Source organism: Bos mutus, chromosome 18 (genome assembly GCF_027580195.1).
Source record: "Bos mutus isolate GX-2022 chromosome 18, NWIPB_WYAK_1.1, whole genome shotgun sequence".
NCBI classification, from domain to species: domain Eukaryota; kingdom Metazoa; phylum Chordata; class Mammalia; order Artiodactyla; family Bovidae; genus Bos; species Bos mutus.
In genome coordinates this window covers 60,390,694-60,532,402 of record NC_091634.1, presented here as the reverse complement: position 1 = coordinate 60,532,402, position 141,709 = coordinate 60,390,694, and the positions used below count along the sequence as shown (strand labels likewise).

At 46.0% G+C, this 141,709-nt stretch overlaps 3 protein-coding genes across 10 annotated transcripts; all 3 read right to left on the bottom strand.

Annotated features, from left to right (window-relative positions):
* Nucleotides 1-559: 559 nt before the first annotated feature.
* Nucleotides 560-34,634, bottom strand: RFWD3 (ring finger and WD repeat domain 3). 2 transcript variants are annotated; one of them, XM_070388725.1, is made up of 13 exons: nucleotides 34,481-34,634; nucleotides 29,593-30,169; nucleotides 24,583-24,785; nucleotides 23,716-23,786; nucleotides 16,574-16,765; nucleotides 16,383-16,474; nucleotides 12,527-12,641; nucleotides 11,802-12,024; nucleotides 9,282-9,432; nucleotides 8,319-8,495; nucleotides 7,331-7,545; nucleotides 5,867-6,078; nucleotides 560-2,964 (listed from the first exon to the last, which is right to left on the bottom strand). In XM_070388725.1, the coding sequence occupies exons 2-13, from the start codon at nucleotides 30,165-30,167 to the stop codon at nucleotides 2,821-2,823; spliced, it is 2,370 nt and encodes a 789-aa protein (XP_070244826.1). In that variant the 5' UTR covers nucleotides 30,168-30,169; nucleotides 34,481-34,634; the 3' UTR covers nucleotides 560-2,820. The 2 variants fall into 2 exon arrangements, with proteins under 2 accessions (XP_070244826.1, XP_005894395.1); XM_005894333.3 differs by having other exon boundaries at nucleotides 16,574-16,768; nucleotides 34,481-34,633.
* Nucleotides 34,635-39,682: 5,048 nt separating this feature from the next.
* Nucleotides 39,683-66,962, bottom strand: MLKL (mixed lineage kinase domain like pseudokinase). Of its 7 annotated transcripts, none has more exons than XM_070388719.1 (12): nucleotides 66,761-66,962; nucleotides 62,243-62,708; nucleotides 60,221-60,283; nucleotides 58,918-59,113; nucleotides 57,794-57,891; nucleotides 56,599-56,755; nucleotides 54,117-54,201; nucleotides 50,696-50,847; nucleotides 50,322-50,371; nucleotides 49,948-50,088; nucleotides 48,545-48,659; nucleotides 39,683-43,565 (listed from the first exon to the last, which is right to left on the bottom strand). In XM_070388719.1, coding segments are annotated over exons 2-12 (1,512 nt in total). In that variant the 5' UTR covers nucleotides 62,697-62,708; nucleotides 66,761-66,962; the 3' UTR covers nucleotides 39,683-43,564. The 7 variants fall into 7 exon arrangements, with proteins under 7 accessions (XP_070244820.1, XP_070244822.1, XP_070244821.1 ...); XM_070388721.1 differs by lacking the exon at nucleotides 66,761-66,962 and adding an exon at nucleotides 66,330-66,578 and having other exon boundaries at nucleotides 62,243-62,698; XM_070388720.1 differs by lacking the exon at nucleotides 66,761-66,962 and adding an exon at nucleotides 66,194-66,310.
* A 4,612-nt stretch (nucleotides 66,963-71,574) lies between these two features.
* FA2H (fatty acid 2-hydroxylase) lies at nucleotides 71,575-125,890 on the bottom strand. The gene is made up of 7 exons (XM_005894320.3): nucleotides 125,586-125,890; nucleotides 97,026-97,118; nucleotides 84,212-84,354; nucleotides 83,227-83,333; nucleotides 75,913-76,085; nucleotides 74,341-74,593; nucleotides 71,575-72,977 (listed from the first exon to the last, which is right to left on the bottom strand). Exons 1-7 carry the CDS (start codon nucleotides 125,853-125,855, stop codon nucleotides 72,898-72,900), a joined length of 1,119 nt encoding a protein of 372 aa, XP_005894382.3. The 5' UTR covers nucleotides 125,856-125,890; the 3' UTR covers nucleotides 71,575-72,897.
* Nucleotides 125,891-141,709: the final 15,819 nt, after the last annotated feature.

Below are 141,709 nucleotides of genomic sequence, written 5' to 3'. Positions count from 1 at the left end.
CATTTACTGTTCGGCTGGAAAACATTTTCAGCCTTTCCAGTCTAATCCCAGAACACCATGATTTACAGCAAAAGAAATTCCTGAACTGAACAAAGAAACTGAGGCAAGTGGCCAGAGCTGTGCTGAGCAGAAACCCAGGAGTCCACACGTGCCCAGTGCTGCTGTCACTGCCAGGAGCACTGCCAAAGACTAGGAGAAAGAGAAGAGGAAGTCCTCTCCTCCCCACACAGAAGAGTCTTCTGGACTCAGAGACTAATAGGAAGCCAGCAAGCAAATGTAGTTTGCAGGATTTAGACCTTGAGCAGAAACAGACAAGTGACCAGTGCTGGGGACTTAAGAGGCAACAGTAAAAGAGAATTGCCAACTACTGCCTCAACTTACTTCATTAATTTAAATATGATGTTTACTTTTGATCCAGGGACCATCCTGTGTAATTCTGACCCAGTACTACGGAAATGAAGAAATCTACAAGGCAGTCTGGGATTAGACCCCTTTTCCAAAAGGCACACAGGTTCCTGCCTCTAGCATTCAAAGAGACAAAAGACATCAGAAGCTGAAACATATGGTAAATGTTTATTTTCATATTTTACATTAAAACATAAAACACAAACATTAAAACATAGGACATGAATAGAGATCCCACTGTCTGGTTTTCAAAGCAGGTACAAGGATATATATAACAAGAAAATATTTTTGAGTCTGCCTAACTCCAAACGCTCAAATGGGAAAACAATCTCAGGGACTGGGGTGAGGGAAGACGGTGGGGTAGAGCCTGCATCTACAGATGTCATCTCTCCTCCCAGGCGGAGGGGAGCAGGGGTGGAGGGGAAGTTCTTCCATTGGAGAAATCAGTCACAATCGCAAGAAGTTTTGTTTCTCTAACATCTAAACTTACTAGGGGAATGCAAGGACTGGTAAGGCATGAGATTCTTTCAACTTCTCTAATAATACAAGTCCCTTGGTTCCTACGCTTGGGGGTGGGGGTTGATCTCAGTCAGCATCAGCTAAGTGTACTTCAACCCTGCCCGGGGTTCTGCCCTAGCCAAAGACTAAAGCAGCCAGGGCCTGACCACTTATATCCTCTCTCTTATCATCTGCTGAAACCAGATTGTTTTTTAATTCAAATCCTTTTCTGCCCCTGAAGCTCTAGGCCTGGGCAGTTATTCTTAATCATCAACATACCAAAAGGTTACACCTCTTCTAGAAAAGGGAGCTCTTTCCCAGGTTCTGGAAACTGGCTTTTTGAACAGTTTCCTTAAACAGAAGGAGGCTATTCTTTAAAAAGCACAACTAGAACATGGAACTCGGGAAATCTACTGCAATAAGCCCTTGCTGGTGAGAAATGCTGGAAACAGCTCAGGAGATGACAGATCAGAACTGTTTTAAAATAAAAATAATGATAACATTTCTACAACAATTATTAAGAAATTCAGTTAGCCATCCTGCTCCCCAAGAACAGGGAGCATGCCTTGAGACATGTTCTGTTGTGGACAGTAGTTTAGTAGAGTAGCCTTTCGCAAAGCAAACAGATATAAACTGAACCCTCTATTGGAGAAAAATACAGCTCCAAAAGTGGGACAATCCAGGGCTGGAATGAAAGCTGGTGGGCATCTCCCTGCAATCCACACAGGCCTCCAACCACTGTTATTTTACTAAAAACACTTAAAAAAAGTTAGGAAAGGAGGCACATCAGAGGAATTTGGAATCAAACAACAGTTTCACCTGGGGGCAGGCTTTAACCAGGGAATTCTAAACACACTCAAGAATGGTTCCTTACTCCAAGGGGTTGACTTTATTCAGAGAGACTCTATAAAAATGCAAGAGACAAGTCCTCTTCTGCTTTCAACAGCAGTCTAAGCAGCTTCTCTTTTGTAAGCCTCTCTTGGTTAGATCTCTCTAACCATGCTTCTGATCTTTCATACTAGTAAGAGCTTTGACATATGGCTCATCTTTTCCTAGTGAGAGGACAAAGAGTGGCTTTCAAAGCACTGGCTTATATAAAACCAATCCTGAGATCTTAGCTGCCTAGAAAAAAAGTGAGTCTTCCCCACTGCTCAAACAACTGGTCTCTTTCCTTGATTCGCACAATGTGATGAACCCCATACACTTGGCATTAGGAAAGGATCTACAGCTCATCAGCTGCCATCATCACTGGGTTTACCACTATCCTGGCACTGCACACCTGAACAAAGCTGTTCCTGCCACAGAGCAGACCAGATGAGCTCTACCACACAGTTCTGTGGGGATGAGACCAAGTTACTAAAAGATTATCAGCCTACAAGGTCAGAAATAGGTCAAATTCTTCAGAAGACTGTATAGTGCCCTCTTGTGCTCAATTGAAGACTTCTGCATCCACGCTGCATCCAAGGAGCATCAAAATGGTTAGTCCCATCAGGAACATAAGCACTCTCAAGTCATGCAGTCAAGTGACAGGACAACTCAGGTAGGATGTCACATCCGGAGATGCTCGGTGTACATCCATATTCTAAGTGACTGCAGGGAGGATACTCTCCAAGGCTCAGCAGCAAGTCTGATCAAACATATTGATTCTCAACAAAGATTCATGAAAGCTTTTAACCCAAGAAATGGATAATGTTGATGGAGTACCAGTCACTTACTCTTTTGATGGACACTGAAGATACACCATCTATAGTGTTTTGTTGACCTGGAATCTGAGGATCTTATTAACCTAATGGAACCACGATCCCACAAGTTCTAGGCCACAGACAATAAGCACAGATCTTGCTCAAGGCTGTGAGGTACTAGCAAACAACATGTAACATTAACCAGCAACATGACTGATAAGTTTCAAGACCATGGTTACTCCCACCTATAGATGTGGACGGTCTTTTCTGTTAAGGTAGCCAAGTAGCTGTTATGATTCACATCAAATGGGCAGATGTCCAAGACAGGCTGATCGGCCTGCAGATCCTGCAGCAATGAGCCACTGCCAGCATCCCACAGCTTAAAAAGAAGAAAAAAAGGTCAGGAGTCCTTCAATTCAACTCGGGACTTGCAGTCTTTATCATCACACAACTCTGAAAGCACTGCATAGACAGGACTGCCCAGGGAGTAAAACAGAATGTCCCTAACCTTCACAAGGTTGCACAAAAGCAGCACATCTAACATAGGTCATGCACAGCCTCACCTACTATAATTCACAATTGTGGTCTACCTGTGAGTGGATCTGAAAACCAAGCCTAGTATTCTCCCCTTCAGTCTATATGCCAAGAACTCTATTAGGGGAAACAAGGGTCAACAAGACAATAAGTCCCTGTCTCTGCCTTCATGGAACCTGTATTCTAACTGCTGCTTTCTTCTCCTTTAAAAAAAAAATTTATTATGGACAAAAAATTCATGTAATAAAAAGGAGAATAGTACTATGAGTAATCCATCACCCAGATGACTAAGTTTTTACCATATCTGGTTTATTGTTTTTTTTCTTTGCTGACCTCATGTCATTTTACCCTTATACACTTAAGTATACATCTCTTAAAAATAAACAAACAAAAGACATTTTCCTACATCTCAATGTCACTATGCCTAACAAAATGAACAATAATTTCATGGTATTCTCTAACATATACTGCAAAATAAAAATTTTCTGATAGTCTCTTTTTATATTGGTTTTGTTTGATTCAGGATTCAAATAAGGTCCACATTACCCTTGGTAATCATAAATTTTAAAAAGCCTCTCCTAGTTTGAGCAGATCCAACCTCCCCACTCTTTTCTCCTTCTGCCACTGACTTGTGGAAGCAGGATCTGTTGTCCTACAGAATGTCCACAACCTAGATGTGTTTGCTGCTTTCTGTGCTATTACTTAACTTATTCTCTTATCCACTGCAATTCCAGTAAATAAAAGCATTAGACTGAAGAGTGACAGTATCCAATATGGCTGCCATTAGCCAATTAAACCTCTTTACATTTAAATTACACAAAAATTTAACAATTAAGTTTTTCATTCACATTAACATTTCAAGGGATCACATGGCCTTAAGTGGGCAGTGCTGTTCTATGGGTTCAAGGACATCTAGGCATCATGTACTTCATTTTCCCTTACATCAAGAGGCAAATTATTTCTGCTTAAGCCATTAACAGTGACACAATAGTTGATCATGTATTCAGGTGGTAACAGGCTGACCCCTCCACTGTAAAATTCCCCATCAACCTTCCATCTGTTAGTTTCATCTTGAATTGATCAATGATTTTATAGAGGTTTCAGTAGTGCCTTTTTCCTCCCTAAAACATATAGCTGTATGTTTATCATCACACAACTTTGAAAGCACTGCAGAGACAGCACCGCCTGGGGGGTAAAACAGCTTGTCCCTAACCTTCACAAGGTCGCACAAAGGCAGGATATCTGACATAGGTCACGTAAAACACTACAGCTCACTTATAAAAAATGATGTCAATCTATAGATATTGGTATGGAAAGATAACCAAAACAGGAAGTTAAATGGAAAAGCAGTATGTATTGGGTTGGCCAAAAAGTTCATGTTTTTAAGTAAAAATAAAAGAACATTTTCATCAAGAACTTTCTCGAATGTTTTGTTATACTACATTCTGCCATTTTTCAGGCAACTTCATAACTTTATCTTCCAAGAACTTTTTATCTTTTTGAGCAAAGTACTATTCTAAGTGCTTTTTACAGTCTTCCACAGAATTGAAACTTCTTCCATTAAGAGAATTTTGTAAAGACTAAAATAAATAAATGGAAATACAAAGGTGCAATGTCTGGTGAATAGAGGGGATGAATAAGAACTTCCCAGCCAAGCTGTAACAGTTTTTGCCTGGTCATCAAAGAAACACATGGTCTTGCATTATTCTGATGGAAGATTATGTGTTTTCCCTTGATTAACTCTGGACATTTTTCATTGAATGCTGATTTCAGTTGGTCTAATTGTGAGCAGTACTTGTTGGAATTAATCATTTGGTTTTTTGGAAGAAGCTCATAATAGAGCTCATTTCCAATCCCACCACATATACAATATCATCTTCTTTGGATGGAGACTGGCCTTTGTTGTGGTTGGTGGTGGTTCAGTTTGCTTGCCCCAGGATCTCTTCTGTACACATTAATTAATTAATACTGTACACATTATTGTACAGTATCCACTTTTCACTGCCCATCACAATTTGTATTAAAAAAGAACATTTTCATTACATTTCAGTAGAGAATCACATGCAGAAATACAGTCAAAGTGTTTTTCACTTAACTTACGTGGAACTCGGACATCAAATTGATTAACATAATCAGGCTGATGCAAATGATCTTTCACACTTGATTTGGATATTTTGAGTATGCTGGCTATCTCCTGTGTGGTTAATGGTAACTGTTCTCATTTAATGTCTCGAGGTGATCGCTATCAACTTCAACTGACCTACCTGACTGTGGAGCATCGCCCAGCGAGAAATCTCTAGCACAAAACTTCCAAAACACTTTCGACATGTTCAGTCACAGCACTTTTCCCATACACAAATCTGTTTCTGCATTTCACCAGTTTTTTACCTTTCTTGAAATAATAAAGCATAATATGCTGAAAAAAAACGTTGCCTTTTTTCCTTCCACTGTCAATATTAAAATGGCTACACAAAATTCACCAATCTTGACAAGTCTTATTTTTAATACACACTGACATGATAGCTGTCACAATACAATCTAACAAAATTGTTTCAAATGAAGTTACAGTCAACTATGTGCTACTAGAGCCACCAACAGAAAAAAACAAACTTTTTGGCCAACCCAATAAAGTGTGACTTGTATTAAAAAAAAGCAACCACACATATACACATATGAAGGTACGTGCAATTATGGAGAACTTTGGTTTTTTGCTTTAAACACATCAGTATAAAAAACAGACTACTCACCAGGGCAGATTTTGATGCTTCATCCCCAATACACACCAGGATGCTGCCATTATTCTCTGGATTTTGGAAAATGGCATTCTTGGTTAGCAATTTGCAGGAGGGTCCCCCAAAGAATGTTTGTACAGGATGGCAGGAGCAGATGGGCTCTCCAGCATTATCCAGTTTATAGGACATCTCCATGAGTACACTTCGCAAGTTGTTGTGATTTTTATCTAAGAGAAAGAGAAATCAGTATTGATCTGTAGGGATGGTCCAAAGAAATTAAGCAAGTACGTAAACTTGGTTCTAACACAGTTGAGTAGAAAAGGCAGTTTTATCAAGCCATCATTAATAGCTACAGAGCAAACACAGTAAGAACACAATAATATAGCACAAATGAAATTCAGAACATTGGGCTATAGGATGAAGTAAGTTATCTACAATAGGTTTTTGTCTATGAGGGAAACAATTCTGAGAATGAGCTAGCCTTTTTAGGAAAATCACTGTATCCAGCTGGACTTCTGTTTGGGTTTTTATCTTCCTTAAGGGTTCGGGCGACAAGGTCTTTTCCTTCCCTCCAGTGATGGCCCCACTAATACCCGGAACTGTACAAATAAAGTGAAAGCATATTATCACAGAAGGGGAAACATATCGCTGTGGTTCTGCTGAGAGACAAACAAAAGCTAGAGAACAGAATGGGATCTCCAAGCTTTCTACATGTCATAGCAAATCCGTGGAGACAGAGGACCTAGGAGATGGGTCCAAAAGGGAAAGGAGAGTCTGCTGAGGCAGCTTCTCAGCTCAAACAAAACTTAAAATGATTAGGTCAACCCACAACTAGCAGAAGTATGGGCACTTTAATGACTATTTCTGACCAAAACATCTACTTGACCATCAATATAGCTCACCAGATTAGATTCATTACCTTTCAGCTAGAAAAAAACCTGTGAATTTAAGCATAGTCAGTCAAGGGTTGCAGTCCTGGTTCTGGAAGCTGTGAGAAGTTCAGCTGGCTAGGGCCACCATGGTTGTCCATCTACTCCCCACTTAACTTTGGGGCCCCAAATAAGGAAGAACAGCTAACAGCTTAGCGTCTGGGCCCTCTACATGACTGCTTTCATCTGGGCCTTCCTTTTAAGTGAACTGAGGGGCGAGCAGAAGACATGAAACTGATGTAAGGTAGCTCAGTGGCCTCAAGAGCAGGTCTCCTCATTCCATCACTGTCGTAAGTCAGAGAGGATTCTAAAGTGGAGGATCCTAATTCCACTTCCAAGTAGTACCTGGCCAAGTATGTCCCAGTTCACGAACAAGGGAGGGACAGGGAGGCAGGCTCCACAGAAGCTCCCTGCAGTGGCAAGAGCTGTTAGTCCATGAGGGGCTGACCAGCACCACCTGAAAGCCAGGGCAAGCTCTCCTTTCCTCCCCTCTACCAATCTACTTCCAAACCAACCACAGGTCCCATGAGGACACCCCAACAACACTCACCAGGCCTATAGGTCACGAGACAGTGGCGGGTGCTGCTCTCTACCTGAAAGTCTACGCAGCCCCCAGGCTCCATGGGCAGCACATGAGGCCAATGAGTAAAACCCATTTTCAGCTCCCAAAAAGAGGCATTCTCCAACGCTCCAGCCAACACGCCACCATATGGAAACGCAGCAGAGGCAGCTCTGGGCACATACGACAGGGATACCAGCGGGCATCTGAAGGGAAAGGAAGGAAACCGAGTCTTACCTGCCTATATCTGAACCACTTCAGGCGCCACGATGAGAAGTCAAGGACATTCCTACCTCTATAGAAGAAATTTTGTAAGTCACTGTCCTTTGATATCTAATAAAAACTATCAACCCACTCTGTAGGAACAAAAGGGCATATATATAATATTCCACACCCAGTTTCAGAGGAAATTCCACATGCTCTAAAAGCAGTGGGGAAAAAGCGGAGTAGGAAATTTAACAGTACAAGATTACAAACACAAGGAAGCCTGACTGGTGTGAAGCTTCTGGAAATGGGGTTAGACACACACACACACACAAAGTCAAGAAGGAAATTCAACTTATATATCCAATAAATTAAAGCTTCCAAGCTGTATTTGACAGACTCCCTCAATTAAAATACAGCATAGAGAATTCCCTAGTGGTCCACTGGTTAGTTCACAACAGGCCAAGAAACGTTAACCAAGGTCACAAAGCTCATAAATGGTGGAGCTGGGTTCTGAACAAAGTAGTGGTTTTATTCTGGCACACTGTGATGTGTAATTCTATGAATCTGGTTATACTTCGTATGAGAACTTTCTGCCATATGAGCTATCATGAACACAAACTCTAGGATTTTACTGATTCTGAAGTGAGAATAGATCAGAGGACCCAGAGAAATGCCCTCTGTGAGAAATTCTGATCAACTGTGAAACATTTGTAAAAGAGAGGATTAATATAATAGTCTAAGAGAAAGCTGTTACTTTCAGGTGGCTCCCTACCTAGCTCTCTGAGGTACTAATTCCTGGACGTAAGAGCTTGTATTTCGAAGGTCGTATAACAGAATCGAACCGTTGACCAGTCCAGCATAGATGTAATTGTTTTCATCAAGACACCAGCAGCAGCTCCAGACAGGCCGCCCAGCGTTGTAAGTCTGGACCACGGTATTTGTTTCCAGGCTGTAGAATTACAAAAGACTTTTACAATTATGCATTACAAAAATCAAACACAGAACAAAGATGTAAAGATAAGAACACACCCACACATCAAAACTACATGGATTCCCAATTTCCCCTAAGGTCTATGGAGATAACTCCTCTTAATTCCACAATATTTGTTTTGGAGGATACAGATTTTCCTCCTAAGCTGTAAGGAAGAATAAGTTAAAGGGACAAATAAACAGTATATTCCTTCCCCTGATCCTATATCCTTCTCCACGGCTACCTATTACACAGATATTCAATGTTTAATACTGAAAAATTAGAAAACACATGTAAGAAAAATAAAAAGTTATAATCCAACTATCCAGAAGTAGTCATTAATGACAGTTTGGTATTTAACCTTTCTTTTTTCCCTTCTATTTTTCAATACTACTAAAATAAGTCATAGCATTTAGATATATATAAAACATAACAGAATTGACACACTGAGTTTTGGGGTAAAATTAAGCTGAATCATTCTTGAAAAGTCAAAAGATATATATCTGCATGGTTTAAGATATATTTTGTAGCATATATAATTTTAAAGAAATGGACCATCACATATTCAGCTTTGCAACCAGCTGTGTCCACTTCTTAAAGCAATACATTTAAAATTCAATGAACCTGGATCTGAGAAAACAATGCCTTGGACAGCTTCCATCCCATCCCCACCCCAAAAGGCAAGGTCATCATAACACAGATACTAATTTCCAAGCTACTCAACACTAGGCATCCCAAGGCCCATCTTCCCCACAAAGTACTCACCTGGTCAGTTTAATTGTGCTGTCCAGGGAAGCAGAGAGAAGTAAGCCTTTGGATCGACTGCTGAAAGCCAGTCCACGTATTTGTTTGCCATGCATAGGAATATACTGGCTGCTTTTCATGTTGGCAGTACTCAACATCTTAACACCAAAGCCTGCCAAATTTATAAGAGAGTGAAACAGATCACTGAAAGTCAATTTAGGGCAAAGGAAACTGCCATTTCAAGCAACATCTTTGTTCACCTTTCTTGGCATGTCAGTTTCTGGGAAAAAACTAGTCGAACAAAGAAAATAACTCCCAGGTTATAATTTATTTTAAAAAGTACATTCTATCCCAAATGTCTATCAAGTATATGAGAAACCATCATATACACATACAGTGGAATACTACCCAGCAATAAAAAGGAATGAACTACTGACAGACACAATAATATGAATAATCTTTATAAAGTTACCTTGAAAGAACCCAGACAAAAAGAGTAACACTGTATGGCTCCAGTTATGTAAATTCTAGAAATTATAAACTAATATACCAAGATAGAAAGTAGTTGCCTTGGGATGGGGAGAGGAGGGAGGAACAGGTGGATGATGGATTACAAAAAGCCTGAGCAAACTTTCAGGACAACTGGTGGTATGTTCATTACCTTGATTGTTATGATGGTTTTAGAAGTGTATACAAATACTGATACATACATCAATACTCACCAAATGGTATATCACATTAAGGAGGTGCAGTTTACTGTATATCAATTATACTGTAATAATAAAGCTTTTAAAGGAAAGCGAGAGACTAGTCTTTCTGAACCACATATACTCAAAAATGTAGATGAGAGTGAACAACAAAGAATGGAGCTAAGTAATTTCTGTGTCATGTGGTCAAGATGCTACATTTTTCTGAAACAGAATGAAAATAGGTAAAATCAAGTATCGTAATGTATATCATTCCAAGAGGGGAAAAGAAAGCCAAAAACTTGTCCTTTTAAATTTATTTGTTACTCTGTTCTCTTGCCAGGGAATAATAACACATTTATTTTATCAGGTATATATTTTATCTGAGTTATACACTTACAAAATTTGTCAAATCAAGATATCCTTGAGGGACTTCCCTGGTGATCCAGTGGCTAAGAATTTGTCTTGCAGTGTAGGAGATGTGGATTCAATCCCTGGTCTGTAAACTAAGATCTCACATGCCACAGAGCAACTAAGCCTGTGCACGTCAACTACTGAAGCCTGTGCACTCCAAAGCCCACCAGTCCCAACCAGAGAGCTTAAGAACCGCAAGGAAAGACCCCGCACGATGCAACTAAGACCCAATGCAGCCAAATACATGAGTGAGTTGAGACACCTGAAAAAACAGATAGCCTTGAATCACACTTCTCCTTCACTAGGGAATTAAGTGAGAGAAAGTTTATTGTGATTTCTGCTAAAACAGAATTAGCAGAGCCAGAGAAACAAACATGGAAACTATAGGTTTTAAATCAACAAGGGAACTTGAGATTTTGCCTAGTTAATCATTAAAGGAAACAAGAAATTAGCATTATCAGTCTATCAGGAAGAGCTGGCTGTGCAGGACAGAACAGACACACTAAGAAATAAAGGAACAGATTACACCCAATTTGAGGAACAACTGGAATAAATATTTTTCCAATTAATGGGGAAGGTTTCACTTGAAGACAAATCTTTTTATTAAAACTGTGAATGGAATATAGCAACATTATAAACAATCCTTTTACTTTCCCCTCAACTGGAGCCTCCTGATAGCCTCTCAACTCAGAGTTAGTATCAGTGAATAGAAAAATATATGATATTCAAGGGATTCCACTACAAATCCTGTACATACCTAAGTATGGGGGACACAGTTTTGAAGCATTTGAAAGGAACTTCTAAGTGGGGAGACACTAAATCAGGCAGAAGCAAAGGGACCCTACAGTTGGCAGAAATCATATGCTGAAGAGAGCAGGAAAAAACATCTACCACATTGGGCCTGTGCGGTTTGGTTTTCAACATTAAAACAACCTAAAATGAAACTTGAAAAGTGCACAAAAAAGAGAAAATCAGTACAATAAAATAATAATGTTCCCAAATTCTTTTACTTGGAATTTGTCAACATGCACACTACTGAAAATAAGCATTCAATCTTGTTTTAACTTGAATTAGACCTTGGGGTAGTGTTTTTTTCAAACATTTCTAGGCTAAATGAATCTGCATTTTAGCAGGACATACAAGCAATTATAGTCCTTATCCTTGGACAACTCACACTTCTAAGTACATCTTCTCTCCCTTTACCATGGTTCAGCATCTCTGCCCTTCTGGTGAACAAGTTTACAGAAGTCAAACAGACAGTACAGACATCTCTGTAGTACCCCAACATATCTGTATCAAGGAAAGTAACTAGGAAAAAAGTGACCTGGTGGGCTGTGGACAGTGTTCACCTACTAGTGAGTCCTGGATTATCCAAAAAGGGAGGAAATAAATAAACAGAGTCCAACAATGAACATAAAAATTGAGGTTCTGGACTATTCACCTGGAAGGAAGGCGGACTGAGGAGAAGGTTGTGATACCACCAGGCAGCTCAAAGCATCACAGTATGTCATGACTCGACAGTTTCCTGTTTGAGACACTGTGAATGTCTTCTGGAAATGGTACTTCTGTTGACTCTGGCTGGTGGGCAGGCCACTTAGGAAATGTGGTTGGGAACCCCCAGGCTGTTGTGAGATCTTATCCTGACCGATAAGTTTCTGCAAGTCCTAAAACGAAAACGATTTTGAAGACATAAAGCTTTTTCGTCTGGTATTACCCTGAAATACAATTCCTTGATCTAATACAAGGATATTTCTCCTTTACGTGAAAATATTAACATGAATTCTAAAGAACTGCTGTAGTTTTCACAATATTTCTACAAGCAGTTGAAATAGGGAGAGCACATAATCATAAAGGGCCGAAAGTCTTTAATGATTTAGACAGTCACTTTGTCTAAAATTGTCACTTTTGGTAGATTCAAGGAAATGAAATGACCTAAACAAGTTGTGAATTATCAGGCGGCTGTTCAATTTTTTTTTTTTAAATTCAGGATACAGTAGAATTCATCATAAAGCACATATATAAGTTCTAACAAAAAATAAACAGTTGATCATGTTTCCTTCCTGAAAAACTTGGTAAATCCTATCTGTATCTGAGTGAAACTAAATATTTAGATGCCTTCTTAATTCCTATTCCAACAGTTCTTTGTATTAGAAAAGGCAAACTTACCTGAACACGACTTTGAAGCCTAGAGCATTTATCAGTGAGGGCTTGAAGCTGCAGCCGACACTGTGCCGAGTCTAATTCAGCCTTCTTCCTTAGCTTCTGTTCCTTTAGTAAGGAACTAGAGGGGGAAAGCCAGCAACAGGTGGAGATTAGAAAGGCCACGAAAGACTTCTCATCAAGATGCACAGTAAATTTATGATATGATATACATACTTTGACTATAAATATGTCATTTGGGGAATAAAATATAACGAGAAAAATCTCTCAAACCAAGAAACATTACAGAAGAATAGCAGACAGGGCTGAGCTCATTAGCCTACTGGAGTGGGTCTCACTGTTGAGGTAGGCAATGACCAGGAATTTGGCTCTTACTAAAGAATGGGGACATAAAATGTAAAATGAGGAACTACAGCCAAGCTCACTGCCTGAGTTAGAGTCAAATCAGAAAAGAGTAAAATGACCTGTTAAAAGACCAAGATCATCTACCAGATAAAAAGAAAATCAGCTATTGGATGTTCATGAGATATTAAAATAACACTATAAAAAGAGGTTGGAAGTTTAAAAAAAAGTATATACCAGTAAATGCTAAAAAAAAAGAAAGAAGACCGATTACAATTAAAAAGGATGGACAAGCATAAAGAGGAATAATGTACAATGAAAGGACACATTCATAGGTATGAAAATCATAAATTCACATTTTAAAATATGAAATGCAAATAGAGATTTCCACTCCAATAAGATAGGAGAGAAAAAAGATGAAAATTGGAAAGGAAGAGATAAAGTGGCTCTTATTTATCTTCATGGAAAATTCAAGAGAACCCACAAGCTATTAAGAGTTTAGTAAGGTTACTGAGTTAAGATCAAGAAAATTAGATCAACAGCATTCCCATATACCAGACAGATGATTTGTAAATGTAACAAAAAAAGTTCATTTGAAATAGCATTCTAACAGCAACCTAGGAATAAAGTTAAGGCCTTTAAGAAGCAAAATACAGTTATAAAAGACACAAGGAAAACAGTGAATAAGTGAAAGGATATTATAGAATGCTGATGGCTAGAAACACTAAATTGAAGCACTAGAACTAACAAACAGATCCCAGAACAAAAGAGTAGTCCATTTATAATATAGAAACTTAAGTTACAACAGAAGTAGCAACTGAAATTTATAGATAGGACATACTTCGCTAAAAGTAAAAACTTTTTCAACAAAGGATACCATAAACAAGTCAAAGAGACAAATCAAAAACTAGAAGATGACATGTGCAATGTGCACAACCAACAAAGAGTTAGCATAAGGAAAACAAAGAACTATAAATCAGTAAGAAACAAATAAATAATATACTTGGCTCAATATAAATGAGCAAAATATTTGAACACAATTTACAGAAGAGTATGTTCAACCTCATAAGTGATTGAGAAAAACATCATAAAAAAGCAAACTAAAGTAAATGCTACTTCACTCCATGAAACTGGCAAAATTAAGTCTGATAATATAAAATAGATGAAGGTATGAAAAAAATGCAAAATCCCTTACATTACTGCTGCTGGTATAAACTGGAAAAGCCTCTACAAAGAGCAATTTGACAATATCTAGTAAAGTTGAAATTACATGTTCCCTATGATAAAGCAAACCTATTTTTAGACCTAATGAAACTCTCACCCATTTCTCTGCAGCATGGCTTATACTAATGAAAACTGGAAACTACCTGTCTACCAATACAAAATACATATAGGAAAACTCTACAGAACTAGAACACTTTATAGAAATTAAAATGAATCAACGAGAGCTACATATCAACCAGGATATGTGCCTCAGAGTATTAAGCAAAATCAAGCTACAAAAGAAAAACTATAATCCAATAACATCTGCATAAAATGTGAAAACTTTCTAAATCACACTGTATGTGATTTATGGTCATAGATCATCTGAGGAAAGAGATGGAATTAAGAAAAACTTGGTGCACAAGGAAGCCTCCTCGGTATCTATAAGGATATATTTCTTTTTTTAAAGACCCAAAACAAATATGGAAAATGTTAAGATTTGATAAAGTTGAGCCTGTGGGTATTCATCCTATTAGTCTCGGTATGTATCACCATTTTGAAACTCTTCTCAAGAGGCTAAGGAGTACACCGATTATAGTAATCAGCAAAGTTTTAAATACAATCATGCATTAATAGCCACCCCTACTGGTTTTGCCTTTTCAAGGAAATTTCCCCCACCACGTACTTGTCATTTTAACATACTACAAATAAATAGTCGTTGGAGTGAATAAAAAAAGGCAAACAAGGAGTAAAATTTATACATCTGTAATTCCACTTTACAGTGACTACTTATATGTTTTTTTCCAGTTTGCAAAAATATAACCACACTAACAACATGCTTTTACATGACAACATACTAATGTATTTCAACATCAGTTTTAATCAATGTATAGTGTTTCATCACATGGATATGCCAGAGTTTACTCAACCAATTAACCTTCTTGGTTTGGATTATTAACTAAATGAAAAGCCTGATTAAACACATTTTTGTACATATCCTTAATCATTTTTTTAGAATGCCTAAAGCAGAATTACTTTTAGACTTCTGAATTATATTGCCAAGGGCCTCTCTAAATGTTAATATCTATGTACATTTTTACCAGTAATGCATGAGCAAACCCACATCCCTGTACTCTCAATGCAGGGGGAGTGGTTTTTGGCTGCTGCTGCATGGCATGTGGAATCTCCTCCTCTGCCTCCCCTGCACTGCAAGGATGATTCTGAACCACTGGACCTGGGAATTCTGTTACCCGGGAATTCCCAATATTTACTGTTCTTAAAGCATATTTTATAAATAGTGCTTTTAGCAATTGTCCATGGGCTTCCCAAATCCCAATAATTTCTTGCATTGTATTGCTTCAGTTATGAGACTTCCTTGTAGAATACTGTGGCAGGAGGGCTTAGGGACACAAGAAGCAAAAATTCTCAGTTTTTAAAAAAGTATCTAAGCCTATTCTAACGACAAGGAGGTTGAGACTTGGAGTGTGTTCTAGATGGCCGTGAACTGGCCACAATGAATTGGCCACTCATTCCCTGATTCAGTATTCACCGAATTTAGTGGCAGAGGCAGACAGTAAAGGTAATCCCTTAGGGAAGAAGCTGGACAGGCTACCAAAAAATCCAGGCTATCTTTCTGTGTGGGTCTGCTGCCCAGCTTAGGTGTGAGGTATTACTGTATGGCTAAAGGTTTCTCTATGACTTTTTGATTTCAGGAGGGCTTACCAGACCATGTCTTGGCCTCCCCAAGTCCTATTACCAAAGACTTAAGTCTTAGCGCTGACTCCAAGTTCACAGGAATGCCAAAGTGCTCCTGCAGAGCTACCTTCTCCAATCAGCACACAACCCTCAGGCCCTGAAAATGGAGGCTTATGAGAGGTGCTGAGCACACAGACGAGTGCAGCAGTCTACCACCTGTTGCTCTTCTTTCAACTCCCTCTCTTTCAAGAAAGGAGATTTTTATCCTCAACTTCTCAGTTGTTTTCCTATGCATTGACTTCATTTTCTGATATTCTATACTAGCTTTTTTCCCTGAAGAGTTCAAGCAAAAGTCCTTACATTCATTGAGCTAGGTGAAGTCACAATAATTTGTTACTCCAGATCATCACTTTTAATCCTATTTGGAGAGCAAACCGTGCATCAGGTGATCAGACATGTATCATGTCACAATGTTAAATTGCCAACAATCCCCAGAGATCCCTAGTCACAGTCCAAGGAAAGCCTCAGAATTGCACTAAGAGTGAATCATACCCCCTTTTTCAGATGAGCCTACAAAGAACCAAAAGGGAATGTTCCAGCTAGACAGACTCTTTCCACCTACCTCTTCATGAGCTCCTGCTCACTAGTGTCCAAAGCTCTCAAGGTCCGGGCATAAAGGACAACGATATCACTTTGCTTGGCTTTCTTGTTACACTAAGGAGCCAAACAGGACACAGTTAGTGTGGTTCTAGGAATTCGCATGACTTAATGTGTTAACTGTGCACATACACAGTTCTTAACTACGGTCTCTACCTGGGGACATTTTCGGGTCTGTCCTCTGAGCCATTTTGAAATGCATTTGTACCCAAAGAGGTGCCCACAGCGCAATGTAGAGAGCCGGTGATCCCCAGCATTGGTCCACTGCTCCAAACATATTGTGCAAGTGTCTCCTTCTTCCTCATCCACAGAAGCAGAAGTTAGAGAAGGGTTAGACTTCTGGGGAGACTGCTGGATGGAAACCACAATACATTCAAATTAGAGAAAATGCAAAATCTGTCTTAAAGATATGAAACTAACAAATTAACAAAAGTCACACAAAAATGAACAAACCCAATTGAAAAATGCCAAAGAAAAACCCAATACCCATGAATCACTTCACATTCTTTCCAGAGTGCAATCTGGTCAAAGATAATATAAACTGTGATAATATTATTATTATCCTTTGAACTCACGAAATTCTTGATTTTTTTTCATTCAAATGACAAAAAGGAGCTAATTTACAAAGATATTAAAACAAAACAAACCCAGAAGTTAATAACCCAGTTAAATAACAACAGGGAATATTAAGTCTTTTATACATTTGAAATTAGGTTCATAATTCAAGTAACTATAAAATATCTGGTCCATGTGAATAAAGATAAAAATACAAGGGAAAAGAGAAAGGAATATAAACAGCTCACACAAAAATACGAATGGTTAGTAAGTGTTCAGCTATAATTAAACAAAAATTAAACTATGTTTTTACTTCTTTTCATCTATTAGATAATGTCTGGTAACATGAAGCACTGAGGGTGAGGGAGAAATGGGCATGCTTACACACTGCTGTTCCAAGCAGAAACTGGCACAAATTTTCCAGAGGGCAACTTGGCATTATCTATCAAAACTAAAAATACAAACATTCTTCCTTTGATAAAGCAACCTTTCTGGAAGAAATATATCCCATGAATATAACCACAAATATTTGCCAAGACAATAATGCAAAGATGCTCAGTGCAGCATGATCTTAGTAGGAAGCAACAATAGTGCACATGCAAGGGAAGAATTAACTAAAAATGTATTCCTATGTAAAAACACTATGCAGCTATTACTACCAGTAAGAATGAGATTCAATTTTATGTTGGATAGTCACTAAGTTATGTCCGACTCTTTGTGACCCCATGGACTGTAGCCCACCAGGCTTCTCTGTGCATGGGACTTCCCAGGCAAGAATACTCAAGTGGGTACCCATTTCCTTCAATTTTATGTACTGACAATAAAAAGCTCTCCAAGAGAAACTTCCCTGGTGGTCTAGTAACTGGGAATCTGCATTCCAATGCAAGGGACATGGGTTTGATCCCTGGTCAAGGAACTAGGATTCCACATGCCACAGAGCAACTAAGCCTAGGCACTGCAAAGACTAAGCCTGTGCACTCCAGAGCACAGAGAAGAGAAGAGAAGCTTGTGTGCTGCAACTAAAGAAGCCCCTGTGTGCTGCAACGAAGACCCAGCACAGCCAAAATTAAAAAAAAAAAAGACATGACTAGAATCAAGATTAGTTGAGCAATTAATCACACATTTAATCACTTAGTCCTACAATTAAAAAAAAAAAGCTCTCCAAGATACAACAAGTCAGGGGGAAAAGAAATCAGTCCTGGAACAGGATAGTATATAATCTCTCTTGTGTAAATTTTAAAATAGAGCATTTAAATGAATTCAGTAAAGTCAAAGGATACAAAATTCATCTACAGAAATCTGCTGCATTTCTACACACTAACAATGAACTATCAGAAAGGGAAATTAAGAAACATAATCTCATTTATGAACTGTATTAAATAGAATAAAATAAACTAGAATTAAATCTAAACAAAGAGGTAAAAGACCTGTACTCTGAAAACTATGACATTGATGAAAGAAACTGAAGATGACATAAACAATTGGAAAAACATATTATGCTCATTGGAAGAATTAACATTGTTAAAATAATCATCCTCCTACCAAGGCAATCTACAGATGCAATGCAATCCCTGCCAAAATATGAACAGCATTTTTCATAGAACTAGACTAAATGATTTTAAATTTATACGAAAACAAAACACTAGAAATAGCCAAAGCAATCTCAAGAAAGAAACCAAAGGTGGAAATATCACACTCTCTGATTTCAATCTGTACTACAAAGCTACAGTAATCACAACAGTAAGGTACCATCACATAAGCAGACATACAGATCAACAGAACAGAACAAAGGGTGCAAAGATAAACCCATACTTACTTGGGCCATTAATTTACGAAAACAGAGGCAAGAGTAGACAACGGGGAAAGACAGTCTCTCCAATAAATGCTGTTGGGAAATCTGGACAACTACATGCAAAAGAAATCAAATTGGACCACTTTCTCTTTCTATTTTATAATGGACTATAACAATATTGTGATAGTTTCAGGTGTACAGCAAAGGGACTCAGCCAAACACTGGACTACTTTCTCACATCATATACAAAAGTAACCTTAAAATGGACTACAGATTTAAATATAAGATCTGAAACCATAAAATTCATAGAAGAAAACATAGGCACTAAAGCTCTTTGACAGCAGTCCTAGCAATATTTTTTTGAATATGTCTTCTCAGGCAAGGGAAGGAAGCAAAAACAAACAAACCAGAGTATCAAACTTCAAGCTTTTGCACAGCAAAGGAAACTAACAACAAAATGAATAGGCAGCCTACTGAATAGGAGAAGATATTAAAAGATATATCAGATAAAGGGTTAATATCCAGAATAAATGAAGAGCTCACACAACTCAACAGCAAAGAAAACCTGATTAAAAATGGTCAGGAGGCGGGAACAGACATTTTGCCAAAGAGATGGCCAAGAGACACATAAAAAGAAAAGATGCTCAACATTAGTAATTATCAGTTCAGTTCAGTTGCTCAGTCGTGTCTGACTCCTTGTGACCCATGAATTGCAGCAGACCAGGCCTCCCTGTCCGTCACCAACTCCCGGAGTTCACCCAAACTCATGAGTCAGTGATACCATCCAACCATCTCATCCTCTGTTGTCCCCTTCTCTTCCTGCCCTCAATCTTTCCCAGCATCAGGGTCTTTTCAAATGAGTCAGCTCTTCACATCAGATGGCCAAAGTACTGGAGCTTCAGCTTCAACATCAGTCCTTCCAATGAACACCCAGGACTGAGCTCCTTTAGGATGGACTGGTTGGATCTCCTTGCAGTCCAAGGGACTCTCAAGAGTCTTCTCCAACACCACAGTTCAAAAGCATCAATTCTTCGGCGCTCAGTTTTCTTTATAGTCCAACTCTCACATCCATACATGACCACTGGAAAAACCATAGCCTTGACTAGACGGACCTTTGTTGGCAAGGTAATGCCTCTGCTTTTCAATATGCTGTCTAGGTTGATCATAACTTCCCTTCTAAAGAGTAAGCGTCTTTTAATTTCATGGCTGCAATCACCATCTGCAGTGATTTTGGAGCCCAGAAAAATAAAGCCAGCCACTATTTTCCCGTCTATTTGTCATGAAGTGATGGGACCAGATGCCATGATCTTTGTTTTCTGAATGTTGAGCTTTAGGCCAACTTTTTCACTCTTCTCTTTCACTTTCATCAAGAGGCTCTTTAGTTCTTCTTCACTTTCTGCCGTACAGGTGGTGTCATCTGCGTATCTGAGGTCATTGATATTTCTCCCGGCAATCTTGATTCTAGCTTGTGCTTCCTCCAGCCCAGTGTTTCTCATGATGTACTCTGCATATAAGTTAAATAAGCAGGGTGACAATATACAGCCTTGATGTACTCTTTTTCCTATTTGGAACCAGTCTGTTGTTCCATGTCTAGTTCTAACTGTTGCTTCCTGACCTGCATATAGGTTTCTCAAGAGGCAGGTCAGGTGGTCCGGTATTCCCATCTCTTGAAGAATTTTCCACAGTTTCTTATGATCCACACAATCAAAGGCTTTGGCATAGGCAATAAAGCAGAAATAGATGTCTTTCTGGAACTCTCTTGCTTTTTCGATGATCCAGTGGATGTTGGCAATTTGATCTCTGGTTCCTCTGCCTTTTGAGGATATGTTCAAATCCAGCTTGAACATCTGGAAGTTCACGGTTCACATATTGCTGAAGCCTGGCTTGGAGAATTTTGAGCATTACTTTACTAGTGTGTGAGATGAGTGCAGTTGTGCAGTAGTTTGAGCATTCTTTGGCATTGCCTTTCTTTGGGATTGGAATGAAAACTGACCTTTTCCAGTCCTGTGGCCACTTCTGAGTTTTCCAAATTTGCTGGCATATTGAGTGCAGCACTTTCACAGCATCATCTTTCAGGATTTGAAATAGCTCAACTGGAATGCCATCACCTCCACTAGCTTTGTTCGTAGTGATGCTTCCTAAGCCCCAGTTGACTTCACATTCCAGGATGTCTGGCTCTAGGTGAGTGATCACACCATCATGGTTATCTTGGTCATGAAGATTTTTTTGTTCAGTTCTTCTGTGTATTCTTGCCACGTCTTCTTAATATCTTCTGCTTCTGTTAGGTCCATACCATTTCTGTAGGTTACTGAGCCCCATTTTTGCATGAAATGTTCCCATGGTATCTCTAACTTTCTTGAAGAGATCTCTAGTCTTTCCCATTCTATTGTTTTCCTCTATTTCTTTGCATTGAGCGCTGAGGAAGGCTTTCTTATCTCCCCTTGCTATTCTTCGGAACTCTGCATTCAAATGGGTATATCTTTCCTTTTTGTTTCCCTTCTTTTCACAGCTATTTGTAAGGCCTCCTCAGACAGACATTTTGCTTTTCTGCATTTATTTTTCTTGGGGATGGTCTTGATTCCCGTCTCCTGTACAATGTCACGAACCTCCATCCATAGTTCATCAGGCACTCTGTCTATAGGATCTAGTCCCTTAAATCTATTTCTCACTTCCACTGTATAAAGGATTTGATTTAGGTAATACATGAATGTAATTATCAAGGACATGCAAATTAAAACCACAAAGAGATACCACCTTATACCTGTCAGAATGGCTACCGTCAAAACAACAACAGATAGCAAGCACTGGCAAGGATACGGAGAAAAGGAAACACTTGTGAACTGTTGGTAGGAACATAAGCTGGTGCAGCCACTAAGGAAACAGTATGGATTATGGACAAATACCATATGATCTCACTTAAATGGAATCTAAAACATAAAACAACAAAAAACCTGCAGACTAACAGACATAGAGAACAAATGGGTGAGTGCCAAAGGGAAGGGAGTGGGGGGCGGGGTATGACAAAACAGGTTGAAGGGGATTAAGAGGTACTAACTTGCACTCATCTCACATGCTAGCAAAGTAATGCTCAAAATTCTCCAAGCCAGACTTCAACAGTATGTGAACCGAGAACTTTCAGATGTTCAAGCTGGATTTAGAAAAGGCAGAGGAACCAGAGATCAAATTGCCAACATCTGCTGGATCATCGAAAAAGCAAGAGAGTTCCCAAAAAACATATACTTCAGCTTTATTGACTATGCCAAAGCCTTTGACTGGGTGGATCATAAGAAACTGTGGAAAATTCTTCAAGAGATGGGAATATCAGACCACCTGACCTACCTCCTGAGAAACCTGTATGCAGGTCAGGAAGCAATAGTTAAAACTGGACATGGAACAACAGACTGGTTCCAAATAGGAAAAGGAGTACGTCAAGGCTGTACATTGTCACCTTGCTTATTTAACTTATATGCAGAGTACATCATGAGAAATGCCAGGCTAGATGAATCACAAGCTGGATAAAGAAGATTGCAGGGAGAATTATCAATAACTTCAGATATGCAGATGACCGCCCTTATGGAAGAAAGTGAAGAACTAAAGAGCCTCTTGATCAAAGTGAAAGAGGAGAGTAAAAAAGCAGGCTTAAAGCTCAACATTCAGAAAACTAACATCATAGCACCTGGTCCTATCACTTCATGGCCAACAGATGGGGGAACAATGGAAACTGACAGACTTTATTAGCTTGGGCTCCAAAATCACTGCAGATAGTGACAGCAGCCATGAAATTAAAAGATGCTTGCTCTGTGGAAGAAAAGCTATGACCAACTTAGAGAGCATATTAAAAAGTAGAGATAATTATTTTGCTGACAAAGGTTCATCTAGTCAAAGCTATAGTTTTTCCAGAAGTCAAGGATGGATGTGACAGTTGGATCACAAAGCTGAGCACTGAAGAACTGATGCTTTTGAACTATGGTGTTGGAGAAGACTCTTGAGAGTCCCTTGGACTGAAAGGGGATTCAACCAGTCCATCCTAAAGGAAATCAGTCCTGAATATTCATTGGAAGGATTGATGTTGAAGCTGAAACTCCAATACTTTGGTCACCTGATGCAAAGAACTGATCATTGGAAAAGCCCGTGATGCTGGGAAAGATTGAAGGCAGGAGAAGGGCACGACAGAGGATGAGATGGTTGGATGGCATGAACAACTTGATGGACATAAGTCTGAGCAAGCAGTGGGGAGTTGGTGATGGACAGGGAAGCCTGGCGTGCTGGCATCCGTTGGGTCTCAAAGAGTTGGACACAACTGACTGACTGAACTTCCAGTTATAAAATAATAAACCATGGGGATATAACATATAGCATGAGGAATGTGGTCAATAATACTATAATAATTTTGTACGGGGACAAATGGTTACTAAATTTATTGTGGTGATCACTTTATAATGTATGCAAATGCCAAGTCACTTTGCAGTACACCTGGAACTAACATTGTATGTCATCTATATTTCAATAAAGAAAAAAATTATACATATAAGTAAATTTACATGAGCATAATTTTTCTAAAGAGAATAAATAAAAACAGAAACATGCAAAAAGTGAATCAACGATGTTTCAGAACTGGCAGGGTCCACAGTTTATATAAATATGTCTCATATTAAGGACAGTGATATTATTTTTAAAAATAAAAACGGTTTATCTCATAGCAAGCATTCTGCCAGACAGTTCATAAACTGCATTCATGTCTGCTATTTTAATTGATACATAACCTTGTTAGGTGGGCAGGACAAGTTTTCAAACCTTCCCCTACCCTCTGTTTTTAAACCTAAGGGTAAGGAGTCACACAAATGATGAGTAACACCTGGGCCCCCTGCCGACAAAGTCTGTGAGTTTTAAATTTTAGCCTGCAGTCTCCTTTTTAAATGTAAATGCAAATTTAAAAGGATGTTCATATTACCTGTTTGGGGACAGTGTCTTCTCCACCAGCACATATAACTTCTTGGTCTGTTGAGGTGTCTTCTAGTTCCTCTGTCAAGTTGTTTCCAGAAATGATGGGACAGGTAACATACAAAAGACGATATAAGTCAGGTATGAGGTTAGCAGGAGAGCCTAACTCACCACAGCTTTCCCTTTTACAGCAACACTACCAATTAGAAATGGCAGGGAGAGCAGATTCAGTCTCTGGTTGGGGAACTAAGATCTCACATATTAAGGAGCCAAAAAAAAAAAAAAGAATTCACTGATGCTATTTCAATCTAAGACCCTATGAATACATTCATTACTTTTTTTAATGCTCAAACTGCCCCAAAATGCTCAAAGTTCCCTAAGCCACTAGGTTCTCTTTCAAGGTTACACCTATGCCTACTGACATAACTGTTAAGACATACAGCTTTGCTTTCTACCATAATAAAATGCCCTAGGCTCATCCTGTATATCTCCTATCACAGACTTGGAAAAAAGTGACCAATTCAGTGGGTCACAAATCACATAAAATTGCAAGCCAGATAAAATCCTTTCAGTATAGTTATGGCCAGTGTAAGCTCATGGCATCACCAACTCAACAGACATGAGTCTGAGTAAACTCCAGGAGTTGGTGACGGACAGGGAGGCCTGGCATGCTGCAGTCCATGGGGTCGCAAGGAGTCGGACAAGACTGAGCGATTGAACTGACTGAGTGTAAGCTCTGTACTATAAAGCAGTAATCTATGACCTCCGGAGTGAAGAGGAAAAGTATCAAAACACAAGTCTAGAGTTTCTAGCCTTCTGGAGCCTAAGCTTGTCGGATGTTGACCTTGTGAATGAAATCTGGATAAAGAATACTCACCTTCTAAAACAACAGCTTCAGGCTCCTCTGCCTGGGCAACTCCCTCCTCAAACTCTGTGGAGCTGTCACTGTCAGAATCAGAACTACCTGATACCTGCAAGTCATCAGAGACAAGATTCCTAGTCTCTGAATCATAAGAGGTGGTTGATGAATGAGGCTGGGTCCTGCTCGCTTGAAAGAAAGCATCCAACGGTGCTCTCAACCTACGCATGGAGAAAGACAACAGAATTCTAGTACAACATACTATCATCACAAGAATAATCCACAGTAATTTGGAGGTAAATCCTAGTCATTTTAATGCATCACCAGGCCATTAAATGCTGACGTAGGAACAGAGATTCAGGCAGATGCTGACTGGACTACATATGCTCTTTCCATTCAATTATTCCATTAGCTCACACTGAAGGTGGACCCTTCTGCTAAAAGCTAATCTTACTTTACTGGTACTTCTTTTGTCAATATCTTTTAAAGACATGACTCATTAATACATTAAAAGAAAGAAAGAAAACTAACTTGGCAATTTGTCTGCTGATATTAGGGGGCTGAAAAGAGAGTGAACAAGACAAAAAACGGCCCTATTGATCAAATACAGCCTCATGAATTCTGCTGCTGCAGCTACTCAGACCAAGGTCTTTGGGGGTATTAAGTCTGGCTACAGTCATTATTGTTTCAATTCTCATTTTAAGCCATTTTTCTTTTCAAGTTAAAAATGCTAAAAAAAAACAACAAAAAGTTAGACGTTCTCTCTTTTGCCCACTCAAACTTTCTGTTGAGCTCTCCAGTGATTTCTTTTTCCATTTAGTACATGTATCAACTTCAGTATTTCTACTTTGTACATTTTTATAACTTCAGTCTCTTTATTAAAATTGTCTACCTGGTGACACGGTGTTTTATCCTTTGCTTTAGTTTTTTGAATATATTTAAATAATCTAGTAAGTTCAACATTTTGGTTTCTTCATAAACAACTTTTTTTCCTGTGTAATGATTATATTTTCTTTACACATCTTATATTTTCTTGAAAATTGGACATCTCATAAAACATAATGGGATAACTCTGGAAATGAGAATTCACCATTCCCAGGGTTTGTTGCTGTTATTTATTATAGTTGCTACTGTTTGTTTAGTGACTTTCTGAAGTAATTCTATAAAGTTTGCATTCTTTGCTATGCGTGCTGGTTAGCTTTGTGCTCAGCTCATGACTAGACAGAGATTTCCTTAAACACCTGGAATCAGTAAGCCTCCCAGTCTTCACTGAGGTATCTGACGTGTGTGTTGGGGCACATCATCAATAATCAGCCAGGCAGGTGACAACTCTACCTTATACTTCATTTCTTACTTATGCAGAGCCTCAAGGTCAGCCAGAGATGAGAGCTAACTGCCTCAGTGCCTTCTTAGGCCTCTCCTGAGCATGGGTACAGCTGCACACAGCCCTCGACATGTATGTGGCCTTTTAGATTCCCATGAATATGTCAGAACTTTTTAAAACCCCATATGAAGATCACATTCCCCAGCTTTTCCTTTTAGGCTTTTTGATTAGTCTAATGTTTGCCCCAGTGACCATCCACTGCCTCAAGCAGATCCTGGGGAATAGGCTTTAAGCATAAGTCAGGAATAACCTTTCAAGTGGCATTTTCCAGGAAATCACTGAACAGGTGAAACAAGAATTCTTTGGGATTGAGGTTTCAAAGTACCTCCAATTCCATTCTACTCTCTCTAGTTGCTTCTAGGCTACTGGCCCTTCACTGTGATTACAGGCAGTTTTCAAGACTACTATGGAGCTGAAGAGAATGGGAATAGGGAATGTCACAAAGCTCACAGTTCTTACTGAGACTCAACTGGCTTTCTTTGAGACTCACTCACTGAACTGCTATAAGCACTGGATAATTTCCAGAATACTGAAATAGTTGATTTTGATAAATGTTGGCAGTTGTTTCATTGATTCGATACAGAGGATTTTTCTGAGGTCCTTATTCTGCCATTTGCACTAATGGCACTCAGGTTTGCCTTTTTAAGAAAATGCTAAGCAAGTTTACAAATTTATTTTTAAGAACTGTGCGTGAACAGCAGCTATAGCTACTCATGAGGATAAGCACATAAGCGCAGCACTGCCTAAGAACATTTGAACTAAATGAAATACATAATAAAGTTAACCTATTACAAGCATAGGGCTTCCCTTATAGCTCAGTAGATAAAGAATCTGCCTACTGCAATGCAGGAGACCCAGGTTCAATTCCTGGGTCAGAAGATCCCGTGGAGAAGGAAACGGCAACCCAATCCAGTATTCTTGCTTCGAGAATCCCATGGGCAAGGAGCCTGGCAGGCTACAGTCCATGGGGTCCTAAGAGTCAGACATGACTTAGCACCTAAACCACCATCATTACATGCATATCAATAGCATTCTATATAGAAACCAGCAAAAATTAAGTGATTAACTTTTTTTAAAAAATCACTCATCAATATTGCTTTTATTAGCAAATAGGCATTTCCAAGGTCAGCAGGGGACTATGAAGAGCAACTGGGAGACAGTGGTTAGGAGTATAGTCTTAAAATCCTCCTCTTTTCCTGCACTCATCATCTCTAGATTAAATAACAGTAGAATAAATTCTTGCCCCTTGCCTACCCTCTGTAGTCCTAGATTCCATAAGCTCCATGAAAACAGATACCCTGATCTGTCCTGTTCAGATGTATGTATCTCCAAGGCAAAAGTTCAGTCTCTCACATAGTGGAGTGTTACAAATAGTTGACAAATGAATGATGATGCTGACAGTCAGAATCAAGCAGCCTCAAACAAAGAAATAGGAAAGGAGTTTGTGACCTTGATTGAGAAGTAGTTGGGAAGAATATCCCACTAGGTAGATTCCCCCAATGTGGTGGAGCCTGAGGCAAAAGCATCTCACCTTGGCCCAGGCTCTCAATACCGGGTGCAGGGGTAGTGTGTCAGGTGAGTAAATGCCGCCAAACACCATCATGAGAAATTCACTTCAAGATATTCAGAAGGTATAAGCAAATCAGTCCTGGGAAAGCTCAGATTTCTGTGTGAATTTAGTGTGGAATTTATTCACAACACAATATTTAACAGCAAAAAATTTTAATGTCTCATTTATCAGGCTCCAGAATCCATGTTCCCTGCACAGTGCTTTGCCTTGAAGGTTTATTCTCTTTGTGGAGACAGACAAACTGACATCATTTAACATCTAAATTCTGTAGCTCAATCCCTGAGCACAGATTCTATATACATCAAGAAATTTTCTGATTATAGAGTTTGGCTTCTGTGTGTCAGTATCCTCTAGGAGAACCATGCTGACAATACCAGAGAATCTGGTCTCTGTGCTGTTTCTAATTTTCTCTGTAAATTGGCGTCTGGTTTATAAGTGTCGTTCTCCTGTGAACTCATTACACTAATATCCTCAACCAAGTACAATCCCCTCACCCACTCACTCAATGTATGAACAACCAAGCCTGAGGACAATTTAAGAGTCCTCTTCACAGTTCCTGAGGATACCACTCTCAATTCTCAGCCCCCTTATTATTTCAACAGGGTCGCCAAATTGCACGACAAGGTACCTTCATCTATGACACAAATATATGAAATCCTACTTTGCTTTGAAAATCATTGTAAATGGCACCTTAAAATAACAGAGTAGCATGCACTTGCAACTCCTGTCAACACAGAACTAGGCTCTTCTCACCCCTGATGGATCACATCCAGCATTGACCAGGCATTAGACTACAGCTAAAGTAACAGCAGCCCTGATACACTAATTAGCAGGATCCACTGAAAAGGATGCTGAAATTCAGAATCAGAAGGCACAATTCCAATTCCAGGGTTATCTCAGTCAAATCATAAATCACCCCATCATCTTCCTCATTTGTAAAACACAGGTAACAGATGGCCCAGCTACCACTATTTAGTGCCATCTCATTCTTTTCAATATTTATTTTTTATTATTTATTTGTTTGGCTGTACCGGGTCTTAGTTGTGGCATGCAAACTATCAGTTGCCACATGTGGGATTAAGTTCTCTAACCAGGGATTGATCCCAGGCGCCCTGCATTGGGAGTGCAGAGTCTTAGGCACGGGACCACCATGGAAGCCCCACATTATTTTCATAGTGTTAGAAAAATGGATCTGATTGAAGCTTCCTTTATTTGCTTTTGTAGACAACAGTCAGACCCAGGTTCCAACATCAGCTCTAACCTCCTCTGTACTGTCACTCCGAGACCCTGAATAGATCATTCTCTCAGGGTCCAAGTTTCTTTCACATTTAAAATGAAAAGGTTGAATTCAGTCTCTTTCAACATTATGAAGACATTTAGAGAGCCAACTGTGGAACTAAGTATTTCAAATAAAGCAGAAGTTAAAAAACAGATTAAAATATAGACAACTGTTATTCTTCATAATAACTGTTAAGACTTGACAGCTAACCCCTTCAAGAGGCAATTTCAAACCAAATCCTATGGAAGAAAATTATTTTTAACTCTACAACACAGTATCAGGTAAGGAGGGCTAGAATGTTTCCCACTTAGTCAGATAAGCTCTATATTAATTCACACTCTACTTTTCACAAGGGTTCTCTAAATCCAGCCTGCCCATCTTACAAAATCTACTGTACCACTAAGTGCAGTGCCAATGAACAATGAATCTCGGGCAAGTGGAATGGACTTGCAAGTTAAAAAAAAAAAAAAAAAAAAAAAAATATATATATATATATGATGTACGAGAGACAAATGCTCGAAAGAAAAGCCAGCCTCTACAGACATCACTGTCAACAAACTACCAACAAGTTTTCAAAACCTATCTGTATACCTTTATCCTCTCCACTACTTTGCGAAGTAAATAAACCAAGTAATTTTATTTTCATCTGATTTATGAGGTACTGAGGGTTCAGAAAGGTTACCTGACTTGCCAAGTCACAATGCCAATTCCTGGCAGCACTGGGGCTATCATCGGGGCCTAAGGTTCATAATTCCCAATCAGGGTACTAATCCCACTATTTACACATCTATTTACCTGGCACTGTTTGTCCTCTGGGACCCTCCTGCTCTTGCCCTCCGTGAAGCAGAACTCCTCCTACTCCTCCTCGCTCTCACGGGCCCCACTCTGCGGTCTGAAGTTGGTCGCAGGAATTCCAGCATGCCATGAAGTCTCTGCAGCCCACTGATGAAGCTGTTCATTGAATCCAATGAAGTCACTTGGGGAGTGTGGTTAGCACCAGATCTCGGTCTAAACTCCTCTAAAACTCCTGGATTGAGGTTCCCCACAGTCTCTGTTTCTGAGAGCTCCACTTCCTCTAGATCAATAGGTATCTGTGGAATAGGCGGAAGCAGCGGCACTCTCTCTGGGCTGTTGATCAGCTCCTCAGGAATGGGTTGGAGCAGAGGTGGTCCTCCTTCTATGCTGACCACCTCAGCAAGTACAGGATGCAACATGGGTGGTCCCTCCTGGCTGCTGACCTCCTCAGTATGAGGAGGCTGGAGCAAGGGTGGTCCCCCTTGGCTGCTGACCACCTCAGCAGGAGCAGGCTGTTCTGCAGCACCATGATCTAATTGCACCTGAAGATCATATTCCATTGCTTCATGAGCCATCACTGAGGAAGCAACATTTGTAAAAAGTATTAGTAAAATGTATCAGCTACATGGCATGTTTTATTTAATTATGGCTATCATTTAATGTTTAAGATCATTCTTGACAAAACTGAGAAACTTAAAAAGATGATTTTAGCTCTTTTCTTATAATAAGGACTTTTAACCAGTTATCCTGTTTGCCCTTCGAAAACATAAAGTCATGTGATCATGCTGCTGCTGCTAAGTCACTTCAGTTGTGTCCAACTCTGTGCGACCCCATAGACAGCAGCCCACCAGGCTTCCCCGTCCCTGGGATTCTCCAGGCAAGAACACTGGAGTGGGTTGCCATTTCCTTCTCCAATGCGTGAAAGTGAAAAGTGAAAGTGAAGTCACTCAGTCGTGTCTGACTCTTCGAGACCCCATGGACTGCCGCCTACCAGACTCCTCCATCCATGGGATTTTTCCAGGCAAGAGTACTGGAGTGGGGTGCCATTGCCTTCTCCGCATGTGATCATGGCACTAGTCTTTGAAAGAATCTATAAAATAAGAGAATTGAACTACTGAAAATAATCCCCCAGACCTCTTGCAGTTCTGTCATGACCTGTATATGGACATTTACTACAACAAATGCATACAATGCTATATTTAATTTTAGTAGGCAATATTCATCTTTCATGGCACTAAAGTGCAAAAAATAAACACAGAAAGAACATTTTCACAAAATAATTAATAACTCAAAACAGAAATTTACCTATTTCCTCCAAAAAGGCTGAGCAACCTTTATTTACTTCAACTTTTTCATTACTTTTGTTTTCTGTCTCTAAGTCCATTTGTTAGTCCGTTAAATAAATATTTATTAAGCACTGGTTATGTTCCTTTCATTATTTGTTTCCTGTCTCTACTCCACTACATTAGTCTATTTTTCAAGAAATATTTAAGCATCTGTCATATAGTCAGACACTCCACAGAGGCAAACAGATAAGTGGATAAGACCCAGCGTAATACAATTTACATTCTAGCAAATGAGAGAATAAACAAATCAATGTGAAAAATTATATATTGTGCCATTTGGTTTTGGGAGTGGGGGGCAAGACACAACAGTGAGAGGTGGCCTCTTATAAGTGAAAATTAAACCAAGACAAGAAGGATTAAAAAAAAGTTGGCCATATGAAGAGCCAAGAAAGAGTTTCAGAAGAAAATTAATACAAGGTGTCTGCTAAGTATGGGTTTAGTGCATCAGAGAAACTAGGAAGCCCAGCATAACGAGCACAGTAAGAAAGAGCAGACAGTATGAGATTTAATATGAGGAGTGAAGTTGATGATACACAACACTTTCACTAAAAGGCCTTGGTAAGGAGTTTCTTCTGTGTTAGGAAAGGACTGTATGAGAGGAAAAGTGCAGGCAAAGTGACCACTTTATAGTAGCAGTGGAGATGGAAGAGTAGACAGCTTTAAGAATCCTCAGTATAGTCATGCCACTTAAAATCTTGGGATAGATTAACTACCTAAGAAGGAATTGAGATAGAAGAAAAGCAGGCCAAGGACTAATACCAGAGACATTAACATTAAAAGGATAACAGTTATAGGAAGAGAACCCAGAAACCAAGACCATGAGGTAGGAGAAAACCTGGGAGAGTGTGGTGTCTTGGAAGAATGATGCAAGGAGGGGACAGTCAGATGTGTCAAGTGCTACTGAGGGGAAGAATGGCCACTAGATTTAGCAATGCAGAGGTGACAGATAATCTAGAAAAGAGCTGTTTGCCGAAAGTGGTGAGTAGAGGCCAGACTGGAGTGGTCAGCATAAATGCAGAGAAGTCCAATAAACACAGCGGATGAAGTATGTTTTTCTTTCCTAGTCATTCCTGAAAATCCATGAACATGACCCTGATCCCCTTGCAAGAAATAGCATTAAAAAAAGAATAAGTCACAAGCACAAAGCAAAGAGTGTATGAGACATACAAATCAGTTTTCCATACCAAAACTGGTAGGACTGTGTGCTACTGAAAAGCAAGCTAATTTCCACTGAGGGAACTGTAGAAACAACATATCACAGAAGACAGCACTGAAAGATGGAGATGGAAAGGAGGATCAGCTGAAAGCCTGTGAAAGTAATCTGTTCCTCAAGGAAACAAAAAACACCTCTCCCTATGCTGCAGAAAACTGGAATTTTGAACCACACAGACTTAAGACCAGCAGTGAAAACAAGGAGTTAAGTGAAATTCTACAAACTTTCACAAGTGTGAAACACTTCCAACCCTTCTCCCCAGCTGCACAAATCCAGAATGCAATATTCTGGTTTTTACATATTCTCTGTGCCTCAAGGCAGTAGATTAGAGGACTGTTCTCTAGAGAAAACCAGCTGAAGAGAAAAGATCTATAAATACTAACACTTGTAAATCTCAAGAAAATGGCTAGGTCTCTGTCCTTACATCTAATGGTAAAAGTCCCTTGGTTGGTAAGGTTCAGTCATTCATACACAGCTTCCAATCAGTTTTCTGGGGGGGAGGGGGAGTGCTCTCTGCTAAACAAACAGCCAAAGAACAACTGACATTCAAGAAAAGCCTCCAACATGAGAGGAGACCAAAGCAGACAAAGAGAAGAAACTTGGAAAAAAGAAATGTGATGCAAGAAATGGTAAAAAGTAAGTAAATATAATAAATCCAAACTTAAAATGCCAAGGGAAAAAAATCAAAATAAAAGCTTTAATAGAAGGATTGCAAAATAAACGTGAAGAACTCTCAGAAAACAAAAGACAGCAAAAAATAATATTTAAAAGGTTAAGTCAGAATACCTGACTAACTGAAGTACAAGAACAAGAACTCAAAATGGAGAAAAATGTGAAGCAAAACCTCTGGTCAAGACGGAACCATAAACTTTCTTCCAACTAAGAATCCCAATTCAGTAAATTTCCTCAAAAATTATACTGAAAAGAAAAAAGCAGACTACAGATGAAACTTCGTTATTAATTCCATCTTTAGGGCACTTAAAAATATGCAAAACCACACTACTATATGGATTTATAAATATAAGGTAGTATAAAACAAGCCCGAGCATGAAAAATACCCAATTCAGGAGAGGGAAGGTGCTGGGGTACATATGAGGTTTTGACTATAGAATTTATTTATTTAAGAAAAAGAAAGAAAGAAAAACTCTACCAAAAGGTCAAAGTCAAGATTTGTTAGATAGGGGTGGTGAATGCACGAATCTTTTAAAAATTATTCTGTGCTCTTTTCAGTATGGTTAACATTAAAAAGTGAAATTTCTTCCCATGATATGCCAGTTCTGATTAGAGAACAAAAGTTCTGATGAGATGTGAAAGGCCCAGAGCCAAATCCCAGCCTCATTCATCGGTGCATCCTACACAAGAAGTACACAGTAGATGCTAAATACTTACTGAATTACCCGCCATACATACACCTAAAAACGCAAAACCAATCAACTTCTATGAACATATCAGCACCCAATATTGACAGACAGAAGAGATAGAGAACAACGTCATCCTGGAAGAAAGTTCTCTACACGGCGCCGTGCTGGAGCAAAGCTTCCCCATCAATGTGGGCCAACACAGAACCCGCCAGGCCTGGGGTTGAGCAGGCGCGCGTCGGCGGGTCCCCCCCCCCCTGACGTGAGCAGCCCGGTCCTAGAAATCCCGTGGTTTTCCCAAGCTTTCTTATTCAGATTTCAACCAATGTCCACGCTAGGTGCGATGAAGACTCCCAATTAAAAAGACGACTAGGCGCGGGCGGGGAGTTGGGCCGACCTGGGTTCGAATCCCTGTTCGGTCACGTCCTACCTGAGGCCCTTACTTAGGACGGTTGCCCAGCTTCCGTGTTCGACTTATTCGTCTTTAAAAATGTGGGGATAATACAAGTATTTACGTCACAGTGTTGCTGTGAGGTAAAGCTGGATAGAACGATAGGTCTTTTGTTCAACTTGAAAGTGAGGCAAGTAGCGGGCACTCCGAGGGACAGCAGTTATCTGCACAGGAAGAGTCCGAGGCTCCACTCCCTGGAGAGCGACCAGGGACCTCTGACTCCGGGCCAGCGACTTCTTGAACCCCGCCCCGCGGCGAACTCTGCTCGTTCCAGGAATCCGGAGTTCCTTCCTTCCCCGCCCCACCGGCACCTCGGGGGCCGCCCCAGCAGCCCCGGAAGAACGGGAATTTAGGTGCCTCGGCCCCGACCGTTGGGGCCGCCCGGAGCGCCCAAATCTCCTCAGACCACCGAGTTCAAGCCCGCCCCCAGCCCAACTCGGGCCCTACGTCCAGGGACCCAGGGGAAGTCTTCCCGGACCCAGACGCCCAAGGCCTGGGGAGAGGCAAGCGCCCGCCTCACCTGAAGCCAGAGCACACGGTCAGAGTCGCAAGGTCGCTGGAGGCGCCGCAACCCCCTTAGAAAAACTTGCCGGACGGGCTACCACAGCCTCTTGCCCGCCGCTCAAGCTGCCCGCCTGAGGTGCTGGCTCGGCCTACTCCTATTGGGCAGCAGTTCCAGCCGGTAGCCAATAGCCTCTCTTCTTCTTTCTTTGGTCGCCGCTGACTGAAACAGCGGCGCTCTCATTGGCTGACCCTTCGTAAACGGGGCAGGCAGGACCACGCGCAAGGAAGCCTCGTACAATTGGTAGAAATCAACGTCCGTCAACACGCGCCCAGCCCCCAAAGAGAAAAACGGAAGAAGGATTTTACCGCTCTTTGTTTGAACTTTGTGGCGGGAGAAAGTTGTAAAGGAAAGATTTCTTAGTCCATTTTGAAACTATGAAAGTATTAAAACTGTGCCTCATGCTGTTGCTCCTAAAGTCTTTGGTGAAGAAGATGTCTGTCACCAAAGCCAACCTTAGCATTTGTACTTTTTTTCCCATCTCCCTGCCTTTAAGGGAGCTTCTACTGAGCAAGGTTAGTACGAGGAGTAAGGAATTTTATTTTGTAAACAAATACAAATATTATGGAGTAGAAAGAAAAGTATTTTGAATGATTCTCACTGTTGTATAAGTAATGGCAGAGGAGCCTCCAGGGAGCGGACCCTCAGACTCTAAATATGCAGATTAGACAATACATAGAAGCAAAAAAGAAAAATTGTCTCCAGAGAAGTCATTGTTAACTCCGTTTAAAATCTTCATCTATCTAAATATGGATATTTAAATATAGATGGAATTGTTTTAATCTTAATATATCTTGAATTACTTTCCTTGTCAATGAATACGTAGGCACATCATCAAATGCTGAATGATTCTTTAAAAATTTTTTACATTAAGAGTTAATAGGTAATACTCACATAGCAAAAAAATTTGGAAAACAAAAAGGACAGAATTTGGACAACTATGCAAAGAGTCGGACACGACTGAGCGACTGAACTGAACTGAACTGATGAAAAATACACAGAATGTTTCTGAACAGTTCTGGGAGTATATTCATTTATGATCCATCTAATGGTCATGTTGGGCGCCGAAGAATTGATGCTTCTGAACTGTGGTGTTGGAGAAGACTCTTGACAGTCCCTGGGAATGCAAGGAGATCCAACCAGTCCATTCTGAAGGAGATCAGCCCTGGGTGTTCTTTGGAAGGAATGATGCTAAAGCTGAAACTCCAGTACTTTGGCCACCTCATGCGAAGAGTTGACTCATTGGAAAAGACTCTGATGCTGGGAGGGATTGGGGGCAGGAGGAAAAGGGGACAACAGAGGATGAGATGGCTGGATGGCATCACCGACTCGATGGATGTGAGTCTCAGTGAACTCCGGGAGATGGTGATGGACAGGCAGGCCTGGCGTGCTGCGATTCATGGGGTCACAAAGAGTCGGATGCGACTGAACTGAATGGTCATGTTTACTAATTAGGAGAATAAGAGAATAAACACACAAGCCAGAAATGTATAGTCTTGTCTCCAACCTCCAAAAGTTTCCTATAATTAGAGGACAAAAGTGTTGGTTGTGTTCCATTTTAGGGGAGAAATTCCTGTTTACAACTTAGTGGGTGATTACTTACACCACCAACCCCCCTGTTGCACTATGCACCACTTCACGGAAGAGTGGTTTAGATGTATGTCTTTTTTTCCCCTTCACCAAAAGGTATAACTAATGGTATATTAGTTACTAATTAGAAACTACATGATGGTAACTACTGTTATGAATCTGGATGTATAAATAAAATGAAAAATTTGAAAGAATTCTCAAGGTTAAAATATGCCAAAGAAACTTAACACTCATGGTAAGCCTTCTCCCCAGGCTCTGGGGAAAGCCAATAGTTTTCCTGTAGCATTAGGAGTACCATCATTCATTCATTTTCTAGTCCATTCAGTCAACAAATACTTTATTAAACCACTACTGGAATCCCAACTCTGGTCTATATGGTATATTATATATACACTTAGTTGTTCAGGGAGATTCCCTGGTGGCTCAGATGGTAAAGCGTCTGCCTGCAATACAGGAGACCCGGGTTCAATCCCTGGGTCGGGAAGATACTACGGAGAAGGAAATGGCAACCCACTCCAGTACTCATGCCTGGAAAATTCCATGGATGGAGAAGCCTGGTGGGCTACAGTCCATGGGGTCGCAAAGAGTTGGACACGACTGAGCGACTTCACTTTCTTTCCTTTAGTTGTTCAGTTGTATACAACTCTTTATGACCCCATGTACTGTAGCCCGCCAGGCTTCTCTGTTCATGGAATTCTCCAGGCAAGAATGCTGGAGTGGGTAGCCATTCCTTTCTCCAAGGGATCTTCCTGATCCAGGGATCAAACTCGGGTCTCCTGCATTGCAGGCAGATTCGTTACCACTGAGCCACCAGGGAAGAGGGATATGGTATAGAAAACAGAGACGACTCTTGACCCAATGGAAATTACATTCTACTAAGTGGGGGTAGATCATAGACCAATAAACAAGAATAAAGTAGGTAATTTCATATGGTAAATATCATAAAAGTTGTAAACAGAGGGACATGAATGGAAAGTGCTTAGGAAAATCCTCTTTTCAATTGAAGATTCAAGAAAGGACTCTCTAAAGTGCTGATATAAGAGCTGAGATCTGAAGACCTCAGAAAACATTTGAGAAAAGTGCATAGTCCATACATGACTATAATAAAAACAGAGTAAGGTAAGTGCTGTGATGGCCACGTGTGACTGGATAGGACTTCAGGACAGCTGGGTCCTGCCTCTCCTCCCCGATCATTGCTACTATTTTACATGAGGTGCTCCCCATTTTTGGACCTCATTTTTTTGCATGGCATAAATGGACTAAAATGAAAAGTTGTCCCTGTTTGAAGTGCAGCAAATCTAGAAAACAACAAAATGTTGCAGAAGTTCAAAGCAGGTTGAGGGGAAGAAAATCTCCTCTACCAGATATTAACAACCAGAACAATGGTGGTCTGAAATTCCTCTGCATCAGCCTTTTAGAATGCTATGGGAATTGAAGTGTGCACAGGGTGCTATTAATATGCAGTAGGAATTTATTCTCCATGTTACCACTATTCTACTAATACAGCATGAGATCCCTGGAAGTTGCCTTGAGTGGATGCAGGCTTCATGGGGCTTGATGCTTAAACAATGTGGAGGAACCTCTTAAAGACTAAAAAATTAAGGACTTCCCTGGTGGCCCAGCGGTTAAGAATCTGCCTGCCAATGTAGGGTACATGGGTTTGATCCCTGGGCCAGGAAGATTCCATATAGTTTGGAGCAACTAAACCTGTATACCACAAGTGAGCCCAAGCTCTAGAGCCCACAAGCCACAACTGAGCCCGTGTGCCTAGAACCCATGCTCCGCAGCGAGAAGCCACCACAGTGAGAAGTCTGCACACAGCAACGAAGACCCAGCACAGTCAAAATAAATAAATAAAAATTTTTTAAAGGACTACAAAATTTAAAATATAAAATTACTTCCAACAAAGGCCAACCGTCTCCTGTTAGGCAAATCCTTTAACAGACAATGAATAAAAGCTCTGGATAAAATATTTTTAAAAAACAGCTACCTGGGGGCACTGGAAAGCAGCTAAAGGCAGGTAGAAACTAGAAGCGGGGGGTGTCTATAATTGGAAAAAAGAGACAGCAGTAGGGGAATCTCCTGCCTTTTCATGGATTTTATCCCAAGGGTAAGACCCCATCAGCCCATTTGCAGTGGCTAAAACTTGGAGAGAAGCTCTCAGTCTAATTTGGTTGACAATCAGAGGACAAAGTTTGGAGCCACCATAGTACTTAGAAAGTGAGAGGGAAAATTCAGGCAGGGAGAAAGCCAGAGAAGAAAAGCCTCAATTCTGTATATAATCTCTGCCCAAATCTCTATCTTACCTCTGAGTTAGGTGGAGCAGACTTCAAGCAGCCAGCTAAGCCTAAAAGACTGCACAGCGATGTGCAGTCATATGTAAGCAAGTACAGGGGAGACACAGTTTGGAATTTAAGTCCAGCCAAATTAATTGCCTGTTAAAAAATACTCTCTGAAGAACTATGACACAGTCCATACTCTCTGTAACTATCAGGAAAAGTATCCAAGACAAATTCCAAATTACTGGAGGTATGAAGATACTTGAAACATAATCCATAATCAAGAGAAAAGTCAATCAGTGGATACTAACCCCAAAATGACCTAAATGGTGGCTTTAGCAGACAAGGGTTTTGAAGCAGCTATTGTAACCATTGTCAAGGATGTAAAAGAACACATGTTTATAATGAAGGAACATGAAAGAAATCTCAGCAGAGAAATAGAAATAACAAAAATAGGACCAAATGGAAATCCCAGAACTTAAAAATACAGTATCTCAATTTAAAAACTGACTGGATGAGCTTAATGGAAAGTTGGAGACAAAGAAGAAAGTCGATTAACCTGAAGCTACAGTAACAGAAGTTATTCAGTCTAAAGAACAGAGACGAAAAAGTAAAAGAACAGACCTTCAGAGATCTGTGCAACATCTAGAAGTCTAGTATGTATGTAATTGGAATCAAAGAAGAGAGAGAATAGGGAAGAAAAAATATTTGAAGACATAATAATCCACATCTTGCCCTCAATAAAAAATTAGCTCAAAATAAGTCATAAACTCAAGTATAAATTCTAAAACTATAAAATGTACAGAAGAAAGCAGGAGAAAATATTTATGACCTTGGGTTAGGCAAAGATTGGATAACTCCTAAAGCATGACTCACGAAAACAAAACCTGACAAGCTGGACTTCAAAATTAAAAACGTATGCTCTTCAAAGGATGTCGTTAAGGTGAACTGAATCCTGGTAGAAAGTACTTGCAGAACTTCCCTGGTGGCCAGTGGTTAACACTCTGTTCTTCTACTGCAGGAGGCAAAGTTTCAACCCCAAGATCCTGCATGCCTTGTGGTGATCCACCCCCCGCCCCCCAAAAAGATGAAAATATTTGCAAATCATTTAGCTGATAAAAGGCTTGTATCCAGAATACTGTATATAGAGAAATCTCAAAACATGATAATTGGTAAAGCAAAACAACCTATGAGCAAAAGATTTGAACAGAAGTATCACCAAAGAAGATACACACAGATGGCAACTTAAATGAAAGCATGATCAATAAATGAAAGGATGATCAACATCATTAGTCATTAGGAAATGCAAACTAAAGGCTCAATGACATAGCACTCATTATATACTTATTAGGATCACCGAAATTAAAAAGGTTGACTGTACCAAATGTTGACAAGAATATAGAGGAGCTCTATACGCTACTCGTGGAGTGGAAAATAGCTCTACCATCCTCGAAAACAGTTGGACAGTTTCTTAAAAAGTTAAATGTACACCTACCATATGATCTAGCTGTTCGTTTTTAGATGTTTATCCAAGAGAAATAAAAGTATATACCACCTGAAACTATCACAACATTGTTATTCATCTATACTCCAATATAAGATAAAAAGTTAAAAAAAATTTTTAATAACATATATGCAAACAGACTTGTACATAAAAATCCATAGCATCTTTATCTGTTATAGCCAAAAATTATAAACAACTCAAATGTTCATCAGCAGATCAAAGGATAAATAAATGGTTACACTCATACATTGCCATAGTTTTCAACTATTTTTCAGCTAGAAAAAAGGAATAAATTAAGGATACATGTGATTATATGGATGAATCTTAAAATAGTTATACTGAAAGAAGGCAAACTTATCATATACCATATGATTACATTTACATAAAAATTTTAAAACACAAACTAATCAGTAATGATAGAAAGCAGGTCAGTGGTTGCCTAGGGAAATGGGGGTGGTGGGGTGGTGGGAGGGAGTGATTATAAAGGAGCATGAAGAAGCTTTGGGAACTGATGCACATGTTCATTATCTTGATTGTGGTGGTGCATTATATATGTCAAAACATCAAATCACACATGTTAAACGTGTAACCCACTGTGGGAAAATTATACCTCAAAAATACCATTTAAATCAGAATTGCGGGGCAGGAGTGAAGAGGGGGCTTGACTGTGCGCACATAATAGGATTTGGGGGCATGATGGTAATGTTTGTCATCTTGATGGGGTCTGGATCAGTCATGTGTATGAATTTGTTAAACTCATCAAATGGTATATTTAGGATTTGTGTATTTCACAACATGGACACATTACCTTCCCCCATCAAACAAACAAACAAACACCACCACCCTGTAAACAAATATTGAACTGCAGTTAATAATATAAATGCTGAAATGTTTAGTGATGAATTGTGTTGATGTTTGAAATTTTCTTCTAAATGCATAAAAAATAAGGATGGATCACCGGTAGGAAGAAGAATGGCTGAACTGATAAGTATATGATAAAATATGGTGAATTGTTAGGTGTAGAATGTAGGTGGTGACTATTCAGATGTTCACAGCATAACTCTACTGACATTTCTGAGTATTTGAAAATTTTTATATTTATAAATGTTGAGGAAAACATTAGGTATAGGGCTTTGGAAGATGTCTTGTGTGAGTCAGGGGTCCCTGAAGATTAAGCTTTATTACTAATACTTTCACAGTGAATCGCCTCTGCATGGGGGTCTGCCAGAGCATGTATAACCTATAAGGGAGAACTTACGCTGTAGCCCCTATAGCTACAGGGAACAAAAGACTTCAAAGATGAAAATAGTACTACCCTATGATTAGCTCAAGAAAAGCCTCATTTTCAGTGTGCAACCTGTCCTTGTTGATTCTTCTTTTTTAACTTAAAAATGTTCTAGGTTTAAAAACATCAAGAATAAATAAAAGATTAAAAGGAGTAGAAATGAACCACAATTTTATTCCCCAGAGATTTATTCCCCAGATTATAAGCTCAAATTTATTTTGCCTATTTTTTAAAAAATTTCATTTTATGGAATTATAGTTGTGTTAGTTTCTGGTGTATAGCAGAGTGATTCACTTACACATGTAAATATATTCCTCGTTTTTGAGATTCTTTTCTCATATAGGCTATCACAGAATATTGAATAGAGTTCCCTGTGCTATCGAGTAGGTCCTTGTTGGTTATCTGTCTTATATATAGAAGTGTATGTTCATCCCAAGCTCCCAATTGACCCCTCTCCCTGCCCCTGCCTATTGTTGTCTCCTCAGTGATTGGAACAATGCCCAGCACGTTGTTGTTGAATGATTTGGGATGAGTTCAGGCGGAAAGAAAAGCAGTGACAAGTAGAGGTCACCTTACCCAGAGCGAAGGTGTAAAAAAATTCAGAACAAACAGGTCACATCCAGGAGACATGGGTTTCTGATAACTCTTAGGCTAATATATTTAGTTTGTCCTATACAGCATAAAAATAACTTTTAATGAAGTGCCAATCTTTAAAAAGATGGACAGTTTACCAAAAATGTGACAAAGTGGATGGCTCTGGAAACACTGGGGTCCTATTCCTATATGATAAAAATAGGCTGCAGCTGAGCAGAGCCTGCCCTTTCTTCACAAAGTTCACCTGTTCCCTGAAGTCTCTCCTTCACGCTCAACTCACTTCTTAGGCTCCTACTAGACCTCACAGGGAGAAGGCAATGGCACCCCACTCCAGGACTCTTGCCTGGAAAATCCCATGGACGGAGGGGCCTGGTGGGCTGCAGTCCATGGGGTCGCTAGGAGTCAGACACGACTGAGCGACTTCACTTTCACTTTTCACGTTATGCATTGGAGAAGGAAATGGCAACCCGCTCCAGTGTTCTTGCCTGGAGAATCCCATGGACGTAGGGGCCTGGTGGGCTGCCGTCTATGGGGTCGCACAGAGTCGGACACGACTGAAGCGACTTAGCAGCAGCAGCAGCAGACCTCACAGGTATTAGAGTTTGCAGTCTCTCTCGGGAGCACTCTGGGACCAGATAATGGAGATGAGGTTGGTGTCAGAGATAAAGGCCTTGGGGATCCAAAGGGAGATTCTGTACTTAGTTCAGTGGGAAAGAGGAAGGATCAGTGTTTGCCCAGCTGTTTACTGCTGTCACAGTTCACCCCGGAACTTAGTGGCTTAAGACCACAGCCATTTATTTAGCTCATGGTTTTGTAAATGGGCCGTCTGGGCTGCTTTTGCTGTGTGGTTCTTCTGGTCTCAGCTGGATTCATCCCTGTGACAGCTGCTGGCCTGGCTGGTCCAGTATGACGGGTCCATGTAACCTCTCCTTCTCCAGCACCCTTGCGCAGCTTGCTCCCGGTGGAGGAGGGCTCCAAGAGACAGGGTGGAAGTTTGTAAGGCCTCTCGAAGCCTGGGCTTAGAACCAAAACACGATCACTTCAACATTCTATTGGCCAAAGCCAGTTACAGCACCAGCCCAGGTTCAAGTGGTGGGGATGTAGATTCTACTTCTTTTTTTTTTTTTTAAAGTTGTTTATTTTTTAATTTTTAGCTGTGATGGGTCTTCATTGCTGTGCAGGTCTTTCCTCTAGTTGCAATGAGTGGAGGCTACTCTTCGTTGCAGTGAGCGGGCTTCTCATTGCAGTGGCTTCTCTTGTTGCAAAGCACAGCCTCTAGGGTGCGTGGGCTTTAGCGGTTGGGCTCAGTAGTTGCGGCTCCCAGGCTCTAGAGCACAGGCTCAATAGTTGCGGTGCACAGGCTTAGTTGTTCTGTGGTATGTGGGGATCTTCCCAGGCTAGGGATCAAACCCATGTCTCCTGCATTGGCAGGTGGATTCTTTACTATCGAGCCCACCAGGGAAGCCCTAGATTCGACTTCCTGATGGGAGGGGCTGCTAAGTCACAATGCCAAGAGGTTTGGATCCAAAGAGAGACACATTTTTATAAAACTATCAGAGTTTTTATCAAAGGTGTATTTTTGACAGTATCATTGGGAGTGGGATGGATTACTGGAGTTGTTTTCTATTTGTAACAGAGAAGTGCTGCTCCCCTGTATCCATAAATAAATCCATGCTGAAGGATTTGAAAGAAAAAGATGCCCAGCTCATGTTCTTCCAGCTCCTTGTTCAGGGACACAGTTTCAGTTTCAACACTTGGCTTAATAAAAGGAAGACAGTCTCTTTAAGATTTCTGTGAATGAATGAACAGAAAGTTAGACAAGCTCAGGAACTGACAGTCACGTTAGAAACAAAGATATGTCCATATTACAAAACAGTGTAGAAACTGCACTCCCCTTGGTCTGGCTGGAGTCTAAAACACCATCAGCGTTCATGCCTTTGGAATGTGATGTTCCCTCTCACTTGGACAACTTTTGCTAGTTTATTTTTATTTTATTTTTGTAATTTTACTTGGACAACTTTTAAAATACAACTACCTTGTGGGAGATGTAAGCTCACATCTTAGTGTGAATTAGTCTCAGGTATTGATTCTCTAATACCAGGAGGACCTGGGTTTAAGGAAGCCTGGAAAGAAGAGGAAGAAGACAAAGGAGAATTTGAAGGAGAAGAAAGTACTTGTAGAAAATACTGTCAGCTTCTCATCCACCCTGAAGGATAATTCTTCAGGAAGCACCATTGAGTCTGCTCTTCTGTGCTATGAGGGCAAAGAGAAAGTTTCAGGTAGAAGCTAGGCCAAAGTTTTGATTTTGTTAGGGAAATTAAAATGGAAGTAGTCTTGTTCAGGCTTCAGAAGCAGGAGAGCGGGCCGCAGACTGACTTCTGACCCTGCCTGGACCACGTGCCTGCTTGCAAACACACCAATTGTTACCAGGAAGCCAAGCGGCACTTTAGATCAGAGAGGGAATGGGTCTTGGATTTCCTTGAGCCCTTGGAGGCCTGGCCTGCTCCCTGGGGTTTCAGAAAATCTTGTGACTCACGAAGTGAAACAAACAACATTGTAAAAGTTCAAGAAAAACCATCACTTCATTTTTGCAGGCAGACCGATGCTCACATCAGTGGGCAGCCTGGGATTATAAGCAGGAGCTCCCCAAACTGCAATTTGAAGTCTCACCCGTAGGGTAGACGCACTGCCAGGGACCTCTTCCCAACTGGGACTCCAGATTGCTGTTAACGAGGGACTTCCCAGCACTTCTGAAGTCTGGAGGTTGTTTGGCCTAATTTGGTGATGTATGTGCTGTTACTTTTCTCTGTTGTTTTTCTCTTCTTTTAATGACTATATATTGAAATGAAATCAGTCAATCCTCTATTAAATATTGAAATTGTTTATTGTGTGTGTAACGAGTGGTTTCTTTTGTTAGTGAATCTTTTGAACTAAAAAGAAAAGTAAAACTTTCGGCAAAATGGATTTTCATTCCAAAAGGTAGGGATGGGGGCAAAGGAAGGGGAGGGATGAGATACCCTCTCTAACATGACTGTTAGAGTGATTCCCAATGGACCACCAATGAACAGGCCAGAGACTTCTGTAAATAGTGGCGCCATCCTTGGGGGGACTGCCCCCGAAGCCTGGACACCTATCTCTTTAGTTTCTCTCTCAGGCATTTAATCTTCATTTACCAATGCCCTCCACCCCCAGGTCTCTAACTCAGGATATTCTCACCTGTGTGCCTCAGGATACATGCACAAGAATGTTTACGGGTGAGGTTCCTAAAAGGACGATTAAAATATCCGTAGATAGAGGAAGGGGTAAGTAACGTGCATGGTTATCTAAGTGGCCTACTATACAGCAGTGGAAAAGAATGAGTTTAAACCATCACATTAGCATGGATGAATTTCAAAACATTTCTTCATACTAACTGATCAACTGAAGAAAGTTGTGGTAGAATATAGCATGATATCACTTACAAAAAGTCCTTATACATTTGTGCTAAGCTGCTTCAGTTGTGTCTGACTCTTTGTGACCCTATGGAATATAGCCCACCAGACTCCTGTGTCCATGGGAATTTCCAGGCAAGAATACAGGAGTGGGTTGCCACTTCCTCCTACAGGGGATCTTCCCAACCCAGGGATCAAACCTGCATCTCCTGGGGCTCCTGCACTGCAGGCAGATTTTTTACCGCTGAGCCACAGGAAAACCCATAATTTAGTGTACCTTTGTTATAAAACCATAGACAAACCTTTACCAGAAAGTTAGGATAGTGGCTCCTCCTGGAGGAGGGGAGAGGAATGTAAAAGCAAGGGATGCGGAGGTCCCTTTCTGAGTTAGTGGTAATGTTCAAGTCTTTAGGAGTGGATATGTGATATTCTTTATCTTCGACTTAAAAAAATGAACATATATATTTAATCATTGCTGTACTGTTATACATATCACAATAAAGATAGGAAAAACATGATTTTGTTTCCTTGAATACTGTAGCAACTTCAGTGGAAACACTTCCCCAGTATCTAGATACACTGCATGTGAATCATGTTCTCTTGTATTTGGAGCTTTGTGGAAAGCCTGAGAGATCTGGATCTAGAGTAGGGGAGGGAAACATTCCCATTGAAGGAGATGGTGTAGGAAAACTATGGAGGAGCAGCTGATAACATGGTGAAATAAAAGTCTCAGTAGAGGAAATTACCCCAGGGTGTTGATAAAAGAAAAGGAAGAAAGGGAGAGAAAGTCTCAGTTCATTCGCTCGGTCCTGTCCGACTCTTTGCGACCCCATTACTGCAGCACACCAGGCTTCCCTGTCCATCACAAACTCCCCGGAGCTTACTCAAACTCATGTCCATCGAGTTGGTGATGTCATCCAACCATCTCATCCCCTGTCGTCCCCTTCTCCTGCCTTCAATCTTTCCCAGCATCAGAATCTTTTCCAATGAGTCAGTTCTTCACATCAGGTGGCCAAAGAATTGGAGCTTCAGCATCGGTCCTTCCAATGAATACTCAGGCCTGATTTCCTTTAGGATTGACTGGTTGGATCTCCTTGCAGTCCAAGGGACTTTCAAGAGTCTTATCCAACACCACAGTTCAAAAGCATCAATTCTTTGGCACTCAGCTTTCTTTATGGTCCAACTCTCACATCTGTACCTGACTACTGGAAAAACACAGCTTTGACTAGACAGACCTTTGTCAGCAAAGTAATGTCTCTGCTTTTAGTTTTCTTCCAAGGAGCAAGGAGTGTCTTTTAATTTCATGGCTGCAGTTGCCATCTGCAGTGATTTTGGAGCCCCCAAAAATAAAGTCAGCCACTGTTTCCCCATCTATTTTCCATGAAGTGATGGGACCAGATGCCATGATCTTAGTTTTCTTAATGTTGAGTTTTAAGCCAACTTTTTCACTCTCCTCTTTCCCTTTCAATAAGAGGCTCTTTAGTTCTTTACTTTCTGCCATAAGGGTTGTGTCATCTCCGTATCTGAGGTTATTGATATTTCTCCCAGCAATCTTGATTCCAGTTTGTGCTTCATCCAGTCTGGCATTTCACATGATGTATTCTGCATATAAGTTAAATAAGCAGGGTGACAATATACAGCCTTGACGTACTCCTTTCTCGATTTGGAACCAGTTTGTTGTTCCATGTCCAGTTCTAAGTTTTTGACCTGCATACAGATTTCTCAGGAGGTACGTAAGGTGGTCTGGTATTCCCATTTTTTAAAGAATTTTCCAGTTTGTTGTGATCCACCCAGTCAAAAGCTTTGGCGTAATCAATAAAGCAGAAGTAGATGTTTTTCCGGAACTCTCTTGCTTTTTCGATGATCCAGAGGATGTTGGCAATTTGATCTCTGATTCCTCTGCCTTTTCTAAAACCAGCTTGAACATCTGAAAGTTCATGGTTCACGTACTGTTGAAGCCTGGCTTGGAGAATTTTGAGCATTACTTTGCTCGCGTGTGAGATGAGTGCAATTGTGCGGTAGTTTGAGCATTCTTTGGCATTGCCTTTCTTTGGGATTGGAATGAAAACTGACCTTTTCCAGGCCTATGGCCACTGATGAGTTTTCCACATTTGCTGACATATTGAGTGCAGCACTTTCATAACATCATCTTTTAGGATTTGAAATAGCTCAACTGGAATTCCATCACCTCCACTAGCCTTGTTTGTAGTGATGCTTCCTAAGGCCCACTTGACTTCACATTCCAGGATGTCTGGCTCTAGGTGAGTGATCACACCATCATGGTTATCTGGGTCATGAAGATCTTTTTTGTACAGTTCTTCTGTGAATTCTTGCCATGTCTTTTTAATATATTCTGCTTCTGTTAGGTCCATACCATTTCTGTCCTTTATCGAGCCCACCTTTGCATGAAATGTTCCCTTGGTATCTCTAATTTTCTTGAAGAGATTTCTAGTCTTTCCCATTCTATTGTTTTCCTCTATTTCTTTGCATTGATCACTGAGGAAGGCTTTCGTATCTCCCCTTGCTATTCTTTGGAACTCTGCATTTAAATGGGTATATCTTTCCTTTTATCCTTTGCCTTTTGCTTCTCTTCTTTTCTCAGCTATTTGTAAGGCCTCCTCAGACAGCCATTTTGCCTTTTCGCATTTCTTTTTTCTTGGGGATGGTCTTAATCACTGCCTCCTGTGCAATATCACGAACTTCCATCCATAGTTCTTTAGGTACCCTATCAGATCTAATCCCTTGAATCTATTTGTCACTTCCACTGTATAATTGTAAGGTATTTAATTTATGTCATACCTGTATGGTCTAGTGGTTTTCCCTACTTTCTTCAATTTAAGTCTGAATTTTGCAATAAGGAGTTCATGATTTGAGCCACAGTCAGATCCTAGTCTTGTTTTTGCTGACTGTATAGAGCTTCTCCATCTTTGGCTGCAAAGAATATAATTAATCTGATTTTGGTATTGACCATTTGGTGATGTCCATGTGTAGAGTCTTCTCTTGTGTAGTTGGAAGAGGGTATTTGCTATGACCAGTGCATTCTCTTGGCAAAACTCTATTAGCCTTTGCCCTGCTTCATTCTGTACTCCAAGGCCAAATTTGCCTGTTACTCCAGGTGTTTCTTGATTTCCAACTTTTGCATTCCAGTCTCCTATGATGCAAAGGACATCTTTTTTGGGTGTTAGTTCTAGAAGGTCTTGTAGATCTTCATAGGACCGTTCAACTTCCACTTCTTCAGCATTACGGGTTGGGGCACCGTCTTGGCATTCTGTGGTATTGAATGGTTTGCCTTGGAAACAAACAGAGATCATTCTGACTCAATGAAACTATAAGCCATACCATGTAGGGCCATCCAAGACAGACGGGTCATGGTGGAGAGTTCGGACAAAATGTGGTCCACTGGAGAAGGGAATGGCAAACCACTTCAGTATTCTTGCCTTGAGAACCCCACGAACTGTATGAAAAGGCAAAAAGATAGGACACTGAAAGATGAACTCCCCAGGTCAGTAGGTGCCCAATATGCTGCTGGAGATCAGTGGAGAAATAACTCCAGAAAGAAGGAAGAGATGGAGCCAAAGCAAAAACAACACCCAGTTGTGGATGTGACTGGCGATGGAAGTAAAAGTCCTATGCTGTGAAGAACAATATGGCATGGGCGTTGTGGCCAGCACAGCAGGCAGGGCTCGAAAGTGGCTGACGCACAGTTTGGGAAAAAGAAACTAGAGACAGAATTAAAGTTTTAAAGATGGGGCTGGGGGACCAAGACCTCTTGGGTCAAGAGCCCTGTTCCTTGGAGCCACACCACTTTTACTGAGTGTCTTGGCAAGCAGAAAGTACCTGTTGTGCTACAATGAAGTCAGCCTCCTGGGTCCCCGGTCACGTCTCCCACTTTACTGATTACTTTAAACTATCTTTGTTATTTTCTTGTACCAGGACTCTCACCTAGCTGGAGGTCATTGACCTGCATGTGCCTTGGGAGAACATCTTAGTGTGTGCACAGGCAGCGTCCTGAACTGGCGCTGACCCGGCGTTCCAAGGTCCACTCTATATTTTTCCTTAGCTTAGCAGGGTATGATGACCCAACTGATCAACCCAATGTACTTTCATTTGTGTTACGCTGTATTGCTATATTTTGCTTTTATTCTTTTCCCATGGTGATTTTCTCATGGCTTAGCCAGAGCAACAGGTGGCTGACTATTAACCCCTGCACATAGGAACCTGGAATGTTAGGTCCATGAATCAAGGTAAATTGAAAGTGGTCCAACAGGAGATGGCAAGAGTGAACGTCGACATTTTAGGAATCAGTGAACTACAATGGCACTGATATGACACTGAAAGATGAACTCCCTAGGTCGGTAGATGCCCAATATACTACTCCTCTGAGCTACAGATAGTGTATAGGCTGGAATAATCTGCCTTCTCAACCCACTTTAGATTAGACAATGCCCTTTGGGCAGGGTTTCTGAACTCCAGTGCTACTGATAATCTGGGCCGGATAGTATTTGTTGTAGGGGTTGTTCTATGCATCCTAGGATGTTGAGTAGCTTCTGTCCACCAGATACCGGTGGATATGTCCACGCCACCCCACCTCCCCTGAGCTGTAACAGCCAAAAATGTCTTTAGACATTGTCAGTGTCCCCCAAAGGGCAAAACCACCCCTGGTTGTGATACACAAAGAAAACCTTTCACAAATGTTAAGTAACACGTGTGGTCCATGCTGTTTAGACCAGAAAGAGCCCTACCTTTAACAGAGGGCCTCCTGGAGGGTTCGTAGGCACGGCAATCATCAATGATCTCCTGCAACTCTGAAGGGCAATCTTCACCCACTGGCTCCTGGTGCCGGGACTCAGCCACCAGCTGGTAGATCTTCTTGGAATCACAACCTGGAGTGGAAATGATATGACGGGAGGCTTAAAGATTGCTCTGGCACCCACACATCCCTCTGGATGCTGCCGGCTGGCATCAGACCTAGGGACTCTGAGAACTGGAGACATAGGAGCTTCCAGTGACCCCACTGACCAGCGCAGGCAGTGCCCACATTGAAGAAGAAAGCGTCCAGGACAGCATTGATGTTTAACTCTAGTCTACCTTCTAAGTCAGCTTTCACACTGCTTACCTTCAAATGGGCTCTTCCCAGTGGCGATCTCCCAGAGGACAATTCCAAAGCTAAAAGAGAAGCAAGAAAATGAACAATGATAACAAGTTTCCTTTTTCCATGCCCCTGTAGCCATTTCCAGAAAACATAGAGAATTTTCTTTTCTTTTTTTTGGCACTGTGTAGCTTGTAGGATCTCAGTTTCCCCAACCAGGGATTAAACCCAGGCCATGAAGTGGGAGTGCTGAATCCTGACCACTAACCCACCAGGAACTCCCCACAGTGAACTTTCCCATTACCATCAATTACATTCCAGGGATGCTCCTCCCTAACGGCATTTGACTTGGACTTTCTTGTCAGGTTCATCTGAGAACTGGCATGAGAACATAGACATACCTGTATATTTCAGCTTTTATGTCGTATTTATTATACACATTTTCCAACCTCTGGGGTGAGATGTATGCGGCAGAACTGACCCTCTCTGCTGGTTTTCCTCTAGTTTGTCGGCTGATGGAAGTCTGTGTTTTGCTCAACTCAAATCCTGCAAGCTAGAGAGAGAGGTGACTCAGAGGCAGAAAGAAATGGCAGGATCTTGGGTGGGAAGTAGAGGGCAGGGACTGGTGCTACACGTGACTGTCAGGGGATGGTCTTTTTCCTTCAGGATGTTTCCAGTGAGGTCTCCTGGCCGTGTGGCTACTCTCCTGGCTGCATTCTGGGTTCGATCTATTATGGTGCATTGACCAAGAGAAACACAAAGAGGTTTCTTCTCTGTAAAAATGAGACAGTGAGGATTATTTGAAATGATGGTTGTCAAGCACCTGTAAAACTTGGTATGTTTTTTTTTTTAATTGATTGATTGATTTTTGGCTGTGCTGGGTCTTTGTTGCCGCGTGTGGACTTTCTCTAGTTGCAAAGAGTGGGGGCTATTCTCTAGTTGCGGTGCTACTCTCTAATAGCGGGGGGGCGGGGGGACTACTCTCCAGTTTCGGGCTTCTCACCGTGGTGGCTTCTCTTGTCAGGAGCACAGGCTCCAGGTGAATGGGCTTTAGGAGCTGCAGCTCGCGGGCTTCAGCAGTTGTGGCTCACAGCTTAGTTGCTCTGCTGCATAAGACTTGGCATGTTGTAGTTATTCTAATATTACTACATTAGATATGCACAAGGCTTCCTCAGTTGATAACTCAACTCCACTGTGTTAGGATGGACAGGGGTGCCTGGAACTACCGATGGCTCGTTTTCTCTTGGAGGCAGACAAAACAAAAACAAAGAAACAAAAAACCTCCAACAACACGGGGGATCCTCTCTGTTGTATCTGACCCTATATGGCCAATGCCATGCTCTTAAAGAAGGCACAGAACAAGTCATGGGAGAGGGTGTTCTTGCTCCGTGTACATCTGTCATTAGCACCATTTGTGTGCAGAGGGCTGTCTGTGCCAAATGCAGCTAGGGAGCCAAAGCTAGGGGCAAGAATTAGATGCTTATGTGGCTCCTCCCTCTTATTCACAAGTTCAGGGAGCGCTGACATCCTCTGACATCTGGCTCCACACTAACCACCAGGGGTGAGAAGCTGAATAGCACATGTTACAGTCACATGTGATGAGCACCAGGAGAGTGGTATAGACACTGTGCTTTGGGAACACTTACTTATATTACACCAATGGTGGGGAGATCCAACCAGTCCATCCTAAAGGAAAGCAGTCCTGAATATTCATCGGAAGGACTGATGCTGAAGCTGAAGCTCCAATACTTTGACCGCCTGATGCAAAAAACTGATTCATTGGAAAAGACCCTGATGCTGGGAAAGATTGAAGGCAGGAGGAGATGACAGAGGACGAGATGGTTGGATGGCATCACCGACTCGATGGACATCAGTTTGAGCAAGCCCCAGGAGTTGGTGATGGACAGGGAAGCCTGGCGTGCTGCAGTCCATGGGGTTGCAAAGAGTTGGATATGATTGAGCGACTGAACTAAATTGAACTGAGTGGTGGGGAAAGACATCTGAAGGGCAGAAGAGACCTGTCTCTTGTTTTCAGAGAAAGCTATCTATAGATGACAAAGAATATATTCTTTTAGCATTTGGGAACTGTGGACATGGGGTTAACAAAACCCTTTCCTCATCTACAGGACAATCTGAATGTCAGTGAACTTTTTAGTTCTATTCCCCTCGAACCTGACAAAAGCAGACTGTTACTTATGCTCCTAAGTAATATATATTGCTGTTGATTAATAAACGACCAGTGACCAGTAAGTCATTTATGGATGAGAGGTCGGGGCGGTGGGGACTGTGAAGAAGTACAGGGGTGCTCGGCTATGTGGTGACTCACACCTGGCCTGCCCCTTTCGGGAACACTGGAAGGCATGCCTGCGGAGTTGCTATAAAAGAATATTGAGGACTTCCCTGATGGCCCAGTGCATCAGAATCCACAGTGGATAAGAATGCAGGGGACACAAGTTTGATGCCCGGTCCAGGAGGATCCCACATGTTACAGAACAACTAAGCCCTTGAGCCACAACTACTGAGGCCCGTACCTAGAGCCCGCAGGCTGCAACTACCGGAGCTCGAGTGCCTGGGGCCTGTGCTCCACAAGGAAGCCTCTGCAATGAGAAGCCGTCACTCGCTGCAACTAGAGAAAGCTCTTGCAAAACAACGAAGACCCAGTGCAGCCATAAATAAATAAAAAACACAGTGATACCACACACACACACACAAACTCCTCCAGTTAAAAAAAAAGAATATTGACTCCTGTGAGTCATGAGGCTTCTAAGCTTCTCCTGCACCCACAGAGACGAGCCTCTTTCTCTCACACTTGGGCTGAGGGCAAGGAGAATATCTCCTGGAGGATTGCGGGGGCTCCCACTGGATGGAAGGATTTGATGCTGCCAAGGAAAGTTATGACCAACCTAGACAGCATATTGAAAAGCAGAGACATTAGTTTGCCAACAAAGGTCCGTCTAGTCAAGGCTATGGTTTTTCCAGAGGTCATGTATGGATGTGCGAGTTGGACTGTGAAGAAAGCTGAGCGCCGAAGGATTGATGTTTTGAACTGCAGTCTTGGAAAAGACTCTGGAGAGTCCCTTGGACTGCAAGGAGATCCAACCAGTCCATTCTAAAGGAGATCAGTCCTCAGTGTTCTTTGGAAGGAATGATGCTAAAGCTGAAACTCTAATACTTTGGCCACCTCATGTGAAGAGTTGACTCATTGGAAAAGACTCTGATGCTGGGAGGGATTGGGGGTAGGAGGAGAAGGGGACGACAGAGGATGAGATGGCTGGATGGCATCATCGACTCGATGGACATGAGTCTGGGTGAACTCCGGGAGTTGGTGATGGACAGGGAGGCCTGGCATGCTGCAATTCATGGGGTTGCAAAGAGTCGGACACAACTGAGCGACTGAACTAAACTGAACTGAGGTGGCATGCCGTGTTTTCTGCATGATACCCTTCTGATTGCCTCTAGGTGCCAAGTGTGGGCCACGGCCAGTCTGTGAGTCTGGATGCCTCCTTGGACCTAAGAAGACGCCCTCATGGGTGTTGCAGGGACACAGAAGTGGTGTCCAGGCATCTAAGAGGAGACGACTCTTAGCCCGCCCCTGGTGGGTGGACAGTGGGGGAGACAGGGATCAGAAGGGCAGGGAGGACTGAGTCTGTCCAGTGCAGGGCGTGTGGGGCGCTGTCCAGGCATAGGAAGCGCTGAGTTCAGTTCCACGGTGAAGGCAGAGAAACAATCAGGCACAGGCTTTCAGGGAAACACGCACGCCTCTCCCAGCACCAAACAGTCATATAGGTCAAACTCAGAGGGTGCCCGGACGGCCACGCTCACCTTCACGTTGTAGTCTTTTGTCACCAGGAAGCTCGTGCTACTGATGTTCCTGTGGAGTTCTGAGGGTGTTTCCGAATGGTGCAGCCTAACGTGACCAAAGGCAGGGTACGTTAGTGACCTTTGCACAGACTTTTTTTTTTTTTTAATAACCTTTTTATTTTATTTTTGGCTGTGCAGGGTCTCTGTTGCTGTATGGGCTTTTCTCTAGTGGCGGAGAGCGGAGGCCACTCTCTAGGTGCAGTGCTCCTCTCTAGTTTTAGGCTTCTCACTGCAGTGGCTCTCTCAGTAGCTGCGGCATGTGAGCTCAGTACTGGCGGCTCCCAGGGTCTAGAACCGAGGCTCAGTAGCTCTGCAGCATGTGGAATCTTCCTGGACCAGGGATCGAACCCATGTCTCCTGCATTGGCAGGTGGATTCTCTACCACTGAGCCACCAGGGAAGCCCCTGCACAGACTTTATTGAAAGGCATGACAGTCACTACCAGGATAATGAGGTTGGTCAGTACCAAGCCTTCTTCCTGGGTAGGTATCCACGGGTTAGTGGGAGAACCAGGATGCAGAGGTGAGATCTGACAACTGTGTGCTGCACGCTTCTGTGGGGCTCTGCATGGGAAGTGCTGAGCAAAGAAAGGGCTGAGGCGTGGCTGGATGGTTGGGCCATACCTAGGACCCTTCTGCTTGAAACAGAATGGAAAGCTGGGGTTTCCACAAACTCAGTAAGTGGTGGGGACTTCCCAAGTGGCACTAGTGGTAAAGAACCTGCCTAAGTTCTTTGGATGAACGGAGCTCCTGCCTCCCATTTTGGGCTTCTATCATAGAGTCAGCCTCAGATTGGGTTCTCCCAGAAGCAGATCATGAGCATGGACTGTACAAGTGACTGATTAGGAAGGTATTTCCAGCAATTAAGCCCTCATGCCACAACTACTGAAGCCTGAGGTCTGCAATGAGAGAAACTACCACAGTGAGAAGTCTGGGCTTCACAACTGGAGAACGGCCCCCGCTGTGCATAACTGGAGAACGGCCCCGCTCTTCACAACTGGAGAATGGCCCCCGCTCTGCACCACCAGAGAATGCCCGTGCAGCGATGAAGACCCAGAGCAGCCAAAGATAAATCAGTGAAATTTTAAAAGAGAAGATAGTCCCAGGAAACCAGTGAGGGACCTGTGGAAGCAAGGCAGAGAAGGAGGAGAAATCAAGCAAGGGCGTGACTTCAGGTGAAGTTCCAGGCTCAGCCTAATCCCACGGGGACCTCTGGAGAATAACTACCCCTCAGGGTTTGTTCTGCATGAAGCAAAGGAGCTGGACTTCTGTACCCACACTGGTTGTTCAGTGACTATGGGTTGGGGTGAGGGAGGGGAGGAGAGAAACAGGGTCAGGGACGGGGGCTGTAAAGTTCCCGGGCATTTTCAGCTCTCAGGGCCTAGAGGCTCTAGCACCCGTGAATGTTCCTCTACAGATGGCGGTGAGGAGCTGTTAGCAGCACATATGCTGAACGGTGGATGAGAGTGCAGATCAGCTAAGAAGGGTCAGCGGTCCTCTGGATAGGCACTAACAGTGCCCCCTACTGTCCAAATCCTTCTCGCAAAACCCACTAGTGTACGAAGTTGAGAAGGATAAACTGTACGATTTCCAAGAAAGAGTAAGGAAGTATTTCCCAAAGTATGGGATAAGTGGCATGCAAGGTGATACATTAAGAAAGGTATTCTTCTTTTAATTCCAATCTTTCTGATTATGTCAAGAAGAAAGTCTCTGTTTGGTGCTGGATGTCTTTGACACTTCTCTAAATCTGCTAACATCTCCTCTGTGAAAAGATAATGCTGGTCTGAATTGTAGATCTTTTGCTAGGCGGCAACATTTAACCAGAATTTAATAACTTTATTTTGGTTTTATTTGTGGTCACCTATTTGTGCTAAGTGATTCTGGTCTCCAATTTATGGTAGTAATAGAAAATGTCCCCCGTTTTTTCCTAACTTATTATTAATATTTTTTTTTACAAAGTGAGCTAATTGAAAGAAAAATATTAAATAAATAATGGCATTAATGTGAATACGGTAATAACTACGTATGTGGTCTGTTAGTGACTGACTTTTGGGGGCCCTTGGGCTAAAGGAACCATAGAGTATATGTGAGAGTAGGTAGAGCTGGTGGATAAAATATAGGACATCCATATGATTTTGAATTTTGAAAAATCAATACTTAAAAAAAAAGAAAGTACTAAAAAAGTGTAGGGTTTATATGGAATTCTGTATATCTGAAATTTCAGTAAAAGTATATCTGGTGTCATATTTGGAACATACATTGTACTAAAATTGTTTATTGCTTATCTGAAATTCAAGTTTAACTGGACCTCTTGTATTTTTATTTGCTAAACGTGGTGATTTGCTCAAGGAGGCTTCCAGCCTCTTCTCTGCTTGTCTCTGGGTCAAGCAGAAAGGAAGGCAGACTCATCCTCTTCCTCTGGGCGCCCTCTCCCCACACTGGTACCTGTACAAGCCTCTGGCTGCCCCCACGGCCAGGATGATGCGCTTGGCCAGGGTGAGGTCCTTTTCCCGATCCAGCAGCTCCCTCAGGGTCCCGAGCTCACAGTACTCCATGACGATGGATAACTGAGGGGGCGTCACTGATGGAAAAGAGCCGATCGCTGTGAAGATCCATCCGTGCTCAGAGGTCCTGCTTACTGTAGCCCATCCCACCCTCTCTCCAAGAGACAGACGAAGCTCTGCTGTGTTTCTCCATCTCCATCTCACATGGTTTGACTCCCTGAATTGAGTCCAATACCCACAGAGTCCCCATGCCTCTTCTCTGTGGCATTTGGCATGTCAGAACTCTACACTTCCCCTAGTTACTTGAGTAACTGACTCCCCGACTCGACACTACAACCCAGGAGGGCGGGGCCTGCTTTGTCCAGACAGTGCTCACAGGAAGTTGAATAAATATGTTGAGTAGGGGAGCTCAGACAGGAAGCTGGGGCCTCAGGGCAGGGCCATGAGACAGGCAAGAACTGATGTACACAGAGTGAGTCAGTCACCCTGGCTGTCACCCCGGAAGATAAATATTACTAGAGGTTTCCCTTTAGCCTGGGATTCTGTGCTCCAAAGTCAGGTCACCTGAGCCTGTGCAGAAACTTCCAGAGGGGATAAGAAGGGAGCTGCTCTGCCCTCTCTGTAGGCAAAAGCAGCAAAACATAACCAGCAGGAGAAGCCACATTGTGAGAGGAAATGCAGCCACATTAAAAAAATAAAAAACAAAAAAGAAACTGAACCTGACAAATGAAGTTCTTGGTAAAAGGGCAGGTTAATTTAGCTTTTAGATTCACTCGACACTAATGATCAAGGTTAGATTCCTTGTTTGGGTCAGTCAGCTTTGCAATGTTTTATTGCAACAAAATACACTCATCACCCAGGTCAGCATCTGAACAAGCATCTCCTTGGTTCCCAGTGAATCAGCAGGAAGAGATGTGGTTGCATTAGTGCAAACCAGCCCTCAGGCTGAAGCCAACTTCAAGCCTCTTCACTTGAAAGAAGATGGGAACCTGCATCGTGAGATGCGAAAAAATAAATGTCAATAATAAAAGCACCGTGCAGATGCCACCCTTTGAGCTGTTGTAGTAAAACAACGCAGTAACGCACAAAGATATAAGACAGACCACAGCATACCCAGTCCTAGAGGCACCTCTTACCTGTTTCATCAATGCAAATCCCAAACATGCGCAGGATGTTGGGGGAATCAAATTTCTTCATGGTTCTGATTTCGTTATTGAAAGTATGCCTCACTATTCTATGAGAATAAAAAGGGAAAATAGGATTTCAGGTTGGGGAGGTCCTTCAGAAAACATTCAGTGTAGTGACCGTCTGTATATGCATGGGGCTTGAGGGATCATCAGCCATTCCTTGGTGGCTCAGATGGTCAAGTGACTGCCTGCAAAGTTGGAGACCCAGGTTCAATCCCTGGGTCAGGAAGATCCCCTGGAGAAGGATATGGCAACCCACTCCAGTATTCTTGCCTGGAGAATCCCATGGACAGAGGAGCCTGGTAGGCTACAGTCCATGGGGTCACAAAGAGTTGGACATGACTGAACAACTTCATTTTCACTTGAGGGATCATCAGCATCTCCCAGGGGTGAGGATAAGGCATATACAACCTGTTCTAAAGAGTCACCTGGTAATTCTTAGTCAACTTAATATATGCATACCCTATGATCCATCAGTTCCTCTCCTGGCAATACAGCCCCAAGAAATTCCCATACAGGGCCATAAGGGATACCTATGGCAGCATTATTTTTGATGGGCAAAAGTTAGAAGCAGGTTGTGTTCCATCATTGGAAAAAGAGGCAAACTGTGGATTTCCACCATGGATAATAGCAGTCAGAAGCAAAGGACCACAAGCACAGTGTAAGTTTCACGACGCTGAGTGAGAATGGTAAGGAAGCAGGCGGCAGACGTGACGCACTGTCGTCTGTGAACATTTAAAACGCACATATATGATAACAGCGAACATTTTGCAAGAACACATACAAACAAAATATTTTATCGTCTGTGAAAGGGATGGGAACCCAAGAAACAGCAATGAAAGGGAACCTGCCTTTAAAAATATCTAAATACATGAATAAACAAGAGACGTTTCTAGAATTGACTTTGGAAGACGTACCTTTAAGTGTAGACTGTGTTCCTTAATAACAGAGAGCAAATATTTAACCCTCTGGGGTCTGAGTTCCCCCATATCAGAATATGGAGACAGTCTGCCCCTCTCCTTGAGTTACAGACAGGAAGTAACTAGGGGAGAGAACCGTACAAAACAACTTACCCAATGTCTTTGGCCTGGGAGTTGTTGAATACTTTTATGGCCACTGGAGATTCGTGGTATTTTCCTTCATAAAGTGTGCTGGATTCATTTTCCTTTAGTAGGATCCAATCGGCTTCTGGAAGCTCCTCCTTCTTAATCTCCTTGATTTGATCTTGTGGGAACCCCTTCTTGGGTTTCTGTGAATCTGACCTCATCCCTAGGAGAGAAGGTAATAAAGAGTGAACAGCTGAGGAGGGTGTGTTATGAGGGAAGAGGCATCTTAGCAACGCTTGAGGGGGAAGCCCCCCCTAGTGAACCAAAGCTGGGTCTGCCTGGAGCTTCTGATTGCCTCCTTCCAGGAGAGAGGTCCCCGTGCCTCTGAGTGACTGGTAGAGACACAGCCAGTGGTAACAGAAACGTCTTGTGTACTTCTTTCTCCTCTTCTTCAGATCCAGCCTGTCTCCAGCCTACACCCCATCTCTATCCATCTCTCTCATCTCCTCCTACTGCACAACAGCTTGGCGCCTGAGCGTTTGGCATCTTGTCTAGTGAGTTCAATTCTAATAGGTAGACACAGAGTTTAAGCTCAGGAATCCCACTGCTGTTGTGTGTCTCTCCTCTCCCTTACTCCATGCCATGGCTGGGAACTCTCAGAAGGCAGAGCCTTTCTCTGTATCTTAGTTTCCTCTACACACAGGCTCTAGCATAAAGCAGAGACTCACAGATGTGTAGAATGGATAAGCGTTTTTAATTTGATTTGAATTTCTTTTTAATTTTTAAAAACTTTTAACTTCGTATTTGGGTATAGCTGATTAACAAACAATGTTGCGATAGTTTCACCGGTACAGCAAAGGGACTCAGTCATACATACACATGTATCAGATTTTGAATTTCTTCTTGGAAATTCAGCAAATGAATTGAAGCTTTGATGCTATCTAGAGGAAGTCATCAGGGGACTTCCCTGGAAGTCCCGTGGTTATGATTCTGAGCTGCTACTGCAGGAGGCACGGGTTCAATTCCTGGTCAGGGAACTAAGATCCCACAAGCCACAAGGGGAGAAAAAAAAGAGAGAGAGAGAGAGGAAGTTGTCAGCACTTTAACAGGTGCTGGAAGATATCTTGCTGGTCAAGAAATCCCCTTCAAACACGACCCCATGCACAAAAGCTTAGGCCAGCCGTGAACACATCCCCAAAACCTGCGGGCTGCTTGCAGCTATCCAGCCCAGAAAATGGACCAGGGTGGGGCGGGGGAGCCCAAAGTTCCTAACAAACTCATGACTTCTAGTTTGGGGCAGCCAGAGGCAGCAGGGCACACGGCAACTCACAGTTCTTCACGGCTTCGATGGTTTCCTCCAGTTGCATCAATAGAGTTTTTACAGTTTCTTTCTCTGCAAGAAAAACAGCAGCAAATACTCAAAAACAGAAATGCTCAGAGAAAGCACACCAAGATACCCTTTTCTCATCTCTCGTGTTCATTACAGTAGAAATGATTACTGGTCACGAATATCTGGCTCTCCACTTCCAAGCAGACAGGAAGTGCCCTGACGCATGACTGTGTGCCTTGCTTTGGCCAAGAAATGAAGTGAAAGAAATTTTCAGGGAAGTCTGTGTCAACATGAAAGTGTCACAATACTGAAACATCCTGGAAAGATGACAGCTACCTTAGAGAGTCTCCTGGACTTTTCTCTGAATGAGAAAAAGACATTTCCTTCTCTAAGACACTGAGGTTTTTTTTTTTTGAACCATGGTATAATCATATCTATCCTGACTTATATATTCAGAAATATGTTAAAAATTGATCATATACTAGATAGGGTGACCAACCATCCCAGTTTTCTCAGGACTGAGGAGCTCTGAGGATATAAGACCTTCAGTGCTCAAACCAGGAAAATCTCAGCAGACAAACACATACATGGTTCATAGCAGTAATATTTCTAAAACCTATGTGGAAGTTAATCTGCCAAACTGTATCAAAGTTTTAAAATGTCCATACTCTTTGATCTAGCAATTAGACCCAGTAACTCAACTTGTAGGAATTTTCCCTAAGGAGATCCTGAAATACATGCAAAAAGACTCACTGTAGAACTATTAACAATAGTGGAAAACTGGACACAATTTAAATATCCATCAATAGAGAGCTCCTTGAATATATCTGGTCCCTATAAACCAAGGATACTAGACAACTCTAAGGGTATTTATATGCAAGAATATGTAATGAGCTTATTTAATGAGAAAAACAAGAAGGAGGACAGTGTGCTTAGTATGCTATTGATTGTACAACAACAAGAAAGAAAATATATACTTGACTCTCCCAAAGGCTATTCAAGAAACTGGCAAGAGAGCATGTGTCTGGGAATGGAACTTTGCTGTCAAGGGTGAGAGGCAGATTTCCACCTCATGCTGGGTCTTTTTGTGCCTTTTGAATTTTGTCCTATGTGAAAGTATTACCAAGTCCAAATGTTTTCACACAATTGCAGGAAGTATATCCTTTCCTCCAAGTTGATGACACGGAGGTGCCTCCTTCTACCAGAAAGTGGACCAATGAACGCTGAAGATGAGGAAGGCCAGGGACCACTCCTGCTCTTTGGCAGGATCAGCTGCTGCAATGCTTTCAGCATCACTTCAACCCAATTCCTGATTCCAGTTTTCTTGTGGTAGGTGTTTGGTTGAGGGAATTAAAAATGCCTCACTTTTCCTCATCAAAAAAACAAACAAACAAAAAACCATTTGCCTACAGGTCTCTTCCATATCTGGTTTGTGATGCTGGAGAGTCTCCTGCGGACCTGACTGGGGATGCACTGTCCTCCACACCAAGGGTGAGAACGGTTATCCCTCTGAGTTCCAGTGCCTGGACGGTTCATTGAAACTCTACCCTAATTCCTCTCCCTCCACCCACAACCCTAATAAGAGGGAAGGATCTGGAATTAACATCACCACGATCTGCAAAAGTGTAAAGTCATATCTGTTTCCCTTGTTTCCTGTTTAGTCCACCGCGTATCTCATTCCCTTGGAGTCCTGCCCTCCACTCAGTCCAGCCCCGGCCACTCGGACCCAAGCCACTGCCATGTCTGCACAGCCTCTGACGTGGTCTCCTGACAGCACTCACACTTCCCCTCTTGCCCCTGGCTCTGCTGAGTTATTGGCCCCAAGTCTTCACTCCCATGTAGTCATATCATACATCCACACTCTGGCTGCAGCCTCATGGTGGGCACCCCTCTCCACTCAGACGTCTGGAATTCTGAGTCTCGTCAACAGATACCTGCCAAAACCACTTCAACCTTCCTGATTTTCCAAAATGAGACGAATACACCTGTATGTGCATCCCCCCACCTGAAAAAAGTCCTCACCACTCAGTCCTTGGATAGCTTTCCTGTCCTCCTCTGCATCCTGTTGATCTTCCTGTTGCCAGGACACTCCTAGGCTGAGGCTTGACGTATGCCTCCACTGATCCACCTGGAGCAGCAGAGAGAGCTCCTCCCAGACATCGCTCAGCCTCTGGTTCACCCCACCAAAGATTATGCTGTCATGCCCTGCTGTTAGAAACTTCTGGATATTGGACTTATTGCTGAACTTGTCTATCCGCTCCTTAGCTTCCTCTAGGGCATCCTGGAAACGGCTCAGCGCGGCAGTTATCTGCGGGGGCAGGTTCCTCTCTCCGTGGTCCTGGAGCATTTGCAGAGGCTGCAGCAGGCTCTGGACGCGGTTCCCTAGACGTCGGCATTGTTTCTGGCAGTATTTCATCTCCTCACACTGGTTGTAGATAAGCTGGCCTAAGGAGATGATCTGCTTCAATTGATCCATACCTGGAAGAAACTGATGGAATCTGTTTAAGTTCCAGGAATCTCCTTCATATTTACTACTGGGATAAGGGAACATCAAGGGTGTCTGTGATTTAAATGGTTGAAGAGGTCTTCCTATTGTTTTCATGTAAGGTAGAGATGGCTTGCGTCCACCAAAACCTTCCAGTTTTAGCTGGGAAGTACTGGCTTTGCCAGGGGCTTCCCCGGTGGCTCAGCGGTAAAGAATCTACCTGCAATGCTGGAGATGTGGCAGGAGCTGTGGGTTTGATCCCTGGGTCAGGAAGATCCCCTGGAGGAGGAAAATGGCAACCACTTCAGTATTATTGCCTGGAAAATCCCATGGATGGAGGAGCCTGGAGGGCTACAGTCCACAGGGTCACAAAGAGTCCGATATGACTTAGTGAATAAACAACAAATTGGCTCAGCTAGGACTACATCTCCCAGACTTCCCTGCAGCTTGATGGGGCCATATGACTATTTCTCACAGAAGGGGTATGAGCAATAAAGTGTTACTTTGGGTTTGAGTCAGGTTTGTCTCCTCTACACACTGTCAGCTGGTTGTATAGGAGGATGTAGCCCTGGGTGTGGTGGAGCCCAAGAATGTAGAATCCTGGATCCCTGGAGGAGAGCCGCTCACAAACCTGGAATGACTGCCATGGACTGCTAAGTGAGCACGGAATAAACAGCTATTGCATTTGAATCATTACATTTTGGGGTCAATTTGTTAAAGCAGGTCAGCCTGTTCTAACAAGCATATCCTGCTAAAGTATAGAGCTGACCACAGGACAGTGGGTTGAAACGCTCAGATCCTGTCTAAAGAAGGTAAGGATTACCTAGTAAAGTCAACAGCTGCTGCTCTTCAAGGATAAAGGGCCCAGTGGTAGATGATCTTCTAGTTTTTAAAGAGCAGTCAGAAATCTGGATTTTTATATTTAATCTCTCAATTTAAAATCCCACAACCAAGTCAAAAAATGTTTTAAAAACTATGCAGTCCAACACTGTGTTGGTCAAATACATTTTGTTTGCCAACTGAAGATTGCCTTTGAAGCCTCAGTTTACAACCTTGGCCACAGCCAGCAGAGGATGTTCAGGACTGTAATAGAAGCCAGCTTCTGTAATCTCAAACTTTTCTTTCTGTCTCTTTTTCCAATGCTTGAGCATGCCTGCCTCCGTGGTCCACACCTTCATCCCTCTATAGTGTGTTTTCAGCACCCTGTAAATCTGCTTCAGCCTCCCCACTGGCCGATGCATCCGTAAGACTTCTTGTTATAAGTGCTGGTCCCTCAGAGGCATTTTCGTAAAGACTAAGAAGCTTTCCAGGCTCAGCAGAGGTGCGGGAGACATTTGTGTTGCCTACACAGTCTCCACTTCTCTGCTCCTAATGCACTGTGTGTGCTCAGCTGTGTCCTACTCTGAGGCCCCAGGGACTGTAGCCCACCAGGCTTCTCTGTCCACGGGATTTTCCAGGCAAGAATACAGGAGTGGGTTGCCATCTCCTACTCCAGGGGCTCTTCCCAACACAGGGGTGGAACCTGAGTCTCTCGCCTCTTGGCAGGCGGATTCCTTACCACTAGTGCCACTTGGACTACCTTCATATTTTCTGTAACAATCAACAGCAATCCGTTTGTGGATTTGAGATCTATGCCATTACTCAATTATGGGCTTCAAGAACCAATAACTTTCTCTATTGCTTAAGCCAGTTTGAATCATATTTGCTGTACATGCAACCGAAAGCAACTGGGTTCAGTTGAATGATGAATGATGCTAACAGCAAAGACCACGACTCGCTCTATTCACCTGCTGCAGGCTAGTGATTCGGAACCAGGAGGTCACAGCGTTATCTTAATTTTGTAGATGAAGACACTAAGTTAGGGAGAAGGTTGCATTTAAATAAGTACAGGGCAACGGAAACACTTTCCAAAGCAGTTTTAAACAAAGCTAATCTCAACAGTTCAATGAAACAGGTAGGAGTAGTAGTACTAGTTTGGAGAAAGTAGTTGGCCTGGAACCAAATCTGGCTTAAAAACTAGTAGAAGTGAAACCAAGTAAGCAACTAATTGATACTTTTTGTTGTTATTGTCTTAGCGTTATATTGATCTAGGAAGGGAAGTAACAGGTGTTGCTGCTGCTGCTAAGTCGCTTCAGTCATGTCCGACTCTGTGCGACCCCATAGATGGCAGCCCATCAGGCTCCCCCGTCCCTGGGATTCTCCAGGCAAGAACACTGGAGTGGGTTGCCATTTCCTTCTCCAGTGCATGAAAGTGAAAAGTGTTAGGGCATGCCTAAAAAAGACTCAAGGGGTCTCAGGCTACCCAGATATTCCTAGCTGCTAAGCAGAGAGATTCAGGGTCATTTGTGGGGACTCCTGGGGGCAGTGAACTTTATGCCTTTCTCTGATCCACTGGAGACAGAAGCAGTGGTCATGCTTCTGTCAGTTCCCCCAGTTGCTCAGGGAAACTTGAGGATTTCAGCTTCATAGCTCCAAGCTCCAGTTATCTTATTCAAAAAAGCCATATCTCAGCATTAACTAGTCAAATGATAATGGGGAAAATATCCAACTCATCAAAACAACGACTTAAAAGAATACATTTCACAGGAAAAGTGATGACGTGGTATGAAGAAAACCATGGAAAACAAATCCTCAAGAAATGGAGAGAACTATTATTTATTTTGGCTGGGGAGATTAAAAATTACAAACCTGGCAATCCTTTTTCAAATATAAATCTAATTTAATGCAGTTCCAGTAAAACTCTCAATGGTACATTTTGGTATTGAAACTAAATGATCCTCAAAGTTCATTTGAAAGAGGAAATTAGTAGGAATAGTCAGGATTTTTGTAATAAAATAGGGACCCATCTATCAGATATTAAAATTATAATAACTAAAATTGTTTAGGGCTTATTGAGTATAGGATAAAGATATCAAAAGGATGAAAGGGAATATAAATACATATACACTTTTACTCAACAATGTGAATTTCTAGGAATTTGTGCTGTAAAGGAGCTCGTATGTGTATAGATAGATGGATGCTAAGGATGCGCACTGAGGTGCTATTTATAATATGTAAAACTGCTAACATCCCTAATAAAGATATGTTCATAGGTTTCTTGCAGGAAAACAATGAGGGGTAAAAGTCACTAATTTTAAAAGTGAAAAATCTTAAAATGGTTAGTAACAATATAAATCCATGAAAAATTCTGATGCCATTTCCCTCTCTCCTCCAAAAACTGGCATCAAGCAACCTTTTCTGATGAGACTTTTAACACAGAGTTATTCCTCTTGTGCCTAAAACGGGCATTAACCATTAAGACGTGGGATCAGCTCCCGGCAGTTTCCGCACTGACTGCTCGCAGCGGTGCTGTGCAGGGCAGTGGGCCGGCTTCAGGAGGCACCTCCACGGCGACCCCCACGTGTCCCCTCTCCTACACCGCGCCTTCTTCAGCAGGAAGCGGCGGGAGAGGGAGGCCGCACCCTCGGGGCCGAGGAAAAGAAACCAACCTGGTCCTGAGTTCCGGGAAACGGGCCTGTGGCTCTCCCCTCACCGCCCAGGATCCCGGCTGCGCCCTGCAGCCCGCGCGCCCCGGGCACCGCGCGCCCCGGACACCGCGCGCGCCGGGACGACCGCCGGACTCACCCCGCCCTTCCCGAGGCCATCCAGTCGGTCCGGGGCGCGGTTCCCGGAAGGTCCGTCGGCTTCTCGGACGTTCAGCCCCCCGACACGAAGTCTGCGACCGGGGACCCCGGGGAGGTGCCGGGTCGCGCGCTTTGTGTCCCGCCGGCCGGCAGGCCCGGAACGGACGCCAGCGGCGGGGTGCGGGCGTGCCCCTCGGAAGTCCGGCGGCCTTCTGCTCGCCGGCCCTGCACCCCGCCCTCCCCGCGGGCCCCGTCAGCCTGTCGGGCGGGGAGTCTGACGCGCCTCCTGTAGCTGTGACAGGGACCTTGCAGCCGCCCCCCCGGCTCAGGCGCCTTGGTTTCCTAGAGCTCTTTCCAGGTGGTTCAGGCAGAAGGCCCCTCGCTTCCTCTTGGTCGTCTTCCCCCGCCCTGTCCACCTCTCCCCAACCTTACCGAAATTTCTCAGTAACTTTATGGAGTACTCCTGGTGCCCACGTCCTCTGCTTGGGGCTGGGGACTCAGGAAAGAATAAGGTCCCGGAAACTAGTATAGCGAGCACCCAGTATGGGAAAGATTAGATGAGCCCAAAAAACAGAACTAGAGAGAAGGTTCTCGTGTCTGCTTCTCGGTGCCTGAAAATACCGAGTGTGGTGGGTAGAGAGCCAAGGGAGACACACAGCTGGGATGGGCTCAGGAGAGGCGTGGGCCGCGGTGGGTGCGGCTGAAGCCAGCTTCCTCCTCTAAGGTCGCCGCAGAGACCTCTGCTTTATTAAAGTTAGCTGGGTCCTTAGCTAGGAAGTCTGAGCAATGTCATTCATTAACTCATCAGACTCTTCCCTCCAAAAGGAGAGAAGACTTTTTGAGTAGGGAAGACCTGGGTGGAGGATGTCTGCGGTGTTTATTCATTTACATTCTCTTGCTACTGTTCTTCGCCTACTGCATTGTCAGTTTTCTTCTTAGGTCGGATTCCCTAGAAGTCTGAGGAAAAGAACCGGGGACACGTGATTTACTGAAGGAAGCCTCTCAGGATCGAGGGTAGGAGGGGCAGTGGGGGAAAATTAGCTAAGGAAGGACAGCTGGTCTCCGTGGAGACTAGCTTCAGCCAGACTCCATGGAAAGGTCTGGAGCAAGCAGCTCTGCAGCCAGAGGGAGCTCTGCTCTGGATACATCAGAAGTTAGGTCACAACATGTCTTAACAAATTGAAGAGGACTGAAATCATACCAAAAGATGACCATCCACCGTGGTCATCTTTTCTGACCAGAGTGGGATGAAACTAGAAATCAATCGCAGAAGGAAAACTGGAAAGCTCATAAATATGTGGAAATTAAACAACTCTTGAACAATTCCGTCAAAAAAAGAAATCCAAAGAAAATCAGAAAGTACCTGGAAACAAATGAAACACAACGTAGCCAAACTTAGAGAGTGGGACAAAAGCAGTGCTGAGAGCACAGCGATATGCACATGTGAGTCCACAGCAATACACGCCGACGTAACGCAGGAGAAAGCGCCTTCCCTGCTGCTCCGGTGGTTAGAACCTGCCTGCCAACGCAGGGGACAAAACTCCAGTGCCTGGTCTGGAAGGATCTCACATGCCACGAGGCCACCAAGCCTGTGCGCACAGCTGCCGAGCCATGGGCCCTGGAGCCTACGCTCTGCCTAAGAGAAGCCACCGCAGTGGGAAGCTGAAACACCATGAGGAATAGCCCCGTTCACCACACTGGGCTTCCCTGGGGGCTCAGCTGGTAAAGAACCCGCCCGCAGTGCAGGAGACCCCTGTTCAATTCCTGGGTCGGGAAGATCCGCTGAAGAAGGGAAAGGCTACCCACTCCAGTGTTCTGGCCTGGAAAATCCCAAGGACTGTCTAGTCCACGGGGTCACAAAGAGTCAGACACAGCTAAGCGACGGTCACTTTCACTTTCTCACCACAACTAGAGAAAGCCCACGTGCAGCAAGGAAGATCCAGTGCAGTCATAAATTAAGAAAAGGAGAAAGATCTCAAACAACCAAACTTTACACTTCAAGGAACTAGAAAAATAAGAACAAACTAAGCCCAAGGCTAGCAGAAGAAGGGAAATAGCAGAGTAGAAATAAATGAAATAGAAAAATAATAGAAAAAATGTGAAATGGAGTTTATTTTTTAAAGATAAACTCTACAAACCCTTAGCTACATTAAGGGGAAAAAAGAAAATTTAAATAGAATCATCAATAAAAGACATTACAACTGATGTCACAGAAAAAATAATCAAAAGAGACTGTAATGAGGAATTCCATGGTGGTCTAGTTTTCACTGCCATGGGTCTGGGTTCGATCCCTGGGTGGCAAACTAAAATCCCACAGCATAGCCAAAAAAAAAAAAAAAACACAGAGAGACTCTGATGAACAATCAGTTATATGCCAACAAACTGTGGAACCGAGAAGAGACAGATAAACTCCTAGAAACATACAGCCTCCTAGGACTAAATAATGAAGAAAGAGAAAGTCTGAGCCTGGTGGCTCAGTTGGTAAAGAATCTGCCTACAATACAGGAGACCCAGGTTGGATCCCTGGGTCAGGAAGATTCCCTGTAGAAGGAAATGGCAACCCACTCCAGTACTCTTGCCTGAAGAATCCCATGGACTGAGGAGTCTGGTGGGCTACAGTCCATGGGGTCGCAAGAGTCGGGCACAACTTAGCAACTAAACCACCACCACCATAATTAATAATGGAGATTGAATCAGTAATTAAAAACCTCCCAACAAAGAAAACCCAGGGCCAAATGGCTTCACTAGTGAATTCTACCAAACATTTAAAAATGAATTAATGCCAATCCTACTTAAACTCTAGCAAAATACTGAAGAAGAAAGAACACTTTGAAGCGCATTTTATCAACTCAGCATTACCCTGATATCAAAACCAGACAAAGACTTAAGAAAATTACAGGCCAGTATCCCTGATGAATATAGATACAGCAATGCACAACGAAATACTAACAAATCAAATCCAACAACACATTAAAAGGATCATACACCATGAGCAAGTGGGATTTATTTCTGGGATGCAAGAATGGTCACATATGAAAATCAGGTAATGTGACACACCACATTAACAGAATAAAAACATATGATAATGTCAATAGGTGCAGAAAAAGCATTTCACAAAATTCAACACTCTTTATTGATAAAAACTGTCAACAAATTAGGAATAGGAGGAAATTATCTCAGTATAACTAAGGCCGTGTATTACACTCACAGCTAACGTCATACTCAATGCCGCAAAACTGAATGCTTTTCCTCCAAGATCAGGAATAAGGCAAGAATGCCAGCCTCCACCACTATTAATTCTCCCACACGTTCTAATCCTTCATGTCTGTAACTCTTTATTTCTTCAATTGCCTCCTAAATAAACCACTTGCATCCATATTCTTGTTTTAAGATTTGCTTTTTAGGGAAACTTAATGAAGACAGGCTCCCACCTTCATGCTTTCATCAAAACGATATTTTTTCTTCTTTTTCTTATCACTCCTTTCCCCCGGATATAAGATGATAAGGTGTTTCAGATGGAGAGGAGATGAGAGTCTTGGCATTTTCCAAATTTCGCATTCATCCCATAGCATCCTTTATTACTTCTCTGTAAAGAAATCTCTCTCGATTTTTTGCAGCCATCATATCTTTATAGAAAGTTGGAACTGGAAAGTTCATATATACAGTTTCAGCTTTTTCTCAAAAATAGTAGATGAGATAAAATAATAAGAGAACAGGTAAGGTGGAAAAGAGATGAAAATTTACAATCACCAGTTCCCAGTCACAAGGGCGCAGAGCATCATGCTGTCATCAGGGGGCAGCAGAGGCCAGGGGACAGGGGGAAACCAAAGCCCAACAATGTACCCTGCCTGAGATCCGACAGAGACAAAATAAGGGAATCTCTCAGTCATGTCTGACTCTTTGGGCACCCATGGACTACAGCCTACCAGGCTCCTCTGCCCCTGGAATTCTCCAGGCAAGAATACTGGAGTGGATAGCCATGCCCTTCTCCAGGAGATCTTCCCAACCCAGGGATTAAACCTGGGTCTCCTGCCTTGCAGGCGGGTTCTTTATTAAGCCACCAGGGAAGCGACAGAGAGGAGACCAACGTTTACTGGGGCCTGTTACAAATTGGGCTCAGTGCTGGGTACAATGAGAAATAGTACAAAGTTCAAGGGCAGAGAAAAAAATCACATGCTCCAAGTTTCAGGCTTTTCCATCACCCTAGATGTGTTGGCATCTTGATAATGTCCCCTGCTGGCTTTAGCATCGAGTCTTTGACTCCTCCTTAGGCCTCTTGCACTTGATGAAATTCTCTAGCTCCAGCAGATGATCCCTGAGTAGGGATGACACTTTGAGTGCCAACTGACTTAAGGTTAAGGGCACTTGCTATATTAGCCTCCTCTGTAGGGTGGGGCTCATTCTCTTTCTTCCCAAGGCCTTGTGGAAGTTCCTAACACCCTGGAAAGTTGTACCAGGCACAGCAGGACGCTCTGAGAGACTCAGTCTAATATTCACTGAGTGGACATTTTCATTAACAGATTGACTTCCCCTCCCCCCAAATCTTCTCATTGCCATGCTACAAACTCACATATATTTTGGCATTTCTTCCTAGTTCCGTTTCAATCTCTCTAAAGAAGGTTTTTGTTTTTTTCTCCAATTAACTTTTTGCTCAAACATGCTCATTTTAGACCTGCCTCCAGTGAACTCCTGTAATTTACAACTAGTTGGTCTTCTCCTTTCCCTGGGGGATGATGCCCCGTGGTTGGATTCCCAGCACGTTCCAGGGAATGGAGGTCAGATTTCTGCTGCTTGGACTGCCCGGGTCCAGCAGCTTGAGGGATGAGTGGCTCAGTCAGGTGGCCCTAACCTTCAGGCTGGGAGCTGCTCGAGCAGGGACCGGCAGAAGGAGCGGGTGTCCCCCCATGGGCCGGAGCCTCGCCAGCATCAGCTTGTCTCTTTCATTTTTGCCTCCGCATGCTTGGGCAGGCAAATCCAGAGCCCACCTCTGCCAGACTACTGAATCAGACCCTGAGTGATGAGGACTTGGAAAACAGTAACGAAACCCAGGAAGAGGATAAGGATTGGTCTGCTTTTTACCATCAACTATACCCCAGCACATCTGCACAAGCTGGTCAGTGACCAAGCCAATACTCCTTCCTGTGGCCCTTGGCCGCCCCCTCCCACCCTTCTGCGCCCCCCTGGCCTTGACTAAATCTGTGAGTTGCCATCAATAACTTGCACCTCATCTTTGGTGGTTTCTTTTCCAATGTTTTTATTTTTCAAAATATACAATTTATTTACACCTTTATTTCACAATGGTAGTTTGTATATTTATTCCAAAATCTTTAAATAACTCCGCAGTAAACACTACAAATCACAGGATCGGTCCAACTGCTTCCCTTTAACCTTTACACATGTCGAGTTTCAAGTAGTAATGGTTTGTGGGTAAGAAGGAAACAAAACTAAGACCAAAAAAATTTTTTTTTTTTTTTTTTTACATAAGCTTGACATGTAGGATTAGAAAGGGCAATCTGAGCAGCTACTTGGTCCGGGGCCCACTAAGGGTATTTATATAGTTTATAAATAAGACCCTCTATGGGCATCGAGGGTTTTGGTTACAGGAGGAAAGGGTGGGAACACACCCGGGGGGAGGCGGTGTTGCTGGGAGATAAGGCACCGTGTCAAGGCTCCTTCTCGGCTTGAGGAGGCACCGGCTGGAAGGGTCCTGAGTGAGGCGGGCGGGGGCCCACCTATGCCAAGGGGAGGCTGAGAACGCCTGGGGACGGGAGCGGGTTCCCACACACGGAGAGGTCTCTTTACCCTCCTTTGGGGAAAAGCTTTGTGATTCTGGAGGCCAGGAGAGACGGCAGAGCCGGTTCCTAAAGAGAGGGCTGGGGGCTCCCTCCAGCCTTGAGCCCACCTGCACAGACAGCTGAGGGCCGCTGTGTGGACGCTGGAGGTGTCTCTGCCCAAGGCACCTGGCGGTACAGCTGGAGTTGGTCATTGGCAGGGACAGAGGCATTGCCCCAGGACTGGCTGTGGGCCGCGAGAGGCTTCATGCTTTCTCTTCTGAGACCGCTTCATCCATCTCCGTGTTCTCCAGTCCAGAACTGCCACACCCTCTCCAGGAAGGGAAGGTGGGCCCCGCAGACCCCCTCTTCGCTGTGCATGTAGCAGCTCCAGGGCGGCAGGGGGCAGCTCCTAGGGAGCCCAAGGTGCTAAGACACAGGCCTGGGCCCAGGGGTCAGTTGCCTTCACTCCCCTCAGGAACGTCCCCGCCAGCCGGCTCCTGGAGCAGTCCTGGGGGCTGGGGCCCTAGGCGGATGCTGGCGGAAAGGCTGGGGTGCTCTAGGGAAGAGCCGGTCCCCGAGGGCTCTTAGGCCACCCAGCAGACGGGGCACTCCTGCACCGGGTCAGGAGGGCAGGCTCAGGGTCATCCTTGGTCAGGGTCTCCCCAGGACCCTCCACCAAGCCCGAGGGCTGGTCAAAGCCCGCGCTGTCCAGCCAAGCAAACCTTCCTTGCAGGATCTGGGCGGGGTGGACTGGGGTAGTGGCCATGGAAGGGCTGAGGGTGGGGCGGGGCGACGTCACTGTGTCTTCTGGTGGGGCTCTTCCGGAGTGAGGGTGTGGAAAAAGTGATCCCAGAGTTTGCTGCTGATGCCGAACCCTAGGGCGGGAGACATGGGGAGAAGGTCAGGCGTTCTTGAGGAGTGGGATCTCTTTGCTTGGAGGGAGCCCAGGCGGGGCGTGCCCGTGGGCAAGTTTCAACATCACCCCCGACGACCTTCCTAACTCCCAGGGCCATCCTGGCAGAGGTCAGAAGCAGGGTACCAGCGTGCCTAGACTCCCAGGTGTGCTGTGGGAAGAACCTCAAGGCTCTTATCTGGCCTGCCTTCCTGGGAGAGCCTGGCGCTGCCTGCCTCTTCCTCTCTCCCCCAACAGTCCAGTCGCCTCCTTCTCTCTGAAGATGCCAAGTTCATTCCTGCTTCAAGGCTTCGGACCTATTGCTCCTGGGATGCTCTTTCTCGAGGCGTCAGATGCTGGCTTCTCCTAATTTAGGTCTCAGCTCTAATGGTGTCTGTGTAGTGACGCCTTCCTAGACCACTTCAGCTAGCATTCTGCTCTCCAGTAGGGTAGCCACTAACCCATGTGACTCCTGAGCATTGGAAATGTGGCCCCGGGCTACAGAGGAACTGAATTCCTAATTTTATTTAATTTTATTAATAATTAACTTACATTCCAGTGTAAAAACCTAAACTTGGTTCAGTTATTGGAAAACCTATAGGCACATTTGGAGCAGTTCATATATGTGAATCTACTTTTTTGACTGTCAATTTTATAAATTCTAAACATGGACGAAGTATTTCCAATGGAGATTTAGCCCTTGAATGGAGATGAGCTTGTAAAGTGCAAGATACACACCAGATATCAAAGACTTAACAGAAGGACAGAATGTAAAATCTCTCATTAAAAATCTTTTTAGCCACGCTGCACGGCTTGTGGGATCCCAGTTCCCCAGCCAGGGACGGAACCTTGGCCCACAGCAGTGAGACTGCTGAGTCCTGACCACTGGACCCCCAGGCATTCCCAACAGTGTTTGATCACATGCTAAAATGATGATATTTCGGTTATATTTGGCCTGATAAAGTGTATTATTTACATTAACTTCACTGCTTTAGTTTTACTTGTTAACGTGGCTCCTCGAAAATGTAAAATCCCATCTATAACTCACACTGCATTCTATTTGCAAGTGTGGGACCCCCTCCCACTGACACGGTTTCCTGACGGTCGCCTGGCTTTCTTTTCTTGCTGGCACTTATCGCTGCTCTGGAATGATCTTTGCTCTGTATTGGTTTCCTGGTTTTTCTGTCTCTGTACAGCCCCCTGCTCCAGGGCCTAGGATGGGCGTCCCCGGCTTGCCTTTCTGACTGTGAACCCCAGAACCCAGGCTGGCCCCGGCTGGAAGCTCAGCGGGGCTGTCAGACGGGAAATGAGCAGCTGGGGGAGGGGGTGGCGTGGTGGGTCCTCACCCGACCGATGGTGTGCAAAGTGGTGCTTGACATGGTGGGCCTTCAGGTGGTACAGGTAGGAGCCCTTGTGAGGGGAGCCGAAGTGCAGGTAGTAGTGGGTCAGGTCGTAGATGACATAGCCCAGGAGGCTCCCCGCAAACACAGTGCCCGCCACGGCCGCGGACAGGATGAGCCGTAGCACCAGGTAGAAGAAGGCTATCACCAGGGAGGCCGGCACGGGCGGGAAGACCAGGCGGGAGGTGTCGAAGGGCGCCTGCGGACAGAGGCTCACGCGTCAGGACACGGCCCGGGGCCCCGGGGCCCGCCTGCGGTCACACACCGCTCGCTGGCTGGCGACACTCCTTCGGGATAGGGGCTGGAGCGGCCCAGACGGGCCAGGGAGGGCGCAGGCCCCGTCGGCGGCTTGGGGAGGGCAGGCCACCAAGCCTGAAGCCCTGGAGAGCCTGTCCGGCCCCAGTAAGTCAGGACAGGAGCTGGAAAGCTCCAGGAACGTGGGGGTGGGGTGGTGTGGGCAAGATGCTCACAGGAGGAGCAGCTTGCCTGAGATGCTCCGCTCTGCGCTCAAGAGGCCACTCTGGCTCTGGAACTTGCTAGGTTTGGAGAGGAGCCCCCACCCCCACCCCAAGGACCATGCAGGGCATCGAGCTCGAGGCCTGAGGGTGATGAAGGCACACATGCTGGGTGACCCTGGAGCTGCTAACAGGCAGGTCTCCCCCCCAGGTGGCCTTCTTTGCTCCAAGTGGGTGTTGTCACATTGAACCAGACCATGAAAGAGCCTAGCCTTTGGTCCTGAGGCTTCACAAGCCAAGGGCCTGGCAGAGGTAAAATTTTAGAGACTCTGCGAGTATCCCAAGACTCTCTCTGGACTGAAAGAGGAGACAGCGAGCGATCAGGTGACTGAGACAGAACACTACACTGACGTGGGCCCCGCTCCCCACTGACCGGAGCAACAACAGGACCTGTGGGGCTCTGTGCCAGAACCCCAGCTCCTGGTCAAAGGGGAAGGAGGGCAAGGGGAGGGTGGGCACCCTGCGCCAGGACGGGAACAGCGTGGGGCAGGGACATCCTCTGGACAGACCTGGCTTCCAGTCCTGACTGCCGGGACCCTTGTGTGTTGCCCTGAAGGAGCCCCAGGGTGGGTGGATGACCAACAGTATAGACTCTGGCATCCACAGGGGACGGTGTGCTAGGGTGACCTTGGGTGAATGGCTTAGTTCCTTTATTTCCCCAAGCCTCAGTCTGCCACTCTGTGAAACGGGGAGAACGGCAGTACCCGCTTCAGAGGGAAGCTCCACAAGGTCAGTGATTCTGGCCTGTTTTGATCGATGATGTTCAGAACAGCACATGGCACATAGGGAGTGCTCAGTGAGCATTTGTTGAACGAGCAAATGAATGAGCTGTTGTGAGGATTAGCATTGGACACGCATGCTCACTCTGTCCACAGCCGGTTCAGGCTTGGACCCAATCACACGCCCCTGACTTCTCCTCGCCCTCAACCCAACCCCCACCGAGATGGGAGCTCCTGAGGGCGGGTGTCAGCAGCATAGCCTGAGGGGGCACTGCACCGCTCACCTTGTGGTGCTGGCCGTGCAAGGCGAAGTGCAGCATGATGAGGTAAGCGCTGTCGCTGGGCGGCTTCATGTGGAACAGGAAGCGATGGATGAGGTACTCCAGGAGGCTCCAGAGGAACAGCCCCAGCAGGAAGAGGCCCGGGAACGCTGACTCGGGCATGGCCACTGAGTACTCTGCATCAGGTGCAAGACAGGGAGGTCAGGGGCTGGAGGCCCCAGAGGCCCAGCCCGGTCACCTTGGGGGCTGCCCACAGCTGCAGAGCCCAACCCCACCACTGGGGCCCGACAGTCAAAACAGGAGGGAGACTGTGAGGATGTGTGTGGGCTTATTTATGAGGAGTCCTGTCAGAGGATGACTAATGTGGTGGATCCCATTGATTTCAGGTATTGAACCACCCTTGCGTTCCAGGAATAAATCCCATTTCGTCATGGTGCATAATGCTTTAATATGATTCAGTCTTCTAGTATTCTGTTGACGACTGCTGCATCTTGATCCATGAGTGATAACTGCTCTGGAGTTTTCTTTCTTGTGGTATTTTTGTCTGACTTTGGTATCACGGTAAGATACGACTAGAGATCTGAGATCTTCCTTAAAGGGACCGTAAGAGGAACAGCCACGGCCAACGCTGGACCCCTGCCTGGTGCTATGGTCTGCGTGTGCTCTCTCAAATTCACATGCTGAAACCTAACCTCCAAGGTGATGAGAGGTGCTCAGGTCATCAGGTGAACAGGACTAATTCCCTTATAAAAGAGGCTCGAGAGAATCCTCCCCTTTTCGACATACAAGTATTCAAGGAGTCTTTGACCTAGAAGAGGGCTCTCGCCTGACTATGCTGGCACCCTGATCTCAGACTTCCAGCCTCTAGAATCATAAGCAATCAATTTGTTGTTTACAAGCCACCTAGTCTATGCTATTTTGTTACGGCAGCCCAAATGGACTGACACCAGAAAAGACTGACCTTGCTTCAGTGGCATGGAGGAGAGGGCAGGGTGATCCTGATGAAGCCAGCAGATCTGGGGGCTGTTGATGGAAGATGTTAACAACCATCTTCCAAGGGAAGATGGGACTGGGGGGCCAAGAGGGTCAGGAAAACCCAAGGAGAGAAAGGTTCATTGAGAACATCTAAAACCATAGCATATGAGGGAGATGTGAAAAAACGGAAGATGATTAGCCTGGAGACCAGAAGACTGGAGTGATGTCATCATCATCAAGTGAGGCCCCCGCGCCCAGCTCCTGGAGGAGAGCCTGCAGTCCGCACGGCCTTTGTTCCTTTTCTCCACTTCACTGATTCTCTAACCTCACAGGGACTTCAGCTCTCACTGTTTCTTCAGGTCTACCATCACCCTCTGAGTTTGACTTCTTTTCTCCACTAGCCACTGCTTTGGTTATACTTTCTCTTTAAAAAAGTGGCAGCTTTATTGAAATATAACTCACATATCTTACAATTCACTACTTTCAAGTGTACAGTTCAGTGATATTTGGTATATCTACAGTTGCACAACCATCACCACAATTTTAGAGCCTTTTCATCACCCAGAAAGAAACCCTTTACTTGTCAACAGTCATTCCAACCTTTGTCATTTCCCAGAGCCAGGAAACCTCTAATTTACTTTCTATCGTATTTTCTGATTCTGGACCCGTCATACCAATGGAATCACACAATATGTGGTCTTTTGTGACTGGCTTCTTTTGTTTACAATATTTTTAAGGTTCATTCATTTGTAGCATGTATTAGAACTTCATTCCTTGTTAATATGGATGCACCATAATTGTTTATCCACTCACCAGCTGATGGACAGCTGGGATGTTTCTCTTTTTTTTGGCTATTCTGAATAATGCTGCTATGAACAGTCGTGTTTTTAGTTGTCTTGGGTATACGCCTGGGAGTAGAATTTCTGGGACTTTACTGCAACTATGTTTAACTTTGGGGGCACCACCAAACTATTTTCTAAAGCTAACCTTGACTTCAGCTGCCCCCATGACCTCCCAAGCCTGGATGAGCACAAAAGTCTGTCTCTCCACCCCAGACCCAAGCCGCTGAAGATGGAGGAGGAGCCGTGTGTAGCCATGAGTCTGGTGCCTTCAACCTCAGCTAGGCCTCAGACACTGCCTGGAGATCCTTTCCTGTCTGCAGGCCCAGCTCCCTCCTCACTGCCGTCAAACACCCCCTTTCCCTCCCATCCAGCCTCCTACTTCACACGAAAAAGACTCCTTGGGGTAGAAGAAAGGAAGGGGGAGAATGGCTCCTCCATAAGCGTCCACCTTCAACCAGCCCTGATTATGCTTCAACCCTGTAACTTCGTGCTCCTCCGAGAAGAAGTGTGCACTCGGGTGCCTGGGCCCTGGATGGTGATTGGCAATGGTAATAGCAGCAGCAGCAGCAAATGTGTATTCACCAGCCCCTACATGCCAGGCGCCACTCAAGTGCTTTACACATCACGTTCGTCTCACTCCAACTTGATGAAGTGCTGGCATTGCCCTTGTCACTGAGGGTGTGGAAGTACAGACAACTTATTACATTACTGACCAGCTCACCCTCAGTCTGCCCCCTACCACCCCCTTCATGCAACTCCTCTGGGCATCTTCAGCTTCTCCTCCGCTGCTCTTCTGCTCATATTTAAGACTTTCTCGTCATAGACGCAGTCCCTTCATAGCCAAACCCCCTGAAAAGGTCAGTTAGACTTAAGTCTACTTCACCTCTTTCCATTCGCTCAAGCCTCTAAAGTCTGCCTTCTTCAAAGAACTATGAAAGCCATTTGTGATGTATTTCTTGGCAGATCAAAGTAATTTTTTCAATTCATCTCTAAAATTGGCTGTGGCATATGATGCTGGTGACCACTCTATTTTTGAACCTGTAACCACAGAAGTTCCCAGCCTGAGGTTTAGGAACGCCCAGAGAGTCCCTGGTTGGATTTCAGAGTGAACCTGTTGACATGGTATTCCAAACAGTGCACCTGTGTGCGTCCTTCTGGGGCAGATCCCCGACTTTTCAGATTCGCAGAGCGCTGGGAGCAACACGACCTGAGCACAGAGCTCCACTCCCTGCCTACTGGAACGCTTGGCTCTTCTCTTCCCACCTTTTTTCCCCTTTTCCTTTTCTTTCTTTCCTTTTTTTTCTGCCATGGAGCTTGTGGGATTTTTAGTTCCTCAACTAGGGATTGAACCTGGGCCTTCGGCAGTGAGAGTGCAGAGTCCCAACCACTGGGCCTCCAGGGAATGCCCTCGCCTCTTCTCTAGGGGCCCTCTGTCAGGCTCCACTGTGGAAACTGTCTCTGTCTCCAGGGTCAAAACCTTGACCCTCCGCTCTCAAATGCCCCCGTTTGATCTAGGATGTCAGTCACACCCACCTGTTGACAACCCCCATATCTGTGTCTCCAGCCCAGCCCTGGATAGCCACTTGCTACTGGCCATCTCCACACAGCTGTGCACAGCCCCGCCTGCAAGGTCAGCAGCTTCCAAATGAAGCTAATCATCCTCTTCTTCCTTCCCACCCAACCGCACCCCAGGGGGAGGTTAATGACTCCACACATTACCAAAGCCTTGACTTATTCCTCTCTCCCATGTCCAATCTGTGTCACCAAGCTCTGTCAGCTCCCTCTCCTTAATATCTTTTGATAGATAAAGTTAAAAAAAAAAGCCAGACACAAAAGACCATTTACATGGCACGTCCTGAAAAGGCAAGTGTACAGAGAAGCAGGTCGCTGGCTGTCGGGGCTGGAGGAGGGGGAATGAGGAGCAGCTGCTCAGGGGAATGGGGTTCCTTCTGGGGTGACGAAAACATTTTGGAACTAGACAGAGTGGTGGACTGAATCATTCACTTCAAAATGGTTAATTCTGTATGTATCTCATCTCAGTTAAAAAACATCTCTTGGGTCAGTTCACCGCTCTGACTCCCCCATGACCTTACCAGCACCCCACAGAAGCTTCCTGCTCCAACTCTCTGCCCCTACGTGCTGCTAAAACCCTCTTCTGGTACCTCATTCTCAAGTAAAGTCCAGCCCCCGAGCCTGGCACTCAGGGTCCCTTGAGACCAGCCCTGTCCACATCATCCCTGCCTCATCTCCCCGCCACCCCGTCTGGAGTCCACTGAACCACGCTCCCCTCCCCTCCCCACACTCCCCTCCCCACACATCTTTCCTTCACTGGAATCCTCTCCCTCCCTTCCTCCGGTACGAAATCGCTGCAGATGCCCTTTGCCCTGACCTGGGCGGGGTTTGAGCAAGGCCTTCCACATCATCCTTTCTGTTTCACTCTTTCACCCCCACTGGGTTATGAGCAGAGAGGGTATTTCATGGGCAGAGAGGGTATTCTGTTCTGTCTCCTGTGCCCTTAACACAGCAGATGCTCAGACACTTGTGGGAGACTCATGGGCCAACCCACGCCTCTCTAGAGGGCTGGACATGGATAAGATTTGACCTGTGCTGTTCCAAAGGCAGCCTCTGGTTCTGTTTAAGGAAACAGTTCTGAAGGGCTGTGCCCAGTGTGAATGGCCACAGGGAATCACTGCGGAAGGAGAGAGCCCAGGAAGGTGGTGGGGAGGAGAGGTGACTTTCCAGCTCTCTGGACCAGATTCCGGGCCACTATGACAAACGGTTCCAAATAAGTCTCTAAACTAAGAAGGATTTTTCATGCCTCACCTGGAAACTAACACATAACTCAGCCAAGATTCAACCCCCCAAGGACCCGTCTCTCTCAAATCAGGTGGTAAGCTGCTCTGATGTCTCTCATCAGCAGGGCCTGCGGTGTCCACACCCAGGCTGACACTTGCCTGTCAGCGCTGCCTTGCTGGGCGGCTCTGGCTGACCAGGTCCCCCTCTGAGGGACGGCTGGCCACTTCCAGGGTCCTTCAGGACACCCTGCTGAAGGGCAGGGTTCAGGTCTCCGCCCTGTACTATCTACGTGCTTTCTCAACAGTAAAATATCCTACCACCTGTGAAGGGCTATTGCTAGAACACAGGGAATATAATACCTGGCAGTGTGATAAGTATGTATCTCGGAGGAGCCAAGTGGGCTACAGTCCATGGGGTCGTAAAGAGTCAGACATGACTGAGCGCCTTCACTTTCACTTCACTTACATGTAAGAATAATATACTGTGTATGAACATATCATAATAAATAACACTCTTCATATGTTACAGGTCGCTGCTATGATCTTTAAATGTTATCTGCCAAATACATCCAGCCACAGTCCTCCCCGGGCGGCATTTTCTCAGTTCTTGCAGGGCTCTGGAGGGTCCCTGGTTGGGGGAGGAGTTTCCCTCCTAAAGTGCAAGAGTCCTTTCTTGCTGCGTAGCTCACTTCTCGGAAAGGACTGGACATACAAAAGCATTCCCTGGCCCCAGGCTGTGGTCCTGACCTTTGCTGGGGCTCCCACCACAATCCCTGCCTAGGATGTTCCTTGGCACCCACTCTAACGCACCTCCAGGAACCGTGCTGGGGGCCAGCTGGGAGGTGAAGACCCTCTCTGCTTTCCAAAGCATTTTCACACACGTGCAGCTGCGAGTTTCAGCCTTAAACTGCTGCCTGCGCGTGGCTCCCACTGTTCCTTGGCACCCTGAGTTCCTGCATTTCCTGCAGCCTATCTCTTGTCCAGGAGCTGTGCTGGGACCCTGCCGAGTCTCCATTCGCCTCACTTCGTGGCTCTGTTTTCCCTGCCTGGGCCTGGGCCTTGCCTGGCAAGCCGGGGGTGAGGGAGGCATGTGCGGCTCTCTTGCCACCATTGCTGGCATCCTGGTCACAAGCCCACTAACCCTACACTGGACCTTTATTGGCACATTTCAGCTCTCCGCAGCACCGTCAAATCACCCGCCCAGCCTTGCACCAGAGTTGCCTCCTATAGGTCAAGGTTCTGCCCGCCCCCTCACCCCAGCACCACCCCTGTCGGCCCATCAGGCCGGAGCTGGTACCGAGTGGCATCTCCCGAGGACTCCTGCAGAGGGACCTGGGCCAAAGCTCCGGCGTTCCCTTCTCCCTCTGGCCCCAGCCCTGTCGGGCCCGCCACTGTTGGTGATTGTTCGGGGAGCGCTGGGCAGAAACAGTGGGCGATTCAGTGAGCAGGCCGTCTGAGCAACAAGCCCTGTGCTGTGCCTGAGCTATTCAGCGTGGGCAGAAGTGGGTAACCTTGGCTTGAGGGGTGCACACATTAACCCTTGGTGTCTGGGAGCAGCCTTAGCTCTGGGGGACTTCCTACAGTTGGCTCAGCCCCACCCCATCCTGGACCAGGTGGGAAAACTGGGGCTCCCCGCACTGTGGCTGTGGCCCCTCTCATCTAGACCGTTCAGCCCTCAACTTGTCCTCCTGGAGGAGGTGGGCAGGAGAGAGCCCTGGAGCGTGGACAGAAGGAGCTTGCATCTGGCGCACACAGGGGTTCAGCGGTTCATGGTCAGGAACGTGGCGTGTGATCAGGAGAGGTGCTTCTTCCACCTGTCCCCCACTCCTGCCTTCTGTCTGAGCCACTCAGCATGGGCGAGCACTTTCCCAAGGCGGACTCTGCCAGGATGGGCAGGTTACCTGGGCAGGTGGTCCGGACCTGGAGGCCTGAGGTAGGTGATGAACTGGTGAGGCAGGCTGACAGCAGAGGCCATGCCCACACGGTGCTGCCCTGAGACTCAGCCTCACAGGCTCTTCTCTCTCTCCCCTGCCTGCCTGGGTGACACCTGGCAGCTACATCCTAGCCACGTGAAACTAACCTGCTTGTTTAACTTCTTAAGGTTCCATTTCTTTATCTCTAAAAAGGTGTAATGATAAGTCCCTTGCTTGCAGGCTGTTGGGAGGGTTAAATGAGATGGTCCCTGGCAAGTCCCAGGCATGTGGTGAGTGCTCAGCAGAGGTTACTGGAGTCAGGCTTCTGCTGATGGCCCTTTGCCCGGGGAACACTAGGACGCCTCGGATCTGATCTTTGTTTCCAATCTTTCTCCTCTAGGTTCTAATCTCCGTTTTGTTCGTGAACCATTCTGAGTTCAGCTCTGCTGTCCTACCTGGTGAAATGACTTCATTTAGTTTCCTGACAAACAACACCAGGTCATACTTTTTCTATTCTTTGACTCAATGGAAATCCCCTTCTTTATTGCTATACCACTTGATGAAATGATTTAATTTAATGTGTGGCTTTTTTTTTTTTTTAATTCCTCTTTTGGAGGGTGGGGAAGTCTGACCTTTCTTTCGGAAGAGTATTTCTACAGATAGACCTCATTTTAAAATGCTTGTGATGTGGTTCAGGGTTCTAAGGTCTCAGAAACTCAGGAGCAGGGAGAGCACCAAGGTCCACGCCCCCAGGAGCCACGGGAGCTGCACAGCAGGAAGACCAGACATCACCTGTGGCGAAGGGCGCCAAGAGCTGGACGTTGCCCTGGGCAAAGGCGCCGTAGTAGGACCAACTGCAGTACAGGACCAGGGGGATCCAGATGATGGGGACGCTGTACCTGCAGGAAGACCATCAGGGTGAGAGAGATACATGCACAGCAGCCTGAGACGGCCCAGCTTCCCGAGAGACATACCTCTCCACTAGAGGGGGGACGAGAAGGAACTAAAGCAGGTGCAGAGAGCACATGGAGACCTGCTGTCAAAGGGACACTGCTGCGGGGGTGGGGAGGGGGCAGGAGGAGGAAAGAAGAGAGCAGCTCTGAGTCTATCTCCCTCAGTCTCTGAGTTACTGGAACGGAAAACAAAAAGAATCCCTGTGGCTACTGACAGTGCAGTTGTATAGGTGCTGCCCTCTCATGGCAGAGGAGGCAATTGCAGGCAAAACAGCCCCCCAAAGGCTGCTGCTGCTGCTGCTGCTAAGTCGCTTCAGTTGTGTCCGACTCTGTGCGACCCCATAGACGGCAGCCCACCAGGCTCCGCCATCCCTGGGATTCTCCAGGCAAGAACACTGGAGTGGGTTGCCATTTCCTCCTCCAATGCATGAAAGTGAAAAGTGAAAGCGAAGTCGCTCAGTCGTGTCCAACTCTTTGCGACCCCATGGACTGAAGCCTACCAGGCTCCTCTGTCCATGGGATTTTCCAGGCAAGAGTGCTGGAGTGGGGTGCCATTGTCTTCTTGGGCAGCAGAGGCTAAAAACGCCTCATAGGAGTCTGAAACAGAACAGGAGGGACATTCAAAGCAGCTTCTGGCTACATGTTGGGTTGCCACTCGGTGGAAAAAACCATGCACAGGAATAGATTATGCCCATGACATGTTCCACCGTTGCCAAGAACTTGCAGTACCACTCTGGGCTCCAGGGACGGACCCTTCCCCTTCGCATCTGGCTGGCACCATCAGGAGAGGGGACAGCCCACCATGACCCCAGAGCAGGACTCACCAGACGGTCTTGCTGAGGGCCTCGACAAAATCTGAGTGGAAGAGGCGGATGGGCCTGGACACCGGCTGGTGGACCCACTCATCGTACTTCTCTCCCAAGTGTCCGACCTGCCACAGGAGGGGCTTCTGCCAATCCACCAGGTCCTTCAGGAGACAAAGCCAAGCGAACACTTGAGACTCACACCTCTTTGTTCCCCTGGTTACGGCATCCATCCCCAGCTCCACCTCAACTCTCATTGTCTGTATGGAGCAACCCACACTCCCTACTGCAGAGATCAGGAACTAACCGTTCATCCCAACCCTTGGGCCACAGAAATGGGATCCAGGACAGGCCTATGGCCTAAGCTGGTGCAGTGAGCCATCATACACCCTTTCCTCTTGCTGGGATGGCTAGGTTTGTAGGGCATGACCCTGGAGTTGCCAGGGGAGCCTGTCTGAGGACTCAGTCAACACAGAGGATGGTCAAGCCAGGAACTGGAGACACCAAATTCTGTTGATGACATCGGAGTGCCCAGATTCAGCACCGCATGCCTGAAGCTTGAAGTCTTAACCAGGATTCTTCAAGTACAGGAATCAATACATTCTGTAGGAAGAATCAAGTAGGCCCTTTCTCCTCCACCAAGGTCTTTTTTAGTGGTGGCCTATGCAATTCATTCATGCATTCAAACAATCATTCATTCAGCACTTTGCCTGATGCACATGCTGGTTGCTGGGGAAAATAAACAACAATGTAAAAGATCATCTTTGCTTTACGTAGCTTGGTGCAGAAGCAGAGCTCAGGCTCCAGAGGTGGGTGCTGTCGCTTCCTGTGTGACTCTGAGGAAATTACTTGGCTTCTCTGAGCCTCGGTTTCCCTGGCTACCAAATGGAAGTAATAACAGTGCTACTTGCATCAAGTACTCAGCAAGGTGAGACAAGCCAGGCAGGATAATTTAATGGTGATGCAGGCAGGCTGAGGTTCGGAGGCGAATGACTGGTACAAATGTCTGAGTCTAGGGGGGAGAGGAGGGCTTTGCACAGAAACTGGGGTTTGGGTTTGGGTTCATACAGTATGGAAGACTTAGCAAGAGGGACAGGGAAATGGAGATGCGGAGGAAGCATGGGTGCAGAAGTGGCGTTGAGAATGACTGGGGCCCATTTGGTCCCCTGACTTTGATCTGCGGGGCAGAAGAAAGAAATCTGCTGAGGGCTTTAGATGACAGAACACCCAGCATCAGGCCCAGAGGCTGCCACTTCATCCTCCAGGCCAGCTGTCCCCAAGGTGAGGATGGATGTGTACCGCAGAGGCACACACAGGCTGATTCCCCAAGGTGGGGAGGAAATACTAGAGACTGCTCTTGATATATTTCTCTCATATACAGACCATATTTGAATGCTTTCTAATGTACATAATACAAGAATACATAAGTTCATGCAAATAATTTGTGGATAATTAAAATGGACATATAATGAAGAATATGCTCAAAATGTTTTACTTATATGGATGCAAGATCAAAAAAGTATGGAGGCCACAGCTCTGGGCAATGAGCAGCCCTTGAAGATTTCTGATGAGTTGGTGTAGTGAAGATTAATCTAGACCAAAATCAGTTAAAAAAAAAAAAAGACCTTGGAGTCAGGCGACCCCCTTCAAAGCCCAACCCTGCTGTTTATGAGCCGTGGGATCCTGGGCAAGCGTCTACCTCCCAGAGCCTCTCGCCTCTCGTGTCTGTGAAGCCAGGTGTGCCTGGACCCCCACGCGTGATAGGAGAGAGGGGTCCATGCACTCTGTGTCTGGTGCTCAGGGGGTTCAATGAACCTCCAGTGCAGGGGGTCAGGCTGCCACCACGACTGAGAAGGGAGGTGGTGTCCGGAAAGGAGTGGAGAGAACAGATGTGGATACGTGTGGAGGACAACCACGGAAGCCAGGGAGGAAGCATCGACTATAGTCCACAAGCCCACCTTCCCACAGCCCCAGCTGGAACCTACTCCTTGCACAGGCCTCCGTGCCACAGCTGGCCCGGGCCCAGCAAGGGTCCCCGCCCTGCCATGACACCCTTGTAGCAGGGGGCGGAGGGTCTCCGGGCAAGTGGGGAAGGTCCCCAAGCATTCTCTCTGTGCCTGAGCCCAGGGGGAAAGGCCCAAAGATGCCGTGGTTCTGGCCACGTGAGCCTGGCAGGTCCCAGGTGCTGACAGCCTTCATGCCTCTCAGGCTGGAAGATGACCCAGGGCAGCCCAGAGCCATCCCACACAGCATCAGTTACACCAGGCGACCGTCCAAACCCTGCCCGACTGTGACACTCCTCCTGGCCCCAGTCCTCACGCCTCCTTGCCTTGGGTCTAGCAAACAGATCACTGGGCGCCGACTGACTCATTCCTGCCATTCCTCGGCCTCTTGTCTCACACACACACACATTCTCTCTGTGTCTCCCTCACACATACCAGCAAAGAACTGGAGGAACCAGCTAGTGGCCTGTGTTTACATCTTATCTTGCAACAGACCACAGAAGCCTACCTCAGAGTAGCTCAGTCAGGAGCACAGCAAGCGCATGGGGCTTTGTCCCTGCTGTGCCAGCACCGAGGGCAGAGCGTCACAGAGCCCTGGTTGCGTGCCGAGCGTGGCTCTGGACCCTTCCTGGGAGCTCAGCCCTCCGATCCCCGCCGAACCCCTCACGAGGAAGGCGCGGCGTTGCTGCTGGCACACAGATGGGGAAATGGGAGCAGAGGAACTTGCCAGAGACCGCTCGGTGAAGACACTGTGATGAATTGGCCCCTTTATCACTGGGAAATACAGGCTCTGGTAGGACTTCTTGTCCTGAGCCCATTCCATCTGATTCTCGTAGAAGCTTCCTCATGCTTAGCGTCTGCATGACCTGCCTTGCCCACCCTTTCACTTTCACCTTGCTCACATCTCACGTTTGAAGTGCGTCCCTTGCAGACAGTGTATAGTCGAGTCTGACTTTTCCATCCAGTCACTCTCTGCATTCTTAATTTTTTTGATCCTGCTGCACAGCATGTGGGATCTTAGTGCCCTGACCAGGGATGAAACCCGCACCCCTAGGATTTTAAGTGGGGGGTCTTACCCTCTGGACCACCAGGGAAGCCCCCACTCTAACTGGAGTATTCAGTCCATTTACCTTTCAGGTTGTCTTGCTATTCGCCTGCTCTGCTCTTCACTTCTTGACTTGTTTGTACTGACCAAGTATTAAAATATTCTAGATTATCTGCTCATCTAAGTGATGCCTTTTTTTTTTTTTGTATTTTTCTTAGTTGCTACCACCTATCTCTGGTTTTTATGTGTTCCACTTTTGCATACACATGACAATTAATTCAGACTCAGCTACCTTAGACAAGAAAAGTTTCCAGCTGTGGCACAGCACTGCGAACAGGTAGACCTCTTTCTTAGCCAAGAAGCAGTTTAGGCAAATTTTTCCTGTTTTCCCTTTATTTTGTGAAGCACACAGAAAACAGCTTTGGATTTGTGAGCTTAATTCACCTGAGACCCAGGGAGAAATATCTAGGTGAGCAAAAAGCAGGGATTCCAGCCCAAAGGGGAAGGAAAGCGACCCTTCCATCTTAAGCGTAGAAATTCAGCTTGGCTGACTTCCTCCCCACTTTGAGAAGGAGGACTCTCAGGCCCAGAGGGGTTAGGTGGCTCTTGGGCTGGAGCTGGCTGGTGCTGTAGCAGGAGCCTCCCTTCCCGCCTCCCCCAGCTCACAGCGTCCCCCCCACACTCTAAGAGACCCACGTGTGCCGTCCCAGTTCTCTTCCAGTCCTGCTCACCGAGGCTCCCCAGGTGGTGCTTGCAGTAGAGAACCCGCCTGCCACTGCAGGAGACGTAAGAGACACAGGCTCCATCCCTGGGATGGGAAGATCCCCTGGAGAGGACATGGCCACCCACTCCAGTATTTCTGCCTGGAGAATGCCAGGGACAGAGGAGCCTGGCGGGCTACAGTCCATGGGGTCTCAGAGAGTCAAACAGGGCTGAGCAGCAGCAGCATCCTGCTCACTGATGAGCGTCTTAGGTGGGTGTTGGAATACACTCAACACCGCTCACTTGCTGGTCATTTCCAACAGGCAACTGGCCCAGAAGCGAGGACAGCAAGACACGAAAGAGATGACAGCTTGGACCCAGTGAGGTGGGAAGGGACTCGGGATAAATGTCACTTCCTGCTCTACCTGGCCAGGACAGCTTGGCCACTTCACACACGTACACACACACGTGCGCACGTGCACACACACACACACACACACACACACACACGGCTCTCTTCCTCCGGAGCTGAACCTGCTCCTGGCCCCTTCGCACCCCTACTTCCTGAGGCTCGGGACACAGGGAAGGTGTCAGCAAAAGTCTCCCCGCCTCAGAAGAAGGTTGGGTGAGGGACAGGAGGGGGGACCAGCCCAGGTGCGTGGGGGCTTCCATTGCCCGCCTCACAGTAGCAAATCCTCCTTTACAGCAGTGGAACCTGATGGTCAGAGCGCGTGGCATCGACTCAGTGCAGCCAGCTAAAGCCAGACCGCACGGATGAGGGCGAGGACCAGCCCAGACACCGCTCTGGAGTGCGCTTGTTGGGGGACCTGTGTGTGTTGGGGGAGAGGCTGGGATGAACGCAGAGACCTGGGGCCACAGGCCAAGCCCCAGGAAGCGCACAGCAGTTAGTGTGAGCGTGGCCCTGCGTCCCCCTCCCTGCCCCACCAGCAGGCAGAGGGCGGGAGTTTCCCGACTATGCCAGGAATGCAGCTGCAGCAGGGCTGGCAGGGGGACAGGGCAGCCTGCTGCCCGGAGGGCGGGTGCAAGGGTGCTGCCAGGGTGGAGGGGGCTTCTCTTCTTGACTCATCCTCTCCCCAGTGGCCCCTTGTCCTGGGCGGTGCGGGGCCGCGTGGCACAGTCCTCTTTCCGGGGCAATTCGCGCTCGGCAGTGGGAACCTGCTCATCCCCCGGCGAGGCGAGGCGAGGCACAAACGGGGTAGGGGGTTGGGGGTGAGGGGAGCGCCGAGGGGGCAGCGGCTCTGCGTCAGCAGCTCCGCCCACCACCCGACAAGAGCCGAGGCGATTGTTCCCGGCAACACGCACCCAAGCCCGAGGCGCACCGCTCCAGGGCAGCTTTCTGGGCCAAGGAGGCGGGAACGGGAGAATGGAGAATTCCGGGGAGAATTCCAGCTCCTGGGCTCAGACTCCAGGTGTACTGTTCTTGGAAGCCAGAATGTTGCTAGTCGACGCCTTTGATGAGCCCATCTGACAGATGAGGAGACTGAGGCTACAGCCCAGCTGTACGTGCCGCTCAGCTCCGGGCCGAGGTCCTAACCTCAGCTGGCTCAGGACCCCCCCCAGGGCAGTGAATTCTCCGGCACAGAGGCTGTGAGGGACCCAGCACTGGAGTCTAGTGTGTGACCCACGGGGGCTCTTGGTGGCCTCACAGGGGTCGCTGCAGGCCCGTCCCATGAGGTCTAATTGGGGTCTCCCAGATGGACAAGCTCCAGCCCACAGGAGGGGTTCTGCCCTGCATACAGGCTCCCTAACCTCCCTGCACCAGAGGAGGGGACCTCAGGCTCGCTCTGCGCGCTCCAGGAGACGAGCGCTGGGAGGCCCGCAGAGAGTTGGGACAGTGCACAGCGAACACACCAGCGCCCTGCAGCCCCGCCCAGACGCCCAGCCCACACCGGCGGTGAGAACACACCAGCGCCCTGCAGCCCCGCCCAGGCGCCCAGCCCACACCGGCGGTGAGAACACACCAGCGCCCTGCAGCCCCGCCCAGGAGCCCAGCCCACACCGGCGGGTGGACTTTCACCAGCAGCTCACTTTCTGGTCCCCGTTTGTAGGTTCTTCCAGATCCTCCCGACAATCCCACACAACACGGGGCAGGAATAATCTCCTCCTCTTGTTGATGGGAAAACAGACCGGAATTGTCTGTGGTCACCGGGCGGCTGCTCCTGCCCCCAGCCTGCCTGGTCCAGTGCCCCTGCAGGGACAAAGAGGGCAGAGCCCAGCCTGCCTAGTGTCTCCCTGGGGATAGTTTTGAGCACTGCTGAGCTCTTAGGTGAGTGTTTCCTGGTGATTCAGTGGTAAAGAATTCGCCTGCAGTGCAGGAGACCTGGGTTCGATCTGTGGGCTGGGAAGATCCCCTGGAGGAGGGCATGGCAACCCACTCCAGTATTCTTGCCTGGAGAATCCCATGGACGGAGGAGCCTGGCGGGCTGCGGTTCATTGGGTTGCAAAGAGACTGAGTGATGGACAGTGAGCATTCGGGGCGGATCAGAGGTGGGGAGGGGAGGAGCAGGGAGAAAACTGGGCCAGGAGGACAGTCTTGGGGAAGACCCCATGGGTTCTTCCGCAGCCAGGCCCTCCAGACTGCTACTCTGGGTGGGCCAAGGGAGGGAGGAGGCTCACCGGGGCCTGGGGTGACTGGGGGTCAGAGTTCTGGGGAGAGAGACTGGACCATGATGTCAAGACTGGCCCTCTCCAGGGGAGCTGCTGGGGGACCCTGGTTCCAATCCAGGCTCTACTTGCCCGAGTTCTCAGTGACTTACCTGGGGGCTGTGAAAGGATAAAACCCAGGTGGTCAACATCAACATCTTTGCCAGGCAGCCCTTGATGCCAAGGGTGTGTGTGTGTGTGTGTGTGTGTGTGTGTGTAGGGGCAGGGAGGTTGGGGACCTGCTGGATGACTCTACCTGTCTTTTAAAGGAAGAGAGCAGCTCACTCCCACTGGAGGCCTCCAGGAGCCTGAGGGAAGCAAGCGCTGCTGGAGTCTGGCTTAGCCTGGGGAGGGATGGGAAAAGGCCTCCCGGAGGAGTGCCTGCTCAGACCCCCCTCACCTTCTGCCACCCCCTCTCCCGGTCACAGGCCTCAGGGTCTTTCTCTTGGCCAGCTGTCAGGGTGAAATTGTTCTGGGACCCATGGAGGGGGCAGGTCAGGGGGCTCAGCTGTGACCCCTAAGCTAACCAGCAGAGTGACTTTGACCTTGGGCAGGAGACAAGCTCTTCCTCATGAGTTAAATCAGGATCATTATCTCTTTGTATTGTTGGAAGAATGAAACCAGATCTTTGTTCAGTTGCTCAGTCATGTCCAACTCTTTGCGACCCCCTGGACTGCAGCACGCCAGGCTTCCTTGTCCTTCACCATCTCCTGGAGTTTGCTCAAACTCTTGTCCATTGAGTCAGTGACGTCGTCCAACCATCTCATCCTGCCCTCACTCTTTCCTAGCATCAGGGTCAGCTCAGACTTGAACCAGATCCCTTCCAGCTAAGCTAGAGGGGTGTCCATGAGTGCTCAGTTGTATCCAACTATCTGCGACTCCATGAACTGTAGCCCTCAAGGCTTCTCTGTCCATGGGATTCTCCAGGAAAGAATACTGGAATGGGTTGCCATGCCTTCCTGCAGGGGATATTCCTGACCCAGGGGTTGAACCTGAGTCTCCTGCATCTCCTGCATTACAGGTGGATTCTTCACCCATTGAGCTACCCGAAATTAGATAAAAGATAATATTTTTAAGGAACCTCCATACTCTTCTTCATAGTGGCTGTATCAATTTACATTTTCACCAACAGTGTAGAAGACTTCCTTTTTCTCCACACCCTCTCCAGCTTTTATTGTTTGTAGATTTTTTGATGATGGCCATTCTGACCAAGCGGAGAAGGCAATGGCAACCCACTCCAGTGCTCTTGCCTGGGAAATCCCATGGATGGAGGAGCCTGGTAGGCTACAGTCTATGGGGTCACGAAGAATCGGACATGACTTCATTTTCACTTTTCACTTTCATGCGTTGGAGAAGGCAATGGCAACCCACTCCAGTGATCTTGCCTTGAGAATCCCACGGATGGGAGCCTGGTGGGCTGCCGTCTATGGGGTCGCACAGAGTCGGACACAACTGACGTGACTCAGCAGCAGCAGCAGCAGCGTTCTGACCATGTGAGGTATTTGCTTCATTGTGTTGCATTTCTTTAACAATTAGTGATGCTGAGCAACTTTTCCTGTGCCTCTTGGCCATCCGGATGTCTTCTCTGGAGAAGAGAAGTGTCTAGTTAGGTCTTCCACCCATTTTTTGATTTTTTTTTTTTTAATTTAACTGCATGAGCTGTTTGTATATTTTAGAGATTAATTCCTTATCAGATGCTTCATTTGGAAATATTTTTTCCTATTCTGTCAGTTATCTTTTCATCTCATTTATGGTTTTCTTTGCTGTGAAAAAGCTTTTAAATTTAATTAGGCCCCATTTGTTTATTTTTGTTTTTATTTTCATTACTGTAGGAAGTGGGTCAAACAAGATCTTGCTGTGATTTATGTCAAAAGTGTTCTTATATTTTCTGCTAAGAATTTCACAGTGTCCAATCTTACATTTAGGTCTTTAACCCATTTTGAGTTTATTATTATTTTTAATAATTAATTAATTTGGCTGCAATGGATCTTTAATTGTGGCATGTGGGATCTAGTTCCTGGATTAGGGATCGAACCCAGGCCACCTGCACCAGAGCACAGAGTCCTAGCCACTGGACCAGCAGGGAAGCCCTGAGTTTATTTTTGTGTATGGTATTAGAGGGTGTTCTGATTTCATTCTTTTACATGTGGCTATCCAGTTTTCCCAGCACCAAGAGACTATCTGAAGAGATATTCTTACTGAAGAGACTGTCTTTTCTCCATTGTATATTCTTGGCTCCTTTGTTATAGATTAGCTGACCATAGGTGCATGGGCTTATCTCTGGGCTTTCTATCTTGTTCCATTGGTCTGTATTTCTGTTTTTGTGCCAGTACCATACTGTCTTGATGACTGTAGCTTTGTAGCATATTCTCCAGCTCTGTTTTTCTTTCTTAAGACTGCTTTGGCTATTCAGGGTCTTTGTGTTTCCATACAAATTGTAAAGTTTTTTATTCTAATTCTGTGAAGAATGCCATTGGTAATTTGATAGGACTCGCACTGAATCTGTAGATTGCTGAACTACCATATGATCCCACCACTGGGCACATGCCCTGAGAAAGCCGTAACTCAAAAAGACACGTGCACCCCGATATTCACCGCAGCACTGGTTACAACAGCCAGGACATGGAAGCAGCCTAAGCGTGTACTGACAGACACATGGGTAAAGATTTGGCACATATACACAATGGACTATTAGTCATAAAGAAGAATGAAGTTGTGTCATTTGTAGAGATGTGAATGGACTTGAAGTCTGTCATACAGAGTGAAGTAAATCAGAAAGAGAAACACAAATATTGCATATATTATGGGATCTAGAAAAATGGTACAGATAAACGCACTCATTGGGAAAGACTGATGCTGGGAGGGATTGGGGGCAGGAGGAGAAGGGGGCGACAGAGGATGAGATGGCTGGATGGCATCACTAACTCGATGGACGTGAGTCTGGGTGGACTCTGGGAGTTGGTGATGGACAGGGAGGCCTGGCGTGCTGCGATTCATGGGGTCACAAACAGTTGGACACGACTGAGCGACTGAGCTGAACTGAAGGCAGGAGGAGAGATGCAGACACAGAGAACAGATGTGTGTAGACGGTGGGGGGCAGAGAAGGCAGGTGGGATGAACTGGGAGATTGAGACTGACATATATACACTATCATGTATAAAATAAGTAATTAGTAGGCACCTGCTATATAGCACAGGGAACTCGGCTCAGTGCTCTGTGGTGACCTAGATGGGTGGGATGGCGGTATGGTGGGAGAGGAGGGAATATATCTATACATACGGCTGAGTCACTTTACTGTACAGCAGAAACTAACCACATTGTAAAGCAACTATATCCCAATAAATTAGAAAGATAAATAATAGACATAATTGAGAATGACAACTTCAAAACAATAATACCATCAAAGTGTTTAGCGTACAGTGTTTGGCACAGGGTAAGAGCTTAATAAAAGAAGAATTAATTTGGTGCTAACCCCACTGTCCAGGGGGATCTGGGCAGGGGGTTCTGCAAGTCTCTCAAACCATACTAGCTCAATCTGGTTCCCAGGAGGCTGGCACTCCAAGTGGGAAGCCCTGCCAAGGACACAGCGAAACAGCAAGGACAGAGGGACAATTGGGGCAGGTGTGCCCAGCAGCCAGCAGCAGCGGCGCTCCAGCAGCTCCGCTGGGCAAGGCTCCACACAGGCCTTACCGGGGAGGAAACAGGGAGCTGTGCAGGACACAGTGTGACGTGAGGAGCTTACCTGGTATCTTGTCCCACAGGGAAACCTGGGGTCCTGCCCAACAGGTGACGGAAGGTATGATTTAAAAATAATTCCAATAAAACCTCAGGCAGAGCTTGAAAGCCAGATGATGCTGCAGCTCTAAGCAGGGCAGGGCCTGCTGGGCTTGCTTCCTGGTCCTTTCCTTTCAGAATCTTTACCCGATGCCTCAGCACCCCATCCCTGTTCCCCTCATTCTTCTCAGCATGGCTGACTCTGTCCCCAGCCTCCAGGGCCGGGTGGCCGGGCCAGGCGACCCGAGACGCCCTTCCTTAGCATGAAGGGTTAGCTTCGGCAAGTCCACCCCAGATCCCTGGCTTCAACACACCTCCTGCCCTTTTCACCTCTCTCGAGAATTCCTCGAGGCCCCTGGACTGGGTCAGAAACAGATGGGGATCTCCCAGAAGGGCTGGGACGGACCACACGGTAGGTGAATTTAAAAAAGCGAAAAAGCAAGGAAAGCACAGTTCGTTCTCCCTGGGAAGTGAGCTCCTTGAGCTGGGTCTTCTCGGTGCCTGGGGGAGGCACGAAGCTGACCCCCCATTGCTCGCAGCGGGTCTCCACGGCCTCTTGCGCCCCAGTCCTTGTCCCCCTCTCTCAGCCCAGGGACGCAGGAAGAGGGACAGGAGGAAGAGAGAAAGTGTGTGCAAGAGAGACAGACAGAGGCGGGGTGCGTGAGTCAGGTGTGACCTGGGCATGCTGGCGAGGGGCCAGGGGCTGGGCCTGGGGGACGGGAGCGGGGGCTGTCTTCACCTCGATGGGGGCAGGGGTGGCGAGACAGGCCTGGGGGACGTGACTCCCTGCCTCAGGCTAGGGGAGCCCAGGGACACCGGGAGGACCCCTCTCCAGCACACGGCTGTGATCTGCCCATCCTCAGCCAGGCTCATGTGACAGCCCCCTCCCTTCTAGGGCGATTCTTTCTGGCCACCCACCCCAGGCCCGGTCAGCTCTCTAGAGGGTGCTTTCCTTCCGACATTCAGTCCCTAAGCCAAGCCCCACGCACTGGCCCAGGGCCCCCTCCATGGGGTCCTCTGAGCACCGCCCACCGAGCGCAGAGCCGGATGTGCTGTGGCTTCCCCGCCCCGTCCTGCCTCATCCACAGCCTCCTCGGCTCCCACTGTAGCACCTCTTCTCTCAAGCCCAGGTCCTGACCTCACTAGCTTGAAGCCCTTGTCTCTTCACACTGGCTGTCTCCCCCTCCATCTTCGTCACGTCAGAGCAAGCCCAGAGCCCCAGAGCTTCCAGAGAAGCCAGCCATTGGTACCGAGAACCCCATCCTCTGCCCTGGCCTGGGCGATGAGCAGTCGTGCCTGAGTCTGGCATCAGGGTCAGGAGACAGGTCCAGTGGGTCCTCTGGGAACATCCTGCCCTCGACCCCGCTTTTGGTCGCAGGCCTCCTTGAAGGGAACGGGGCACAGGGCCACTTGTCCTGGACTCTCCATCGAAGGACGCACAAGCGCCTTTGCCCTGGGCTGATGGGCTTCCCCAGAGGCAGTGCCAATGCCGTCTCTGGGCCCCTGGGGTCAGGGCCTCCGTAGTCCCGGCCAGATGGCAAACCACCAGTGGGCCCCTCCGGCCAGCTGTGCTCCTTGGGTGTGCTCCTCGCATCTCCTCACACTGTAATAACACGTTCTGGGGGAGATCTGCCCTCCTCACCAAACTGAGCTCTTTGAAGGCAGCGGCCTGTCCTGCCCATCTTTAGTTCCCAGTGTCGAGCACGGGTTGGGAACATGTATGGACATAAACACTTGCGTCTATTCCAGGAGGAGATGCCAAGATGACAGCGGGCAAGTCCCAGGAAACAGGCTGGAGGCAAGTGCACCAAGTCTGTTTCCCTCCTGCTGCTGCTGCTGCTGCTGCTGCTGCTAAGTCACTTCAGTCGTGTCCGACTCTGTGCGACCCCATAGACGGCAGCCCACCAGGCTCCGCTGTCCCTGGGATTCTGCAGGCAAGAACACTGGAGTGGGTTGCCATTTCCTTCTCCAATGCATGAAAGTGAAAAGGGAAAGTGAAGGCGCTCAGTCGTGTCCGACTCTTAGCGACCCCATGGACTGCAGCCCACCAGGCTCCTCCGTCCATGGGATTTTCCAGGCAAGAGTACTGGAGTGGGGTGCCATTGCCTTCCCTCCTGCACCCCCGGGCAATGCCACCCCGCACGTCTTGGCTCCACCGCCACTGGCGACCACCCAGCCCCTCCAGGAGCCCCTGACCAGCACATGGGTGCGCCTAACCAGGGCCGGATGCTGGTCTGCGAGCAAGCGCCGAGAGAAGCGAGGGGCTGGGCTCTGCACCCGCCTGATGCAGAGGGCTCCCGCCCATCCCGGCCTCCTGCCAGTGGTCACCAGCGCCTGGGCCGCTCTGCCTCGTGCACTGGTCAAGCTGGGCGTGTCTGCCTCATCCTCGGGCCCTTCTCAGCTTCAGGGATCCCGGTGGGGGACCTCCCTCTGGGGTCTTTGCAGCCAGACCTTGCATGTGGTTTCCAGGGACCCACCACCACGGTGAGCCGAGTTTCCTGCCTCAGGTCAAGCTCGTGAGCTGTTGGCGCCTGTCCCCGGGTCCTCGTCTACCCTCATCATGACCAGCCACGCTGGTGGCTCCACGCCCCCTCTCCTTGGCCCCTCGAGCCCCAGGTGCCACCCCGCCCTGCCCCGTGCCCGCTACCTTTTCCCAGTCCACCGCCTTGAGCTTTGGCTCCATCACAGGGTCTGTCTTCTGAGTGCTCGCAGAGGCTACAGGCCCATTCTCCACGGGACCCTGGGGAATGAAGACAAGAGCGGATTACTGACGGCGGCAAGGGAAGAGAGCCCGCGCGGCCCTTGCTGAGCGTGGGAGCACAGTGCGGGGCAGGGTGGGCGGAAATAGAGGGTCCTGAGCGCACTGGAGAGCGGGTTAGCACTGAGTGGGCGGTCTTATTCCCGACACTCGTCTTCTCCTTAGAAACACACACTAAAGCAAGAGGCAGAAAGATCCAGGGGAGAAGAGAAGCTGGCCAAGAGACTGGAAGGAAACGAGAGCCGTCAGGGGGAATGTTCCGGCCCAGGGGAGCCCTGCCAGCCCTTCCCCAGGCTCCTGGCAGTTGCCAGGCCAAGAGTCGCAGGGTGGCACCCAGAAGGCTTGCCAGGTCACACCTGATGATGACACACCGTGTCTGTTTTCCTGGTGAGTCTACAGGGCTGGTGAGCCACAGGTGGGCATCTAGGGCCACATGCCCGCAGAAGGAGAGCCCACAGAGCACACAGACCAGCCCTCCAGGAACTCCCAGGTGTGGGTCAGCAGCTGGACACGGGGCGGGGCTGGCAGAGGAGAGCCCAAATGGCCTCAAGGTCAAACGCAAAGGGTGCAGAGGCAGAGAGAAGAGGAAATGGAATGTACCTGGAAACTCACATGCTCCCAACTGGCCCTGATGTCATGTGGGGTGAGTCGGAGAGGGCTGGCTGGCACGTAGGCGCGGAGCACATTTCCCTTCAGGAAGGGTGGGGCGAGCCCTCGCCAGTAGGAGAGGCCTGTCCTCTGAGTCCCTGAGACCAAAGGAAGGCGTGGGGCTGGGGGCCATGGGGAAGGGGGCCTGAGAGGTTGGGGAATTGCAAGAAGCTGAGAAGACTGCTTGAGCAGCCAGTTGGGGTTTCTGCTGTTACGATTCTTGTATTTTTGCTTCCAAATGAACTGACAGAACCTGATGGCAACAGTGATGCTGTCATTTACTGGGAAAACCCACGTACAATCAAGTAAAAGGGGCTTTTGTGATCCTGTCTTGGTCTGGGTATCTCAGTATTTTTAATTTGTGTCACCACATTAATATTTGAATTCTTTTTTTTTTTTAAGCATCTCTGAAGATCTCTTGAGGACAGAGAGAATTTTATAGTATTTCATACAATGAAGTTCCCTAACTATCCAATATAAAAATGTCATATAATAATCTTGTCCCTTTCAATTTTGTGCTATCCTCAAAACACCCTCGAGCGCCTCTAACCATGGTTCTCTCCCTCCCAGATAGCTCCTGTCTCCCAGTCCCTCCAGGTCTTTTCTTAAGTAGGGTGATCGAATCCTTCTCTGCACCCCAACCCCACTCACTCACTCCAACTCCATCCATCTCTCTCCACAAAAGGCTTGTCTTGGGGTCCGCCCATCCCAAGCAGGGAAGGGGTTATCATTTGAATCAGCGTGTGATTTTTTTGTCTGCGCTACACTTTTCAGACATCCCTGAGTGGCAGACACAGGTCTATCTAGGGCATGTGCCTCGAAACAACCCCCGGAAGCAGAAGGAAGGGTGTCCGTTTACCAGTACCGGACACAACACTCATCTACCCATCCCGTGCTTCTGCTCACGGAGGCCTTGGGGAAGTCTTCCCTCTGCTCAGCAGCCGCAGTGTTCAGGGACAACTTCTGGCTCTTGCCCTCTAGGACTGTACAGGCTGTTTTCACCTGGTAGCTTATATATACACCCGAGAACAGACCACTGCCATCTGCTTTTCCCTAAGATTCTCTCAGGACATAATAGGGTCTCTACGAATAATGACTGGTTCCTGTTCCTCCTCCAAGGTGGGTGTGATTGGGGATGCGGACAGCACACAACAAGGCCCGTGCCTCCCCGTCATGGAACGTCCTATTTCAGGCCATGGGAACAGAGCTCCCATCAGCACTCTGACCACCATCTCATCTCATCTAACTTCTGGCCACCTGAAGTTGTTTTTTTTTTTTTTTTTTTAACGGACTGCTGCTGCTGGCATGTGTTGAGAGCTGGTGTGGCCCGGAGGTGATTCGGACCTGCAAACCTGTTCACTATGAGGAAGACTGGGATGCCTGGAATGGTGATGAACAGGAGGGCATGAGGCAATGGAAATCAGAGGAACCCTAAGAAATGGGGTCATCGAGGGGAGTTTGCAGGGATGGAAGCCCTGGCTCCATATCTGCATCCTCTTCAGGGGCTGACGGTGTCAGTGAGCATCACTATGGTCGTTTCCCCTCCTACGCGGATCTCATCCACACCCACTGCCCTCACTGACTCATCCACAGACAGGTGTCTGAACATCTGCAGCGTGCCACCCACGCATCAGCTCAGAAGACTCTGCAACGTCCCTGTCTCTAACACTGGTCCTGCTCCTTATCCCAGGGAGGATGTTCCCAAAGGCTGACAAGATTGTCTGATCCTCTGACCACTTTCCTAAGAGTGACCACACTAGTATCCTCTGCAGGTTGGCTTGTCCTTGACTTCCCTGTATTTCACATCTTTCCCTCATTATTTCCAAACTCTTCTCCCGTATGCCCTTGAATTAACCCAGACTTTTCCCTTCAGCAATAGGGATGAGTTGCCTTTTGCCTTGCATTTTTCTCCTCAAATGTCATCCTACCTATCATGACAACAATGGTTAATGTGCACGAAGCCTTACCATGAGCCCAGCCCTTTCATCTTCATAACAACTGAATGAGAGAGGCATGATTATTCTTCCTACTTGACAGGTGAGAGGACCAAGGCATGAAGCAGACCATAGTTAATGAGAAAGCGGAGCCTGCAGTTGGGCTCGGGAACATTTTCCTGACCACCATATTTTTTTTGCCTAACCAGTCTGGCCAGAAATGATGTCTTCATTTTCCAACTTAGGAAAAAAACAAAACAAAACCCACTTTCATGTGTCCCACCGCTTCGGTTGGTGGTTGTAATCTTCTGCCTCGTGTTGTTTTTGCATGTGTGGGCCATGATCGAGCCTGTCCAATGGTGCAACCGATCCCAACAGGGCAGGAAACTACTGTTTCCCTCTCCTAGGCACCTGGGGTGGGCGCCTGAGCGTACTTCATGCTCCACTCATGTTTCTAGAGTGAACCATGTTTTGGTGTTGGCTCTCTGCAACCCAGTCACGATCCCCTGAGATTCCAGACCTCTGAGTCGCAGCATGGGTCGCAGGGGACCCTGGCTATGTTACCGGGTGGAGCCCTGAACTTCCACAAGGCTCCTGCTCCTTGGAAATGCAAATCGAATGGTGTGAGCACGCCTGCCTGGAATCGATGTGGCGCAGGACGCTTAACACACCACCTGAGGATGCCGCCCCAGGCTGGGTGGGCCGGTGCCCAGACACAAGGGCCGAATCCCAGTAACCTGAGCCGTATATCATCCTCAGTGCCCTTTGCCCCAGTCCATGGGACAGACGTGAAGAGAACTGAAACTACATTAGTCTGATATGAAATGACAAGCTTATTTTGCCAAAATAAGATGTATTTTAAAAAAAGTATTTTTTCAAAAAAATTATCATTAGCAGCATTTCATAAATGAAAGAAGTAGGTAGAAAATACACCCTTGCAGCATAAAAGGCAGTTCTTCCCGAGGAAGGTCATCTGGCAACTTCACATGAGGATTAAATGATAATAATTTAAAATAAGATTCCATTTAAAAATATTTATTAATGAAGAAAAATGACAACCTAAATTTTTGTTCTGTGAGCATTAATTGTACGTCATTGTTTTCTCGGTTCACGAGGGTCTAATCTCTGTGTAACAGGAAGTGGATCAAAGGCACTCTTTGTTCCAGCTCTAAGGTTTTCTTAACAAATTACTGAAAATCTAGTTTCACTGACAGATGTTGGCTGAAAATGAAAACAGAACCTTCAGGGTACTTTGCTGCTGCTGGTGTTCAGCTGGAAATACTTCAGGTGAAATGAGGGAGAAGGCGGGAGGGCCCCAGGTCCTGCTCAGCTCGAGCTCCCATCTGCCTCCCCGGCCCCAGGCAGTCACGCTGCCCTTGGATCCTGCCCCAGCGCCCGTCTAGGGCTGCCCCGAAAGGTGGGGAGAGGGGGAAGTGGCAGGAAAAGCTGCCTCCTCCTGTCTTCCTGCCGCCTCCTGCCGTCCCAGCCCCAGGTAAGCACAGCCCGAAGGTCGTGGAGGCGCAAGGCAGCCTTGTCGTGAGTGGGATGCTTTCAGCCGGCAGATCCCAGGCGGGCATGAGCAAGGTGCTTTCCGGGTGGCCTCATCTGGATCACAGCCCTCCCTGGGAGGAGCCCAGGTTTATTAACCATAGGATTGTACACGGCTCTAATATGGGAGGAGATTTCAAGGAGAGCCAGAGCAAACAGCACATGGGAACTGCCAGGAGCAGAAATGCCCTCAGGGACAAGGAAGTGTCCTCTGCTGCTGCTGCTGCTGCTAAGTCGCTTCAGTCGTGTCCGATTCTGCGATCCCAGAGACGGCAGCCCACCAGGCACCGCCGTCACTGGGATTCTCCAGGCAAGAACACTGGAGTGGGTTGCCATTTCCTCCTCCAATGCATGAAAGTGAAAAGTGAAAGTGAAGTTGCTCAGTCATATCCTCTAGTTGACTCTTTTTCCAGAGTCTAGTTGTGAGTTTTCAAAAGGTCTCCCGTTCCAACTTGGGCTGCTCCTATGCGAATCAGGGCAGGGGGTGGGTGTTCCAGGAAGGAAGTCCTTCCAGGAGCCATCACATCGCACCACATACACTGATCTGGGCCATGCCTTCCAGATTTCCTGGACTCTGTGTTTATTTTATAGGTGAGCTGGGCTCAGCCTTGAATTCCACGGTCAAACACCAAACATGAATCAGAAGTGTGTAAAGGTCATTCCTAGGGACTGAGGTACAACTCAGACTTTAAAAGGCCTCTAAAAAAATTTCTTAGAAACTTCCACAATGCATTATTTAACAGACTCTCCTGATCCTGGAAGCAAGCCTTAAAACCAAAAAGCCTTAACCAAAAAGCATGAGCAAGTGAAGAATACTTGCGCACTTTTCCAGGTTTAGGACGTTGTTCTGGGTCCTGCCATCAGACCGCATAGCCGCAGACTTTGGGGAAGGGAAGTGAATAGCTCTGAAGTCAGACACACAGTGGCTTTTGTAAGAATGATCAGCCCGCGTGCTGACAGGTGAGGCTTGACACCTGTGCCCGATGACAGCTTTCCTGGAGGGTCTACCCGAGCGACTCCAGACTGTCCCAGGGTAGGAAGGATAGAGCTCTGAGCATTCCACCCTGGGAAGGCAGGCGGCAGATCTGGCTAGAAGCACATGTTATGGTCAGGCCCAAGGCTGTTTGTGAGGAGCTGGTGAGCTCAGCAAAGTCGTTCAGGGGCTGAAAAAATGTTGCTTTGCTGTGCCTCTTGTGGGGACTGCCTCCCAAGCCAGAGTGCAAGCCCCACGAGGGTAGAGACCCTGATGCCCCGCTCCCTGCTGGGCCCTCGGCTGCTGGCACGGGGTCAGCGCGCGAATGTGTCCTGAATGGGACGCTGTGCGTAGACGGTGGCCTGGTTAGGCTCCGGGGTCCTGGCAGGCAGGATGGCTAACGGGGGAGGGGGGAGGTCAGTATGCCCCACTAAGGAGACTGGGTAGGCGGCACTGCCCATCCCCACCTGGAATCCACTGGACATGCTGGGCAATGTGGAAGGGGGGCCCTGAGCTCCTTCAGGCCTCCCAGGCCACAGGGAGAGAGGTCAGTGAGACGTCAGCACCGGTGTGGTTTCTCCCAGTGCAGCCACTCTCAGCTGCCCATGGACTGCGCTGTCCTCCTGGGCCAGCTCAGGCCCCTGCTTCTGTCTCACGGGGACGCTCTTGCAGACAGCACCCCCCACTCTCCAAGGCTCCCTGGGCCGCCACCTCCTCTCCCATAAACTGAGTTCAGACCTGAGCTCACAGGGGACCCAGGAATGGTTCCCTTCCGGCTCCCTGAAGTTCCAGCCACTTCTCCCAACACGCCTGCCTCTCAGGGAGGCAGCCTTGAGGAAGAAGAGTCCAGGGTCAGCCACCCAGTCCAGGCCCTGCAGATTCACTCTACTGCAGAGACCAAGCTCTAGGTTCAGATCCCTCATCGACCTGCTCTGTGACCTCAGGGTCTTCCTCTTGGAACAAGAAATGCTTCTCTCTGGCAAGGGCACCCCAAGTTCCTGCTCTCCTCAGACGCTGGGCAAGTGCCACCCATGAGCAAAGCAGGCAGAGTATGGCACATGAATCAGACTCACATTGTTTGTAATGAAACACACAGGAATACTCTTCACTTTTATGAGGAAAGATGCTCGCTCCCATTTTTCTTAAAACAAGAGGCACCAAGAAACAAAAAAACAAGCAAAACCGTGAGGAGCCCTTTTGCTGGAGACAGTGGTACAGAGGGAAAAAAAAGAAATGCGACACGCGCAGTCATCGGTGGTCGCTGTCTTGTGGTCGTGGTATGGGGAAGGCTGCAGGGGAGGGTGGGCACTGCAGCAACCTGCAGGGGTCGCCCCCACGGGAAGGGGGCAGCCCTGACTTAGGTCCAGGTCAGATTAGGATGGGGCCCAGTGCTCAGACCTTCTGATTTCTAAGAAAAGCTGAAAAACTAGATTTCTCTCTGAAATCTCCAGAATTTAAAAATCTGCCTCACATTTAAAACGAATGATGTGGGCCAAACTAATGTGTCTGAACCCAAGCACAGCCCTTGGCCTGCCCGTCTGCAGCACCTGGGGGAGCTCAGCCCTCCCGCCCCGGGGGAGCCGCAGGGAAGGATGGGTGTGGACGAGAAGAGCAAGGCTTCTGACCCCTGGGAACCCAGAGGGCGTCCAAGTGTGCCCACCCCGCTCTGCCAAGGCCCACAGTGGGTTGGTGACAGACTGGCTCTGGGGGGAGCAGAGCCCTGTGAAGTTCAGTGGATGGCAACTGGGCCTCACCCTCCATCCAGTCTAGGTGAGTGGATCGGGTCCAAGGAAAAGAGGGGGCCAGGAAGCGGAAGCAGGCCAGGGATTCTGACTTTCACCACCCCTCTTCCCCCTCATGGTGCCTGGAAAGGAGATGAACCCATGGGGGTGAAGCGACTGCAGGGGAGATGTGGCCGGGCACCAAGGATGCGCCTCCAGGGTCTCTCTCCCCTGAGAGGCCTGACCTGGTCCTCCCCACGCCCAGCCCACCTCCAAACTCCCGTGCTGACATCCTAACCCCCAGCACATCAGAACGTGGCCTTATCTGAAAGTCGTTGAGACGAAGTGATTCGGGTGGGCCCTAACCCAGCATGCCTGGTGCCCATTCAGAAAGGTGAAATGTGGAAAGAGCACACACCCTGGAGAGCACCCTGTGAAGAGTCAGGGCCAAGCACCTGCAAGCCCAGGCCTCCAAAGCTTGCCAACCAACCAGCCGCAGCCAGGGAGCAGCCTGGGATGGTCTCCCTCACAGCCCTCGCGACAAGCCCAGCCCACCACACCTCAGAGCTCTGGCCTCCGGAACTGACATGCCAACTCCTATTGCCCCAGCCACCTGGTCTGCGGACTACACTGCAGCAGCACCAGCAAGCAAATCAAAGGCCTGGACCAGTTTCCCCTGGGTTTGACCCAGGGCCCCAGAAGGAGAATGAGTCCGAGGGGGAGTGAGAGCAGATGATGGAGGTGATCAAGGAAACGTGGGAATGGGATCCAAGGCTGCAGCAGACGCCGGGGCCTTGCAATCAGCACAGCCCTCTGCCAGGCCCCTGGAGGGTGGGCATTCGGGTACCCCCTCCCCAGCCCACAGGCCCCGTGTAGAGCCAGGGGGGCTGTGATCCCCTTCTTCAGGGCCTGAGCGGTCTCGCTCCAGCACGTGGAACGCTATGTTGGGGTGGCAGGCTGGCCTGGGGCTCCAGCGGACTGCAATTCTCTCTGACGTAGACCTCGGCCTACTTGGCCAGCCCCACACCCACCACAGTTTGCGCGGCTTCCATCGGCACCCGCTTCCCAGCGAGGGCCAGTCCCACCTGTGCGTGTGGCCGTCGGTTCACAGCCATCAACACAATTCTCCCTGAGGACGTGTTTCCCGCACGAGGGAAACTGAGGCACAGAGGACCCAGTCACTGATCTAAGGGCTCGCCAACGGCTGCTGGGAGCGTTGGCCTGGAAGCTGCTTTCAGCTGTCCTCACTGACGGCCTCCATGTGCTCACCGTGTCCCCGCCAGGGGGGACTCACCGGGATGCTCCGAGCCCCTGCCGTGGGCTCCCCAACCCCGCGCCCGAGCCCCAGACTGTCCCCAGAGAGCGTGTGCTTGGAGGGTGCGTGAGGGGGAGAGCAGAGAGAAGAGCAGCAGAAAGCCTGCACTGTGTGGGGCACACAAACAAGCCGACCACAGAGGCGCTGAAAGGAGGCTGTGTGCGGCGGGCGGGGGCGCCGCATAAAGGGGTGTTGTTCGGGAAGGCCGGGGCTGGGCACCGCGGGGCAGACAGACGGCCTTTTATCCTGCAGCCTGGGCTTGGCCTGAAAACTCTTTTTTGAAATGGGATGGTGCCCCAGGTCCTGTGTCCAGCTCTGCCCCACTCCCTGGGGGCCCAGCGGGTGCTGGGGGTCCAGGTGTCTCACGATACCTGGGCGCAGGTGGGCCAGGCGGGCCCTGGGAGAAGGGGGACCGCGGCTGCACCAAGGGGCGGCCCAGGAGAAGCCTGTGTTAACGAGCCCCGCCCCGCGGTCCCCAGGGAGCAGTGTCCCCGGAGCCCATTTGTTTTTGTCACCAGGAACTTGGGGGCAAAAATGAAGACGGCAGGACCTGTTTGCTTCCATCCCCAGGAGGCTGCCGAGTGATGAAGTCGAAATCAGAAGCCAGGCCCTGTGGCCTACCCGAGCTTGAGGACATCATAACAAACCCCTGACGCGCAAAAACCCAAAACCCAAACCGAAACCAGGCCTGGCAGATGACAGGCCACAGAAGCCCCAGAGCACAGCCACAGGCTGCCTGCCCAGCCAAAGGAGAAGAGGCGATGAGCAGGGGTAGGAAGCGCGTCCGGAGGTATGCCTCATGCCTCCACTCAGGAGCTTTGGGGATGTGGACAAGACTGTCCCAGCCTCCATGCATCCTTGACGTCCGTTTCAGCAGTGCTGTGACCCCGCATGGCTCCCAGCCTCCACGCATCCCTGACGTCCGTTTCAGCAGTGCTGTGACCCCGCATGGCTCCTAACTGTGAAATGACCCCCTTGGATGACGTCACCATGGCTCCTAACTGTGAAATGAGCCCCTTGGATGACGTCACCATGGCTCCTAACTGTGAAATGAGCCCCTTGGATGACGTCACCAGCAACCCTGTCACCAGAAGCAGGAGCCAGCATAGGTGGGCATTCCAAGACATCAGGAAAGGGGGAGAGTGGATTGAAAGTACTAAATTACCACCCTAGACTCACGACAGTGTCCCACAAGTCTCTGGGCTACTAACTTGACTCTCTACCAAGTCCTGATATGGACCGTCTGCATCCACGCAGATCACTTCTGCTCAGATGAGGGCACCATTTCCAGGAAGTCACCAAGAGGCACCTCCTGGGTCCTGCCGTGCCAAACCTGCCTCTCCTGTAGTGGTCGGATGGGCGGGACCAAGAGCCCCAGCTCTGAGGAGCAGCATCAGCAAATACAGGAGACAAGCTGCTCAAGCTCAGCCTTTTGTAGATTCGACGGGACATTTCTAGACTGTGGTCTCTCAAGTCCGAGACCTCAAAGCACCTCAGGTAGGCTGACAGAATGTGTTACCCACAGGGAAGACAGGCTTAAGCCATCTAAAATATGTTATCTGCTCACTGACCCAACTTATATAAAAAACCAATTTCAGATGTAACACTCCTTTCTGTAAGGATTAACCTCAAAATACTATTTTGCTGTTTTATTAAAAGAGAAGCAAGACCATGGATTTACAAATAACCTCAGATATCACTATCCCAGAGGCAAGATTTCAAAATGTGCCTATTATAATCTAATAATTTAAGAAAGAAAAACACTGCTGTTCTCCTCTGTTTACAAAATGGCAAAAGATTATATTGCCAGAAACGATACAAGTCACTGAGCTATTTTATAAACAAAGCAATAAAAAAAAAAAAAAAAAAAAAAACCCTGTCTTAAACCCATTACTTCTTTTTACTGATTCAAGCAATTTCCCCTCTCCCTGCCAGGCATGGAATTTTTCCCCATTTACAGATGAGGACGCTGATGTACACAGAGGTTGACTGGCTTATCTCCAGGGATACGGTTAGTTCGAGAACACAAGACTGTCTAACTCTAAACCTGTTTTCTTTTCCACCCTCATTTGACCTGACAACTTCCAAATCCACTGCATGTTTCTTAAATTAGCCAAGTCCACACAGTGAGCTCTAGAACTAGTACCTCTTCACGAGTTATAGCCTACACTCCCAGTTTTATGCTCATTAAACACCGTATTTATACTCATCACGCTAATGGTGCTCACCCTCAGGGGGTGAGGTCCTTGAACAGCCCCAGGGCAACTTGGCCTTCTGCGTGGTCAGTGCCTCTCCAACAAGGCCACGTGTTGGGGCATCACTGAATACACGATCTGGTGTGATCAAGTAGAGGGAGAGACGACAAGAAGGAACCAACGGTGAAGGAGGCAGGGACATCAGCTTCCTGGAGCGGAATCACCAGGTCAGGATGCCACCAGCCTGGAGAGAAGTGCCTTGGGACTCTGGGCCACAGCTTTTAGACCAATGCTGCCCAAAGGAACTCTCTGCAATGATAGAAATGTTCTAGATCCGCCCTGTCCAACATAGTAGCCACTAGCCACACATGTCTACTGAGCACTTGAAACGTAGCTAGTATGACTGAGGAACTGAATTTTTATTTTATTTCATTGAAAATTAAATTGCCACATGTGCCTCGGGGATACCTTACTGGACAGCAGACTTCAACTACTATTTGAAATCTCTCCCTGGGTGTTTCCTGGGCCTCTTACACCCAACAGGGACCCAGTGAACTTTAACTGCGCCATCCCAAACCTGGACCTCCATCCCAGTATTCATCATTCCCACAAATCAAAGTGCCTAATTGTTCAGGTCAAAGCCATGATGTTACCCTCAACTCTTCTCTTTCCCTCACTCCCAGCATTTACTCCCTCAGCAAGTTCTACTGGTTTTACCTCCAAGACATTTCTATCTACTTCTTTCCATCCCAATGGCTGTGCAGTCCAGGGCACTTCTTTCTGTCATCTGGACCACAGTGATGGCCTCTTTGCTCTCTTCCTGTTTTCGTTCTTGACACCCTTCAAGCCACCATCCATGTGGCAGCCAGAATGTTCCAACAAGCTACAGAGCGACGGTGTCAGTGTTCCGCTTACAATGCCGCAGCCCACTGTCCTCAGAGTACACTCTGAGCCCCCACAATGACCAGCGAGCCCCCCTGACGTCAGGCTCCGGCTCCCTCTCCACTCTCCCTACCCCACAATCTCCCTTGCCCGCCACGCTCCCAGCAACCCCAGAGCTGCCCTCTGGATTCCAACCCTGACATACCCCAGGGCCCCTGTACTTGCTGTTCCTCTGCCTAGAATGCTTTTTACCCAGTTACTATGACAGCTCCTTTTCATCCCTCAGATCCCAGCTCCCCAGAGAGGCCTTCCCTGATCACTCCCATCAGAAGCTGCAGCTGTCATTCTGTTACAGCCCCTGATCTAAAATTTATTTGCTATCTATTCATCCATCCATCCAAAGAATATTCTGTTACAGCTCTAGCCACAACCCTTAGTGCCCTGTCTTCCTCCTTCATTCCACGGGCAGGGATGCCCTGTGAGGACAGCAACCAGTTGTCCTTTTACCCCCAGCATTAGGCTCAGCGGGGGCATGAGGAGACCAGGACCACTGTCTGCAGCTGAACAGAGGAAGGAGAAGGAGGCAGCCCTACCAGCCCCTGGGACCACTGGGGTGGCTGCCAGCCTCCGTTTCGGAGAGACAAAAGGTCAGTGCAGACCCCACCCTCACTGCGGGGAGAGGCAACTCTGAGAAACTGAACATCGCCACGCGCATGCAACTACAGGGGGTAAGTGGCCTGACCCAAGACGGTCTGAGCACATAGCAACTTAAGACCCTAAAACCACGCGTTCCTCACCGCCTAAGAGAAACCTGCCTTTTCTTAGTGGAAGCTGGGCTGAAAGGGCTTGTAATCCCATGTCAGTTAATCTCCATGCTCCATTTTACTGAGCTCACATGATCTCACTGTAGCCACACAGAATCCTGCAGTGGGGCAGTGAACGGGGAAATAAAGGCCAGGAGAGTGTTCTGACTCATGCGACGTCACGTAGCTGACGAGACGCAGAGCTGGACCAGAGCTACAGGTCCCCGGACGCCCCCACTCTCCTGGAAGGGGACAGGTGCAGTACCCACCGCACAGCTGCTCCGCACTGAACTCCACACTGGGAGCTTGAGATGCTGACTCTTTAGTAATCCCACGAGACCTGCCCACCAAGCCACTTTCAGTGACTCCAGCTCTCCCCTCTCCATTTACCCTCCGCCCTTAAACTTCTAGGACAGTGGGTTGCAAAGTTTATGTTGCTTCTGAGGCACACAGGGAGCTTGTTAAAAGTGCAGGTTTCGAGGTCTTGCCTTCAGAGATTCTGATATTGTAGATGTGGGGAATGGCCCAAGAATATGAAACTATATATACATATACACACATACATCTATCTCCTTGTTGAAGTGAAAGTGTTAGTTGCTCAGTCATGTTTGACTCTCTGTGATCCCCTGAACTGTAGCCTGCCAGGCTTCTCTGTCTATGGGATTTCCCCAGCAAGAATACCGGAATGGGTTGCTATGCCTGGCTCCAGGATATCTTCCTGATTCAGGAATCGAACCCAGGTCTCCTGCATTTCAGGCAGATTCTTTACCATCTGAGTCACCATGGAAGCCCGTATACATGTATTTGTGTGTGTGTGTGTACACACACATCTATCTCCTTGTTAATTATCTTAATTAATTTTCTAATTTAGTTATATTTGTATTTTTTCACCTCAATGAAACATCAAACTTTTCACAAGGGTCTTAAATAGAATCTCCATTGCTACTAGAACCATTTTTCTGAAATACCACACAATTTCCAGGGCCTATCATATTTACTTCCATCAAGGTTATCTGAGTGGCAGAAGTTATTTAAAGATATCTGTACTGGGAGAAATAGTATCTCTCTGCACAAGACACGAGTTCAGTCCCTGGGTCAGGAAGATCCTCTGAAGGAGGGCATGGCAACCCACTCCAGTAGTCTTGCCTGGAAAATCCCATGGACAGAGGAGCCTGGTGGGCTACAGTCCATGGGGTCTCAAAGAGTCAGACACGACTGAGCGATTAAGCATGCACACATGCCACCCATGTCAAGTTCATGCCCACGCAGAACCTGGTGAGTGTGACTTTATTTGGAAATAGTGTCTTTGCATTCATCACATTGCGATGAGGTCACACTGGGTGAGGGTGGGCTCTAAGTCCAGAATGACTGGTGTCCTCATAGGAAGAGGGGAAATTTGGACACAAATGTAAGACACAAGGAAGAATGCCTGTGTGAGGCTGTGGCAGAGACTGGAGTGAAGTATCAACAAGCCAAAGAACACCAAGGGTTGTCAGTCCCACCAGAAGTTAAGAAAGAGGTAAGTCCCCTTAGAGGCTCCAGAAGGAGCCAACCTGGCCAGCTCCTTGATTTCAGACTTCTCACACACAGAACAGCGAGAATAAATTTCTGCTATTTTAAGTACCCAGTCTATGGAACTCTGCTAGAGCTGCTCTGAGAAAGTAATACAGTATCACTAGAAACGGGATGCCTTGTTGCATGTAACCATTCACGTGCTGTTACCTTGTTTGATTCTCCCACCCATTCTTTAAGAATTTGGGGGTGATGTCCATGAGGCAACTACCAGTATTTTTCCAACACTTTATTGTGAAAAAACTTAAACATGCAGCCAAGGTGAAAGAATCTTACTGTGAATCCCTGTATCCCTACTACCTAGATCCTACCATTCACATTCTATTTCTTTTTAAAAGCCTTTTTTGTGTATATCTTGATTAAAAAAATACTTTAGTGCTAAAAAATCTTACCCATCACCTGGGCCTTCAGTGAGTTATCATCTTTTTGCTGGAGGAGGGTTTGAAATACCACAACAATTACCAAACCGTGACACAGAGACACAAAGTGAGCAGACGCCCCTGGGAAAAAGGCGCCAACAGACTTGCTTGAGGCAGGGTTGCCAGAAACCTTCAACACAACAACAACAGTACTGGGACATGCAACAGTAAAGCACAGTAAGATCAGGTCTGCCTACACGACTGTGTGATTCCACTTCTGTAACACTGTTTATGTCTGAGAGAGGAAGAAGACAGGGGACAAAGCAGCACCTCACAGGATGTGGACAGTTCTAAGTAAAACGTTGACCCTGCAGCCCCACCTGCTAACCTCACGGCCCCCGGCTCTTGGAAACCCAGTTCCTGTGTCACGGTGCGCTCCTGTGCCCATAGGACACACACTGGGACCTCCCGGCTTCCTAGAGTCTTTCTCCAAAGTCATCCCCTCACCACAAAATCCAAACCAGCATTCCCTCAATGTGCTCCAAATGTGCCCAGTTCTAGCAGCAAAAAAAAAGAAAAAAAGGATTTACATGATTGATATTAAGATTTGAATGACCAGAGACAATTCCTTTAACCTGTCAGAGTTTCCATGCTTTTAATTGAGCCAGGATTTCTAATCTCTGCTGCGGCTGCTGCTAAGTTGCTTCAGTTGTGTCCGACTCTGTGGGACCCCATAGATGGCAGTTGATACATAATTACCACTAATGGTAAAATGATTAAGAGGGGGGAAATGGAGATTGAACTCTTCTAAAGTATTTTCTTCTTTTCCTTTCTCTTATATCAGTAGGTGCCCCAAATAAGTTATTGCAGTTTATCATTCAAGTGTAAAATATTTTGAATCAATAATATATTTTCTGTTTTCTTTTGGTAAAGACTGGCTTTTATTAATGCACTTTCTATCCTCTGTAAACTCTTTTTGTGCTGAATGTTGGGACTGACTACGCTAAATAAAAGCTAAGTAAAATTTGTTGCATAATTTTTCTCTTCTTTACTGAACAAAACATATGAAACAAAATATGTGAAACCTTAAAAAAAATAATGGGGGGAAGTAATTTTTAAAGTCTGGTGCATACCAACATCTAACTCTTACAATCATGAGGTCATATCTTTAGAAGCAAGTTATTTGCCTCCATTTAAAAGAAAATGGGTATTGCGCTTCCCTGGTGTCCCAGTGGTTAAGAATCCACCTGCCAATGCGGGGGACAAGGGTTCAATCCCTGGTCTGGGGAGATTCTACATGCCTGCAAGACAGCTAAGCCCCTACGACATGCACTGGGGCAGCTCAGCCCCTGGGCCTCAACACTGAGCCCGGGTGCCTACGGCCCGCGCTCCACGACGAGAGAAGCCAGCACAGTGAGAGCCAGTGCAGCACAACTAGAGAGGAGCCCGATCGCCGCACCGAGAGGAAGCCTGCACGCAGCAACGAGGGCCCAGTGCCGCCAAAAATAAATAGATGAGTAAATCTTAAACAGAAAGAAAGAACAAACATTGGGTATAAATTTCATATAGAAAAAAGCCACCAATCTTAAGTGTACTGTACGATATGTTTTGACAGTTATATGACTTCTTGTAGCCAATGCCCACATCAAGATATGGAACACTTCTGTCATCCCAGAAAAGTCCCAGGAATCTGCTTTTAATAAGGCCTCATTTGACTTTGATGAAAGGAAACTGGAGGGGATAAGTATGCAGTTCCCCTGACTAGAGGGATGTGAAGTTTTAGATTTACAGGGCTTTGCAAGAGAGGCGCGGGTTCCCTCGCCGGGTGCCCCCCGACTCTCTGAGCTCCCTCACCCTCCATGCACGTGCAGAACTTGACCTGATGGCCCTCCTCTGACCACAGGCTGGGGACACAAGGCAGGAAGACACACAAGACCCGCCGCCACGGAGGCAAGGCTGCCTGCACGCGCTCCCTCCACACCTCTCCCCATCTCTGCAGAAACACTGCCATTCCACAAGCACTGCACCTCAGTGTGCACGTCCTCCCCAAGGACGTGCAGACTGCGGCCACGCCCGGGGTGGGCTTCTCAGAGCCACGTTCCCCCTGCTCCAGCCACACGACCTCAGGGTCAGGGCGCGGTGGTCAGCCAAAGCTCCTGAAAGTCAGACTTGACCGTGTTCCCCCAAGGCTGGCAACATGACCCAGAGCTGTTTCTCAGGTCTTGGCCTGCCCTTTGCTTTCTCCAGTGGAGCAGGTGGGAGCAGAAGTCTGGCTGGAATAGAACAGAGGAGCAAAGAGGGGGGAAAACCTAATGCCTTAAACCTAATAAAAAGTGAGTGGTTTCCAGGGAGCTCAGCCGGGCACTCTGTGACATCTAGAGGGGTGGGAGGGAGGTTCAAGAGGGAGGGGATATATGTATACTTATGGCTGATTCGTGTAACTGTACAGCAGTAACCAACACAACATTGTAAAGCAATTATCCTCCAATTAAAAATAAATTTAAAAAATGAGTGATTTCATTACTATAGAATAGAGTCCAAGAATAGACCGAAATATGGAACTTCTCTGGTTGTCGAGTGGCTAAGACTCTGCACAGGGGGCCCAGGTTTGACCCCTGGTCAGGGAACTAGATCACATATGCTGCAACTAAGACCTGGCACAACCAAATAAATAAATACTAAAAAAAGAATAGTCCAAAACATGTATGTGAATGTTGTGTGATTGCTTGGTCACTAAGTCACATCCAACTCTTTGTGACCCCTTGAACTGTAGCACGTCAGGCTTCCCTGTCCTACACTATCTCCCTGAGTTTGCTCAAACTCATGTCCATTGAGTCAGTGATGGTATCCAACCATCTCATCCTCTGCTGCTCCTTTCTCCTCTTGCCCTCAATCATTCCCAGCACCAGGGTCTTTTCCAGTGAGCTGGCTCTTCAAATCCAGTGGCCAAAGTATTGGAAGGTTCAGCTTCAGCATCAGTCCTTCCAATGAGCACTCGGGACTGATCTCCTTTAGGACTGACTGGTTGGATGTCCTTGCTGTCTAAGGGACCCTCAGGAGTCTTCTCCAACACTACAGTTTGAAAACATCAATTCTTCGGTGCTCAGCCTTCTTAACAGTCCAGCTCTCACATCCATACATGACTACGGGAAAAACTTTGACTATATGGATCTTTGTCAGCAAAGTGATGTCTCCACTTTTTAATACACTGTCTAGGTTTGTCACAGCTTTCCCAAGGAGCAAGCATCTTTTAATTTCGTGGCTGCAGTCACCATCTGCATTGATTTTGGATCTCAAGAATATGAAATCAGACACTGTTTCCACTTTTTCCCCATCTATTTGCCATGATGTGATAGGACTGGATGCCATGATCTTTGTTTTTTGAATGTTGAGGTTTTTTTTTTATTTTATTTTTAAACTTTACAATATTGTATTGGTTTTGCCAAATATCAAAAGGAATCCGCCACTGATATACTTGTGTTCCCCATCCTGAACCCTCCTCCCTCCTCCCTCCCCATACCCTCCCTCTGGGTCGTCCCAGTGCACCAGCCCCAAGCATCCAGTATCGTGCATCGAACCTGGACTGGCGACTCGTTTCATACATGATATTATACATATTTCAATGTCATTCTCCCAAATCTCCCCACCCTCTCCCTCTCCCACAGAGTCCAAAAGACTGATCTATATATCGGTGTCTCTTTTGCTGTCTCGTACACAGGGTTATTGTTACCATCTTTCTAAATTCCATATATATGCATTAGTATACTGTATTGGTGTTTTTCTTTCTGGCTTACTTCACTCTGTGTAATAGGTTCCAGTTTCATCCACCTCATTAGAACTGATTCAAATGTATTCCTTTTAATGGCTGAGTTAATGTGTGGAAAGGTGGTTTTTTTTTTCCCTTAGTTAGTGCGAAAAGATAGATTATTCCATAACTCTACTGGGAAAACTAGTTGGTCATTTAGAGAATTTGGAACCCAAAATAATCTCTATTTTGTCACTTATAATACCCCCCCCCATTTCCAGTAGATAAAACGTTTAAGCAAAACCAAACAAATAACAGAATCATTAAGGATAAAAACTATGAACAGGATACTATTTTTGTTTTTATATATAAAATCATAAAGTAGAGGTGATCTTCCTAAGAATGACGAAAGCTAAAAGCTTTAAATGGAGGAAAAAAACATTAAACAGGGTAAAAGACAAATGAGAGCTGGAAGACAAGTAGTAATATGCATGATGGATAAAGGCTAATATACTTTATATATAAAGAGCGGTATAAATCACTAGGGCTTCCCAGGTGGTACGGTGGCAGAGAATCCACCTGCTAATACAGGAGACACAAGGGATCAGGTTTGATCCATGGGTCAGGAAGATCCCCTGAAGTAGGAAATGGCAACCTGCTTCAGTATTCTTGCCTGGAAAATTCCATGGACAGAGTAGTCTGGCGGGCTGCAAGTCTATGAGGTTGCGAGGAGTTAGAAACGACTGAGTGAACACACACACACACGTAAACTAATAGGGAAAAGATTAACTATCCAACACAGATGGACGAAGGACCTGAATAGGCAGCTTACCAAAAAGGTGTAAACAGTTCAGAAACGTGTAAAATACACATTACAAGACTTTCTCCTGTAATTCATAGAAGTGAAAATTTGAACAAGGAGCACTAAAAGTGAAATAGAATCTATAATTTAAAAACTCCCTACAAACGAAAGTCCAGGACCAGATGGCTTCACAGGAGAATTCTACCAAACATACAAATAAGAACTTACACCAATTCTTCTCAAGCTCTTCCAAACAACTGAAGGGGAGGAAACACTCCCACAGGCATTCTGTTAAGCCACTATAACCCTGATACCAAAACAAAGCAAAGTCACCACCAAGAAAATTACAGACCAGTGTCTTTGATGAATATAGATGCAAAGATTCTCAAGAAAAATATTAGCAAACTGAATCCAACAACGCATAAAAAATATACCCCACAACTGAGTGGAATTCTTCCCAAGTTCACAAAGATGGTTCAACATATGCAAGTCAATCAATGTAGTATACCACACAAACAAAGTCAAAACTCACATGATCATCTTGTAGTATACCACACAGACAAAGTCAAAAGTCACATGATCATCTTGTAGTATACCACACAAACAAAGTCAAAAGTCACATGATCATCTTGTAGTATACCACACAGACAAAGTCAAAAGTCACATGATCATCTCAATAAATACAGAAAAAGCATTCGACAAAATTTAATATCCATTTATGATAAAAACTCATATCAAAGTGGGCAAAGAGGTAACATATCACAATATAATAAAAGCCACTTATGACAAACCCATAGCGAACACAATACTCAACAGTGAAAAAAAGCTGAAAGGCTTCCTGCTAAAATCTGGAACAAGACAAGAATGCCGACCCTCACCGTTTATATTCAACATAGTATAGGAAGTCCTAGCCACAGGAGTCAGAGAAGGAAAAAAAATAAAAGGTATCCACATTGGAAGAGAAGAGCTAAAATTGCCACTATATGCAGATACTATGATACTATATACAGAAAACCCTAAGGACTCCACACAGAAGCTAATAAGTGAATTCAGCAAAGTAGCAGGATACAAGATTAACATTCAGAAGTTGATTACATTTTTTTACATTAACAATGAAATATCAGAAAGGGAATGTAAAAGACCATACCTTTCAAGATTGCACCCCTCCCCCCAACAAAGCCCAGGAATAAACCTGACCAAGGATGTCAGGAAAGGACCTGACCAAGGAAAGACGCATATGCTGAAAACTATAAAACATTAATAAAGGAAATAAAAAAGGATTCAAAGACATGGAAAGATAGCCCATGTTCTTGAATGGAGAAAACTTTCATGGCTGATGTGGAAGGAAGTACAAAATACATCATTAGGTTAAAAAAAAAAAAAAAGGCAGCAAGTTGCCAAGGAGCCTGACCATACAACTCTTCTACATGGGAAATAGAAAGAATAATTTATGTGCTTCTCTGAGGTCACCAGGAATTGTTGATAGTGTTTACACAGGGACTAGGTTGGGAGGGGCACCCAATTTTTTTGCACATTCCTTTTAGTGATTTAAATTTGTGTATGAACTATGTTCACAGGTAATTATGACAACAGAGAAAAGGAGGGACAAGCTGATAGCTGGGGTTACTACCATCTGACAATATACAATGTAATAAAATGAACCCAACTGCAAAGTGAAAGTTCAAAATCAATGCAAAAACTTATAAAATTTCATGAAGTCAATGAAAGTGAGAGAAAACTGTTTTAGTTACAATTCCATGGTCAAGTAACGATCTGGCAAATGTAGGCTGTTTAACACTGAAACACAGGCAATCGACAAAGGATGAAGCCCTTCAAAAGAGAAGGGCTTGTTTACCAAGGATCAAAGGAGATCCTCAGCCCTTAAATGCTGTTGCTAAAATGACCCTCTTTACGATCATGCTGTGAACAGCCAATGCAGAGCTTAGAATGTCACATGGCTTTCATACATATTGTCCAAAAAAACCCCACACATCTAAAACAACTACTTGAATGCATTATTTGCTCAATTTAAGAATAAGCAGCCAAGTGCAATCCTAATTTTGCTGTCAGATTTTTTTTTTTTTTGGCCAAAATCTAACTGCTCCTTATTTCTCCATGGTAGTCAGTCTCAAAGTGTGGGCCTTAACTTGACTTAAAAATGTGAGATCCTTCTTAGATTTTTGTGGGTAAGTGATCTTGTTTCATAGAAGTTCATTATTACACAAAACTAGGGGCTATATATTAGCAATTAAGTGGGTTATTATGGACTACTAACATTCGGACTTTATAAAACAAAACTAGCCATTACTAAAATCTCCAGTTCCATTTTCCAGAGGGAAATGTGAGCACTGCACAATGCTAAACGATGTGAAAAAGGTTCTGCTGAGCATATAAGGATGAACAGAGCTATTCCCTTTAAATTCTACTTGTTTTAAAGGAGAAAGTATGACCAATTCATTCAGGTAATTATCAACCACGTTTGATGTAGATTGCATGGCTCACTTTTAAGTGTGTAGTCACGTGTAGTTACATCAATGGAATTTTTGGCTACTAGCTTTCTTCTAACAGGACCTTAAGACATTCTGTATGCATCGCAGTTCAAATATATTAAAACAAGTCCCCTCAAATTTGCTTACTTGGTATTGCTGTTTTAACACCTTGCAATATACTATCGCAATAAAGAAACAATGCATTTGAATAACTGTGTTTTAGGGCAAGGCTTCACAACAACAAATCCTGAGTGAGGTTTCTACTTCTCAATGATAACTTTACAGCTCTTGCTAGCATCAAGTTTGGTATTCTCCAACCTTACTATTATGACTGAGCTTGGTTTCCATCAGAGGGCAAGAGCAGGTGGGAAGAGAGGTCGTTAGAATCTTCTGCCCATTTTAGATAAGCAGGAATTAGAGATGATTGACAATCACAGTTTGGAGATGACACGCTTTAGAGAGTTTTGCATGAAAAGACACAGGGAAGAGTCAACAGAACTGGAAACCCAGGAACCTGGGTTCTACCTCCACACATCATCCAAACACTTACAGACACACGGTTACAAGCCACAGCGCTGAGAGCAAGCAGGGCTCTCGATCGGCATTTCCTATGGTTCCTTTGACTTCTACCCTTGTCGGGGACTTGGGTAGGAGTGAACTGCAGTAGCCTCACGTGGAAGGTGTTTTGGCAACTCCTTCCGGCTGATGAAAAACTGAGGGCAAAGGCAGAAATGAGGGACTCACCTGATAGTCCTCCATACTTTCCATCAGCTCACAGTCCTTTCCGCTAACAAAGAAGAAACTGGAAAGAGGTTTGTTTGCGACTCCACATCTTACTACTTGAAGCATCCTGTGCGTGCCATCACCGCTTTCCTTTGCAATTTGGCACGTATCTCGGCATTTGGAAACGCCGATCGAGAGCCGTCCTTGCTCTCAGCAGCTCGTTCATTCATTCATTCATTCAGACATTTATTACTTCCTGTTGGCAGGCACGAGGGTGCTAGTGTCTCCCAGGGAAACCCAGGTGAGTCCAGCAATTTCAGTCTTCAGGGAGTTTACAATTTAGTCGAGAAGATAAGACATGCAGTGAAAGCAGTGAATAGGGAAGAACATTTTGAATGCTGTAATGTAGGTAGAGGCCAAGTGCTGTGTGAGTGTGCGAGAAGGAAAAACCTAGCTCTAGATGGGAAAGGAAGGAGACTGAAGAAGTAGAGTGGATAGTTATCTGAATTAACTCCAAATTTAACTAAGTGTTCCGGGTGTGGAGCCGTGGATGCAGCAATTGGGAGCCACTGAAGATTTAGGAATACTGCTGTAATATAACCACGTTCTTTGGAAAGCTTCGCAGGCCATGGGCTGCAGGGAATGCTGGGAGGGAGAGAACTGCCCAGGGGACTGCTGCAGTAATGAGTGTAACGAGGCTCTGGCCGTGGCAGGGGAGTAGTGGGCAGACGTCTGAAGGAAGACTCAGAAGGCCCGTGAGGATGAGCAAGGGTCTGCCCCAGCCACCAGTCTGCTTTATCCCCCACTCCCTTCTATAACCTCTGGATCCTTTAGGACAGAGCAGGGAATGGAGTCAGCAGGACAACACAGATCATCTCCCAGATGTAGTACTGAGTGAAAAAAGCTGTATCGAGGGGCACGCCACTGTGTGGTTCCATTTAAGCTCTATGTGCCGTTCTGGGAAACCAGGAACAAGAGGAACTAGCGGTGGAGACTGAGCACTAACAACCGTAAGGGGTGAAGCAGGTGGGATAATGCACTCCCTCCAAAATCTACATCCCAACACCTGGAACCCGTGACTATGTTACCTTATATGGCATGGAGGACTGTGCAGTGTGGTTAAACTAAGGACTTTGTGATGAGATGATCCTGGATTGTCCGGTGTGTGTGTGGGAGCGAGGAGCACTGCGTAACCATAAGGTTCCTTATAAGTGAGAGGTGGAAGCAGGAGAATCAGAGGCCAAGAACGAGAAGAGACAGAAGAGCAGAGGAGAGAGCAACGTGACTGGTAGCTGGGGCCAGGAGCCAGGGAACATGGGCAGCCTCTAAAAGCCAGAAAAGGGGGGAAACAAATTCTCCCCTAGAGCCTCCAGAAGGAAGGCTGCCCTGCCAATTCATTTCTGACTTTTGACTCCAGAATCAGAAGAGAAGATGGTGTTGCTTCACCGCACTGAGATTGTGGCAATTTGTTACAGCAGCAGAAGAAAATAAATGCAGGTAGAAAGCTAAGGGAGTGAGGTATCCAGAAGCCAGGTGAACACAGCCTATCAAGGACAGGGGAGTGATGGCCATGTCAGAGTTCTGCCAGGCCAGGTGAGGACTGACCATCAGGTTTAGCCAGGGGAAGGTCCCGATGACCCTGACAAGGGCACTTTCAGTACCACGGTGGGTTTCAGAGAGAACAGGATGCTCACAACTTGTCTGTCTAAATGAACGGAAGGCGACGTATGGACCAATGGTGAGTGTGTGTCTTAAGATAAATAATAAAGAAAGTGAAGACGATGGGAGCTGCTCAGGTATCAATTTTGGTTCTCTGCTGGGAATGCTTCCAGAAATGATTACTCTCAGGTGTTTCTGAGATTCCTGTTTCTTTTAATTTCCCCCATAGAGTCCTAACTTCCAGTGACAGTGAAAGTCATTCAGTTGTGTCTGACTCTTTGTGACTCCGTGGACTATACAGTCCATGGAGTTCTCCAGGCCAGAACCCTGGAGAGGGTAGCCTTTTCCGTCTCCAGGGGATCTTCCCAACCCAGGAATCAAACCCAGGTCTCCTGCATTGCAGGTGGATTCTTTACCAGCTGAGCCATAAGGGAAGCCCTAATTTCAACCTTCCCCTTAATTTAGGTCTTGAAGCCCCTTCTCTGAATTCCAGCGTGACACCAGGGAGCAGTCTTGGAGCCTGTGTTTACCCCATGTCACATGGAACCACCATGACTTGGGTCCCTGGCTCTCTCCCAGCTGGCACTAGCTTCATCCTCCAGGTAAAGCACACCTGCCACCACAAGGCCCTGGCAGGTAGCAAAGGATGGTAGCCGCTGATGGGCCAGGCAGGCCCATTTAGGGGGCCCTCCTGTAGGCTAAGCAGAGCGTGACCCCTGTCAGTCAGCAGACTTGTCATGCCCACTCTGCTATGCAGGTGGGGCAGTTTGGCAAGTTCCCCAAGCACCGGCTGTTACCTGAACTCTCCGCTCAGACCTGTGCTCCAAGCTGCGCTGTGCTCAAGCTGTTCCGGAGTCTGGGGTGGGGTGGAAATCCTGAGTCTTCCTGCACTTAGATCTCCTCCTTAATTACTCAAGCTCTGAACCTCTGCATGGCCGGACCCTCAGAACCTGGCAGAGCACACATGGCAGAATCTGTGGATTTCTCAGCCACTCAGAGATAGGTATACCTTGCGGGACTAGGACACGACGCCCAGAGACATTCAGAAAGCAGGGTTAGCCCAACAGCAGGCGAGGCGCTGGGAGTCAGGGCTTGCCTTCCTCCAGGGTCTCCTCAAACAGGGCTTTTCTCCAGGGGCTAGCTTAGATGTCTGCCCACAAGAAGCATTCTTGAGGTCTAGCAGTGTGATATGGTGGGGGGAATATGGTCTGCCCTTTCAGAGTTATTTTCCTCATCGTGGCAGGTCTGGAGTGAGGGAAGGATTCTGTTTGGACTGTGATGAAAGCTGTAGCTCTCTCACCAGAAAAATGCACAACCATGCGTTTTTACACATTATTTCATCTCTTCCATCAATCTCAGAAAATACTCCGCAGGTCACCAGGGTTAAGAAGCTCCGCTTTAGGTGTCTTCCAAAGTGTGATACTCATTCCACTGATGGTGCTCAGGATTTTAGGGGATGGGAGGATGAGTATTTATTTTAACAGCTCTATTTTCAACATGCATGTAAAACCTGTGATTTCACTGGTAATAATGCCCAGGGCAAGTAAGTGGTAAAACAGATAGTGAGTCTACTTACAGATAAACATTAAATAGTTCAAGTCCTATGCCAATTTGAAAAAAAAACTGGGACACTGATTCATGGGAGGTCATTTATTTCTTTAAAAAAAAAAAAAAGCTGGTTGCAGCTCAATCAATGGGGTTCACACCCCCTAACAATGTGAGCCACTCTTACCTAAGCTTGGAGTGAGGAGCCCAGAGCACCCGGCTGAGAAGAGGGCCAACTTCCCTGCTCAGCCATCACTGATTCACCTCTTTCTCAAGTCCAAGGCTATAACAAACCTTGTCTCATCCCACAGTATGTTGGCTTAAACAAGTCTGACTTGTTTCACGTGTGTGTGCTTTCCTGTGAGTGTGAATGAATGTGTGTGTAAGTGTGTATACAGAGGGGGTGTGGTAAAGTGGGGAACAGGGGAACAACGGGGCTGAGTCTTGTCCCTGCAATTCTATGGCAGAGCTCCAGCAGGCTCCTCGCCAAGGACTACACTTGGGAAGAAGGATTCTGAGGATGGGCAACATTCAGAAATGAGCCCCAGAGAATAGAGCTGGTTCATGATACTCCCTTGCCTGTCAAGGCCCCGCCTTGTCCTCACGTTACAGGAGCTGGGTTCTAGCCTCAACAGGTGTCAGTGTCCCTGGTCAAGTCCGAGCAGAGGAGAGAGGTGGAGAAGGCAGCACAGGGGCTGCTAGGAGGGCTTAACCAGAGAGAAGAACAGAAGTGTCTTCTCTGTGTTCAGGCCTTACACGGAGGGCTTCTCTCTGATGGGACAGCTTCTCTAGATTTCTCGTCTGGCTACCTCTCCTCCTCAATATAAAGACAACCCTACACTTGTTTCCAGAATAGAAATCTGCAGACGGAAGCTGACAAGCAACTGGAGTATTGGGTGATTATGGCCATAGGTCAAGTCTGGGCCACAGGTTTGTAAGTATGATGTTAGATTTTTCCCCCATATCCTCAGGTGGGAGCCCAGTTATAAGGACACCTGAAACATGGCCACACTGGGACTCTTGGAGCAACAGGTGAGGGCAGGCGTAGGAAGCAAACTGAGAGCCTTCTCTGAAGGTTAGGTAAAGCAAAGCAAGTGAAAGTGAAAGTCATTCAGTTGTGTCTGACTCTTGGCAACCCCACAGACCACACAGTCCACGGAATTCTCCAGGCCAGAATACTGGAGTGGGTATAGCCTTTCCCTTCTCCAGGGGATCTTTCCAACCCAGCGATTGAACTCAGGTCTCCCGCATTGCGAGCATATTCTTTACCAGCTGAGCCACAAGGGAAGCCCAAGAACACTGGAGTGGGTAGCCTATCCCTTCTCCAGGGGATCTTCCTGACCCAGAAATTGAACCGGGGTCTCCTGCATTGTAGGCAGATTCTTTACCAACTGAGCTATGAGGGAAGCAAAGCAAAACAAAACCAAATCAGACCACAGTGCTGGGTGGCTAGCAGAGCCGGGAGGTGGAGCCATCTCAGGAGAGATACTCTGGACGGTGCTGGGAGGAGAGGTCACACCCTAGGCTCCTGTTGATAGGTTATAGTTACAGTACAGGATGCCTTCCATAAGCCATCACATGCCTGGAAGTCTCTAGTATTCTGGCCTCTGCCTCTCATTTCCTGCACTCAGCTTCAGTTATAGCTACAGCTAAACCCCTTCGGCATGACCTGACACCAAATGTCAGCTTCCAACATTAAACTGGGCTCCTGCTGCAGAATAGTGAGTCCTGTCATTTTACCTATGAAGTCTCCCAAATTCAATCTTCCCCTCTTCTTGGTCAAAGCCACTGTTACCTCTCACTTGGGCTACAGGGTAGCCTCCTGCCTGGTCTCCGCACACCCACTTTGGCTCCCTCCTCTCCTTCTCATCATTGCAGCAAGGATGCTCTTCCAAAGGTACAAATCTGACCCTGAAACATCCCCGCTTGAATCCATTCCCTGGCTTCTGGTTGTTCTTAGAATCATGCCCCAAATCCTGACCACAGCCGCCTGGCTGATCTCCGGCCTCCTTCCACTTCCGTCTCCGTGCCCACCAGCTTCTGGTCACATTGGTTTTATTTCTGTCCCTTGACTCTGCCAAGTCCTTACCCTTCAGAGCCTCCAGGTATTCTGTTCCCTCTGTCTGGAGTGTTGTTCTCACCACATTCCACCTGGCTAAAGCCAGGTATCCACTGATTAGCTCCCAGAGTAAACAGTACTTTCTCCAGAAAGTTCTCCCTGATTCCTACTCTGATAGCAACAGGCAACTGAAGAATTACCACAGCGTGTTAGGTCCATGAATGAGACCACATTGTTTTGTCCATTGGTACCTCAGTCCATTGGTATCAGTACCTAGCTCAGTGCTGCCAATCATCAACACATCAAGTGAGTGAATCAATGATTAAAGAACTGGGCAGGATGATTCAGTGAAGACACCTGGAACAGTGAGAGTCAAGTCCTTTCATCCAAAGACCTAAAAGCATTTGCTGGGGCCATCTTGAACGAAGAGCTAGAAGCAGGGAGCAACTGTTGGTTTATGTCCAAGCATGATGGCCCCACTGTCCCCAGTCCTACAGCTGGGCCTGGGGTAGCCCTGAAGAGTCAGTTTGCCTCTGGCCCAGGCTTACCTGGAGCCCAATAGATAAGATCATCTCCCACACCCAAAGGTTCTTGGAATGGATAGTGTACTGATTTTGGAATCAGACACACCTGACTTTTCTACTATCTAGCTCAGATTCCCTCAGATCACAAACTGACCTCGAACTACTATAGTGTCTCTTTGGGTCCCAGTTTCCACATCCTAAAATGGAGATAATAAAATACACCCGGGGATCAGACAGAGGTTTGAATATCATCATGAGCCTGGAATGCACAGCTGCATGCAGCCCAGAGTGCTACTTCCCTCTCCCTAGCAAAACTGGCATACCCCATCACGTCACTCTGCTGGACACCCAGGCCAGCTCTCAGGGCACTAAACGAAGGGAGATCTGAAGGGCGGGAGGACACAGGCCGTCTAAGGCACTGCCCCAACTTTTCCACTGGGCCAGGGAAGCCCTGGCGCAAGACAAGGTGGCACAGGGAAATCTAAACTGAGAAGGGTGACCAGACTTTTGGATGCAGGAGTAGAGTGAGATGGGGAGGGGAGGACAGGTGAGCCTGGAAGCTATTATTCAAACAGAAATGAAAAGAAGTTGCAAAAAGGGAGAGGCTGATAAGGGAACAGGAAGGAAAGATTGGGTGTGTGAGGGGCTGGGAGGGAAAAAGTGACCCAAGACGTCAGATGGCCAGAGGCTGCAGCAGGAACCAGCAGGAAGTAGGAGATACCTTGGGAGGTGGGAGAAGTAGCAGACAGCAGAGGGTCAGGGGAAGTGCTGGAAAGGAAGGGCAAATTCCTGGTTGGGGAGCCAGTGGTGGCGGGCAGGGGTTTGTTACCAGGAGAGAAGAAGGTGGCTGTCACCTTGGGCCCTCCTGGAGCGCAGGTGCACGGGGCTCGAGGGCAGTGGTGAGCCGGTGGTGGGGGAGGAAGCAGGGGTGTGGGACCACCGCTCGGCTGTACCTCGGGATCTCCTTGCAGGTCGCCCACGTAGTACTGCTCCAGCCAGCGGCGCGCGTTGGCCGAGTGCTGGTGCGGCGGCCCGTCCAGGTCGGCGCTCACGTCCTGGCCCGCGCGCGCCCACAGCAGCTGCTCGCCTCCCGGGTGCTGCCGCACGAAGCCGGTGAGGTCGTAGAGGCGGGCCCCGCGGCGGACCCAGCAGGCGCCGGCCGCCAGGCGCCGCTGGACCTCGGCGGCGGAGAAGCAGGCGGCGGGGGGCGGAGCGGGGGCCATGGCGGGATAGCGGAGCTCTCGGCTGGCTCGGCGGCTGCCCGGCGCGCCTCTGGCAGCCCTCGGCCGCCGCCGCCGCCTTGACGGGCCGGCCGCCACCGCACCTGCTCATTTGCATGCCGCGCTCCCATTGGCCGCGCGGCGGGACTCCGCGGGGGCCGCTTCGCCATTGGCCGGCGGGACGCCTGGCAGAGCAGGGCGGGCCGGCGAGGGCGCGCTCGGCCAGGTGGCCCGAGGCAGGCCGGGGTCCGCGCTGCACCGGGTGGTCCTAAGCAGGCCGAGGGCGCGCCAGCCGGGTGCGTCTCGTTGTCGAGAGCACAGGGGCAGGCGGATGGGGGCGGGGCGAGTCCTCCTGTCGTCGGCGGCGGTCCGGACAGACGTGCTCCTTGGCCTGATCGCCACCGCCGCTGCCTTATCTCCACCGATCTCCCAGATCGCCACCTGGGAGAAACCTTCAGGTTTCCATCCTCAGGCGCCAGGAGTGGGTGACGAGGAGGAGAGGCAGTGTGACTAGAGTAACGCAACCAAGACGCTGGCCTCTGGCGCCCCCAAACCCTGTAATCACAACACATAATATTTTAATAATAAATAGATAAATATTTTATATTGGCGGAGGCAAATATTTTAATATTTAATAATGGGTTTCCCTGGTGGCTCAGAAGCTGAAGAATCTGCCCACCAATGCAGGAGACGCAAGAAACATTGGTTCCATCCCTGGGTCAGGAAGATCCCCTGGAGGAGGAAATGACAACCCATCCCGGTATTTCTGCCTGAAAAATTCCATGGACAGAGGAGCCTGGTGGGCTACAGTCCACGGGGTTGCAAAGAGTTGGATATGACTGAGTGACTAAGCACACACAATATTTTAATGTAATATTTTTAAAATTACGTAAATGTGTTTAGTGCCACTGAACTGTAAATTTTAAGATGGTTTAAAAGGTCACTTTTTTTTTTTTTTTAAAGTTCTGTTATCACTGTCTTGAAATTCTTAACAATTTTATCTTTGTTTTTTTGTTTTTTTTTTTTTGCCATTCTCCCAAATCTTCCCACCCTCTCCCTCTCCCACAGAGTCCATAAGCCTGTTCTATACATCAGTGTCTCTAAAAGGTCACTTTTATGTCTACTTTACCAGAATAAAAAAAATATATATATATTTTTTTTAATAGGAATACTGGCAAACCAGTCAGTGGGCTGGCCACCTGCTTTTGTAAAGTTTTAGTGGAACTAGGACTGGTGAGAGGAGTGAAGCAGGGTAGTGAACATGAAGGGTTGGATCTTGTCTTTAACGCTTTAAGTTTTAGTATTTTGTTCATCATGGATTTTTTTGCACTAGTTTTGAATTTTTTAAATACTGCATTATTATTATTATTGCCATGCCGAATTTGGGATTCTCAAATCCCAGATCCGGGATTGAATCCTTGCCCCCTGCAGTGTAATACTCAGTGTAACACAGGGTCTTAACCACTGGACCACGAGGGAGGTCCCTAAAGTATTATCTTGATTACTGAGATTTTTTGGCGTACCCTTAAATTTTGCACACAGAGCGACTGCCTGAGTTGCCTCAGTCTAGTCTCATCTTCTGGAGAGGGCTCTGAAGGAAGAACTGAGAATCACATTGCCATTACAGAAAAAGAAATAGGGATCTAAAGAAGTGAAGCCCAGTGACCATGCTGGATGGGAGGGAAGATCAAGGGTGCTCATCCAGGTTTGTTTATAACACGGAAGAACTGCACACAGCTTTGCCCACTTCAGCTCGTGGTTTGTAATAAAAGGATCCTGGTACTGAGGCTGCATCCATTTAACTGGCTTTGTTCTCTCCCAGAAAAAGGCATTTTCAGGGTCACCCCTGTTTATGCTGTTGTTGGGGTGTGCCTCTACGCTGGGCCAGTGCTGTGGGAAAAGCCTAGCTCAGATGCCCCAGGGGCTATCCCAGCTACAGACATGTCCAAGGTCAGGTGGCGCTAGTTGTAAAGAATCCGCCTGCCATTGCAGGAGACACAGGAGACATGGGTTCAATCCCTGGGTCGAGAAGATTCCCTGGAGGAGGAAATGGAAATGGCAACCTACTCAAGTATTCTTGTCTGGAAAATTCCATGAACAGAGAAACTGGCGGGCTTCGAAGAGTCAGACACAACTGAGCGCACACACACACAAGGTTAGGAGCATTGTCCTTTATTCTCTCCCTTCCAAGCCTTTTCTGGCCCACCCTCTGGGAAAAGGCAAGAGTTTGGCTGAGTCCATAGGCTGGCTGTGGAATTGCTGTCCACCAAGCATGGAGGGAGGCCTTGCATCACTAATGTTGCTTTCTCAAGTAGTGAATACCTAAATAGCCCCTCTCACTCCACTTTCACATTTACTCTGTTCCAAATATCTTGCATGTGCAAAAAGCATTCCAGTACTCACAGATGTCCTCAGGGACTTCTTAATGATGGTATCTGTAGGACTCCCATATTTGGGTTTTCCACCATTGCCTTAAACTCCTATTGTCTGAAGTTAAATAATCAATTTAGTCATCTGTTCAGAATTATAATACATTTCTTACCATAGTAATTCCACTACTAGAAATTTAATCTTTCAGCTTACTATATAAAGATATGTAAGGGGAGGAAAAATAATTTTCCTTCTACCCTTCCAGTTTCTGGGCTGAGATACCCTCTGTAATAAAATAAATATTAACAGAAGAAAAACAAACTTAATTTCATATGTATGGGGCCCCAAATCTATGAGAGCCAAAGTGACCAGGGCAGGCAAATTTTATAATTTTTAAACAAAGAAACAATAAATTTGTGAAGAACTGATAAGACAAGTTTGAGCTTGGAGCAGTAAATTAGTAAAGAAGTAACAAGCTTCGTTTATATAGCCTTCTCATCCCTGAATTCCCTGTTTCTGATAAGGATGTCTCTCTACCTTCTGGTATAGGAGGGCACCTTTCACGTGGGAGATTTATTTCCTCCACTTAAGGTGATGAAGAAGGGTCAGAGTGTTTTTCTTGTACCAGTTGTTTTTTAAGTAAATTTAATTCAAAATAGTCAATATGCCAAGTGAAAGTGAAAGTCGCTCAGTCGTGTCTTACTCTTTGCGACCCCATGGACTATACAGTCCATGGTATTCTCCAGGCCAGAATACTGGAGTGGGTAGCCTATCCCTTCTCCAGGGGATCTTCCCAACCCAGGAATCAAACCGGGGTCTCCTGCATTGCAAGTAGGTTCTTTACTAACTGATCTATCAGGGAGGCCCCAATATGCCAAAGTGGGCTATTTTGTGGTGGCCTGTCCTGAACTCCATCAGAGGCATGCATAATAATAACTGCAATACTGCTTATAGATTAAAAAAAAAACCAATAATCATCCTTAGGGTGGACTGATTAAATAAATGATGGTGTAGTCAATGGAATACTAATCATTGGAAAGAAAGAGGTATATCTACGTGTACTGATAGGGAACAATCTGTATGCTATTTTTAGTGGAAAACAAGAATATACAGTATGCTAATGATTATTTTACTATTTTAAATTATTTAATTTTAAAAATATTGTAAAGGTTTATAAAAGAGTATATATAAGTTTTAAAGCAAAAATAGTATAATTCAATGAATTTGCCTCCCAACTCAAGAGCTGCATGCATGCATGCTAAGCTGCTTCAGTTGTGTTCACTCTTTGTGACACTATGGACTGTAATCCTCTATCTGCGGCATCCTCCAGGCAAGAAACCTGGAGTGGGCTGCCATGCCGTCCTCCAGGGGATCTTCTGGACCCAGGGACTGAACTCTAGTCTCCTGCAGCTCCTGCATCGCAGACGGATTCTTTATCACTAAGCCACTGGGAAAGCCCCAACCCAGATATCAAAATCTGCAGATACTCAAGTCTTATATAAAATGGCACAGTATTTCCATATAACCTACCTACATCCTCTTATATACTTTAAATCAGATTATTTATAATACCTAGTACAAAGTAAATGCTATGTAAATAGTTGCTGATGCATGGCAAACTCAAGTTTTGCTTTTTGGAACTTTCTGCAATTTTTTTCCCCAAGTATTTCTGATTTGCAGTTGGTTGAATCCACAGATATGGAGAGCCAACTATACAGTTCTATGGGCATCTTTTATACTATTATAAAGATCAGGGATTTTTTGTTTTGTTTTGTTTCTCCTTTTGCCAATACCACATTGTCTTTATTATTATAGCTTTATAATAAATCTTGGTATCTGGTTAGTCTACTGTTCATACCCTGTTCTCCTTTAGCGGGTGTCTTGGTTTCTATTTGGGTTTTCCTTTTTTTCATATAAACTTTAGAATCAATGTGTCAATGTCCATGAAAAAGCCTATTCAGATTATGAAAGGAACTACATTGACTCTATTGACTAACTTGGAAAGGATTAATATGTTTGGAAGGTGGCACTACTGGTAAGGAATCCACCTACCAATGCAGGAGACATAAGAGATGTGGGTTTTATCCCTTGGTTGACAAGATCCCCTGGAGAAGGAAATGGCAACCCACTCCAGTATTCTCAGCATGGAAAAATCCCATGGACAGAGGAGCCTGGTGAGCTACAGTCCACAGGGTCTCCAAGAGTCGGACACAACTGAGTGTGCACGCGCGCACACACACACACACACACACACACAATAGGTTTACAGTACCAAGTCTTCCTATTTATGAACTTGAGCTATATCTCCACTTATTCCGGTCATATGTGATATTGTTCCATTAAGTTTAAAATTTTATGCATACAGGACTTACAGATATGTGTTAAATTAACTTACAAGTATACCTTATAGGGTTTTGTTTTTGCTATTGTAAATGGCTTCTTTTTTTAAAAAAAGTTTTTTCTTGTTGAAGTATGACATCCATAGAGAAAAGTACACAACATCGTAAGTGTACAGTTTAATGAATTTTCACAAAATGAACACACTCTTACCAGAAGACAGAACACTAGCAGCTCTACAGAATTCTCCCTAATGCCCTTTTCACAGTTACTTCTTCCTTTCTTCCCCAAAGAAGATCACCATATTGGCTTCAAAAACCGTACACCAGTTTTGTCTGCTTTTGAACTTTATATTAATGGAATCATATAGGTTGTGCTCTTCTGTGGCTACTTCTTTCACTCAAATTATGTTCATGAAATTCACCCATGTTTTGAGGTGTAGTAATCATTTGTACATTCTTGTGGCTGTATAGTATTTCACTATATGAAAAAGCCAAACTTATTTACTCATTCTGTCATTGATAACTATTTGAGTTGCTTTCAGCTTGGCGATATCTAGAGCTGCTAATGAACATTCTTGTACATGTCTCTCTTTTTTAGTATAATTGACCTATAACAATGTTAGTTTCAAGTGTACAATATAGTGATTCAATATTTCTATACATTACAAAATGATCACAAGTCTACCTACCATCTGTGACCAAAGTCATTCCAATATTACTGACTATATTCCCCATGCTGTATACTTCATCCCTGTGACTCGTTTATTTTGTACCTGGAAATTTCTGTCTCTGAATCTCTCTCACCTAGTTCACTCATGCCCCTTCCCTCCCCTGCATCTGTTGGCCATCTGCATGTCTTCTTTGGAAAAAGGCTCATTTTAAAATCATATTGTTTATTTATTTGATGTTGAGTTGTATGAGCTCTTTGTATATTTTGGCTATGTAAACCCTTATCAGATAGACTGTTGGCAGACACCTTTTCCCATTCAGTAGGCAGCCTTTTCATTTTGTTGATAGCTTTCTTTACTGTGCAAAGGCTTTTTAGTTTGCTGTAGTCCAGTTTGTTTATTTTTGCTTTTGTTTCCCATGCCCAAGGAGACAGATCCAAAAAAGAAAAAATACTGCTTAGGCCCATGTCAAATAGTGTATGGCCGATGTTTTCTTCTAGGAATTTTACGGTTTGAGGTCTTACAAGTTTCCCTTAAATCAGTAGCCCCCTCTAGACTGCCTCATTTCTGTCTGTGATACTACCATTTACATAGCCCTGACATGCAAAAGCTTAGAATCATACAGAATCAAGACCTATACCACAGTCCTCTCCTTTAAAATGCATCTACTATAACTCGTATTTTCTTTTCTTCGTAAAAAGGACAGAATTAAAAGTGTCCCCAAAGAAGGCACATGGTTCAATTTTATCATTTGATGAGGAAGATGAGACCTGAGACCCTAGAACTAGTAAGGAATACAGCTGGGGGCCAAATTTAACTTCAAATTTAATGCTAGTTTTTCTGTTGCCACTAGATGTGAGCAACTCAAGGGCAGGGGCCATCTTGCCTCCATCATTGTTGCTTTGCTTCTCATAGAGTTTCAGACACATAGTAGGTGCTTAAATGTGTCGAAACGGAACTCCACACTCTAATTCAGATGTTCCCCTGATGTTTAGACTGGTGCTGTAACCTAAAAGTCTCTTTTCCTTCAAGCTCTGCTTCTTCTGATTCAACACCACCAAAGAAGTGCAAATTAGTTAACTGAGCACACATCATCACCCTTCTCAGAAACTGTCGGAGGTTCCCTCTTGCAAAAATGATGTGATCCAAATTCAAGCTGGGATAAAGCCCCAATCACTTCCTCAGACTTGCCTCGCCCTCCTTCAAAGGAAAGATCCTCTGTCTCTCTGCCTGGTAGGCCTGACCACCTGTATTCAAGGACCACCTCTCCAAAGAATCTTCTCTGACCCCTCTACTGTCTGCCCCACTCCTTCGCCCTCGCCAATGGTGTCCTGTAATGTCACCTTGCTCCCTAATGAGACTGAAAGTACTCAAGGGCAGGGAATGATTCCAAGTCAGTTTGAATCTCCAATCCTTAACACACACTAGAAAATCAACAAATATTTACTTAGATTGAGTTGGCCAAAACGTTTGTTCCATTTTTTTCATAAGGCGTTACGGAAAACCTGAACAAATATTTTGGCCATCCCAATAATTACGCCAGTATAAACACAAACTTGTCTCAAGTAAACATACACACATTTTAAGTACTCCTTTTTTTGGCCACAAGGCTTATGGGATCTTTGTTGTCCAACCAGGGACTGATTCCAAGTCCACAGCAGTGAAAGTGCTGAGTGCTAACTACTGGACTGCCAGGGAACTCCCTCAAGTACTCTTTTGTTTTTCAGTTCAAACCCATTTCCCTTTATTAAAGTCCAAGGTACATCACATGGTTTGGTATTCAACAAAGGAAAACTGGTTCAAAAAAAGGTGATTTGTTGTCACCAGTATTTCTAGGTGACTGTTTATAATCAAGTAGCATTGTCAATAAATCCGTGGGAAGCCCAACCATGAGGTCTACACTTTGTGGAGGCCCAGTTCCTCTGGACTGGAGATTCCCAATTCATTTAAAGTTGGTCTAAGTTCCTGGATGACACAGGGATAGATTTCCTTATGAGGTCCTGCTTTGCTCTTAATGACCTCTATGATGTGAACTGTACTAGCAAAATCATTTAAGCATAGGTACGCTCACAAACCAGCAACAGTGATTTTGGGTTCTGGAACGAGATCATAGCCAGCAAGTATATTCTTCCCTTTACGCAATTCTTGAGCATCAACATCTGACGTTTTGAAGTATGTCACCCAGCGGGTATCGCATTCCTCATCTGTCTCCTGTGACCTGTGGAAGTAGCAGTGAATTGACTGGATGGCGGCGGGAGGGCAGGGTGCAGGAGCCCTCGAGGGCTGGTCCTGGAGATTGCAGCTGCAGCTATCCGGCAGCAGCCAACAGCTTCTCCTATCACGATGGTGTGATGGCTGCCCACAGGCTAAGGCTGAGCTCAAGTACTCTTTTGAACACCGAACATTATGCCTATATTAGGAAATATAATCTTTCTCTTCCACATGTTATTGACTATGTACCTCCTTCATTTTGGGACAAACCCTAGGTTTGTTATTTATTTTTGGTGGCCTTTTTATTTGTTGGTTGGCTTGTTGGTTGATTGGTTTGCTAAAAGTCAACATTGTACATGATGAAGCACTGGTTGTGGGAGGTTTGTTTTTTCGATTTGATTGAGGAGTACATCAAGGCTGTACATTGTCACTCTGCTTATTTAACTCATGTGCAGAGTACATCATGAGAAACGCTGGGCTGCAAGAAGCATAAGCTGGAATCAAGATTGCCAGGAGAAATATCAATAACCTCAGATATGCAGATGATACCACCCTTATGGCAGAAGGTGAAGAGGAATTCAAAAGCCTCTTGAAAGTGAAAGTGGAGAGTGAAAAAGTTGGCTTAAAGCTCAACATTCAGAACACGAAGATCATGGCATCTGGTCCCATCACTTCATGGGAAATAGATGGGGAAACAGTGGAAACAGTGTCAGACTTTATCTTTTTAGGCTCCAAAATCACTGCAGATGGTGACTGCAGCCATGAAATTAAAAGACGCTTACTCCTTGGAAGGAAAGTTAGGACCAACCTAGATAGCATATTCAAAAGCAGAGACATTACTTTGCCAACAAAGGTCCATCTAGTCAAGGCTATGGTTTTTCCTGTGGTCATGTATGGATGCAAGAGTTGGACTGTGAAGAAGGCTGAGCTCTGAAGACCTGATGCTTTTGAATTGTGGTGTTGGAGAAGACTCTTGAGAGTCCCTTGGACTGCAAGGAGATCCAACCAGTCCATCCTAAAGGAGATCAGCCCTGGGTGTTCTTTGGAAGGAATGATGTTAAAGCTGAAACTCCAGTACTTTGGCCACCTCATGCGAAGAGTTGACTCATTGGAAAAGACTCTGATGCTGGGAGGGATTGGGGGCAGGAGTAAAAGGGGACGACAGAGGATGAGATGGCTGGATGGCATCACCAACTCGATGGACGTGAGTTTGAGTGAACTCCAGGAGATGGTGATGGACAGGCAGGCCTGGCATGCTGCGATTCATGGGGTCGCAAAGAGTCGGACATGACTGAGCGACTGAACTGAACTGAACTGAACTGAGTTGTAATTGACATACATCTGTGTGTGAGTTGAAGGTGTCTAAGGATTTTACTTCTGTGTGGAATCTTAAAAAACCAAAATCATAGAAAATAGGTAATATTTGTGGTTATCAGTGGTGAAGCATTAGTTTTTTAGTTTGAAGCCCTAAATCTGTTAGGGCTTCCCTGATAGCTCAGTTGGTAAAGAATCTGCCTGCAATGTGGGAGACCTGAGTTGGTCTCCTGCACTGCAGGATCCCTGGGTTGTTTGATCCCTGGGTTGGGAAGATCCCCTGGAGAAGGGAAAGGCTGCCTACTCCAGTATGCTGGCCTGGAGAATTACCCTGTATCTATACAGTCCATGGGGTTGTAAAGAGTCAGACAGGACTGAGCGACTCACTTTCAACATTGACCCTGGTGACTGTAGCCAGCTTCTGACACTAGTGAACACTGGTTTCTTTTTTCTTTTTTAAAAATTGAGTTAAAATTCACATAACATAAAATTCATTGCTTTAACCATTTTATCATGTATAATTCATTGGTATTTAGTATATTCACAGTACTGTGCAACCACCACCTCTACCAAAACACTTTCATCACCCCAAAAGGAAACCTCACAGCCTTTAGCAGTCACTATCTGCCCCCCTTCCCCATTCCCTTCTGCTCCCTACCCAAACATCTGCTCTCTGTCTCCATGGATTGGCCTATTCTGGGCATTTAATATAAATGGAATCACTCAATTCATGGCCTTTTATATCTGTTTTGTTTTAATTAGCATATTTTTTGTATCTATTATCTCATTCCTTTTTAAGACTGAAAATATTCCACTGTATGGACAGACCACATTTTTTTTCACATTTTGTGTATCTGTTCATCAGCTGATAGATATTTGGGTTGTTTCTTTTGGGTTGTTCACCTTTTGACTCTGTGAAGAGTGCTGCTACAAATATTTGGCTTCTGTTTAAAAATAGGGATTAAAAAAAAAAAATGCTGGTCTGGCTGTTGCAAGGACTGTTGTGAAACCAAATGAGAGCGTGTAAAAGAGCACCTCCTCAGCTGCCTGGCCCCATGCCTGTGTGTCGCAGGCATTGCTGGTGGTGGAGCCTATGGTTAGGGTTATGCTATGGGCAGGAGCATCTGTTCTGGCCTCAGGGAGAGACAGGGCTCCTGAGCCTTCGTCTGTGCCACCTTGTCATCCATCCAGTGCTCAGCGCTGGGTCTGGCAGAGACCAGCTGCTCACAATTGAATCCAGACATTCCTTCTCAGCCGTTTCAGATAAAGCAATCCTGGGCAGAGGGGCTATTGTGTACGAGGACAATAACTTGGTTTAGGGTTCTGAGACATAATTTGGTCTTGCCACCACTGGGAGTGAGTTATTCATTGGTGAGTGGAGTAACATCTGAGCAGATATTCTGGGCGGGGGCATCTCAAAGGTAGGCTAGGCAGTGAGGGACTGGGGTTGTTGAGAAACTCCTCAGTGCTCTATGCTAGTGCAGAGCAGAGTGACCTTCATTTCCTCCATCCAGGCCAGGTGCCTTTTCTCTCCTGAGCTGGGGACACCAACACAAGCCAAGAAAATCACCCCCTAAACACGCAAAGCTAGAAGGTATCTGTAAAGGACATCATTTTAAAAATTGTCTTCACTGCTATGGTGCTAAGTGCAGAGCGCGATGGGGGAATATGCACACTAAGCAATGGTTTAGGGAATTCTCTGGCCATCCAGTGGTTAGGAGTCCATGCTCTCACTGCTGAGGGCTGGGGTTTGATCCCTCAGGTCAGGGAACTAAGATCCCACAAGCCACACGACATCCACACCTTCGATAGGATATACACAGTGTGAGGTCAGAGGTTTCCTCCCCGCCCTCTAAGGGTAATACGAGCCACATGGCTCACCTCTCTGCTCACACTCCTCCCAGACTGAAGACGGAAAGGGGGCACAGAGGGCCAGAGCCACAGAGCCTCAGCCCCTTGTTGAGAGCAGGGCGCTCTCCTCCGTCACTTCCGCACACCAGTTTCGGCCGCCGTGAACCTGTACCGAGTGTCCATCAGCATCTTAATGATGACAACTCTCCTCCTTGGCTGCTGGACACAGTGTCCTTGTGGATTCTGCCACGCCTCCTGACACTCTTCTGATTCTTTGCCAGCCTCTTTGACGACACCTTTCTTTTTCCTATTTCTGGCATATTTTCTTTTTCTGGCGATCTCCAAGGTGGGGCTCTTTCACAAGGTGTCCCCCACGTCTCCATGATTCCCCTGTACTCTTTTTGGGTGACTGTCCACTTCCCTGATCTCAACAACCACTTCTAATTGATGAATTTTAAATCCACAGCCCCCCTGCTGATTCTCTCTGAGAGAGGTGTTTCTCTCTTTTTGGCTGCACTGTGTGTAGCATGAGAGATCTTAGTTCCCCGACCTGGGATGGAACCCACGCTCCCTGAGGTGGAAGCACCGAGTCTTAACCACTGCACTGCCAGGTAAGTCCCCAAAGAGGTATTTCTGACCACCCTGTGAGCCTTCTACATGCTCAACATGTTGAACTTGAACCCAATCGCTTACCCCTAAAACCAGCTTCTCTTATTTCTGCAGTGACATCACAAGGCTTTAAATACCCAGTATTTACTAATAGCTTAATAGCTGTGTCAATTGCGTCAGTTCTGCCTCTGAGGTACCTCTCTTCTTCCCTGTACCTTCACCATCCACCACTCACTGGACCATCAGATCAGATCAGTTGCTCAGTCGTGTCCGACTCTTTGTGACCCCATGAATCGCAGCACGCCAGGCCTCCCTGTCCATCACCAACTCCCGGAGTTCACTGAGACTCATGTCCATCGAGTCCGTGATGCCATCCAGCCATCTCATCCTCTGTCGTCCCCTTCTCCTCTTGCCCCCAATCCCTCCCAGCATCAGAGTCTTTTCCAATGAGTCAACTCTTCGCATGAGGTGCCAAAGTACTGGAGTTTCAGCTTTAGCATCATTCCTTCCAAAGAAATCCCAGGGCTGATCTCCTTCAGAATGGACTGGTTGGATCTCCTTACTGTCCAAGGGACTCTCAAGAGTCTTCTCCAACACCCAGTTCAAAAGCATCAATTCTTCGGCGCTCAGCCTTCTTCACAGTCCAACTCTCACATGCATACATGACCACAGGAAAAACCATAGCCTTGACTAGACGAACCTTTGTTGGCAAAGTAATGTCTCTGCTTTTGAATATGCTATCTAGGTTGGTCATAACTTTCCTTCCAAGGAGTAAGCTGGACCATAGACTCTGATATTATATCATTCAATAAAGAGAGCTGGGATAATTAGCTAATTACAGGGCAAATTAACGTGTGTGAGTCAGTTTGGAGCAAACATATTAGAGAAGTGTGGTCGAGCTGCCTATTTGAGGAAGTTGGAAGATGTTACTAGAACTTTATTAAGATGTTACTGGCACTTCATCTTCTGATTCCATATTATATTTCCTGCTTTTATTCCCCTGAAATGAGCACAAGTGGATAATGGGAAAAGGAAGAATAACCTTATTTAGGTTAATGGATTTATTTACATAGGTGATACACAAATGTGTTATTAGTATACGAAAGTTCTATAAGGAACAAAAATCAGATCAAGGGCTAGTGGGGAGGGAGAGGACTGACTACAAAGGGGCATGAGGGACCTTTAGGGGGCGACAGAAACATTCTATGTCTTGATTTTGGTGGTGGTAACATATCTGTGTGTATTTGTCAAGACTCATAGAATTGTACACCCATTCGGATGAATTTTACTGTATATAAATCTGGTTTTGGGCTTCCCAGCAGTAAGTCTTTTTGACTCAGCGGTAAAGAATACGCCTGCTAACGCAGAGACACGAGTTCGAACCCTGAGTCGGGAAAATCCCCTGGGGAAGGAAATGGCAACCTGGCAGGCTACAGTCTTTGGGGTCGCAAAGAGCTGGCTACAACTTAGTGACTACACAACAACAACAAATCTGACTTTAACGGCAAGTGTTACATGAAATAGAAGTTTCAAGAGTGAGTCAAGCAAGCCCTCTTTCAGTGGTCATTCATGTCCCCAGCCCAATCTCCCCAACTTTACTTCTCTGACAAGAGAGAACCACTATTCACAGTCTGGCTCATTTCCTTCTGGTCATCTTTCCACCCCCACTTCTGCCCCACATATACTTTTTTTTTTAAATTGAGATATAATTGACATATTACATGTGCTGGCTTTCAGTAAATAACATAATGATTTGATATATGTATACACTGTGAAATGATTACCACGATAAGTTTAGTTAACATCCATCACCACAGATAGCTATAACTATTTACCCTGTAACGAGAACTTTTAAAATTTACTTTCTTAGCAACTTTCAAATATATAATACAGTATTGTTAGCTCTCGTCACCATGGTGTACATGACATCCTCAGGACTTATTTATCTTATAATTTGAAATTTGAACCTTTTGACCACCCTTACCTACATCACACTCTCCCCCACTCCTATTGGTTGTCTCTGCAACCACTCAATTGTTCTCTGTATCTATGAGTTTCTTTTGGTTTGTTTTAGATTCCACATATAAATGAGATCATACAATATTTGTCTTTCTATATCTTTTTCACTTAGCACAATGCCTTCTAGGTCCATCCATATGGTCACAAATGATAAGATTTCCTTCCTTTTATGACTGAATAATATTCCATTATTATTATGTATTATATATAATAATATCTGTTGTAATGTATTTATATTATAGTGTAATATATTATACATATTAATATGTATGTATATAATATATATATATTTCATCCATTTGTCCATGATGGACACTAGGTTGTTTCTGTATCTGTACTTTTCTTTTTCTACTTAACAATATAGCTTAGATGACTCCGTATCAATTCATAGAGATATTCCTTATTTTCTTATACAGCTTCATAGGGTCCCACTGTGGGGATATAACATAGGTTACTGGATCAGTATCCTTCCTGTTTAGATTATTTCCTATAATCCTTCCTATTTAGAGTATTATCAGTATTTTGCAATTAGAAATTGTTTCATAATGTTCTCAGGCAGACATTTTTTTCGAAGGCAGGGAGAGGAGGTATATTGAGGTCATCCTATGACACGGCCTTATGCTGCTAGAAGCCTTGCTCAAGCTTGGGCAAAGCCCTATGTGCCGAGAGTCCTGCAGTTCTCAACACCCACATCGTGTACACCCACCCGTCACCCCACACACTCATTCTCATTCAGTGCCTTAGTCTACCCTAGTTCCATCAGATCCATATTCAAACTCTTTTTCTCCTTTGGAAATCTTGTGGGTAAGTCTTGAATGGGGCAATGTGTAGCCCTGAGGGCCAAATCCTGGCACAAAACCCAGGGCAGGGGCCTGCTAAGGAGGACATTGGCCACATGGTGAACTTGTGGGAATGAGGCCCAGCAAAGCCCCTCTTGTCTGTGACCACACCCTTCTTTGTAGTTTCCCAGGCCAACGACACATCTAGGAACACACCAAGTGGCTTCCCAGTGTCAGCCCACAAGATAGACTTGAGGTCTAAATGGGGTAAAAGAGAAGCCCTGCAAACTGTTCATCTGTAAATAACCCATCCCGCCAGCACCACGAGCATTCACCCTGGATCTGTACTGCAGAGCTCTCTCCAGGTGCTGACATGCCACCAGCCGCTGTGTCTTGCCTCTCTCCACGTTCCCCAAAAGGGGGGATGATCTTACCATAATAATACTGAATGCCGCGTAAGAAAATCATTCCCTTGTCAATTTTTCCTCCAGTCCTTCTGGTTATGTCAAAGAGAACACTTCTGTTTGATGCTGCTGCTAAGTCGCTTCAGTCGTGTCCGACTCTTAGCGACCTAGACATCACGTGGCCCACCAGGCTCCCGTCCTGGGATTCTCCGACTCTTCTCAATGCGACCTGAAAAGGACATACTCAGTCGTGTCTGACACCACCACTGCAGCCCACCAGGCTCCCCCGTCCCTGGGATTCTCCAGGCAAGAACACTGGAGCGGGTTGCCATTTCCTTCTCCAATGCAGGAAAGTGAAAAGGGAAAGTGAAGTCGCTCAGTCGCGTCCGACTCTTCGCGACCCCATAGATGGAAGCCCACCAGGCTCCGCCGTCCCTGGGATTCTCCAGGCAAGAACACTGGAGCGGGTTGCCATTTCCTTCTCCAATGCAGGAAAGTGAAAAGGGAAAGTGACGTCACTCAGTTGTGTCCGACTCTTCACGACCCCATGGACTGCAGCCTACCAGGCTCCTCCGTCCATGGGAGTTTCCAGGCAAGAGTACTGGAGTGGGGTGCCATTGTCTTCTCCTTGTTTGATGCTATTAAATACTAACAACTTGCTGAAGCTTAGAGTCTTTGGATCAACCAAAGCCTGGCTAGTATTTATTAACAATCATGTCATTCATTTGCTTTTGTTGTGTTTGTCTTTATAGTTACCTTATATTTTTGGCAAGGTATATTGCCTTTTCCATTTGTGACAGTGGTATAAAGCTTTCTTTTTATATGTATTTATTTCAGTAAAAAAAAAAAAAAAGTGAGTCCTTTAATGGCTATATATCACAGCAAGAGGAAGCAAAAAGAAAAATAAAGGAACAGAGTGAACCGGTGAATACATCTCACAGAACAGCCTTTGCCTTCTCTCCAGCTATGGAGCCAAGGAAGCAACTTCTGCTTCCAACATTGCAAAGAATTTTCATATATTCTTTGCTCAGATTCACCAATTATTATTTGTTTCATTATTTTCTTTCTCTCCTTTTATATGTATGCACAATTGTATTATATATGGAATACAAAAATGCACATATCTGTATCTATGTCCATGTATACACACATACTTTTGCAAAACCATATGAAAGTATATTAGACACATTATATTCCTTTATCCCTAAACACTTCAGTGTTTCTTTCCTAAAAGGAAGGACATCTTATACAGTACCACTATCAGGATCAAGAAATTTAACACTAATATAACTC

Excerpts from the sequence above, each read along its gene's own strand:
- RFWD3 (XM_005894333.3), bottom strand. The coding sequence starts at position 30,167 with ATGGCTCATGAAGCAATGGAATATGATCTTCAGGTGCAATTAGATCAT. Across the intron at positions 12,642-16,382 it reads GAGCAGGAGCTCATGAAGAG|TTCCTTACTAAAGGAACAGA; the intron begins GTAGGTGGAAAG and ends TTCCCCCTCTAG. Across the intron at positions 7,546-8,318 it reads TTAGTACCTCAGAGAGCTAG|ATGCCCGCTGGTATCCCTGT; the intron begins GTAGGGAGCCAC and ends CTTTCCCTTCAG.
- MLKL (XM_070388719.1), bottom strand. The coding sequence starts at position 62,696 with ATGGATCAATTGAAGCAGATCATCTCCTTAGGCCAGCTTATCTACAAC. Across the intron at positions 50,089-50,321 it reads TGGGAAGAGCCCATTTGAAG|GTTGTGATTCCAAGAAGATC; the intron begins GTAAGCAGTGTG and ends TTTCCACTCCAG. Across the intron at positions 48,660-49,947 it reads CAGGAGGCCCTCTGTTAAAG|TTCGTGGGGTTCTCAAGGCA; the intron begins GTAGGGCTCTTT and ends CTTTTCATACAG.
- FA2H (XM_005894320.3), bottom strand. The coding sequence starts at position 125,855 with ATGGCCCCCGCTCCGCCCCCCGCCGCCTGCTTCTCCGCCGCCGAGGTC. Across the intron at positions 76,086-83,226 it reads CTTGGCGCCCTTCGCCACAG|AGTACTCAGTGGCCATGCCC; the intron begins GTGATGTCTGGT and ends CACCTGATGCAG. Across the intron at positions 74,594-75,912 it reads TGCACGGCCAGCACCACAAG|GCGCCCTTCGACACCTCCCG; the intron begins GTGAGCGGTGCA and ends CTCTGTCCGCAG.